The following is a 144,179-nucleotide window of genomic DNA, read 5'->3' as shown; positions in this document are numbered from 1 at the left end:
TTTATTCTGATACTCTGGTTCTCCTGCGACATCCTAACAATTCTTTAGTATCATCATCATCATTCATTCATTCATTCATTGCTAATGTAATTTGTATCCACAGCCTGTGGTATATAGTCTCTGACGAACTAAGCAGTCTATGTATCACAGCACTAGTGAAATCTATGAGCATACTTGCACATTAAGGGCCCTGCCATAGGATTAAAAAATATATATTGATATAGGATACAAAATTGAACTCATAGAACCAATAAATAAGAAAGAAAACATACAACATGGAAGGAAATTCATTGTTAGAGCAACAATAAATATAAAATATCCAGAAACTGAACAAACAAGGATATTCACAGATGAATCTTTAAAAACAATAGATGTTTTGACAGAGAAGAGGTAATCTGAAAAGCAGTATGTAATATGCTAATATCCTATAGAAACCATACATTAAAAAAAAAAAAACTGTAATTTCAACAAAGGCAAAAACAGCATTCTATTTAGGAATTGACTTCCAACCTTAATGGGCAGAAAACACTAGAAATAATGCACAGATATACTCACGTTTTTCAGGTTACGCCTACTTGCCTTGCTACACTTCTACAAATTATATAAATAATCATAAATAAATACCTAAAAATGCACTCACCTATTAGCGATGGGTGAATCACCAAGAACACGCTGTGCTTGCACACGGGCTTCTCTGTGTTTTTTGATCCTCTCAATGAGGGCTTCATCAGATTCTTCAGTAACTGACTTCTGCTTTTTTGCTACATGCAACCATAATTATTAAGTATCAATGATACAAGATACAAGATACACTTCTTAACATAGTGATTCTCAGTACATGGAATCAGTCAAGTGATAGCAATTGTCATAATTTAGCAGTCAAAAAAATATTGTACAGAGTGGAAATGAAATAACTATGCAGACTGAAGGGACGACAGGGTACTCTGAAATGAATAGAAAACCTATGTTACATTTTGTGTTAATTAGAAAATTAAGTTTGAAGTTACAGCAGTCCAACAACATTGCCGCTAACACACACTTCTCGTGATACAGATGTAAGAGGTCAACAAAATCAATGTGTCCCGCTAGATGAGCTGTTCTCTGGCGCTGTGTTGCAACCAACTTGCACTGTGCAGTGGCTTGAATTTAGAGGTTTTTAAAATTAAATTTACATGAAAACCGTCCACACTATTGAAATATGCCAGAGGGACAAATTATTTTTATTATATTTCCTATCGATATGGACAAAAATCACAATTTTACTCACAATAGTTACCGAATAAGATGTTAAACATTTGGGAAAAAACATTTCTTTCTAAAAAAACTATGAACTTTCCACCAATACAATATTATAGTTTTTCGTTACATACAACATGAGTTATTCGCTCTGAAAATCTGCAGGGCTATTTCACTTCCACCCTGTATATTTAGCAGAAGTTTCATTGCAAAAACATTAATCACTACACTCACTTTACGAAATTAATGTTCAAAATGGTACACAAGTAGTTATGGGAAATTGGCTACTAAGCAACACGAAAGTTGTGAAAATACCATCTACATTTTATTTTGTCACAGCTTGGGTTTTAATATTCACAACTATTTTTTTTTTATCTTATTATATCTTTTTTCTACTCTTTACACATGTACTAAAAGTTCTGATACATTCTTTTGTTTGTTGGAAAAAAAATTAAGAACATAATCATTTTTTCATTAATGATAACAGTACATGCACTGCTTTCATTTTTTTCTTTTCCTACATTTCAGATTTCAAAGAAATTTTAATCACATAAACTCAGAAGTAAAAGAAGGTACTCTGCCACAAAGAAGAAGATTCCTTTAAATATTATAGTCTTGGGACACTTTTTTTTTAATGTCAAACAGATGGCTTCAACGTCTCCATCAAGAACTGTACCTCCACAAGAATTTATAAAACGAGAAAAGTGGACATGTACCACCAGCACATATAGAATAATTGTTTTGCTCACCACAAATATCCTCCAGGTCAATGTCAGCAATGTCCCCAAATAATTCCTCCACTTTCCTTTTCCGTTCAGACAGTGGAACTTCCTGGACAACAGACTACATTACACATAATATTACTAATTATAATCAGTGTAGTACAATTTCTTAAATTAGCTAGGAATGTAAAATTCGCTATGCTACAGTTCTTTCATTAATTGTGAAAACATTTGAATGATGATCAAATTAGACAGAAATGATTCATATAAAGATTGGAAGGAATGTCATCCATTCAGAGACAACGGAAAATTGGGATTTTGGTATTTTGTACTGATTTAATAGTTACTCATATTGATAAAAGTATTTTGTTTACGAGGATGAAGTGGTTTTCACACGCTATATTGTAATATTGAACTTGGTTATGTTATGGTACTGAGGTTACAAAATGTGACAGTTGTAGTGGGATGCCATTTTGGTGTTGTGAATATTATTTATTTTCCATGGTTTATGTGATGTGCGTATATGGTTTAGGTATCAGATGATTTCCGATCTTATTGGGTGATATTACTTTATGTACTTTTTAAGCTTTCGTTGTTTTGCTACGTCTTGTGTAATTACGTTGTTTGCTGTTGTATGTTCGTTACATACAGCTCTGTGCGTGTGTGCGTGTGTCTAATGCCTACCCACTTCACTTTGCGTGATTCGGGTTCCGAATACTGGCAGGACTGTGACTCATTTTCAAACTGCACGCCACATCGGCAGGCTACGTTATGCATGATTTGTATCTGTGAAAAGTTATGTGGTGTACTAAGGTAAGTGTACGTTAAGTGTTCGTGTAAGTGTAGTGCAGGGAATGGGTGAAGATGATGATGAGGGTGAGAGAGGGAGAAGGGGAAACCCAGTGCCGGTATGTAGCCTACTCCTGTCAAATAGCACCAAGGGGGCCACCAGGCTTAGTGTCCCCATCCGACGGATGAACCACTATCAACAGTGACTTATGCCTTCTCTTCATATGCACTGCAGAAAGATTTGGGATTGAACCCAAATACCCCAGTTTCATTTTGCGGCCTGGAAGACAGAACTGGGAAGTTAATTGCATTGTTTGTATTATAACTATTATTACATGTGAACAATATGTTAGTAATATTAAATAGTTTATTATGCAATGTGACAATTTTTATTATTTAATCTTGGTGTCCTAGTTTGTCCTAGTTTTCAGTCTCGGATGTCCTCTACGCCAGATATTCCAACTGGTAACCCTAAATTAGTTAAATGTGGAGGATGCACGTGAAGTTGGTCACTATCAGTTACAGACTATTTCTTGTAGTGTAGTATGAAGTACAAGTGGCATATACATGTGAGTAGATAACTAATTGGAAATGGTATTAACTTTCCCTAAACATTCAGAACTAGACATAAATCACTTAATGAAAAATTTATATTAGTATCTTGTGCCCTTTTTGGAAGACAAGAGTAGTTCACCATGATCTTACTTCTGCCTCCTTGGGTTTTGGACTCTCCTTAGGTTTTGGACTTGTGAAGTCTAAACTGCGCTTTGACTTAGGACGTACATTGACATCTACTGGAGGAGGTTCATCTGAAACAGACACATTTCTGATCAAACATATGAAGTTTCAATATTGCCAGACAAACTTCAAGAAATGTAAAATGTGATTGCAATAATGTAATAGAGAAGACAAACAAATGTTACTTATTAAAAAGGTCTCCTAAATTACATTAAATTTCATTCTGTTTATTGCATTCCATAGATCTTACATCATTATTGTAGCTTTAAGATGTGAAAATAGACAAAATTTACACAAAAATTTACAAGCATAAAAATAATGCATCAGTTCAGTAGGAAGTATGAGTAAGCAGAAATTTGGTTGTGTTCTGAACTTCTTCTCTTGCCTCTTCAAAGCTTTAAGACTATTAGGCACTGCATTGAACACTATAATACATGAACAGCGAACGCCATTTTTATAACAGAGGATAGATGGAGTTCTGATTTGTGGCTTATTCAGATTAGCACCAAAATTTATCTTGGTTTGTAATATATATATCATCAAGAAAAGAATGTACTCAAAAGTTAGGGTTAATGTTTCTAAATTTTGGAAAACCTTTTTTACATGATGTCTAGAGTTGTTAAATTTTAACAACTTAAAATAAAAAAATTAGCACTTTAAGGACCAGATTTAACATTTTATAGCACTTTAATGCATTTTATAGCGTTTTTGGATGGAGCATTTTTTTATGGAAAGTTTAGTGGTAGAAATTCAGTATCATCAATGTGTTAACTGATGCATTTTCTAGATTTTCCAGTTAAAATTCTCGAAAATAATAAATAAATAAAGGGGATATAAAAAGTTACAGTAAAATTGTAAACTTTAAGAAACATGAGACAAAGAGGAAGGCAGAAAATAGAAAAAAATTGGAGAAAGCTGGGTTTGCAGTGAAAGACCTGCCCTTGGGCAGAACACTGAATGAATGAAATGAAGACACATGCCAAAAGAAACTGTGTATTTTATCCCAACCCATCTTATTAGAATTAATCTCAAATAGCATGCTACTATGTACAACTTGTCTATGAGTGGACATGGACCTAAAAAGACTGCACAAAAAGCAGTCAATATTCTTCTACTGCCAGCATCAGACACATTAATTGAAAACTCGAGGTAACTGTACAGATAACAACAAAGAGGGTATCAGGTAGGCAGTGGCGTACACTGGTTTAAGGGTCTGGGCTACCACTGACCCTATTATTACACAAAATATATTTTAAAATCCCTATAATAAAATTCCTTACCTATTTATATGTGAATTCCAGACGTCTTGATTGGGACGAAAATACTTTGATGACTTCGTCACTAAAATTACAGTTGGGCCACTTGCGAAGTTTCTGTAGAAATGACTTTTCAATGGACATCAGTGCCAAGCCGGATAAACGTTCTTGTGTATGAGTTGATCTACAGTAGGATTTTATTCGCTTCAATGCAGAAAATGTTCTTTCTACCGATGCTGACGTAGCTGGTATTGTCACAATTAATGTTGCCAATTTAAGGACTTCAGGAATAACTTGGTTCAGCTGGTTTTCATATATGGCAGATAATATTTCATGGATAGGTTTGTTCGAAAAATCAAAGACTTCTGCTGAATATATTACACTTAATTCATTTTTCAAACGTACTTGATCAAAGTGACTGTTATAGGTCTGAAATAATTTGTTTAGTGCCTCATTCGGGAAGTTTTCTCTATAAGCAAAAAATTTTTGAGAATCTAGAAGATGTGTGAACTGAAGCTTTCCATAATCAGAAAATCTGTCAGTAATTTCCATGTGCATACGATCTAGTATGCTGTAGTACAGCTGCCTGTATTTCAATTCATCATCTCCTTTTCTTCGCTTTAATGGTGGTTCCATTGTATTGGCTGAAGAATTTTCATTTTCCATATTACTCCATATGGACGGAAACCCACTACGTCTGAACTCGGATATAGTATGTTTTAACTTTGATACCTCTTGCAAGCAGTATGCTATGTCTAGACTTTTTGTCTGAAGAATATTGTAGAGCACATCTGTATGTGCGAACACTCTAGCATAGACTTCAAGAAGAAATATATTCTGAAACTGTGTAAAAAAATACAAATATCCTTGAGCCTGCACATTTACAGCATCATCCCAGTTTTCTTCAGAGTCATTACAAATGATATTTTCAAAGAAAGCAGTCAGTTGTTCTCTGTATTTACAAGCCGAGATGTAAAATTCCATCTAGTTGGTGCTATTTTTGGGAGTTTCTTTTTCATAAATTCCTTTAGTTTTTCTGATCTTTTAGGAGATGAGAAAAATGCAGCTAAACCCGACAGTGTTTTGAAAAAAAATGCGGCATTCTGGAATGGATGAAGTAGTTTGTTGCAAAACTAAATTGAGAACATGGCTGTAACAATGGACAAATAGTGCTTGAGGTTACTTTTCTTGAACTTTTGTTTTTAAGCCATTAATATTTCCCGCCATAACTGAAGCACCATCATATGTCTGTGCAATTAACTTATTGCCGACATTGTATTCTGCTATAACACCTTCCACATGCTGAAACAAAGCAGCAGCAGTTTTGTCCGAACTGACATTTGTGAATCCTATAAACCATTCTTGAACATTGGCAGTACTGTCGACGTATCTTAAAACAGTGGACAATTGACTCTGATCACTTGTCATCAACAACAATGGCCACAAAAGGTGCTTCTTCTATTTCAGATTTTATGTTCTTTATCATAACCCCACTTATAGCAAATATTAAGTAATTCTGAATTGCGAGAGAAGTACCATGAAATACTGTTGAACTCTCAAGATGATTGGCCAGTAAATGGTCAAATTCACTAAAGGAACTTAAATATTCAATATAATTTCCTCTATTGTCCGATTCCACACTCTCATTATGATCCCAAAAAGCCAATTCTTCTTTTCCTAGAAAGCAGACTGCGTTAATAAGATGCAGTAAAATCTCCCGATTTTTTTTCACAAGAGCATTGTGTTGGTTGATGTGTAGAGCTTTTTGCTTATCTAGCTGTAAATCAATTCTTGTCTTCCCAAAGTTTGCAAAGTTCATGCCACTACAAATATGAGCTTTTGATTTGTCGTGTTTTAGGACTGCCGTTCGAAGGGAGTTCATATTTGAAAACCCCTCTTTTGACCACACATTACTTTCGGGGCTAAATAACAAACATGGCCAGCAAAATAGTTTAGACAGGTTAGAACTACCACACAACCAATTCCACTTACCATATGATGTTGAAGTGAAATGGCGTGTGTACTCACGCTGTTCTTTCTTTTACGTTCATGGACAAATTTAACTCAGGAGTTGGTCTTTCCATTTTCACAATTTCAACTTTCTCGTTGTATGTACGACGGTTAAAAGGCACTTTTAATAAACCTTCTATTACACAGTCATTTTCAACACAAACCTCTCCAGAAACTTGTTGTGCCATATTTTTCACAATATCACTTAATTGGGAAATTAAAAACTTAATAATTAAAAATAAATATAACTCTTAGACACTCGAACAAATCACAAATTTAAAATACTGAACTGCAAGAACACAATCACATTCATGAGCTAGCATACTAAGCGTATTGTTGCTTCGCGCCTTCGAAGAAACCGATCACGAGAGCGGCAACTCACCCGGCCTACACTGCACGATAGAAACAGAAGGGAGCGGGGGACGGGCAGTTGTGAGACAGGACAGCGTTGAGCGGAACGGTCACAGGCTACCCCTCGTAGCAGCGGTTTCTCCAGCGATGCCGCCTTGACAACTTGTTTCTTTTCGAGAGCAGAGAGCGCATATAAATCTAACAATTACTTTAATTTTAATTACTGTGGTAAAACTAATAATACAAAATTATTACATTATGTTATATTATAAAATTTTTCTTTTGTAATTTCCTTGGGCTACCGCCGGTAGCCCCGGTAGTCCGCAAAATACGCCCCTGCAGGTAGGTCACATTCCTGTGCTATTCATCCTGTAAAAGCTAATATGGAGGAGTGACTAAACTATTTAAAAAAATGTAACAATCTTTATATGACAAGGACTTTGAGGATTTTGATTTTTTTTTACAAAAAAAACACAAAAATATCTCATAAAACGTAATTTCGCTCTTATTTCGCAGAAACATTGTCAACTGGGGATACTTGGGACACGGGAGTGAACTTGGGACAGTTGCGGTATATTTAATTTCTATCTTCCTGGCAACATTGTTACTTCAATTTGGCGGGTTTCTGTGTATTTACATGTTACTAAAGACTTGCTCTTCTTACGTGAAAAGAATTGTCATTTCTAGACTGGTAAGTATGAATATATTTTATATATCGCAAATGACGTTAATTTGACATTAATTTTACATAATATAACCTTGCTTATAAATCCTACACTGTTAAAGCTATACTATTTCTGATTGATCCGAGTTATAACCTCACTTTTACTGAAGCACAGCCACGTTGATACTACAGCATACAAGTAACCTAAAAAACGTGATCCATAGTTTCTTAAGAATGGTCATGAATAGGCTAACTTGGGACATTGTCCAAAGTAACCTGTTGTTTTTATAACATAGTTTTTAACAATTACGTGCGTCTAAAATTTGTATTAATTTTCATTGCAGTTGATAAAATGGCTAGAAAGCATAATAAGAAATATGGTAGCAGATCATACTCTGATTTCTCCAAAGAAAACCTAGAAAAAGCCATAGATGCTGTGAAGAAGAAGGAATTAAGTCTGCGGAAAGCGGCAGAGAAGTATGGGGTTCCAAAGAGCACAATAAGCAGGAAGGTAAAAGGCGAAAACATTAATCATTTCGGACGTCCACCTGTTTTTAAGCCTGCTGATGAATGCTGCATAGTTGAAAGACTTAAAATATCTGGCAATTAGGGATTTCCCTTAACTGATATCGATATACGATTCATTGCGAAGAAATATTTGGACAAAAAGGGATTGAAAGAGAGTAGATTCAAGGATAATATGCCTGGAATTGACTGGGTAAAGCCATTTTTGAATCGTCACAAGGATGAATTGAAAGTATATTAAGAGAGCGAGAGCGGCAGTGGATGAAGAGACACTAAAGAAATATTTTCATGAACTAAATATATCTCTTCAGGGTGTACCACCAGAGGGTATTATCAATTATGATGAGACCAATATGTGCGATGAACCTGGAAAAAAGAAAGTAATTGTGAGAAGAAACTGTAAACATCCAGAAAGATTGATGGATGGCATGAAATCCAGCACCTCTGTCATGTTTGCTGGTACAGCCTATGGCCATTGTCTACCTCCATATGTAGTATACAGGTCGGAGCAATTATATCACACCTGGATAGAGGGAGGACCACCAGGAACCCGCTTGAATTGTTCGAAATCTGGGTGGTTTGAAGGCCAGATATTCGAAGACTGGTTCTTCACAACAGTCCTTCCTTACTGTCGGAGATTAGGCAATCATCCGAAGGTTATTATAGGTGACAATTTGGCCAGTCACATTTCAACTAATGTAATTGAAACATGTGAAAAGAATAATATTACATTTGTGCTGTTGCCACCTAATGCAACTCATCTTTGCCCACCATTAGACGTTGCATTTTTCAGACCCCTTAAAGTGAAATGGAGGAAAGTGTTGGAGGAATGGAAGGGAAAGAACTGTGGTTCAATTCCAAAAGACACTTTCCCACGTCTCCTGAAGAGGTGTCTTGCACTACTTGAGTCCAACATTGCTCCAAATTTGATAAGTGGTTTCAAGGCTAGTGGCATATCCTGTGGATGCACAACAAGTATTGAAACAAATTCCAACCACAAATGCTGATGAAACCACATTGTCTGAGACATTCGAGGAATTCTTGAAGGAGTCAAGAATGACAAACAACGAAGCAGAAAAGAAGACAAAAGTTAAATATCTCTCCAGGTGCCAGTGTGACATCAGACATCCTAAAAGAACACATGAATGAAAGAGAGAAGAAGACAGAAAAATAAAAAAAGAAACTAAAATTTCCACAACATACTGGTCGCTGCCCCTCAAAGAAAAGGAAAATGGAACTTGAATCCTCATCAGAAGATGATGTGTACTCAGTACATGATTCCTCCTCTGGCAACGACCTGACATTCCTGGTAGATGATGATGAGTGTAATGAAGCAAGCGTCAGTAATGAATCAGTTCAAAAGGAAGACAATCAAACAGAAGCTCTACAAATTCAAGTTGGTGATTTTATTGGTGTAAAATTTGTCTACAATGAAGGCACTAAGAAAGAAACTGAAAAACAATTTATAGCAACAGTGTTATCAATTGCTCATGGGCATTATCAGTGCAAGTTCATAAGGAACTACAAGGGAGACAAGAATATCTTTGTGTTTCTGGACAAAGATGATGTTTCAGTTGTGATTCTTTCCAAAATTATGAAAAAAATTACTCCCTAGTCCATACAACGGGGCAGGCATTTCTTTCAGTGTGTCTGACTGTTAATTATTTCAGAACATTATGCATTTCTTCATATTATGCTTCTCATTTGAAATTCTTCCTTATTGTGTAATATTACAGAATTAAATAATTATAACAAAGGGTGTAAAATAATTTATAATTATTTTAAAATGCATATAATGTCCCACATTACACTAAAATAGTGAAACTTGGGACAATAAATGTTCTAATACTGACTCTAAATGAGATTGTGATGAACTGTCCCAAGTTTCCCAAAGTAGAGTGTAACTTGGGACATCTATAAAATATTATATTTATCCTTAATTGATATATTTCACCATAATATTCTGGCACCAATTGGTAGTATTAATGCTTACTGGAAGGGAGAAAACTGTGATTGTTTGAAATAACAAATGCAGTAGATAATATAATACCTTAAAAAAAATACTGTCCCAAGTATCCCCAGTTGGTATTATGTATTAAATTTTGTATTTCATCGCCAATTTAAAATTATTATAATATACTTAACATGCTTTTAAACATAAAATTACTTATTTTGGCAGCATTTGGGCACATCTCATTTATCATAATTGCGAAAATCTATCATCTCTAATGATGTCCTTCTACAAACACCTGCCATTACTCTAGCTTATGTGCAATTAATTAATAACAATAAATCCACAAAAGAATTTGGAGAATGATACGTAACCAACGGAAAGAATCACTTGAATATATTAATTGTACTAAAATAGAGGACGAGGTATGGGTAAAATACTTTACAGATTTATTTTCATCAGATGAAAAGGAACCATCATTAGAAGAGACATGCACAACTATTGTAGAACCTAGAGAAGAAGATGTGATCAGTGTAATTAAAAAACTGAAAAATCGAAAATCTGCTGGTCCCGACGAAATAACGAATGAAATGCTAAAACATGGAGGAGAAACCCTGCATAAAGAAATTGTGAAGCTACAGAAACAGATTTTTACAAATTTAAGTATACCTCAAGAATGGAAAACAAGTATTTTGATACCTATATTTAAAAAAGGTAATAAACAAATAACTGATAATTATAGAGGAATCAACCTCCTAAATACAGTTCTAAAAATAACGACTAAAATTATACACAGTAAGCTATCAGAACTTATCACACCAAGTGATGAGCAACAGGGATTTCGTATAGGCTGATCATGCACTGATGCCATTTTTATAGTCCGACAGATTACCGAAAAGGCCTTGGAGTTCAACAAACCAGCATTTTTATGTTTTATCGATTTAGAAAAAGCATTTGACTCTTTGCAGTTAAATACCATTTTAAAAATCTTAACTAAAAACAATGTACCAGATGGGCTGATTGCTCTTATTTTAAATATATATTCAGACAATACAGTAAGGATCAAAGTAAACGATCACCTAACAAATGCAATAGGTGTTAACAAAGGTGTTCGTCAGGGAGACTCACTGAGTCCTTTACTTTTTATTATAGTAATGGAAGAAATAATTAAAGAAACAAAGACTCAGAAAGGATATAAAATGGGAAGTAAAGAAATAAAAATGGTATGTTATGCCGATGATGTAATATTGGTAACAGAATGTGAAGATGATCTGCAAAGAATGTTACATCAGTTCAATACCAGCTGCCAAAATTATGGGTTTAAAATATCTACACTAAAGACAAAATCTATGGTCATAAGTAAGAACCCAATACGATGTAAATTAGAATTGGAAAAACAAATAATTGAACAAGTGATGTGCTTTCAATATCTTGGCTTCCAGTTATCAAGCTCAGGCCTTTTACAAACCGAAATTTTGAACCAAATCACTAAAGCAAATAGAGCATGGGGATATTTGAACGACATCATATGGAGAAATAAATATCTCCACATTGAACCTAAGGTTCGAATCTACAAGACCGTGGTGCGCCCTATTCTCACTTATGCAGTTGAAATAAGACCTGAAACAGCAAAAACGAAACAGATGTTGGATACAACAGAAATGAAAACCTTAAGGAAAATTGTAGGAATCACAAGAAGGGACCATATACGGAATGATCAGATTAGAGAACAATGCAAAATACAACCAATCAGAGAATGGACGCAAATAAGGAGACAACAATGGAATGAGCATGTATCTCGAATGGAAGAGGATAGAATTGCGAGAATCGCCAGGGATAACTACCCATCTGGAAGAAGATCCCCAGGAAGACCATTAAGCAGATGGAGAGATACTCTGGATTAACAGGCTGGAAGCCTAGAGAGAAGAAGAAGAAGAAGAAGAAGAAGAAGAAGAAGAAGAAGAAGAAGAAGAAGAAGAAGATCCAACTGTTGGATTACAAGTCGAACAGATAGCATGTCGACTTTCTACAATACATGGGTTCAAACCCTAGTGAATCCAAGTGTATAAAGACGGTAGAAATGCAATCACAGAGATGATGAGAGGGAGAGGGGAAGCAATTGTAAATATTACAGTAAAACCTTGTTTTAACGTTTCTGTTTTTAAGAACAATCTGTCAAGTTTCACCCAAATTATCATAACAACAATGTAATTAATTTCTGCTTTTAAGGGGACAAGGTTTAAAGAAAATCCCGCTTTTAAGGGAATCCAGTTTAAAGAAAATTCTGCTTTTAAGGAGTACTTTTCAAGTGATTTTGTGATAATAAAACTCAAAATATCGTCTCAACTTTCAATAATCAAGAGTACCAGCATATTCGACAGTATATCTCAATTGATAGTAATGCAGAAGATAGCGGCATTATTCTTTATCATCTTCAGTCTTGTTTTGCGTTGCTTTCACAGAATGGTTGCTTTGCTTGCTTTCTTCTAACGAGTTGTGTGGTTTCTGGTTCCAAGTTTTTTTTTGTTAATTTATGCTGTTTATGGATCGTTATAATGGCAACTAAATGGAAAAAATTAACTACCAGACAGAAAGTGAAAATAATAAGGGATGTCGAGGTTAATCCTCAAATAACACAATCACATTTGGCAAACTACTTTATTGTGGGAAACAATGAAGAAGAAAGAAGAAATTTTCAATGCCCAGTTTTAGTGTGGTTCATTTTTAAGCAAACAGAAAAACATTCGTGCCTCACCATTTCAAGAGTTATTTATTTATTTATTTATTTATTTATTTATTTATTGTAAATAATAATTATAGGCCTAATTAAATGATTATAATGTTTTGTATGTAACAAACATGTTAGTACTAGTTATTTTAGCATTTCCTTCCCATCTTACGTAAATTCCCTTTTAAGGAAAACCTCTATTTGAAGAAAAAAAATAATCCCTCAGATATTCGTTAAAATAGGTTCTACTGTAATTACCCCTTCAAAAATATCGATAATATTAACACATGCTAATAACTGCTAACTCCAACAATTTATTCGTCCTACAAAATCAAAGAAAAGATGTAGGAGAGGAAAAATTTAAGAAATAAATATTGGCAGTAAGTTATTTTACAGTGGTGACAGAAGGAGAACAACCGTGACAGCTCTTTCGAAGGCAAGAAAGTAAAGTTTCAGAATTTGATCTATTTCCAATTACATGGTTTTGTTTACCTTCCTACACTCACCCCATACTTCACTGGCCATTGTTTCAAGCCTGTAGATCATAAGAATTGTGGAGCTGAAACTTGGCACTTAAGTCAAAATATACGAGGTTTAAATTACTTTCAACAGAAATGGATTGTTGAAAACGTTCGACAAGACATTCTATATTGGAAAGGATAGGAAATACGATCATTAGATGGGAAATGAATATTCAACATTTGTTAGTAGACTGTGTAAAATACAAACAATTGGAGTGGTATGGGCACGTAAGACAAATGTCAGAGCAACAATTACCAAGGAAGACTTTAGAATGAATCTCACTCCTAAAAGGAAGAGAGATCGACTTAGGAATACATTATGTACGACATTCTAGTTTTATGAAGGAGTAAGGATTAGAAGAAATGGATTAAACTTCACAAAGCAATCTTGAGATGTGCTGTTGTCTTTATCTTACAACTGATGTTAAAAACAATATTCATTTAAAAGATCGCTGAAGTGCATCTTGGAGTCAATTGTGAAATAACATAGCAGTACTGTTAGCATAAGATCACAAAACTACGTAACTGTTTTTGGTCAATGTTACTTATGTCCCGCCCACTATAGAGATATAGACCAATTTTACACATATTTAGTATAACTTATGCTTCTTTGACAGATTAGGTTTGGTTAGTTTAGGTTTTTGTTATAGCCTACCTTGCATATACGATTATAGCGCAACATTGGCAGTGATAAAAGTGAAATATTCGTTCAGTGGGCGTTGGATACTCTACATTCACCCAGTTTTTTTTTTCAGTTGGTTATTTAACGCCGCTGTATCTACTACTAGGTTACTTAGCTTCGATGAGATTGGTGATAGCGAGATGGTATTTGGCGAGATGAGGTCGAGAATTCGCCACAGATTACCTGGCATTCATCTTACGGTTGGGGAAAACCTCGGATAAAACTCAACCAGGTAATCAGCCCAAGCGGGGATCGAACCCGCGCCCAAGTGTAGCTTCAGACCGGCAGGCAAGTGTCTTAATGGACTGTGCCACGCCGGTGGCCCATAGCAGTTTTAAGAAAGAAAAAAAAAAAGAGAAAGAGAGGTAAAGAGAATTAATTTCTCAACTTGCCATTTTATTCATAGTTCCACTTTTGCTCATACATGTCCCTACCAAAACCCCAAGTTCCTATGTTTCCCATTAGTGTTGTTGCTTGGCCATTGCTATTACCTAAAATTTCGTTCAAAATCATAACCTAAAAGAAAGATGTTTACATTTGGAACAAATTGTCCTATCACATGGGTTTAAATTATTTTATTATCACTGTTTCGATAACTGTCGAAGTTATGTGAAACGAATTAAAGTCAATAATCAAAGCCCTACTGTACAGAAATTTCCAATAATTACATGTGGCACTGTCTAGTGCCTGTTGGCATTACCATAAAGAACCATTCAGTAGGTACAGTTCTTCAAGCATCACCACTATAAATAACTTAAAATTATTCTAAACTATAAAAGCAATGTAACGTAATGACATGATATAACAGAAAAAAGGTTTCAAAAGTGTTACAATATCTGCAGGGGATGGAAGGCCACGGTTCCCTTGGTGATTGCACTTACCCTCTTCCATATCTCTCATTGCTTCCAGTTCATCTGCATACATCAGCTCATACTCCTCTTCTGGGTCAGGGAACTCCATCCTGAAACATAAAAGTGTCCCCCTGAATAATTAAGATCATTAACAAAAGTGAGAGAACATGAGAAACAAATGATACCATGAACACACATATTTCTCCGTTATACACTTTACAGATTTACTTTTTTTATGATACACAGGCGAACAATTTGTGTTCCTGTTAAGAACTAATTTTCTTTAAAAATCATTCGAAATATACACCTATACACAATTTAAATAATCTATATTTCAGATTTTCTATAACAAGCGACACTGTAACTTCCAACGTGTATTTTTGTAAGTTCTACAGTGCGGTAATCTGTAAGAGGTTGGGTTAGTTTAGGCTTTTCGTATACCATGCATATACGAATCTGAGACAGGTTAGGTTAGTTTAGGCTTTTGGTATGCCTTACATATACTAAGTGAAGTGAAATGCGAGTTCTGAGTTCATTTTGAAGTATTCTACTTCTTCATTTCATGTGTTAAATAATCACTTCAAGGTTACCTAAACCGATGAATTCTATCCAATTTTTATCTATTTTGTAATATGTTTCAAGATAACTGACGTCCTATATGAATTATTCACATTCCAAACTACTTCTGTGAAAATTAGACTATTTTTCCACTTTTTTCGTCAAGAAAAACTCCTTCAGTGTCGTTCAAGATAATTAGGCAGTCATGAAGACTATAATGCATGAATAGTAAACCCCTTTCTCTTTAACTGAGACTATGTTTCTTCATTCAATTGTAAATTAATGTAATTGCAATCAGTTAATCTAGTCGAATTTGAAGTTCCTAACTATAGTAATAGAATTAATAAGAGTTTTTTTAAGGTGCCCCCGGACAAATTACATCATAAATAATACCATACATAGAAGCTGTTACTATTATAATAAGTATTTTAATAATTGTGATATTTTTAGTTCTAGAAGTACATTTATATTTGTCATAGTACAAAAAAGCTCAATTTGTATGCAATTTAATTTAATTAGTATAAGTTTATAGTTTTAATTGCAATCTTATTGTTATATGCAAATAGTTTACTCTTAATGTTGTTGGGCAAACTATGGAAACAAAATAAATAAACTACAGTGGTATATGAATGAGATTGTGGTCTAGACTATGTGGGCTAACACGTGTGGAGGCTCAATAACAATTCATACCCAACTTACGTCACCCCTGTATCAGATTTAGAACAATACGAAACATAAACCTACACTAATGATCTTTCATACCTACTTGCAACAAAACAATATTAAAGTACTCCTTCAAATGTCTCTGTAACTTATATAAAACTTCCAACCCACATGCATATGTTAACTTCCCGCCATAATATTGTTCACAGTATCGCCAACCATAAATTTAAAAAGTCGCTGCAATCTTGATTAAAACTAGCTAGATCCGAAAAATTGTCAGATTTTTAAATTCACATACTTTCAGTGATAATACAATTTAAAAGTAACATGTATTTCCGAAGCAATCAATTGCAATTCACTTAATACTTATACAACGCATTAAAATTATAGGATAAAAATTACGTATGTTAAACTCGTTTACTTAAAACAAATTTGTTAAACATTATACTGAATGTCATTTATCTCAATCCAATATGACCACGGTATGTATTAACGAAGAATATTTGCACATAATTATATCTTGATTAGAATGAATAAATTCTGTAATTTTTTTTATTCCTTTGCAAATGTCATGAGTCAACACTATTATAACTGGTTTCGTTCTCAGAAGAGATGTGGCCAAGATCATAAGATTTATTGTATTTATTTACATTCCATGGTATTCCAAGAGGCCTTCAAATAACAAGCCCTCTTGGTGGTATTCGTACATCACTTCACAGCTAGAATATGGAACATGCCAAGAAAATTTTGAAAGTACTATAAAGTCTTAATTATGATGACTAAGGAAGAACTCAATAATTAGGAGAAATTAATGAGCATTGTTGTTTCCACATTTTAGTTCTTTATTGTCGATTAGCATCAAGTCAACAATATTATTTACAGAAGTGTGACGATTGATTCTATGCTTTCAGAGCATGATTAACTATACGTGCTGTCAATCCCACAGATAACACAGTCTTTCCACTCTTGCACATTGTCCATTCAGTCACAGTCTCATAAGATCTAAAATAGATACATCTATATAGTAAATCATATCCATTCGAACATAATTTAAATCCCAATCTCATCTGAAGCCACCGTCGTCACTGTGGTGTTATGCACTGATTTATAACCTCGATTAGGTGGGAGTTTTCAATTGCAGCCGCAACACGTTCTTTGTCTGCTAGCTGCTTGTTGATTTCGTGTTCTGAACTGTGTGTCCCAGGAGTAATTTCCACAGTTACCTTGAATCGTGTTGGCAGACAACGCAGCAACTTCACTCGAATTGCTAGACCTATTAATGTGGCCAAGCTACAGTGGGGAATGGTAGGGGTGAAATTCACTCGTATCACATTGTGTGCATTATCCACCTCGATTAGACTTTGTTCCACAACATTCAACTCTTCTAATGTTAATGGATGCTCAGGATCGTAAATGTTCCTAATAATATCATACACTTCCCTAGAATCAAATGGGTCAATTATATCGTCATCTTCTTCCTCCGGAGTAATTTTTCTATCTGAACACTTCTTGTAAAGTTTAGGATCAACATTTTCTAACCTATTCATATCAGATACCAGCATCCCAATGTAACAGACGTCACTAACACAGATTACTAATGTGGGGATTGGTTGGTGTAGGTTATTTATAGAAGCCCTATTCAGTACTAAAGCCGAATTTTAACGTCTGTGTTATCGCAGCTTCCAGAAAAAGATCAACAAAGTACACTCTCTTTCAGTCTGTGTTCCGACATTAGAAAGTTGATATTACGCCCAGTGTTGCCAACTCGATCAACCTTCCGAAGTCGCAAAATTCATATAAATCAATGTAAATGAGATTATCTGGCCGCTATGAGGATTATGAAAACCGCTAAATCTCTATATTAACGAACGAGCTGATAAATGATATTAACAATAAAAATTAGATAAATTTTACCCGCTAAAACAACACAAAAAGACGCCAGATCTAGCGGGAAAACTGCTGAAATGGCAACCCTGATTACGTTCTATTATAGGGTTGCCAACACATAGCTGTAAAAAGTTCATAGAAGCCAACTAAAATTTCCGCATGTTGGGAATAAAAACCGAAGATTGTTCTTTACTAAGTTAAAGTCTGACATTATTAGAGGAATCAATCATTGTTGAAATGATGCACGCATGTTTGCTCGCTCACTCACTCACTCACTCACTCGCTCATGCACGTTTATTGCATTGTAAGTAGAAAGGGAACGGAAAAAGTCCTCGAAATGGTACTCAATCCTGAAAGATTAAAACTGTGACTATTACGAGAAGGAACAGACATGGAAGAAGGCTTATTTACTAGGGAACTTGATATAAACAGTTGTGGTAAAAGTACATCATTAACACTGTATCAAAAAGAGGTCGGAGATGTCAGTTGTGTGGTATGGGATGCTGCAATAGTATTAGCAAAATACTTGGAAACAAGATGTAATAATATGCCAAATTGGCTCAGGGGTAGAATAGCTGTTGAACTTGGTGGTGGATTGGGTTGTGTGGGTTTAACAGCAGCATGCTTTGGGTAAGAAAACTTAAGTATTTTCATCCCCCTCCCTCCCGCGTCTATACCAGATCTTCCATCTTTCTCTTTATATTGGTTTATGTGTGTTCTACATTGCAGTGCTGATGTGACGATTACAGATCTTCCTGAAGTTATCCCACTTATGCAAAAGAACGCGGAAGCAAATCGAACTGTATGGAGCACAAGTGGAGGAAAAGTTTGTACCAAAATTCTGCAGTGGGGTTCAGAGCTTCCGGAATGGAAGATTCCAGATATTGTTCTCCTAGCAGACTGTGTATATTATGAAGAGGTATTGCCAAGTGCTTTATGTGAATAATGAGGACATTATAAGGCAATAGGATAGTTAAGGTAAATGATGAGAAAGCGGAAAGAAAATGAAAGGAAAAGAAAAAAGAACAGCTCCAAAATGCTACGGTAATGTACCATAGTTGCACGTTTTCAAAAAAACAAAAAAGACACATGAAGTAGTAAATTACAAACGAAATAATTAAAATTACAGGATAAACGTGGAGAACATTCACGCGACGTCTCAGGCACTTCATACCAATTACCTACTTGCACATAAAACAAACATAACCTAACCTCATTACCATGGTAATCTAAAGACAGGCCAAAAAATAAGTAATTTGTTATAGGTTCAAATTTACCTAGGGGTTTACTGTTTGAAACGTGGATATGACATGATTTCGTGAAGTCTCTCAATTTGAGCCGAACTGAAGTGTACCTATACTGTGAAAATTATTCTGAGAAAATAGTAATCATCCTTATGGTTGGACCAGTAATGCTTTTTTTTTTTTTTTTTTTTTTGAGCCAAAGTGGTTTTGAACCGATTGAATTTTCCATACAATCTTGATTTCTATAGCTAAATTTTAGTATTTTTATAAGTAGATGTGGGCTGCGGATTTCTATCTTGTTTAAATTTTTCATTAAGGAGTTCTACACACCAGTTAGGAATAATAAAATAAGCTAAACATTAATGCTGCTCCGGCACCCTTTGCCAGAAGAAAAACACTGAATATTATTATTATTATTATTATTATTATTATTATTATTATTATTATTAAAATGTCAAACTCTTCAATAGAGCAAATATCCACATTAGCCTATGTGTATTTTAGAATTTGCTCATGTTGTGAATATACTCGTAAATGTTCTTCCATTTCAGTCGGTAGAACCCTTGGTGAAGACCCTTTACAACTTGACGGATGCAGATACTGAAGTCTTTCTAAGTCAGGAGAAGCGGGATTCAGAGAAACAACAAATGGTGTGGAAGATGTTTCAAGAGCTTCTGCAGAAACATTTCGAAATTACAATGGTACCAGAGGAAGAACATCATCCCGAATTTTGCTGTCCTGACATCGTAGTTCTCAGAGCACGGAAGAAAAGTTGATACATGCGAAATATTAATACAGAACAAAGATTCCTCATAGAGGTGCATCAATTCAAAGACATTTGAATGACATTTCTGTGCAATTTTTGTTAATGCATATTGTACACTGGTTGAATTGAACCAGCATGTGATATCAGCAGTAAAATAAAATAAAATGTGATTGTATCAGCAGTTTCAGTAAGGTATAGAAATGAATAAACTTTGGACAGGAGGAATTAGAATTAAATGTACCTATTATCTGAGTTGATAAGTTATGAATAAAGTTGTTGTCAAATTAAAAAAATTATTTCTGTAACATTATTATTTATGGTATCAGGCTACAACTTTAGGTCTTTTTTTTTTTTTTTCTGGCATCCCAATATATTGTAAAGTTGTCAGATTTGTCCCACGTCTGCACAGACTTTCATATTTTAACAGGTAGGTTGTGCTGGTTTTCTTAACTAGAGTGACCAATGTCTGATGATAAAAATATGGGAGACTTGGTTGCTACAAGTTTTAGCGCAACTCTTTGGGATGTGAAGCCTGGAGTCATTGGTGGAATGGTTTATATTTTTAATATAAAACTACCAATTTAACTATAAAATAAATATTGAGTATAGCAATTAAAAAATTGAGTGTTTCTCGGTTTGAACGTATTTATATTTGTCTGCAAGATGCTGTAGAACATCTAATTTTATATTCTGCTATGCAAATTAAAAAAAAAAAACCTTTACAATCATAAGTTCATAGGGTAACACTAGATTACAAGATCACTGGAATTGATTTGTGAAACTAAACTAACGATATTAATGTCAGTTTATATCTAAATATATTTAGCGGATAGCAAAAGTAACTACCAAATATTTTCACTTGGTAAAAAAGAAACAGAATTCAATATCCAATACAATGGCCAACACCTTCCTAGGACTTATGAATCCAAATATCTTGGAGTTATTTTCGATAGTAAGTTAACATGGAGCAACCATTTGAAATACATTTCTGAAAAAGCTCGTAAAAGATTCTCCCTTCTAAAAAGTCTAGCAGGAAAGAAATGGGGATGCTCTAAGAATACGTTGAACACTACATACAAAATGTTTATACAGTCAGTGCTGACTACTGCGGAGAAATTTTAATTACTTCACCTTTCATAAACGAAATAGAATATGTTCAAAACCAAGCTCGCAGACTCATTACTGGTGGAATCAAAACAACTCCAATAGATTCTATGAGATTCCTCACTAATATTAACAGAATCAAAATGACAATAGAAGAAAAAGCACTGATTCAATATGAAAAACTTATCAGATTACCAGGAAACAACTGGCATTCATACAGTCCTCTCTGTAGATTGAAAACTCAAAAAAGTTTCATATCCATTGTTCAAGAATTAAAACAGAAAATCAATATCCCGAATTTAAAAGAAAAATCTACAAATTAAACCAAACCCTTTAACTCTATTAAATATAGAATATAATCTGAATTTAACAGAAGAAATACTAAAATCAGAAGTAAACACTGAAATACTGAAACAATTGTCTTTAGAGACAATTAATATTAGGTATCCTCCACAAAACTGGCTTCATTTATACACCGACGGATCCTTGATCTCCAGAGAACAAGGTGCCGGTGCAGGTGTTACATGCTGTCTCTTCTCACTTTATAGATCTCTTGGGTATGGAACAACAAGTTTTGATGGTGAAATCATTGCAGTAAGTGAAAGTCTCAGGAATCTTCTATGCCACATCAATAAATTAAAAAATGCAGTTATATTGTCAGACTCCAAAGCAGCTATTCTATCAATAGTCTCTAAACACACACCTTCATCTCAAACAGCTGAAATAACTAAAATGCTCTCTCAATTAATATCACTCAATAAAAGAATTGTATTCCAATGGATACCATCCCATTGTGGAATCCTGGGAAACGAGAATGCGGATGCTTTAGCAAAGAAGGGCAGCACTGCTACTTACAGACCTGTTACTAAATCTACGTATTACTCTGTGAAAAGGTTTATCTACATAAATCTACATACTTAGACTTCAACAAACAAAATTTGATAACACAATCCCAAGGGAAAAAATGGAACTCTCTGCATCAAAATCCACAGTTAATTCCCGATTTACCACGAAAATCGTCTGTAGCTGCATTTAGATTGGCAACAGGCCAAGATTGTTTGGCCAAACACCTGCATAGAATTGGAATATATCAGTCCCCTAACTCCCCATTGTGCAACTCAAACCAAGAAATGGATTCGGAACACCTCAAAATCTGTGCTTCAGTGGCTGGCCATGATAATATCTTTGAAAAATATTGGAGTGCAAGAGGTCAAATGACTTTATTGTCAAATGCCTGTCATTAGAAAACAACATCATATTTAGCAGATATTATTAATAGATTGCATTAAAAATTGGCGATCATGATTAAAGAAAAATACGAAGGATTGGAAGACCAATATGGGAGCCAGGAGGATCCAAAAATGTTAGCTCAAATATGGGGCTTCTCAGAAAATATGGGAGAGTTGGTCACCCTATTCAACAGAGATGTAAAGAGGTTCGTGAAACAGTTTTTGTTATAAGAAGCTATTTTGTGCTAATTATATAAAAATTATTCATTTGGTTCCGTATTAACCAAATGACTAGTAAGTAATGTAATGTGCAAAAGCCCATGAGGAGTGAAGTCTATGCTACAATGTGGATTTTTGATGCCCCAGAACAAGTTTTTCTGACCTAAAATACAGGACACCTGGCAGCCCTATATCGAGTTGAAATGGAATCTTTAATCTACCAAAACTGTATTGAGGGTGCTTTTCTCAAAGTACCGTACATAATCTGATTTCTCTTTCTATCTTCTCATCATTTCATTACCTCAGCCTTCCCAGCAATCACTATGACATATCTTCGGGAGCATGATAGGGACTATAGGTCTATATCTGACCAGACATTAGACCTGAAAACTGAAGGAAAATGAGAGAAATTTCAGAAAACAAATACAATAATGAAAACTGAATATAATCAAAATGATCGTTAAATGAAGGAAAAGGTGGCAAAATATGAGACAGAAAAGAAAATACAAAATGAATCGTGTAAGATTGGGTTTAAATTTAATTCCACACTAAATGTTATGTTAAATAAACCGAACACGGGAAGGGATGATTTTCAAGGTACCATTTCAATCGTCAAGTTATTATGACGACGCTTTGGTTGGATATAAACAACTGATGCCCTTCATTCTCAAGGTTCTCGCTTGAATAATGTAGGCCTATTCATTTTTTCACACATTACGATCTGTATGAGTATCACAAGCGTTACAGGTACTGGGTTTCTAAAGTTCATGTACATGATTCCAGGTTAAGAAAAAATCATTGGCTGACGGGAATATATTAGTTATTCCATTAAAATGACCAATTGCTATAGAAACATCTATCATAGAGCTTCTCTACAGTGTGCTAGGCAAGACCCATAAAACCAATGCATTTTTCTTAACTTGGAATCCTCTATAGTAGTCAACATATGTCACTTCATTTTTAATAATTTATTTTGTTGTATTTTTTACTAAATGAAGCCATAACTATTTAGCCCCTCATTGTGTATCATATTATCTCACTTCATTTTTAATAATTTATTTTGTTGTATTTTTTACTAAATGAAGCCATAACTATTTAGCCCCTCATTGTGTATCATATTATCTATGGGATTCATTTTATTTTTAAATTTTCCACAAAAGGGTGGAATTCACTGGGTTTTAGGAATTTTTAAACATAGACATTAAATTGAGAGTACTGACATTGGAATATTCGGAATATTCGCTTCATAACCTAAAGCCTGTTCAGATGGTGCTTGTTTCCGTGATGGATTCCAAGGTGGCTAGCAAGCTGGGTGCCGTGGTGGGTACATTGCTGGCTCCCGTGTTGGCTACGGTGATGGATTTTGTTCTCAAGGAGCTGGCTCTTTTCACAGTTAAAATTGGAAAATCATCTGCTGTTTCATCTGTTGCCACTCATGGTCAAAAAGAAACTAAACTGTGAGTGGAAAACAACTAAAGTCCCACATTAACAATAGTAAGTGTCGTAATAAAGTAATTAAGCCATAAGTGCAAAACAGCTAAAGTCCGATATTTAATTGCTGTTTCTTTAGAAACTAAAGAATATTAAAAAAAAACAGGTTTAATTGGAAAACAACGAACATGGCGACATGGTTTCAGTGGTGATACCACAGTCTAATATATACAGACGCGCAACTTAAACACTTTTTTTTTGCCAACATTCACGACACTAGCGCTCAAGCGGCAGGCAAGGCACTGGTCATAGGGTTAATACGGTTAAACCATAAAACGTAAGTGAAATTCTCTATTTCATACGATAGTGTGCGCTAGTTTCTCGCGCTAAGTATCGATAATGAAACTGGGCCTGATCGATTACCACGCTGTATTTTGTTCAAAGAGTACAGCTACAGCAATATTATTCTGTGCTCTTTGTTTCGTTCTTCTGTTGTTACAAGGCAATCATCATCATAAAATATACTTCTAAAAGTATACGAACGCTAAACGCTAGACTAAAGCAAAATATCCTTTATGTGTGTGTTTGTTTGTACGGGGGGGGGGGGCAAACGAAGACGAAGTCCGCGTGTAGACTTACAGATAGCTTAATTAAGCGTAAAATTCCCAGAAGGTGGGGATGAAATGAATGAGTGAGCGTAAGGGTGGCTTTCTCAGCTCCGGAGATACTATACAGACGGAACCAGGCAAGTCACTTAACGGTCACCAGAAAACACAGACCGCTCCCCCAAACAATAGCGGTACTCCACCCAGACAGCCCTCAAAATACATCATCTTCCCACTGATATTACACTAGAAAGGACAAAGCGAAGTATTTCGAAGAAACCTGCTTCTGTTCTGTATTTAGCCAGTCACAAATCCCACTTGAAACCTTCAGGATTTTAACGCTGATCTCCTGCACAGAAAATTCATGTCATGGCCGCTCCGATAGCAGTGCGTTATGTAATTTGTATGGATTGTGTAAAATCTATTAACAATCGTAAACTATAGAATTGCACATTAAACTGACGCCTTTATGTGCTCTTACAACGAGCCGCCTCTGAACAAAATTGAATCCGATACAGTTTTAAGATTGATACGAACTTGAAATTAAACAGAGGTCTTGGTATGAAGTGTTGTTAGCATCCAGACGCAGAATCATCAGTCACAATGTGTGACTAAATAGAGAAAAATGCCTCTCACGTCAGGCGAAATGTCAAACTCGCTAAACAATTGCGCAACATACTCCGCAAAGAGAGCGTTGTCTATTCAGAAGGCTAAACGACGTATTGTACTCTTCAATATTCGTTGGCGTGCTTCTTATAATATAGTAACTATCCCATTGGTAACATGTATGTGTAGATTGAGAACAACGAGTTAGATACTATAGAGAGGACAAAGACCTCAGAAAGTTGAAGACAATTCAACATTGGTCCCCCATGTTTCGGTTAGTCAAAACAAAGGGGCGTGGGTCGGATGTTGTAGGAAATGACTGTGATGAAGTTAGTATTATTGTGAATTGAGTTACATATTAAGACTATGTTAATAAGTAAAAAGTAAAATACACACAAAACTTTACGTTTTATAACAGCTGTAGGCCTATGTTTTATTAATTTCACTAAATATAGCCCAGATATTAAATGACAAGTTATACTCGTATACTCGATGCAACCAAAGCAAAGCATATAAAGACGGATGAATTTAATCGGCAGAAGGAAAATAAATAATTTTTTGACTTCGTCACAAATTTAATTACATTACAGCTAATCTAACCTAATATGAAATTCAGTGCTCACCAGGTGATTTCAAGAGAGACGACGTATGTAACTAATAGGAGTAAAATATAGGAAAGGTAGTGGCAAAAATTAAAAAAAATATATATCCAGTAATTAAGTTATTGAGAAAAATTAATTTGAAATTGGAATTAACACAGAGAACTTTTGAAAACTGCAATTATTAAAACTTAGCATGCAACATAATAATTAAAGAATGACACTAATAGAAAGTTACTCATGATCATAACTCACGACATTTATTGAAACGATAAGATACTTACGATTAACATTGTTATCAGAAACAACAGGAGCCACAGCTAGCTACATTTCTTTTCGCGTGATGGAGACATCATGTAGTCTAATATAATTTGAAACAAATATTGTCGCGTGATGGAGACATCGTGTAGTCTAATATAATTTGAAACAAATATTGATTTCACACGTGTCTCGCAACTAGGCAGAGGCTTTTGCAGAATAAAACTGTTCTTACATTATTTTCAACAATAATGACAAATTGTGTGTGATGCAAGTGCTAACTTTCCTCTTTGTTAACAAAAAGAGCCCTACGCATTAATAAAAAGAAAATTGGAGTAGGCCCTATAAACACAATAAATACTAAACTCTTGATGGTACAAACTTATTAATACAGATATTTCGCTTATGCTCAGTCCGTCTTATCTTATAATTCTCTGGGGCAATGGTAACTGTATTGAGAGGGTTTAATTATCCAGCAACAAATATTATGATTTACGGTACATTTCATTTAAATCCGAGGGAATGAGACATTTTTGGAAATTTTAAAGTCTTAATTATTACTTTTTCATTTATAAATCAGCTTTTTACAAAACCTATAGAGAAATGTTTAAATTAAATACTGATGTATCTGAAAAAATATAATACATGTACCAACTCGTTGCAGTGTATTTTTGATAAGCACTCCTTGCGGAGGCTAGAGGTACTATAGACCGCCATGTTTTTTAGGAAACGATCCATAGTACTGTTGGCCTCCGCAGGGAGCGCTTATCAGAAGTCTTCAGCCTCTCTATAGTATCTAACTCGTTGATTGAGAAGAAAAAAAAAACGAGATTTTAAGGTTAACGTAGAAGAGAAAGTTACCAAAATCATCAATTAAAATTATTATGACGTTCTGTCAAATTAATTCTAATGTAAACGAGAGAAGCAGTTTTAAAACCTGACAATTCCAGTTTCGGTTAATTTTGAGATACAATCCATCGTTGCATATTCGGACAGAACTTTAATGAATCAGTACTGAGCTGGAAAACGACGTAATAGAATCATACAATTTCATCAAAGTTATAATTAACTCCGTCTAATGGAGCTCATTGCATGTCCTATAAAATATAGCCAGGGCTAGTGAAAAATTAGATATGAGAATAAATTTCTAGCTTGAGTGTCAGAAAAAAAGAAGAGAGTCGTTCGAAAAGTAAGAGCTCGTAGGTGGTAAGGTAAAGGTAAAAATAGCCCCTTACCCAACATGAAGGTTCTTGGGGGGCAAGGAGGTAGAGTTCTATATTTTTTTATCTCTGCACTAGAATGAAGTGTGATCGGACCACTCTCCGTCCATCTTTTTACCACGGGAAAACCCGGTACTAAATTTTATAGGAGGCTGAGTGAACCTCGGAGCCGTTCTAACAGTTTCGGCAACGAGATAATTCCCTCACCAACTGGAATTGAACCCAGGACCTTCCAGTTCGGTAAGACAGAAACAAAAAGTAAAAATATAGTGTATTAGATCTAAGTGTTACAAACATTAACGAAAAAAAAAAACAGTTATTATCAGTGTCTATATTTGACAATTGTAATACAAGAAACTTTAGGCTTACTCAGTTATACTTCACAAAGTAGTGGTTTGTAAAGCATAATTTATTTATATGATTTTTATACAGTATTTGAAGAAAAAAATTGCAGTAATTTCGAAACAACAAGAAACGAACAAGTATTTCATTTTACGTAGTAAATACTAATTACTTTAAGGTAATAGACCCTACTCTTTCATTGTTCGTCAAGCATTATTATTTACTGTGTCCATTAATGCACAAATGTTGAAGAAAATAGACTATTATACTCCAAATTAATTACATGCAGTAGGACATTGTGAAGTTTTTACACTGAAATTATTTCTTTGGTGTATGTCAATATAAATTAATATTAATATTAATATTAATAAGTATGAATTAAGCTTAGAATTTAAATTCACATATAGTTTATTTGAAAACGTTGAGAGCAAGTATCGAAAAGTTGGGAGCGTTACTCAAAGAAATTAAAAGTGTAGTTCACAAGCTATGAAGCGACTATATTCTCTTCATGTCAGATTTAAAGATTTATTAATACAAGTATATTGAATTAATATTGTGACGTGAGATCGAAAATTTGCCATTATATATTTTTCCAGAAAATTTTTCCACCTCGCAAATAGTTGTTTTCTTCTCTTCTTACAACCTCAAGAGCCTCACGTGTATTCCTCACTATATTCCTGTGTATTCAGCGTAATGCTCTGTAATGTCGCTTATATATACGACTACTAATTAACAGTAACATTTTCTCCGACAGAACATCGAATAAATTCCTCTTCTCATTCTGTACGAAACGTTCTTTCCCGCTCGTAGAGAGCCATAGGGTTTGTAGAGCGACATGGTACAATGTACAGGAAACTCCCCTTACCAGTATGAATGACTTTGATTACACGATGTAATCACGATACCCAGTTTGTTCACCGCTGATCTACATGAAACAATAACTGCGGTCTCTATGGAGACGATGCATGACAACAATAGCAATGCCGTTGCTATGTTATACGTTCTGAATACTAGGGAAAAATGTTCCGTTCGTTCAGAACAGCGGTAAAATATTTTTCGCATAACAGACGACTACTTGATATCGGAGCAACATCAATCGGAGTAGGGTCCCTGATAGGCACAGGATACGGTATATATAAAATCATCATCGGCGACAAACGCATTAGTCCTCAGGGGCCCTATCCCAAAGACATCCTATTCAAGGATAGGCATAGGCGCCTGAAACTGCGCGAGGAGGACCTGAATTCACCATCAGAGGAAGAAATCAAGGTCACCGACTACTCTAAATATCTACCTCGACAACCAGAGGAAGGACAAGAGCCAGGCCAGAGTGGTCAGGGCGGGCAGTTGGCAAGAGAACAAACCCCACCGCCAATCTTTATTCCTCACAGCAAGAGAAACACCGGCCACTTTGTTGTTGTGGAGGGGGGTGAATTGAAAAGGGTCTACTCGGAAGAACTAGCTCCAGAAATTCCCGAAGAACAGGGCCGAGATGCAAAGAAGGGGGACGACGAACCGTCCTCGCCCCCTCCCCCAGCCCCTCAACAATAAGGTATGAGTTTACACATTCAACTTACAGTATAAGAATTTATATATATATATATATATATATATATATATACATATATATATATACACACATACATACATACATAAATACATATATGGTATATATGATAATAATCGCTGAAATTATGGAACTCAAAGAAAACTATTCCCACGCTGCAAATACTCAGAATCTCCATGAACAAAATGAACTCTTATGAAATCTGACAGAACGCCGTAGGGAATTATATATCATTTAATGACAATTCTCTTATTAACACAAATTCAAATCGTGGAGTTATCATACTAAACTGCAAATTACTCCTTTCTTTAAAGAGTACCTTTAACAACGTACTTGTACTGCAGATGTTGTTTTTATTCGGTGCTTTAGTAAAATGAAAATATCAAGATAATTCGTTGAAGAAAACTGTACCACACCGCAAATCTTCACGATCTTTCTGCTGAAAAGTAAACTGCCCCAACTAGGATTGGTACACGGGAAGGCCAGGTGCCAGGGTGAGAGATTTGACATTCGTGTATGTTCTCTGTACAGGTTATGTCTCCCGCATTGTCGCTCTGGGTCCGTGTCCTATGCCGCCGCTCCCGCAGTCTTAGCCGCCCCCATTGGTGTGACCACTTCCGTGTCTAGCCAGTACCACGCCCAGGACACACTGGGACAGTACAGCTACGGCTACTCCGGCGGCCCATCTGCCAAGACCATAGACAAATAAATAGAGGCCAAGACCGAGACCCGCACCGCTGATGGCATCACTCGCGGAGGCTACTCCTACATCGATGGACACGGCCTCGTGCTAAGTCTCCGATCCCGTCAACGGCTTCCATGTGGCTGCCACAAACCTTCCCGTCGGTCCTTCCGCTCCTGCTGCCCTCGTCGCTCCCGTCATCCACGCCGCCCCCGCCGTCGTGGCCGCTCCAGCTCACTACGCCGCCGCCTACGCCATCCCCGCTGTTCACGCTGGAGTGCCCTTCGTCACCCCCGAAGTAGCTGCCGCCAAGATCGCCCACTTCGCCGACCACGCCAAGGCTCTTGCTCTGCAGGGCCGCAAGAAGCGTAGCGTTGCCGCTTATGCCGCCGTTGCCACTTATGCCGCTCCCGCTGCCGTCGCCGCCCCCGTCGCAGTTGCCGCTCCCAGCTTCGGCTACCCCACCGTGTCTGCCCACGCCGCTCCCGTTGCCGTCGCCGCCCCTGCCCACGTCGCCGTCGTTGAGCCCGTGAGGAACTTCGGATACTCAACCGTCTCCGCCCACGCCGACCCCCGTCGTCGTTGCCGCCCCCGCTCCCGCCGTCACTGTTACCCACGCAGCTTCTTTCTCGTTGAGTGTGTACATATAGTTATAATAAAATTTATTCTTATTTTGCAGCATTATGGCATATACATGCAATAAAATTGTTGTGGTATAATAAGAGAAAAAGGGTGTTCCTTAATTATTATCTCTACCTTCCCATTGTTGGCTTCAAAACTGCATATGCATACATACATACATACATACATACATACATACATACTAGGTGGCATTGGCGGAGGGAGAAGCTGCACACCTGCAACAGCGCACGGGCTGGAGAGAAGATGTACGTGTGCAGGCGAAGGACCACTTAAGTGCAATAGTCACATACACACACCTGGCGGATGAGTGAGTTCGTTATACTGGTGACAGACTACAGTCACTAATCGCGATTATCGACCTAATCGCGATCGGGTTTATAGTGTGTCACAGTCACGCAACTCATACGTATAAAATATGCCAACATTTGACAGCTGGCGCGACAGTAGCCCCCTAGCGGCAGGCAAGTTAAAAGTGTGCACACTACATATGATAACACATCAGAAAACGGGTTTTGCGTAATTTATTTTATATTTTTATGCTATACAATAAGTGTATATGGTTCTTACTAATTCTACTTTAGAATCCTGGAAGAATTTCACACGCAGTTAATCTACAAGTTTCAGAAGCTGGGAATAAACGTAATTATTTCTGCTCCTTACAACTGAATCATGGTCCTGATCACGTATCATGGTTTGAAATAATATAATTGTTTGTACGTGGACGGTTAATTCAATTCATTCCTAAATATATTTATAAACCATTGGAACTCTATATTTCCTGTGAGAAGAGTCAAAATTGTAGGGCATATCTCGTAGGGTACATCGCGTGGTGAACTCCTCTCCCTATTTCCTGAGAAATTAACTATTTTCCATGCCGCTAGTTGGGGTAAACTCGGCCGCTGAGGTAAACTTAAAAATAAAAAAGGGGAAGATTTGAACCTTAATTTGACAGACATTGATTTATGAAGTTCATTATTTTTCAATTTTTTTTTCTTATTATTTTGAGTCGCTAATAGTGCTGATATTATGGTTTAAATTTTTATGGAAAGTTTACCGCATTTTACATTACATTTCCAGTTTTCACACATAAGCTCAATTTTAACTTACCCTACCTATATAATATGTAATTTACATGCACTTACTGTTATTATGACGTAGGTGAGAACAAATGAATACACAACTTTGTTGAAAAAATTGTAATTTCAATGAACTCAGAAAATGTAGGCCTAATTTTATTTTCAGAGCAGAAGTGGTGTAAGTCAAAAATGGGTAATGAGGGTTAAAGTAAACATTCTGTAAAATACAGCGCAAAGTAGCAGTTAATATTGAATTTATTTAAACTATTAGTAGTCAGTGAATAGCACGAAGGATATATTAATTGCTACTTTGCGCTGTATTTTACAGAATTTTTACTTTAAACCTCATTACCTAATTTTGACTTATACCACTTCTGCTCTGAACGGCTCAAATAATCACTTTTAATGTAAAATCAACACCAATAACAGTCATGCAAATTATTACAGAAAAGATTGCTTTTTATATTCAATTTAATAAGGCTCTACAGACTGGATTTATTCAAGAAGTGAATATTTTGCAAAATGATTATAATACGCCATGAATTCTTGAAAAAATTAACACTATAAACCCTACTTGAATGCAATATAACATTCAACTTTTGAAAAATATAAAGGAAAAACCACGAATACACAAATTATGGAATTACTTGTATTAAAAACTGTAGATACATTATCCAAAATCGGAATGGTTACACATTTACACATGATCTCTGCAAAACAATAATATACTGTAACAGGTATTTACTTTGTTTTTATTTAAACTCTCCTTCCTCACATACAAATAAGTAACTGATAACTAATGTTTTATAGAACAGAATACGTAGGCTACCTGCAGCGTGGATTATAGGTTATGACTGAGTTATGATTTTCTCTTGGTCTTTAGGGAATCTGAAGAACGACAAATTCGGAGATTTAAACTTGTTGTTACTGCAATTTTCGTCATTGCACACATTACCTTTATTCCGACGCATGATTAAAACGTTATTATAACATTCGCATACCTTTAAAACACGTGCTGGCTGTATCAACCGTATGACCAGTGCCTTGCCCATAGACAGTGCCTTGCCTGCCGCTTGAGCGCTAGTGTCGTGAATGTTGGCAAAAAAAGTGTTGAAGTTGCGCGACTGTATATATTAGACTGTGGTGATACAACGTCTTTGGGTGATACTATATAATAATCTTTGGTTTCCTGCCTGCTAACCAACACGAAAAATAGCAAGGAACCTACCCTCGAAATCCAACAAGCTAGCCACCAGAGCGCATTACTTCCAGCAAGTGAGCAGGCAGGGTAGCCATCCGCGCAGCCACCTTGGAATCCATCATGGAAACAAGCACCGTCTGAACCGGGCTTAAAGCTCCGGTGCCAGAGATCGAATTTTTCTCCTCTAATATTAATTGTTACCATAACAGATATATTCTGTGGGACCAAAATAATCTTTAGTAAATTCTTCTAGCAACAGTACATATTTCTGTACAGATTACTGTGCACATTACTGTGGAATCCCAGCCAATAAATCACTCAACTGAGTGCGCTCCTTGTATAATGGCAGTTCACTTAATAAAATGCCAACATATATGCCCAACTTGGAGTTAGCACACAAAGGAAAAACACTGGGGGAGGGGAGTTCGATCCAGTGCTGTGGATTGGACTTCGGCATAGCTCAATGGTGAGAGTGCTTGGTATGTAGAATCAAGGAACCAGGTTCGATCCCTGGCACCGGAGAAAAATTTTTGTCCTCTAAAATTAATTGTTACCATAACAGATATATTCTGTAGGACCAAAAAATAATAATCTTTAGTAAATTCAGACGAGTTAGCCCAGAATATTAATCCATATTTCATTATACGAGTAGAATGGAAGTATGTAGCCTATGCAAAGTAAGTTATTTCAAGTAAGTTTATAATGTCAATAAAGGATAGAGATCTTAATGCATATCCAATAGTACGGTAATTGTTCTTTTTTAAACAAAGTGATATTCGCATAATGATTTATTGAATGACTTTTGGAAAATAGTAACTTTTTCGCCTTGTTTCCTGAACTGTTGTGTGTTGCTATAGACATTTTATCAACAACGTCCAGTTTTTATTGGTTTTGCATATCGTGATATGAAAGTTTTATAGTTCTGTGCTGTGTCTGATATAAGTTTTGGAATATACTGTAGGTGAGACTATTGCGATATATGAAACTTTACAAATACCATATATTATTATTAATTTATAGACCCTTACCTGGTCAAGTATAAACAAATCTTTAATATTTCCTACTACATGGAGGCTGCAACAGGAGAAGAGTCAACCGACATAAATAATATTTCTTTAGATACTTGTAACACAACGCAGAGTCCTAATCAAATTCAGTGTGATTATTGTGAAAAATGTTTCTTAACTTCAAGAGGAATAGCCATACATATTAGTAAATCTCACCCAGATATTCATAGAGAACGTCTCATTCGTAAACAACCCCAATGTTCAACCACCATGTGGAAGAACAATTCCAATAATAATTTAACTAATAATTCTGAAAACCACTCTACTGCTAATACAAGTCCTTTATCCTTCTACAAACAAAATCTTTCTACTTGGAAGGATAAATTTAGCGCCGAGTTATCCGACAATGTGTTTGATGATGTGACACAGCAATTCCTGATTTTCTTATCTGAAGCAATTGATTACCTGCCCGGACCCAAACATCCAACCAGGAAATATTACGAAGCAAGAAAACTAAAGAAAAATTTAAATAACCAGAGGACATACAGCAGATCCACTAACCCAGAAAGAGCCACAAAACGAGACCGACAGAAAAGAAAAAACAGATTTCTCTATGAGAAAACACAATTCGACTACTTCAATCAACGGCGGAAAGCAATAAGAACAGTACTGAGTCAAAATAAACCAACGTGCAAATTAGATGTCAGCGAGGTGCAACAACTTTACAGTTCAAATTTTTCTCAACCAAATAACAATATTCGATCAGAATATCCATCCCATTACACCGAAGCAGAAATACTCGAATTAGATGAAACATTCCAGAAATCTATCACCAAGTCAGAAGTTGCGCTTTCAATATCTCGAATCGCGGTGGACACCGCTCCTGGCCCAGACCACGTCCTGATGAGAGTTCTGAAGGATGATATTGCTGCAGAAATCATCTCCTCCATAGCTACAAGAATGCTCCAGACTGGTCACGTACCTCCATGCTTCGAGACCGCAAGAAGTGTTCTCATTTACAAATCTGGCGACGAAAATGACTTTAAAAACTGGAGACCAATTACTATTTGTTCCGTGTTACGTAGGGTAATTGAACACGTCCTCGATAAACGCCTTCGAGAATACATAAAATTCAATCCTCATCAGAGGGGATTTACACATTCTCCAGGAACAATAGTTAATACATCCCTTCTCAGGTCCATTTTAATGTCCGCAAAATCTAAAAAATGTGATGCAACTCTCGTTTTCCTTGACATTAGTAAGGCATTCGATAATATCGGGCACTTGCACCTATCAAACACATTAGATAGCTTGCTTATTCCAAGCTTGTTGAAAACGTTAATTTTGAATCTTCAACTAAATAATTCCACTAGAGTAGAAATCAATCATAAAAAAACTAATCCCATAGATTTACGAAAAGGAGTTATGCAAGGATCACCCCTTTCACCCGCATTATACAATCTATGTACTGACCACATCCTTAATGAATTGTCAGAAGACTCGATCGCTGCCGAATACGGTTTCAATCTTGTTTTAGGTTTAAAACCTATTACTGTACTTGGTTTTGCAGATGATACTGTTATCATAGCTAAAAACAAAAACTCTGCTTTAGAACTCACAAGGATGGCTATTGATCGTTTCAAAGCTATTGGTTTAGATATAAATGTAAGTAAATCTGTAGCTATTAATATTTCTCGCGGTAAATTGCATCCAAATCAACTAAACATTTCTGATGACGCTACTGTTACATGCTTAACTGCAAATGAGCATGTACGCTACTTAGGTGTTAATTTTTCTGATGTTTGTATGTTCGATTCCCAAACCGTTTTAAACGACCTGAAAACTAGATTAGATTTGCTAATTTCGTCGCCTTTATTACATCCTGATCAAAAGTTTTGTATATTGAATTCCTCAATTTGCCCATCATTAATCTACACATTTCAGACAATGCCCTTGAAAACAATACCCAATACTTTTTTAGATAACGCTGATAAAATTATTAAAAGCACTCTTAAAGAAATTTTGCAACTACCAGCTGACACACCCGATTCTATGATATATACACATCGTAAATATAAAGGTCTTGGTCTTTTTAGGGTACGCTGGGAATCCATGCTACAACACATTAACGGCTTAAGGGTATTACACAAAACTAATGATCCTTACATTACTTCCACTAGGGACCTTATTGAGGAGAGTAAAACATGTTTAAAGAGCCTTAAATTAACTCCTGCTAATTCTTTTTTAAATAATCGTGAAAATTTTGTGGACTCTCGAAAAGTTAGAGACGCTTTAAGAGACAAAGAATTTGAAAATTGGTGTACATTGCAACAAAAGGGTAAAGGAGTGATTCTTAACAAAGAGTTCCCCCCAGCAAACAGCTGGATAAGAAATCACAAAGGTCTAACCCTCTCGGAATGGATAGACGCCCTTAAAATGGTAGGCTATGTCGCTCCGGTCCGAGCTGTACCAGGTAGAAGTCGGGATGGTACCCGCTGTAGGCGCTGTCTCAGCGAGATTGAAACTCTTCCCCATATCCTTCGCTTCTGCCCCTATAGTGAGGTCCTTTGCAACATCCGTCACCATGCTGTCCGTTCTATGCTGGCCGAGGCACTGAAGGAAGTAGGGTTTACAGTCCATCAAGAGGTGCAGGGACTAGCCACACAAGGAAGTGTTCGGCAAATTGATATCATAGCCATTAAGAACAAGTCGGCATACATTCTCGATCCCACCATCAGATTTGAGACACATGCAGATCAACCGCATGAGGTGGACAGTGAAAAGAAATGGATCTATGAACCAACAATCCCGTTCTATAAAGATAAATATAGCCTGTCCCATATTGATGTAATAGGTCTGATGGTGGGAGCACGAGGTACCATACCCTCCTTCTTTGCCAACAAATGTAAAAACCTGGGCCTAACACACAGCATTGTGAAGGAAATAGCCATTAGTGCCCTCAAAGGATCGATTCAGATATTGAGAAATCATTTGTATGGGAGTGATAATGCAAATTTCAAGTTATCTTAACCGATGGCTGTTGTGATTTAGATATCAATGCCAATCACTCCGTATTATTATTTTTCTCGCGGCATTCAAATCATTCTAACCTATCTGATAATATCCCCCCTTTCTTAACTGCAAATGAGCACAAACGCTACTTAGGTATACATTTTTCTGATATTTTGCATATCTGATTCCCTAACCGTTTCTAATGTGTATCATTTTACCTTTTAAGTGTGTTTCCAAATTATATGTAATACGCTTTGTCAAATCTGGCAACCTTTTCATAAGGGAAGCTAAATTTTTTATTATTATTCTATGTGTGTTTTTCAGTTAACGTGATTATTCAGTTCTGAACCAAGACACTTTGTGTTTATAGATTCTTTAAGATCAATTCTGTACATACTTTAATATTGAAGGAAAACTGAGTACTATTACAAGTACTATTAAATTCTTATTTAAAAGCAAACATAGTGAAAAATATTCCATAAATTTGTTACTTAATTTTAATTACAATAACTGCCTAAAAATTATGTTTTTGTTTTTTTTTTTTCATATAACTACAGTAGAATTCCTTTTAACGAATCTCTGAGGAAGTACTTTTTACCCCTTAAATAGGGGTTTTCTTTGAAAGGGGAGGTTACATAAAATAGAAAGAAAAGGCTAAAATAACTAGTACTAACATGTGTGATATATACCAAACATTATAATTATTTAATTAGTCCTGCAATTAATATTATTTACAACAAATTTCACTATAATATTTTCTAACTCTGCAAATAGTGAGGCATGAATGTTTTTCCATTTGTTGAATCTGAACCACACTGGAACTCAGCACTGAAAATTTCTTCTTTCTTCTTCATTATTCCCCATAATGAAGTAGTTGGCAAACCGATTCCATGCCCTTTTGCCATTTGCAATAGTGTTTTTGAGGGTTAGCCTTGACATCCCTTATTATTTTCATAAGTCACAGATCTGCATTAAAATTTGTATATATATTTTATGACAAACCTGTTGACCAAATCAACTGTTGCTACAATCTCTCTTGCATACAAGAAGACATCACAATCAAAATTTCAAAACATAATTCAGCAATGGGTATATTCAACCAAGTCTTCACGCCAAATCTAATTCAAAAACCTACAAGAATACGAAACTATGAAACACTAGCCCGCCCAATGCTAACATATGGCATTGAAGCCTGGATCATCTGTGCCTAGTGACAGAAAAGGCTAGAGGCCAATGAAATGAAATTCCAGAGAAAAACGGCGGGTTATATCCAATTAGACAGGAAAAGAAAGTCAGATATAAAAGATTAACTAAAAATCTCACCACTCCTGGACCACTGGATTGCTACAAGAATAAATAGAAAAGTCATACATTCTGGATGGACACTAGTCGAATTCCACGCCAAATTCTTCATTATTTACCCAAAAGATAGGAAGTCAATATATTGCATTAGTACAGTACTTTTTGTGCCCATTGTGATCTCATCTTTCTACTTATATTATATCATATTTATATATATTATTCCTCCTGTCTTTCCATTTTTGCTTTTTTGTAATTGCACTAAACTGGAGAATTAGCTATGGTAGCTTTCAATCTTGACATTACTGTTACAACCAAATAGAACTAAATACACAATGTCGCCAACATAAGGGCATGACGTTGGCCTGTGGCATCATTAGAAGGAGAAATTTATTTTTTCCCTCTCTTTACCTCCTTCATTCTGAACATTACTGACAGAGAGCATCACTGTTAGCAACAAGGTTAGGTAGGGTTTGATGAGCAGATACATATATTAGTCTAAATTAGACACACGGACAGTGATAAGTAGGGCTATGAAAAGCAGTTAAAGCTAGTGATGATACCGAGTATAGCTGCAGCGGGTGGAGTTGGGTGAATTTTCCCTACAACTTGACGTAAGCAACAGTACAGTCTGTACCAGCGGTACCATCACTAGCTTTAACTGCTCCCTTTTCATAGCCCTAGTGATAAGGCTTATTAATTATTAACCATTAGGAACCATGCGTCCATTATAGTGGCCAGCTAGTATTATGGTCATGACAGGATATAATATGTTATAAATAATATGTTACATATAAAATACGTTGATATTCTTTAATTTTATATAACATTAAGGACATTGCACTTGATTAAAACAATTTTTTGTGTAATTTTTTTTTCCTTAAAAAAGGAGCAAAATCATTTCAGCTGCAGTCAACTGAAACCCTGTTAGCTTCCATGCGTACCATTACACTGTTTTACATGGGCCCTCCCCATCCTTTACCACAGGCTCAATTGACTGCAGTGGCCAGGACACGAACCTGCGATCTTATGCACGATATGCTGGCCGGACATATCTTGTGCACCTTAAACTGCTTGGCTAACGAACCCAACACGAATTTACCCGATTATGCAGGTATACGAACCCCTGGTTAAGAGTTACACATTTGCGTGCAATAGTGGTATAAGTCTTCTGGCTTCTAAGAGTTAATATTTTTAAATATACTCTCGTTTGGGTAGCTCAGTTGGTAGAGCAGCTGGCTATGGACTGGAAGGTCTGGAGTTCGATCCCAAGTGGTGGCGGGATTTTTCTCGTTGCCAAACTTCCAGAACGACCCGAGGTTCATTCAGCCTCCTATAAAACTGAGTACCAGGTCTTTCCCGGGGGTAAAAGGCAGTCGGAACATGGTGCCGACCACACCACCTCATTCTAGTGCCGAGGTCATGGAAAACATGGGGCTCTACCTTCATGCCCCCCCCAAGTGCCTTCATGGCGTGTGACAGGGATACCTTTTTACTCTCATTAGGATTATGTTGTTCTTTATAAGCATTTTAAAATATATTCTCATTAAAAATATGTTGTTCCTTATCAATATTTTCAAATACATTGACGTTAGCATTAGATAGTTATTTTTCTTTCTTCAGTTACACATCTTGCATATACGAAGGTTAGGTTTGGTTAGTTTAGGTTTTTATTAACCAAGTCCACGCATGCGCAATTATCATCTCACAGCCAAACTTTCCTGTCACGAGCCGCACGTGACAAAACTTGTCAATTTAAACATAAGATTTCACTTCATTCTCCATATAATAATTTAAATTATATCATATTGTACTTAATAAATATTTGTAACTTTAAACATATACTGTTTAATTGAAATATTACATGTATGTAATACAAAAATTGGTAATTTCCTAGTACCTGGTACTCATTACGTAAGTCGTTCTGTGTTTACACAGTGGTTCCTTTCTGAAAAGAATTTTAATAGTTTGTTATTATATGTGATTTTAGTCAGTTATATGACAAGGTATTTTCTCCAAACCAAAAATAAAACGGCAACACGGTCATAATTACGAAGTTAACACTTTGGTGAACATTAACCGCAAATTTACTTTCGTTCATGTCAATGACAATCCCTGATTCAAACCTTTTTTCCCATTTATTTCGTTGTGATAACCTACTATAAGATCTTACTACATTTGCATTTTCTTTCAGCGTATTCAAAACACCAAAGAGAATCAGTCCCATTCCGACGAGGCTTATTGTATGGATTCGTAACACGCTGTTTTTTTTTTACAGGGATGGGTTGTTAGCCCTTTGCCCGATCGGCTGCTTATTCAATATGTTCACAGCTATCCTCCATATCTGGAGGCCAATTTATTCTTCGAAGAGGTGGAAAAATTCAAATATCTTGGAGCAACAATAACTAATATAAATGACACTTGGGAGGAAATTAAATGCAGAATTATTATGGGAAATGATTATTATTATTCGGTTAAGAAGTTTTTGTCATCTAGTCTGCTGTCAAAAAATCTGAAGGTTAGAATTTATAAAACAATTATATTACCAGTTGTTCTGTATGGTTGTGAAACTTGGACTATCACTTTGAGAGAGGAACAGAGATTAAGGGTGTTTGAGAATAAGGTTCTTAGGAAAATATTTGGAACCAAGAGGGATGAAGTTACAGGAGTATGGAGAAAGTTACGCAATGCAGAACTGCACGCATTGTATTCTTCACCTGACATAATTAGGAACATTAAATCCAGACATTTGAGATGGGCAGGGCATGTAGCACGTATGAGCGAATCCAGAATATAGTGTGTTAGTTGGAAGACTGGAGGGAAAAAGACCTTTGGGGATGGCGAGACGTAGATGGGAGGATGATATTAAAATGGATTTGGGGGAGGTGGGATATGATGATAGAGAATGGATTAATCTTGCATACGATAGGGACCGATGGCAGGCTTATGTGAGGGTGGCAATGAACCTTCGGGTTCCTTAAAAGCCATTTGTAAGTAAGTATTCAAAACATCAGTTATATTCCATAAAGCTTGGACTTTAGTGGAGTCAATTATTTACGAATATAGTCGCGAATTTTATTACCACCATTTTGATTGTCTTTTGTTTCACACAGTTCGGTAGGGCCCGATGATTAGTGACCAGTGTAGTCAGCATTGCTCTACCGTACGTATTACCCATTTGTTTCTGTACTTGTATTTGTAATTGTAATTTTATTTCCAGTTCTTATTTACTTCTTCTCTTTGCATTTTTTTTTGTATATTGCTATTAAATTTGTATTCTGGTGGTGTGATAGAGAAGGCCTGATGGCCTTAACTCCCCAGATTAAATAAATATCTACAATAAATTAAAGGAAAGAGATCAATAAAAAGGCCTAACAAAAGATGGTTTGAGATGACACCAGGTCAGTATTGGCCTAACACATGACAGGAAGATGTAGTATTTTAATTTTTTTTTTGTATATATGTGTTAATTTGCATCATAGGTACTACATTTGAGAAAATTTCACTATACAGTTACCTCACTGACAACAATTATCTTAAAATATTTAAAAGAGCAGCTTTGTCTGTGTTTGTCGAATGTGTTTGCAAAAAGACACTTTTCAGTGCCAATAATTTTTTTGTGTGCACACGGTTGGAATTTTGTGGGAAGAGGTGAAAGAAGGTAACCGTGTTCTGAAGTTTATTCTATGTTTGTTTATTTGCCTATGTTTTGTTTATTTGTTTGTGCATGTGTGATCGCGTATAATAATTACTACCTAACCTGATTGTGTCATATCCAGGCTTTGTATACTGATTTCTGACAAATTAATTATAATAATAATAATTATTATTATTATTATTATTACTGTAACAATTAGGCTACAACTGACATACAGGTACTGTATATATACATTATTTTATTTCTTACAGTTAAATATTATTTATGAGCAGGGCCTGGATAATTATGTAATTACATGTTTCTTTCTATTAACATTAAGATACGAGATTTGTGATATGTTGGAGTTTCATGCCAATTAGAGCCTAAAAACGTAAAGTTGAAAGCCTTGGACTACAATTTGTATCGTGAAATCTATACAAACTAGAGACAAACTCGCTAAGAAAATACATGAAGAACCTTTCAATACTGAACTTAAATATAAATACAAAAAATATCGAAATATTCTAACAAATGTTATAAAATATAGGACAATTAGCCATTATTATGAAAAACTAGAAAGCAATCGAAATGATCCTAAAAAATTTTGACAGACAATTAGAGAGGCAACTAACTTAGAACCGAAAGTGAAAGATGATATTACGGAATTATATAATAAAGATGGTGTATTAATTACGCGCAAATTTGAAATAGCTCAGGCACTGTCGACTTTAGTAGAGTCGACCGTGGCTCAGGAGTTTAATAATAATTATTTTTCAAATATTGACATTGAAATTGCTTCTAGTATAAGAACTAATAATATGAAACAACTACAGTCTTCTATGTTTTTGTTGCCTGTAACAAAAAATGAAATAATTAAACATGTTTCCTCATTAAAAAATAACACAAGCCCTGGCGAAGATGCTATATCCTCCAAAATATTTAAACTGTTCAAAAACTGTTCAATATTTTCTTGGCTAAACCACTTGTTCATGTATTTGATTTGTGTTCCTTATATGCTAAATTTCCAGATAAATTAAAAAGTGCTATAATTGTCCTTATTTTCAAATCAGGAGATAAAAAATGCATGAACAATGTACTCTCATGTATAACTAAACTCTTAGAAAAATACACAAAAAGTTGTCTATTAAATTATTTGGACAAATACAAGGTACTTTCTTCAAATTAATTCGATTTTCGAAATAAACTTGGCACAGATGATGCTATTTCATGTGTTACAAACAAAATCATATGTGAGTTAGACCGAGGGAATAAATGCTTGGGTATATTTTTGGATATTCGAAAAGCATTTGAGACCATGATATTTTATTAGAGAAATTAAACTTGTTAGGCATTAATGGTCATGGTGTAAGTTTATTTAAGTCATATTTGAATGACAGAAATCATGTAACTAAAATTGATAATGAATTTAGTTTTACTCAAAACATAAAAGTAGCCCTAGTGATAAGGCTTATTAATTATTAACCATTAGGAACCATGCGTCCATTATAGTGGCCAGCTAGTATTATGGTCATGACAGGATATAATATGTTACAAATAATATGTTACATATAAAATACGTTGATATTCTTTAATTTTATATAACATTAAGGACATTGCACTTGATTAAAACAATTTTTTGTGTAATTTTTTTTTCCTTAAAAAAGGAGCAAAATCATTTCAGCTGCAGTCAACTGAAACCCTGTTAGCTTCCATGCGTACCATTACACTGTTTTACATGGGCCCTCCCCATCCTTTACCACAGGCTCAATTGACTGCAGTGGCCAGGACACGAACCTGCGATCTTATGCACGATATGCTGGCCGGACATATCTTGTGCACCTTAAACTGCTTGGCTAACGAACCCAACACGAATTTACCCGATTATGCAGGTATACGAACCCCTGGTTAAGAGTTACACATTTGCGTGCAATAGTGGTATAAGTCTTCTGGCTTCTAAGAGTTAATATTTTTAAATATACTCTCGTTTGGGTAGCTCAGTTGGTAGAGCAGCTGGCTATGGACTGGAAGGTCTGGAGTTCGATCCCAAGTGGTGGCGGGATAGGGCTAATTTTCTATACCGGTAACTTGTCTCTACCAAGGACAAGCATTGTTAAAGTAGCGGGACTTTGGGGTTTCTTTCTGAAGCAGGTACTTCAGTTGCTGGTGAATGACCTACGATGGACTGTAGGGAAGGAAAATCCCTACTACACTGAAAAAAATATGTACGTAAAATGTGTGCGCAAAATACACGGAGCAAAAATAAAGTTCAAAATAATCCCTTAAAAATTAGGGTGCGCAAAATACGCGGGGGCGCAAATTACGCGAGCAAATACGGTATGTGCCAGTGATGGCCAGGTTCAATCTGATGCATAAGCATCATGATGAGGCTGGACATCCTAGGTACGACCGGTGCCTGAAATTCATCAAGGAGACCTACTGGTTTCCTAGCATGGGGCGTTTTGTTCGGAAGTATGTGAATGCCTGTCTGAACTGTGCATTCAGCAAATATGGACATGGGCGACAAGAAGGTTCACTACACCCCAACAGGAAGCCCTCCATACCCTTAGACACGGTGCACATCGACCATCTGTGTCCATTTGCTGGGACTATGAGAGGGAACAGTTATATACTGATGGTGGTGGACGCGTTCACAAAGTTCACCTGGGCGAAGGTCACTCGAACCCTCCATTCGACAGAAGCCATTGAGAAATTGAGGGAGATATTTGGCGATTTTGAATATCCAAGGCGACTTATCTCTGACAGGAGACTGGTGTTTACCAGCAAGGCATTTTCTGAGTTTCTGGTGGGGCGAGGTGTGCGGCATGTGCTGAATACTATTGCCATACCCAGGGCGAATGGTCAGGTGGAAAGACAAAATCGCACCATACTCAATGCGATTGGGGTGAGCACAGAGTGTGAATCACGGTGGGATGAGAAGCTGAGTGAGATTGTGTGGGGCATGAACTGCTGTGTCAACGGCAGTACTGGTTTTTCGCCTGCACAGCTCATGTTTTCTCACCAAGTGGAGCCATGGCAGACCTGTCTGGTGGAGTACAGGAAGCCAACATGGCAGAAAAGGACAAAACATTTGAGGATATTCAGCAGGTGGTCCTCAGGCATAGGGATAAGGCGGCAAAGAACCTGACCAAGGTGGAAAGGGCGATGAAAGCACGCTATGACCGAGGGCGGAAGGTCACTAATAAGTATCAGGTAGGTGATCTGGTGCTATGGCGAGAGGCGAACACGTGTTCTGGCGAAAAGGGAGTCAACCGCAAGTTGTTGAACAAGTATGGCGGTCCGTACAGAATTTCCAGGTGAGGGCCGTCAAAGGTATGCGAGGATACCGCAACTTCTCAGCCATAGTGGCAGTGGATTCGCTCAGGTGATGAGCAAGGTGAACAGGAGACTGTGACTGACAAACAGGACTTGATTGACTTGCTGGAGAGTTGAGAGAATTAATGGGGACATTAATTTTGCAGGATCGCCGAATGTAAAACGCGCCAGGGCAAGTGCTCGCTGCTTCCAACAGGTGGCAGCAAGCAAGAGGTCAACAGGTGAACGACAGGTGGCAGCAGGAGGGTGCACGCAAAGAAGTTGCAGCCATCTTCTCTTCCACTTGCTTCGAACAGGATGTGATACGTTTGAGCTGTGATGACTATTGTTCAGCGGCAAGCAGCAGAAGCAGAGTTGTGTGAAATCAAACAAGGTGAACCCAAAAGGTTCTAACAATATATTATCAAAACAGTACGTAATGATTATAGGGTCATTCCACAGTAACAGTTTCGTTAGTCACAGGACATTCAGAATGTTATATATCTAAAACTAATAAATAGATTCACGTCCTGTTTTTTTAGCTTTATACAGCTCAAAATCTGCTACTAATTTCGTATTAGTTCAATGCAATATTACTATTATTTACTGAGTAAACAAAATGCAGTGTTAGTCACAGGACCAAGAAATGTTGACATAATATGAAGATCATTTTCAATCTTCTAATTCACAGCAGTTATAAGGAGGATAGGATTGCAATCTTAATGTGCAAGAATACTGTCACTGCAAAAGAAAATGAGACATCTTTCATTCATTTATTACTCTTTGTTAAAATACTAGGAGAGGAAATGTGGAATGAAGTAATGTTAGTCACAGGACATGGGCCATGTTAGTTTCAGGACATATTTGTCCACCAATGTAAATGAAGCCACCAAACGATCTGTATACGTTTATTTACCGAATGAAAATGACAACCTAGGGCTAATTATTTAATTTGTCACATCCAATTAAACATTCAGATTTATAGTGATCACAGTTATTTCGGATGGGGATGGGTACAGATCTCGTATTTTATCTCTGCCTCTGTGCAACATCACATTTGCAATGGGAGGAAAGATGTAAGGCTTTTCAATACGCTGATGCCCATGTTGTAAGATAAGCCATTTGATATTTAATGGCCATTGAAAGGCAGAGATATAATTCGAAATCTGTTATTTTATTAATAACTATGTCTATATCAACCACAATTGTCTTCATACTCTGGAAGACAGAATGTTTGTTTTTTGCTCCGTCTATCATTCTGTAGCAAATAACTTCAAGTTTCCCCTTTTGTGTCACATTTTTATGATTTGGCCAAAGTACAATTTCATGCCCCATAGTACTAAAACAAAACTCCCTATTGCGTAAGTTCCTCCACATTCGGATTTATTTACAAAGTGATGTTCTTCTGCTTCCAAGTTACCTATCATTAACCACACTTTCCTGAAATGAAAAACAAAACTACAAATAATAATTAGTCAAATGCATTTATTAGGACTACTACTAGACTACCTGACTAGTTCAGAACTGAGCTGCAAGTTATGTTGGTTTCATTTCAAACTTAGCCGTAAACTTACCTGGATATCCTCAATTTTTTTACCTTGAAGTTCATATTGTGTCTTTTCAATGAGTACTGAGTTCTGTGCAAATTCAAGAACAACAAGAGACTGTCGAGGTCTGATGTAATGGAGTTTCGAACCATTCTTATTTCCATACTTTCCCATTGACTTTCAAATGCTTCCTTTTTCTTTTATATGGTTTCTCCAGATACATACATTCATTCATAGTTTTCTGCCCAAGGGTAGGTCTTTCACTGCAAACCTAGCATTCTCCAATCTTTCCTATTTTCTGCCTTCCTGTTAATCTCTGCACATGATTCATATATCTTAATGTATTCAGATACAGATATATTTTGCTCCAGAATATGACGGCCTCTCTTCCTGGAATTATAAACCCCATCCTCTTCTCAATCCTTAGGCATGTGGCAGAAATACAATATGACGACTTCTACAACTGGCAACTCAGCTAAGTGTTTATCACTTGCACGTTCCTACAGTTAAGTGGTGAAGGGTGTGACCGTGTGTGGGAAAGCCGTCATGGAATGAATAATATTATAACTTATATTCCCTTCACTATCCTAAAATTGTGTTGTTATCCAATGCTCTGCTATCTTACCAATGAAGCCATCAGCTGATTTAATAATATTGTAATAAAGCGGTAATATTATAACTTATATTCCCTTCACTATCCTAAATTAGTGTTGTTGTCCAATGCTCAGCTATCTTACCAATGAAGCCATCAGCTGATTTAATAATAATGTAATAAAGCTTACCATTCATAAAAATCCACGTTTCATCCAGAAAAACAGACTTCGAACTGTCACTCTATATATTTCTTACATATTCTCTTAAAAAACAGGACCTCTTGAATTGATATCTTCACTCTCTCTTACATGGGTTATGTGAGACTGTCTTCTTTCTTCCATATAACAAATATGACAAACAAATACGAAATCGTTTGATTTAATTGCCTACATGCACACGCACGTTGTCCGAACATCACGAAAACAAGCACCGTGTGAACCTCTATTATTTGTCTATGGTCTGAACCACGCTCAACTTTCTAAAGGCCACTGAAATTGTTAATTTTGCTGAAGGAAACGTTATAATGCTACCAGTTGTTCAGCTCGATAACTAGTGTAGAAGAGATGTCATATTATGCAAAATTACTAAAATTGCCCATCGTAATTCTAAATAATAAAAAAAAGTTATAGTTTCAGGGCAGTCCTCCTCTATACATAATAATATGAGCGATAAAACTATCGATTTCTTTACGATTTTCATGCCGGCTAACGAGTTTTCTAACTCGTTGATGCCGGCCTGTTCGGGCTACAATTTTAGAAACTAGATGGCATCTCGAATCATTACTTCCACGGTCGATTCATTTGATCGTGACGCAAAACAAGTATTCACCACTTAAACATGTTTTTGTAGGACATTAAAAATATATAACGAATCTTGCATGAAAATCTTGTACCGTACAATATAACATACTTATTAATTCGATCTTGGAACTTCAAAACAAGTATTTATTTATATTTATATTCAAAGAAGCGCATTTATTCATGCGCATTACACTTCTGATTCGTAACTATTAAAATAATTTCTTAAAGTATAGTAAGAAAACGACAATAATTATCAACCATATCTATTTTCATACAAGTTTCTTCTAGCATCGAGGGTCACATTTCAAATCTTATACGAACTCTAAGAAAGAAACCCGTATTTAAGTTCATGCCGCTCTTACCAACACAAATCTCATTGCAAAGCAGCCATCTTAGTTTTCTTGCGGACGGATAAAGAGATTTCAGTGCCAATATATGTGATTACTGCACTCAATAAGTGACAAAAGATTATTCAAATGCAGGTAGAGAGCACACCAGAAAATCATATTACACCGAGGTAACAGTCAACAGAACTAATCTTATTACATTCAATATCGCACTACCATTCATATTGGAAAAGCTTTCATTCATTCCTTTTTCTAGCTCCGGCCCGATCAGTTTTATATAAACATTCAAAAGCAAAATCATGCACTGTTAGATAAATCAGTATTAATGTATTTAAACAATCAAATGCTATTTTAGAGTCAAAGAATAACGTGAACATAAGATACAAACCTTACAGCTTACTCTTCTTTTCAGGTGACTTTTGACTTTTCGCACACATGACTTGAACTGTCCATAGTTGGTGACAATCCCCGTAGTTTAATTTCATTTGATAGTTACCTTATGACAAAACGAAAGCAATGGAGATGTATGGCCATCCGATAAAAATAGAACCCATGGGATTTTACAGTTGCCCAACTGGGGAAGATGGAGGCAACAGCAGCATCAGTCCAGACAAGGAAACCCCCCAACAACCGCCGCCCCAAGTTCAGAAGCCAGAAACAGTTCCCCGTTCGAAACCACAGGCGTGCAAAGTGTGTGGAAAGATACTGTCGTCGGCATCTTCGTATTACGTACACATGAAACTTCATTCGGGCAGCAAACCATTTCAGTGTACGGCATGTGAGGCGAGTTTCTGCCGCAAACCGTATCTCGAGGTACACATGCGAACGCACACAGGTGAACGCCCGTTCCAGTGTGACTTGTGTTTGAAACGTTTCACTCAGAAGAGCAGCCTCAACACACACAAGCGGGTGCACACAGGAGAACGCCCCTACTCTTGCGACATCTGCCACAAGCGATTCGCCGTCAAGAGCTATGTGACAGCCCACCGTTGGAGCCACGTCGCGGAGAAGCCCCTCACATGTGACCGTTGCAGTCTAACATTCACCTCCAAGAGTCAGTTCGCCGTCCATATCCGGACGCACGCGTCTGGTGCCAGTTTCGAGTGTCACGTCTGTGGACGGACATTCGTCAGGGACAGCTACCTCATCAGGCACCACAATCGAGTACACCGAGACGTGAACCCCAACTACGAAGCCGGGTGCGACATGCGGTACTACTCCCACCACCTGACCCCTGACCTCCCCATCAACAAGCCCACCAAGCTCTCTGCTGACTAATTCTGCTACTATTGTTAGTTTCGAAGGGCGCTACTGACTGGGCCTTACGTTTCCAGTTTGGGGTTGCTATGCATCCTGGATTTACAGGAATTAAAACTTTTGTTATATACAGTGAGGTTCACTGTAGTTTATTTATTTTTTTATTACAGTATGTTTTGTGCATCAGAGTTTATTACATTTAGTTATTTACTTAGAAATATTTATTATTTGAGTTTGAAAACTAATTTTCCGAAAAAGTTCGTCAGAATTAAAAATTATCAATTTTAGAATATATTTTAATTTTAAAACGAGTAGGCTTGTTTAATTTGATTTCGAACGTTAATGATAAACCATGGTTTAACATGACATATTTTGCACTTTTCTTTCATTACTGCGTCATGAATTGATTATGTATATGCCTTATACTTTTGCAAGCAGATATGTGACGTCAAAGAATGCGGCAGTGTAAAGATATTGAAATAAGACTTAGCATTTTCGCTTATACCATTTAACATTGGTACCAGTATAAGAAATCAAGTTAAGAGGTTAAAAGAAACGCAGTCTGTGAAGGAGAGTTTGATTTTTAGTAGTGTTTTGATATTTAATATCTCTGACGTTTCGTGACTACAGGTTTAGATCATTAGTGTCATAACGCTCAAAATCTGGAAGTGTCGTCATCTCTCTTGTATCCATTTTGGAGTCCAGGTTGGACTCCCTGCACAATGAATACAGTTTAGGAGATTGTTCCAGGTCGTCAGTGATAAAAAAAAATCTGTAATTTGACCTAGTTACGAAAAATGGGAGATATTAAATCTCAACACAGATTGAAAAACCCCAAATTCTTTTTCACTACCCAATTATTGTAGAAGCCTCATATCTCGAAAAGTCTCCGTTAAACTGTGAATGGAACAGTACTGAGATCTGTATTAGGAGTAAGGCAAAGTAATTAACAGTAGTGAACAGAGGTGCGTTAAAAAAAAAAAAAACCAAACAAAATATGCTAACGTCAGTTCAAACTGTTTCCACCAAATACAGAGTGAATTAAACCAAAGTTATCAGTACTGACATTCTTACCAAGTCACAAAGTTGCTTTTTGACAAAGAGAGCACTGGATTTTCTGATTAGTTTCAATTACAAAATTGTTTGGATTTTCCTTGTTAATTGTTTGCACTAAGCTGGTGACACAATTCTGGAGTGAGTTGTGTGAACTGTAAAAAAAAAGACATATTTTTAACCATAGTTAGATGCACAGTTCAATAATGCATTTTCCTGTTCAAATGTATCAGCTGAAAAAGTTTTACGAGTCGTGTTTATACTTCAGACAACTTTTTTTTTTCTTATCGAGAACAGAATCTCTTTCTCGCCATCTATTAATTAATAATTTAATACACTGTTGCAATGGTTGTGTAGCCTCTGGAAAAGTCATCAAAGCCTGCGTAAACAACTTTTCAGTAGATACGTTGCAACAAGGGAAATGTGTTGTTGTACGGTGTAACTATGGTTGAAAATACATGTTTTTCAATACAATTTAAACTAATGAAGATTGACAATGCATAGTGTTAATGCAATTGTATCACTGGCTTAGTACAATAAAAAACCCAGGTATTGTGTCCTGTGCTGGGCTTATAGAAAACCACTAGCTGGGAAAACCCAATTCTCTGCCCATCAAAAAGAACTTCGTGGTTCAGTAAGAATGCTGGTGACTTAGGTTCTATTCACTCTCTATATTTAATTTACAGACAAATTATGAAATGATTTCCCTTTAATTACGAAGTAAGTTTGAAAGTTAACAATGAAACCGTGTTTTATTCAGTATGCACTGCTTTTTTAAATTAGCCCTAGGGAAAATCGGACATTTCTGATTAAATTAAAACTAGGAAATAAAATCATTTCACCCATGTCTCTAAAACTGAAAAAGTTAGAGTTTTTTGTCAAGTAATAAAATAATGACGAATTTTGATTTGAAACGAGCTAATTTAACATCTCACTATTTGTAACTACAGAGCATTTCTGCTTTTCTAAAGTGCATAAAAACGTCCCTAATCTTTATTTCTTATAATATAGCAACCCTATTCCAGCATCAAGCCCTGTGCCCTCCCACGCCTGTTATCCTGGGCTGAAGCAAACTGCATAATATATATGTACTTATTTATTGTTACTCTCCTCGCTGTGTACATAGCAGACTGTAGCTCTAGCGTAGCTAGCAACTGTGTGCAGGGGGTAGAATCAAGTGCCATATATAAGCCACACACACCCCTGGACAGAGTTGTGTTGTCGTTGTTGACATCATAAATTATTGTAGGTGAAACATTTTTTGTTGGTTGGTTGGTGGTCTGCTGCTGTTATTGTGCTTGCCTCTCGATCCGAGTATCACAGGTTCAAACCTATCGAAAGGAATATGATTTTTAGGTAGAAAAAAACTCAAGTACAGTCTCCATAAGCTAAGGAATAAAGCTAACTATTGGGCCTATGTAATGGATTTACTGAGTATGAAACATTTCGTTCTTCATGAACAGAGATTAATAAAAGCAAAATTCTATATTAAGGTTCGTCATTGCTCTGTTCTCAGCATCTGGTAGCAAGTAAGCATAATAAGAATTACAGAGGCCTCTGGTAGAAAAGAGTGGCTGTAATATATTGATTAAAACTCTCACTGGTCTGCAGATTTTTACATGTAATGAATAATGATACTCTGACATACCACTACGAAATGCATAAATTTAAAATGGATATTAAGGAGAGACCAGTGGAGAAGAGCCAGTAACATTACATGGGACTGCCAAGAGAATGGCTCTGACAGTTGTTTTTTTTTTTTTTGCAGTGGTACTGACAAGCACCACATGCAATTGTTGGAAACTTTATATTTGTCTAGTCTTATCCCTAAGATGCACTTATACGAACTAGATTACAATATATATACTAAGATTAGCCATAATAAAAATTAAAATCCTCAAGAGATAAAGGCAATAGCACACCACAGACTTGCTTGGTGCACTCTCAAGTGACAGAAGCACACTGTGATAATGTAATAATGCTGAGAATTGCCACGGTAATATATATCACACCCTTTAATGAGCAGACTAAGTTCTGGACTTTCTATTCTCCACCTTTATGGAAGCTGTCAGAGCCATTCTTTTAGCAGCCTAAGAAAGAACTCTTCCAAAACTTTTAATTAATTAGTGTTATCTAATCAAGTCTGTTTGAGACAGGGGCAAAGAAAAGATGAATTTCCATTTTTTATCAGCAGTGAGTGATAGGGAGAGAAAGAAGGAAAGAGTCATTATGAAAGAATGAAATATGATTGTCAGTTTGAGTGAAACAAATGTAATGAGCAAAACTGCAACAATATTAGCATGTCATATATCTTAATTGGAAACACAAATTTCGTCTGAACGATACACTGATCTGAAAGTTACACATCAGTTGTATTTGAGATAAGAATCTCATACACTTCTAGACAAAACTATTTGGCAGTCTAAGACAAGACACTTAGTATAATTTTCATCGGTGAAGTTAGTGACAGAGCCTTGTGTAGCAAGGTCTGTATTCATTTATGGTAACTGTAATAAATGTAAAAATATTTCTAAACCAAAAGCTACGAGGGAGATCAAAAAGTAACCTTAATAATTGTTTTATTAATTGAATATGTACAATAAGACTACAAACACTTCATCACTTTTCAACATAGTATAACAGGAAGACTTGCATTGAACGTAGTGGGGACTATGTTGAAAAGTGATGAAGTGTTTGTAGTCTTATTGTACATATTCAATTAATAAAACAATTATTAAAGTTACTTTTTGACTCTTCCTCGTATATTAAAATTCACAGAATTTACTTTGTTTTATAGGAGCTATGGTATAAAAACGGCGAGAATATTTACAATAGTAGGCCCTGATTGTAATTTGGTTTTAAGAGCACCAAAAAACCAGGAGTAAGGTAGGAAAAAGATTAAAATTCAACTGGTTTCGGTAATACCAGGAAGGTCAAAGATTAGGCTTAAAGAAGAAAAGGTACAAGCTCTGGTGTAAAAATTACCAACCAAAATTACTCTAAGAATGGCGCCAAATTTTTGTCGAGGACTGTATTTTTTTTTTTTTTTCTTTATCAAATGGTTGACTTGGTTGGACGACTCCATTGGGAGTTCTGGAAGATATGTTTGTCAAGTGACCGGCATTGGAAGCCAGCAAGCCACCCAACCAACCAACTTTTTTTGTTTGTATGGTAAGCTGCTGTAACGTTGTAACTCTTTAAAATTATAAAGCCAAAGTCAAAGCCAAGATGTGTTGGTACAGAAACAGCTGATTATAACTTAAATGACACTAATTATTTATTCAACATGAAGAAGAAGAAGAAGAAGAGTAGACTCAACAGTTTTTACAAAGAACATAGTTTAAATGCATAATAACAATGTGTGTGCCAGGTGTAGACCACTTCATTAAACGCAGTTTTGAAACCAGTGTCTTAGTGATTTCGCAGAAACCAAGGCAAAGAATCGAGGGGCTGTATCGAGACAGATGCTCATGTCACTGCACTCTGTGCGGCATGCTCAGCAGCATTGCTATAGGAGTGGGAGTTGGGAATGTACAATCTTGCTATGGCACGCTGCTACTTCATACTATATGGTCTCTGCTAGTGCAACAGCTACAATAACAGCACTACATTATACGTTCTCAAAGTCTATCACTCATATTGCACTGACTGTTACACTTGAGTTTTAAAACGAACGGCCGTGTGTAGAGACCTGTAGTACCGAAATCACCTTGCACGCTCCTCCATCTTGGTCACAATCCCCCCTCCCATCTTTTCACTATCTTAGCAGACAGGTTAGTGCTTTTCAACAGTTTGAAAAGTACTACAACGTGATCTGGAGTCTTCGTTACCTTCGGGTCTCTGTCAGCATTTTTAGCGGCTTCATGCCGAGTCATCATCATAGCCCTCCAAGTCGTCCTCCTCATCTTCATCCACCTGTCGGGAGAGGGCAGCATTGTGAGTAAAAGAAAGATATGATTGTGTATCTATGGTGCAAGCTCAAGTGTCTAACCTCACCTTCTCCCCCAGCTCCCGTAATCGTGTTTTGAACTGGTTCAGTCTTGTGTCCTGGTCTGTAAGCAGCTCCAGCAGATCTTCCTGGTCCTTCCGTAACTTCTCCAGCTCACTACCTGCAGATTCGAGCTCTGCCACTCTCTCTTGTGCTGCTGCCAGTTGCTGCTTGACTACCTGTAGTTCCTTCTGTAATGTAATCAGTAGCACAAGAATTATTTCATTTTAATTTATTTTTACTTGTTACATAATAATGATGACTGAGTAGCTCAGTTGATAGAGAAACTGGCTACAGATAAGGGGTCCTAGGTTCAATCTAGGGTGGTAGTGAGATTTTTCTCATTGTCAAAACTTCCAGAATGGTTGTGGGGTCCGATCAGCCTCCTGTCAAATTAAGTATTAGGTCTTTCCTGAGAGTAAAAGAGGTTGGAGCATTGTGATGACCATACCACCTCATTCTAGTGCTGAGGTCAAGGAAGCATGCAGCTCTAATGCTATGCTCCCCTTGTGCCTTCATTCCGTATGAAGGGAATAACTTTACAAAAACAACAACGATGAGTCTTTCCTGAGAGTAAAAGAGGTTGGAGCATTGTGATGACCATACCACCTCATTCTAGTGCTGAGGTCAAGGAAGCATGCAGCTCTAATGCTATGCTCCCCTTGTGCCTTCATTCCGTATGAAGGGAATAACTTTACAAAAACAACAACGATGATGATGATGATGATGATGATGATGATGATGATGATGATGATAATAATAATAATAATAATAATAATAATAATAATAATAATAATAATAATAATATAGAGTGTAGTAGAGAAATGAGCGATTATAAAAGGACAGTTTCAACTTTACAAACATTTATTTACAAATCTTCCGTGCCATAGCATCATGGTCTAAGGCATAATGCCTAGGACTTCACTTATCGAATGTGCACTGGTTTAAATCCCCAAGGGGGAAGGAATTTTCTCATGAAATTACGGCCAGTGTATGAGATCGGTGCCCACCCAGCATCGAGAAGTCTCTTAATATCCTGTGGGCATTCAGAATACATTCTACATTTTAGATATCCTCGCAAGAAAAAAAATCTTGTGAACCAGGTCTAGAAACCCTTCCAAACGGACACACATTCACTCTAGTATATCAAGTGGCATTCGTACTGAAGGGCTATGCACACCTTTCGCTAGTAAAATTTAGTAAAATTCAAAACTTAATTTCTACATATTGTCGCTGCACCTTCAAAATCTACTGTCTGCATTTAAACAGATTTCTCAGGAGAAAGCTACCTTCGGTATAATTTCATCATTTTTCGTGTAATGATTGAAATTACACTGCAAGCAGCTTTGAAAATCAAGGGAATTAAAGTGACAATGCTTGTTTCTTTCTCCTGAAAAATCTGTTTAAATGCACATAGCGGATTTTGAAGGCACAGTGACCATTCCTGAATTAATTTTGCTCTGAAATTTAGTATAGTGAGTACACAATACTTTTAGATTAATGAACAATTTTTAAACTGCAAAAACTTTTATTGTTAAGGTTAATTATATTTTTAAATTGGGGGGATTGCAATTTGTGCAGGGAGCATGTGCAGTATCTTTTAATTGAAACTTTGAAAATGCAAGTGACCCAAATTCTGTTTATGGGTCTGTAAAATTTCGAATATGTTTTTTCTCTGTTTTATTCGGAATGAGTGTGTTAACAAACCCTACCATTATCAGTTGAAAATAAATAAATATAAATATATATATTTTTGTTGTTTTGATTATTTTGTTATGAACTATAAAATTTATGTATTATTTTTACATAAAGAATTATTAATTAAAAAAAGAATTTGATAAATCAGTGCTAAAGGCAGGGTTTGTTCTCCAGTATGAAATACACTCGTATGCAAAATTTTATGAATTTATCTTAAAAAAATGTAAACGTTACCGAGGAAAATGGGTTTGGAAAACGTAAGTTAAAGGAAATGAGCGACGAACTTACTGAAGATGAGAAGTTTTGTACACATTTAAATGGTCGAGTCAATTGATACAGCCTCATGATTTAGGTCATAACTCGAAAAGTGGGTGATTCTACAATTAGGAAATAGTTTCATGTCTCAGCTCCATAAAACTCTTTACTGTGCTGGCAGAAAAATTTCAAACAATTTTCAATAAAGAAGGGTCTGTACCCCTCCAGTTTCCCCTAAGTTGTCTTGCAAAATTACTGCAAAATAGAAAGGAAAAAATATTATATATGCAATTTGTCATTGGCATGGATGTCCCTCATTTGGCCTGTTGAAGTTCAAATGAAATATTTTCCCAAATGTCGTGTTATTTTTATGTAGTAAACGTATGTTTACTTCAATATAGGTATTATAATTAATATTTGTTACAAAGAGTAATTTTCCATCAATAAAAGAGCAATAAGGGGCTATGAACTTTGTCTCCCAAGTTCTATGTCATTAGCATGGATGAATTTAATTTGGCCATAGGAAGAAAGGGAATTTTCTTTTCATGACACTGATTCAGACTACAAGTGTCAGTGTGTTGTAGATGAAAACTGTGAGACTGATATTACTACAAATATTTTTCTTCAGAAACTGAGGTTAGTATGCAAATTGATTGTCATTAGCATGGACTATGTATAATTCAATGTAATAATAGTAAAATTATGATAATATAATACATTTACTTATTGAAATGTTGAATGTCAAGAGCCTTGTTGTGAAATGCACTTTTGGTAGACGTCTCTTTGCGTTTGTAAAATTGAACAATAAAATATTATATAATCTAAATTTAACAGAAGAAATACTAAAATCAGAAGTAAACACTGAAATACTAAAACAATTGTCTTTAGAGACAATTAATATTAGGTACCCTCCACAAAACTGGCTTCATTTATACACTGACGGATCCTTGATCTCCAGAGAACAAGGTGCCGGTGCAGGTGTTATGTGCTGTCTCTTCTCACTTTATAGATCTCTTGGATATGGAACAACAAGTTTTGATGGTGAAATCATTGCAATAAGTGAAAGTCTCAGGAATCTTCTATGCCACATCAGTAAATTTAAAAATGCAGTTATATTGTCAGACTCCAAAGCAGCTATTCTATCAATAGTCTCTAAACACACACCTTCATCTCAAACAGCAGAAATAACTAAAATGCTCTCTCAATTAATATCACTCAATAAAAGAATTGTATTCCAATGGATACCATCCCATTGTGGAATCCTGGGAAACGAGAATGCGAATGCTTTAGCAAAGAAGGGCAGCACTGCTACTTACAGACCTGTTACTAAATCTACATATTACTCTGTGAAAAGATTTATTAAATCTACATACTTAGACTTCACCAAACAAAATTTGATAACACAATCTCAAGGGAAAAAATGGAACTCTCTGCATCAAAATCCACAGTTAATTCCCGATTTACCACGAAAATCGTCTGTAGCTGCATTTAGATTGGCAACAGGCCATGATTGTTTGGCCAAATACCTGCATAGAATTGGAATATATCAGTCCTAACTGCCCATTGTGCAACTCAAACCAAGAAATGGATTCGGAACACCTCAAAATCTGTGCTTCAGTGGCTGGCCATGATAATATCTTTGAAAAATATTGGAGTGCAAGAGGTCAAATGACTTTGTCAAACGCCTGGCATTAGAAAACAACAACAACTGTTTTGTCACCAGTACCGCAGGAGCATATAGAGTTCTCTAACATTTTAAAATGTTCATATTAGGCTGTATCTTTATATGTAGGCCTATGTGTGTGTGTAATTATGTCTAGGAACAAGTGGGGTTACCTGCTAGGAAACAGAGTAATTAGTCAGCTGGTGTGTGTTAGCGAAACACCTACCTCGAGGATTTGAGCAATAGAACTTCTAGGTTCAGTACTCCATTCCTAATACAGTACAGTGTAGTTCTTCTTCCGACACAGATCGTTCTTGAATGTGATTTCTAATAGACTAAGTACGGCAGTGTCGAATAATTATAAATCTTTCATTAACTTACGAATGAGTTAGTTCAACTTGGGGGTAGTACAACCTAATTTCTAGAAGAGACAAATCAAAGGTGACTACTTTGTCATTGGAATGGACATCACCAATTGTCATTAGCATGCATGTATTTTGTCCATTCCAATAATGCTTTGCCATGCTAATGATACATCTATTTAATTTTTACTGAGGCATCTGTTATTTATATTTTAATACGTTATTAGTCCAAATGAAACAAACTAAATTAAAATTAAATGACATTTGCTAGTACATTCATAGTAACAATTTTTATGTATACAGAGCCTAGTTACGAAACACACAAATATTAAAATAATTGTGATTTTTTACAAGTTGGTTTTTATTAGGTTTTAGATTTTCTATAAGATCTCAGCAATAGAATTAAGGATTGAGTCATTAGCATGGAGCATTAACTTTTTAATGAGAGAAAAAAAAACAGTTGTTTATGAAATTCAGCTCTGATGGCTATATATCATCAAAATATGACTCAGTACCGAAAAAACTTGTTCTGGTATTTGTTTTTTCAACTTCAAAAATAATTTTTTACGAAGTTGAAAATGTCCTCTAATCGTAGAATCAACCAACTATGAGAGAAAAAGCTACTTCCGAAGGTGTATATGCCCCCTTAAGTGCTTAAATAGCCAATGTCTGATGATGTTCGTAACAATGTATTACAGCAACAAATAATTAATAATCATAATACTTGAGTGTGGATACTGTTTCTGCAAGTAACAAAGGCTTTTTTTTTTTTTTTTTTTAACAAAAGGCTCTTTTTTCAATAAATGAAAAAGGCTGGAATGAAGCTCATGAAAACCCAAAAAAATTCGGGTTCTACTGATTAATGGACCATCATCAGACAGTGCAGAACTTGCCCAGGCAACTGACCTCTTTGTCACCGCTAGCAGCCACTTGGTCCAGAGATGTTGTCTGCAGCCTGGTCTCCAGGAGTGACTTGACCTGCTCATCCTGGTGGATAATGACAAGCATTAACTTGATTTCAAGTTTTAACCAGCCTTTATACGAGCACAAACACATATCCTGGTTGGATCACCTTCAGTGAAGTGGATGCACTTCTGCAATAAATGGAACAGCCATTTTAAAAATATACTACAGTACAATAAACTACACAAGATCTGAAGACAGGAATAAGTTCTTGCACATGTAGACAAAGGAGAGACTGCTGCAGCACTGTCATGGCACATCGCGCTACGCTAGTATTTTCTCTAGTCTCTGCTCACGTTAGAAGATATGTGGTGTGAAGCAGTTTAAACAAAGTGGATTAAAACCATTTTCTCACCTGTTAGTGTTTCCTAGCATGTTACTTATTTCCCTCCGGGCATTATGTTATTATTACAACAGCATTTTTGTGGCTTTTCGTGAATATTTCTTCACCAAATTAATCAGTTTTTCACAATCCATTTTAGTTTCTGACCTATAAAGAAGTTAAGATACACAGATAGGCAATATAAAACAACAGCTGACTATTGTTTCGCCAACAATTCAGCCCCAAACAGAAAAACCCGAGCGTCTACCCAGCAATTTCAGACTCTGATGTGCGACTGAAAATATTTCTCCCAATGAATACTAATAACGCTACACTGCATCGCTTCGCAGCCTCTCACTTAAATACATTAATATCGAAGGCCAGAGATAGAGAATATTGGAAGAGACACATTAAGGAGGCCAAGGCTCAAATTGGGCTGTGGCGCCATAGCAGCAGTAGCAGCAGCAGCACTATTACCTCAGTGCTGTTATTCTATCTTCTATATATTTGACCATCCTCATGGTCTAGTGGTCAGAGCTTCTGGCTATAGTTCATGAGGTCCCGGGTTCGATTCCCGGTTAGAGCACAGGAATTTTTCCTTAAAGGGGATTATTCCTGTGTTCGTCCATGGTCTGGAATTTAGGTTAAGTTTAGATTTAAGACCTCTCCTGGCACCACATTATCATAATCATCCTATCACATCATCGGGGTAATGTAACTTCGCCTTCCAGGCGCCCCAACCTCAGAAGTGGGTTACAATTAAGCCACGGCCAGAAGAGAAGACCAGAAATGTCGAAAAGACAACCTGGTGGCATTGGATTAAAAAAAAAATACATTAATATGCCATAGCGTGACATGTAAGTGTGATGGGCCATAACACTCCCATTGTAAAAGTAAGACTCCCAATGTAAGAATTAGATTTAGAGTTTAAGTAATATTTCTAACCCCTGTGGTGACCAAGTGATCAAACCTTCATCCTGTCACGCAGGTGGTCTAGGTTCGAATCCCTGAGATTTTTTCATTGAAAAATCTATAGTGACACTTGTGGCAGACAAGGTTGCAGTTACAGTTTTTCTCGGGACTCTCCAGTTTTCTCATATTAGGCATCTACGACAGCCTTATCAGACTACAGTGCACGTCTAGGAAGTCACGAGCACTATGTAAATATTACTACGAGTATAAATACTGCGTAATAGATTAAGAGCAATAATATTTGTATCTACATGTAACTCATAATATTGTCTTTTGAAGAAAAAAAAACAATGTAACAATGCATAGATCTACACTAAGAACAACGTAAACAGATTTTGGTCTTTGTACAATAGTTATGGAAATAACTGACCTTTCTACACAACTTATTGTAAATTAAAAGTACAGTCCTGGTCAAAAGAGTTTATATGATCGCCTGACACTTATGAGAAGACAAACAGTCATATTGTGAAAATGAGATACAGAATTTTATTTAGGTGACATTTAACAAGAGAGAGTTTAGCACGAAATTCCATACGGAATTCTCAAATTCTCCAGTTTTTGATAAAATAATAATATACTGATTTGTGACGAAAGTTCATTTCACTCGATAGATCTCAGAAAAAGACGAAATTGGCATCTGAGTAAAGATCATTGCACTACAGTACATAATAGACTGCAACTTACTGAAACATGTCAGATATGAATATCATCAGTGATGGCTCATCTATAAGGATTGCAGAACTAAATATTTTCATTAGGAAATTCGCATGTTCTTTGAACTTCAATTTCGTGTGTACCTCCATTACTGAACAGAAAAGCATATGGACTGTGCCTCACTCAGAAGATGCAAAATAGCATTGTTTGCTGCTACAAATGTGGTGAGAGAAAAAATAGAATAAAAAATAAGAAACTGGAATAAAATATTACAATTAGATAGCCCAATGAGAGTCAGTGTAGTTTAATAATGAGAAATTAAGTTGGATGGGTATGAGTTTATGGATAAATGGTAGGTGGATAGATAAGTGAAGCTTTATCACACAACTATTATTTCTTATCAAGTGTAAATTTTTTTCGACTATTGCATTCACCTACGATAAAACTATTGACAGCTTATAGGTACTATCATATTGCTTCTAAACATTCTAGGAAACTTTCCTGAAGTACATGAAACAAGAGTTCTGTGTTAATGGCTTTGCAATTTCCCTTATCCACTAACATGGGTTAATATATTGTAGAAATATAACTGGCACTTAAGAGGGTTAAACGTTTATATAATTCACTTTCAAAAAGCACTCACCAGCCTCTGGATGATGCTATCCTTCTCTTCACTTTGTGCCTTCCACCGCTGGGCCTCTGTCCGTGCCTCCTCCAGCATGCGGAGTGCCTCTGAGCCTGCGCTGGTGCCCTCCAACCCTGTGCTGGCCTGTGCACGAAGAAGCATGTTCTCATCCCTCAGTTGTGATATTGTAGAGTTCAAGTCTTCTATCTGCACCTGCACAAGAAGAACAAATAGCTGCTGCAAATCTACAAGTGCAAACCTAATTATATTAAATTACAGAAAGCAACACTTAATTGTACCACCCAATCACTAAGTTCACTATCAGCCAAACAGCTAGAATTCAACTTTTGTGCTAAAGACCAGATTCAAATTCTGGGAATCCAACTGAAATTTCTGGTGAAAAAAGGTACTAAGACGGATTTTCTCAGGATACACTAGTTTTTCGTATAGGGTTGCCAGTTCCAGGGGACGGAAATTTGGAACACATTAAAAATAAATGTACAGTTCAAAAACTTGAAATGCATTTCAATGTAAGTACATTTGTATTTTCAAGCTCAACTATAAACAACTAGAATTAGGCTTACTACCTTTGTATTAATTTTTGACTGAACGTTAAAATACGTGACATTGAAGGCTGCATTAACATTACAGTTTAAAAGAATACATATTGCTTCCTGTGCTTTTGTTTAACAGTTCTTTGTGGAAACAAAATAAAAAAATCTCTACAGGACATATTGAAGTTCGTCTTTACTAAGAATTTTGTTTCCAAAAGTTCTGGTCTCATCTGGTTCCCCTCATCAGTCCAGCGATTTTTCATTTGCGAAAAATCTCGCTCCAAATGAGTATTGCTAATTGGAAGAGTATATATTATGTGTTCAGTCGTATTCTTTAAGTTTGGCATTCTACATGTCTTCAAAACAGTGTCCCAACGTTCTTGTGGAGTTGGTGCATCTTTCAATACCAACTCAATCTCGAAATCGATATGAAATCAGGTTCGAACCTGGGTTTAATTACACCACGGCCTTTGACTTTACCATTACACTACAGAACCTATTGTAGTATAGGCTACTGGTTGAATTATGTGCTACGAATGGTTTCATGTTTGCTGCCTATTATATTTAATTTTGAATTCTTAAATATTAAACAAAAATACATTTTATGTCATACCATCCCTCATTTGCGTAATTTTGAATTAATATTTTTTATCGTCTTGATGTAAATCATCAAACAAGGTATGGAATAGTCCTCGATTGAGTCTTTCCAAAACTAATGGATGAACCCCCGACTCTTTTTATGTCTGTTCTTTCTCCATCTGAACAAAGTTTCCAAAAGTATATCTCCTTCTATGTCCATGTTCACTAGAAGACTGAAAAATTCTCTACTACAAAAATTTAGTGTATTAAGCAGCGCAACTAACGCACATTCGAAGCACCACTGAAGGGACCCTTACCTAGGGATACATATGTACAGACATTTCTATGATTGCCCAGACATGGTCAGACTTACCTTGTAGACACAGAGTTCACCAAGAAGACTAAGAGGTCATTGAAGACAATTTTATTATTTTCCATGGAGAAATGCGATCATTCGATAAATACTATTCCTCCATGGTTCTGTGTTCATTTGTTTGCAATTCCTTAGTCATTTTTAAGTAGTATATCTGTAATTTCGCTGTTATAAGTGTTATAACTTATTTGATTTTCCCCTTAGTGTGGACAAGGGAAATGCATGAGAATAGTTCCTTAAAATCTTAACTTTCATAGCTTGTCACCATTTTGCTACAGAGAACTCCAAAACGTAACAATAAAATCTCGACTAGATGCTCGCAGTATCGTTTGTTTCTATGTTTACTTTTTCTGCTGCTTAATTCGGAGAGCGCTACAGTTGAAAAATTTCAAGCAGTCGAAGTCTGGAGACTTCGATACTTTTCGCCCATACACGAGGAGACTTGCCTGTGGATTTAGATTTGCACAGACTTACTTCCAGATAAGTCTTTGCGTGTAAGGGGCCTTTAAGGTCTGGAGACATCATTTATCCTAGAGCACTGTATTGTCAACAACAGTAAACTTCAAATCATACATCTGTTTTCCTCACATTACCAGAATAACAAGCACTCCAACAAGTCAAGCATTTAGTACTTAACATAGCTTTCCTGTACTGTAGGTATAATGAGAAGATAAAAATTACTTCATAAAATAAAAGGAGAACAAAGAATGCTTGTAACCTGGAATGTTGACTTGTCGATGGTGAGTCTGTCCATTGTCTGAGTGAGATCCTGCAGTTTACGGTCCTGCTCTCGGATCAAGTCCTTGTACTGCAGCAGCAGGCTGTTCTCTGATGCTGACATGGACAGTTCTGATGAACCGTTCACCAGGTCATCTAGTGGCTTTGGAGTGACAGCTTTCACAACCATACCTACAACCATCATCCCATCAGATGAACAAATTTCCAAAAATCGTCTTCGAATATCTATCCCGAAAATATTTAATTCTTACGAGAACTTAGTCAAGCAATGCGAGTTCCCGTGAAAATTACATCATATTAAATAGTTTGCAAAGAATAGTGACGTGCATTCCATAACCTCTCCTACTCAAATTCCATCCTCACCTTCCCATGGTGCAACTTGTTCTTAACAAATAAGGGTCTGGGAACCTAGTCACAGTGCTATAACTGTTCCATCAAAAATGGAAGCAATGCCATTTCAACATGCTGACCTGCCATGGCATGCATAAGCGTCCCCTAAGTGGTGAAGAGAGGATATGGTTCATGGAGTTGTTTAACAATTTCCCTGGCAAGGTCATATGGACCTGCTAACCAATGACAGGTGTATTTGGGGATTGTGTGTAACAGCCATGACATAAAAATATGGTGTCTACATTAAAACAGTCATATACTTCTTGCTACATCACTCTCCTATATTGGAGAGCAAGAGAGTTAATGGCTTTATTGCCAAGAACTCACCATTAGTTAACAATAACAACATATCATATTAAATTGGAATGCAATATGTTCCCCCTCTCTTTCCTTCTCCCCCAATGACAGGTACTTAACTCTGTCATTCATCTAGGAGTTACACACCGAAGCTGTAGTGCTATAAGAACAGTGTAAGACAGCGAATGTCTTCATTGTCATGTGCCTAGACATTGGACCAACAACAACATGGACATGATACAGGTTTATTGTTACTTTATTATCAGGTAAACATGACTAGTTTATATTCAAAGTCAATGTTCCCAGTACAACCAAAATATCTGTGTGCACTACTGCAAATGACAGCTCGCCAGAAACTCAACACGTTTATTGTGCACTGGCTTGGACGAGAAGGAACCTGGCCATGACCCCCACGGTCTCCAGACCTCAGAACTTGACATTTTACTATGGAGATAATGTGAAACAGCACGTTCTTGAGACAGAGCCTGCTTCTTTAGACAACTTGAAACAATCGATGGTGTTTGGGTAAAGGGAGATAAGTAATAAAAATGAATTTTGAGATAAATTAAAATTCAACTTAGAACCCTTATCGCAAATAATTTTCTACACAAATAAAACACATCAAATACTAGTATTCTTTTGTTTTTTGCACACCCACTTATAGAATTTAACTTCTACACTGTATAATTCAACATTTTCAATATCACATGGTTGTAGAGCAGACATCAATTACCACATCAACAGAAAGAAGTATAAAAAATAACTGTACCATCATTTTCTAATAAAATTATGTCTTTTCAAACCAATGGTCGCGGGAAAGAATTCAAATTAGGAACGGAAGAAGGCATTTTCACTTATAACATCATGAACATAACTCTAGTTACACGAGTCTTTAGTCTTTCATCTAGATTTGGACATGGTAGAATACTCAAAATCCTAAATCTGATAACTGCAATTTTCGTTCGATAGACTGGAGATCTACTATTGTTAGGAAGTTAATAGGAACAGCTTTACTTGCAGCTGCGCTGTGAGAAGATTTTAGTGAATGTGCTGGCCCATTTTACAATGAAAGGCATTGTGAAGAAACTAGTAGCAGCCTAGGTTCATCTCTGTGCTGATTAATTCCTCCAGTCATAAACATTTGAACAGTCACCGGTGTAGCTCAGTCACTAAGGCACTTGTCTGCCAGTCCGGAGTTGCATACAAGCGCGGGTTTGATTCCTGGTTGGGTTTTTTCCGAGGTTTTCCCCAACCATGAGGCAAATATCAGGTAATCTATGGCGAATCCTCGGCCTCATCTCGCCAAATATCATCTCACTATCACCAATTCCATTGACGCTAAATAACCTTGTAGTTGATACAGCATCGTTAAATAACCAAGTAAAAAAAAACATTTGAACAATGTTCCTGTCCTTATGAGCTATGTTTCTTCCTAACATAGAAATTAAATCAGGGATAACTGAATTTAGTTTGTACGAGTAATTTGGCAGTTTAGTAGAATCTATCGCATAAGGGTGTCCTGGTTTTTTTATGTAAAAAATCTGGTCACAATGTGCCAGAACCTTCGACAATATCGACATCTGTATATCTGTCACCTGTTATGTCCTCAGTAGCAAACAACCCTCTCATTCTCTCATTAGCTTCTCAAAATTCCCCCATGCCAGAAGCTTTGAAAACCATGTACAACAATCCCTTCAGTCACTAGAGTCTGCTAATATCACTTTACCTGTGCAAGATCTTTAAGAAGTGTTTATGTTCGATATGGATGTCAATTTTCCAGGATATAAATTATCATTTACCTTCTAGGGCCTTAAATAGTCGACAGAATTCGTGGTCGAGAAGTAGTTCACTGGGCTGCTTGGGTCGAAGCTGGGGTTGCTTGGCTGCCTTACTGTACAGTTCGTGCTTCGAGACTTCGCCCAGCTTGTCTAGGAACATTTCTAGGCCTAGACGCTTTTCCACCAACTGTCTTAGTTTCTCCTACAGAAAACAGAGCAATCACTTTTATAAAGTTATCCTACTATTCCTGAGAAACAAACAGTAAGAGGAAGTTGGAAGAGAGATGAATAATAACTATTATTACTTATGCTTTTAAATACCTAACTGAAACTTATTTGGACTATGGAACACCTTAAAACTTGAACAAGTTTATAGTCAGAAAACCTCCATTGTGAGACGGCACTCAACATGAAACATGTGAATGGAAACTTTCAAAGTTTGTTTGATGAAATTTTCGTTATGTTCAGATTCAAAGTTTACATGTTTAAATTTAACAATAGGTGATAAAAGTTGCAAAAAAGCCTGATATAGTGTGGATCAATATACTTCAGATTCAGATACACTGCGATAGAAAGTACACCCTCTGAAAAAATCATTGCTGTTGATACAAGAGTTCATAGCGTTTTTTTTTTTTTTTTTGCTATGACAAAAGTTTTTATTTTAGATGAATATAAGACAGAAATTAATCGGTAATATATTCTCCTACATTATTTTCTGCCAATGCTGAGGTAATTTCTCGATTCTGCATTTGAAGAAATCTGCTGGTGTGAAGTTAAAGAAATAGTCAAGCCATGTTTGCAAAGCATCTTCGTTATTAAAGGAGTTCCCTTGAAGATTTTTGGATGGAGAACAGAAAAGATGGAAGATCAGAAGAATATGGAGGGAGATGTGGAATCACCTTCCAACCAAGCTCCTGAATAGCTGTTTTCGTCGTGTGAGAGGAGTGCTGGCATGCATTATCATGTTGCAGCAGCACTTGATACAGCCTTCCCAGTCATTTTTCTTCAAATGCGGCCTTAAGGCATCCGAGTTATTGGCAGTAAATGTCAGACAGTTATGGTTATATTCCTGGGAAGCAATTCGTAGTACACAATGCCTTCTTTATCCCACCAGATGCACGTCATCATTTTCTGTGGATGGACAACAACTTTTGTACAGGATGTTGTGTGTTGAAATGACGATCCATTTTCTTGCAGTCTTTTCTCCGATCGCATTCTCCCCGTACATGCCACAAATGTTTCGAACCACCTCCGCTGCCTTCGCTCCTCTATTAAACTCAAACAGAAGAATATATCAGAAGTGTTCATTTTTTTCTACCTGACACTTCATCTTCTTCAGCCTACAAATAGCACAAACTTTCTTCAAATCCACAAAATTCAAGACGTATTTACAAGCACAACTCCAAATAACAAATGACAAACTATAAGCAATCTCCGAACAATGCAGTGTTGTGATGACGAACAAGAACGCTACGAACTTACACATCAACCTAATATAAAAATTCAAAAGTTTCACTTATATAGGGTAAATTAAAAGACTCAGTGATTGCGGATAATGTATAACAAACGGGCAAGTATTTCTCCCATGATAGCCGCATTATATTGGATTTTTAATGTATTTGGATGGCTTCCTTCAGAAGGGAAGTAAAGACGGAGAACATGTATTGTAAATTTATGTCACGTAAAAGAACACAAAACTGAAGCTAATTATGTTTTACATGCTGATGACTAAGTTATCATAACAGCATTTTCAGTTGACACTTCCCAAACAGCTGCACACAAAATTCAAATATATCCAAAACAGAAGTAAGTTCTTCTTTTGCTTTGCGTAGAAAAGAATTCAAAATATGACATAAAATAAAATAATTATATAAATCAACAGTTTTAACTACCTTTGATGTAATATTTACCAAAAATCAGTGTATGTGTGCGTATATGTATGAAACAGAAGAAACACAAATTCATTTATGCTTGATTTATACATGGATAGCACAGTGTCCACAGTACAGTTTGGGTGCAAAGGGCCAGAGAGTGGGCTGTGTAAGGATTGTCTGAAGGGTGAATAGTTTCTTGATCCGCTCTATGTGTCTTTTTAGTGAGGTGTTATTTCCTGTTCATTAGCTGGACACTGCAGAAGGACGAGCAGAATTGAGCTGATTACCTCCACGCGGTGCCACTGGATAGGTTGGATATGATTGTAGCCTAACAGAATGTCAGCAAAAGCTTTTTAACTAAATCGAAGTCCCATATAAAATAAGAAGTGAAATACAATGTACTTTTTAAACCGACCATCCCAGTCTTTGTGTGTGGTTCGAAGATGAACTTAAAAATATAGAAGAACAGAAACAAAAACAATGCTTTTTTTTTTTTTTTTAGATCTGTAGTAGAATAATAAAACTTCGATGTAGGCCTACTGTATATGTGTAACATCAAGAAACAACTTGTAATGAAAAACACAAATAATAAATTGAATCACTGATGACTGATGAACATTATTGAACAAGTAATAATTATATTTTGGTGGTAAATTACTTGGTTGACTAGTTTCGAAGTGGTTTGCGTCATCCTCTGAATCCTAGACTAGAATTCAAAACCACATCGAAATTAGTCAACCAGGTAATTTACCACCAACACTTACAATATTAACACAGTGAAGTAGTTATTACTTGTTCAATAACGTTCATCAGTGATTATACAAATGTTAAGAGTATATAAAGCCCACAGAAAAACTAGAGTGAAGACATAGACACATGACAGAAAAGTAATTAATTATATTAAATCTATACTCACCTATATTATATATACTCAATATATTAAAATCTCCACACAAAGTATAAAAACAGGAGCAAAATAGTAACATAAATAATTAGATAAAAAGGGAAATGTCTGCTCCCATACATTATGTTTCCAGCTGAACAAACTTCAGAAACGATGAAGCAACCAGTGCTAAACAATGGACATAAAATGGACCAAAGGGTCCATGTGTTGTTGGTAGTGGTGGCAGCGGGGGCGGGGGTGGTGGTGAACTAGAATGTTTGAAGGAAAAATATTATTTTCTCATTCATGTACAGTAGTGGCAAAAAAACCGGAGCGACAGAATAATCAAAGTCCTCAAAATGAGCCACTGCACATGCCACGCCATGCCTGTATTCACAAGATAGCGAGTAATCTATTGAAATTGTTGTAGTTTCGACTGCTGACGTAGCCCATTTCGAAAGCCATTTGAAAATAAGCTGGTAAAATTCATGTTCTGGGAATAATAAGTTAATTAAGTAGTAAAATATCGCTGCAATCGAAAAGTATTGGGAATAAATTTGAATAAGGAACAAAAAAAAGTTTCCTTCCCAGGCAGGATTCGAATCACGAAAGTCTTAGTTACCAGTCTATCGTGCTGTCACTGTGAACATGGCTCTGAAATCAGCTACAAGAGTCGGTCTGGTTTTTTTTTTGCCACTACTGTACAAATTAAACTCATCATAATAGCGTATTACTCTATCAGTAGTGGTAACAAATTATCTGCCTTGTCTATAGCATAAAGTGTGCCTTCGTTAGAAAGGTTTCTGAAATGAACGGAATTTCAGGAGGGGGGGGCACTACGACCTACCACTGCAACCTAGAAAATATTGCACTAACCCTCATCCTGGGTACACTCCGAGTCCACACTGGTTGACTATGCTAGGGTTTGCTGCATATCCAGGTTTCGTTCCTAGGCCAGTGTTCTTCATTCATCACCAACTGGCATTTGGGGAATGCTTGTGAATGATATACGGTAATGATATTTGTTGCCAAATGGTCGTGCTCTTGTACAAATACAGCATAATGCACTGTGAACTCAAACTCGGGCTATGGTAATGATGGCAATGTCATGTGAATAAATTATGGCGAAATGAATCCGAGGTCCAATGCTGAAAGTTACCCAGCAATTCCACTTAAATTGGTTGAGAGAAAACTTCGGTTAAAATCCCAACCATGATTTGAACCCAGGTCTGCTCATTCAGTAAGACATGCTATTATTACACAATGGTGGACAACTAGAAAGGCTACTCAGGTATTAGTAAAACTAAAAACTTTAGATTATTTATTTCTCAGATCTAGTTTTTGTGTCATACAGCTTTTATTGAGAGCTACATTGTTATAGGTAATTTATTTATTTATTTATTTTTTTCTGTTCTTAGCCCTACATGATATACGCAAAACAAACTGAAAACAAGTTTATTTTATTATGTTCCATAGGAGGCGAAAAAACAATTACATTTATATGGTAAAATGGTTAAAAAACAGTCTTCAAGTATCAACTGTAATGACAAATGAGTTGAATGATAAAAATCCAGAAAGCAGAAGATTTGTATGTGCAAATTACTACAAGAGGGAAGATAATGAATAGAGGCATGAATGTAATGCTTTGAAGCTTGACATTCTCGACACATGCATAACCATATGTAAGTATCAGAGAAAGCGAGGTCACTTTATCAGCGAATGGGTTGCTGGCCTTGTTTCCAGGAACTATGATAAAGCAAGACCTTGGCTACATTGACTTTACAATCTCTACATTATGGTAATTTCTCCAAAATGTTAATGCTACACCATTCTCAAGTACAGACATACTTCAAGCATTCATTGTGGACTGCCACCAAGAAACAAATTACTTACTTACAAATGGCTTTTAAGGAACCCAGAGGTTCATTTCCGCCCTCACATAAGCCCGCCACCAGTCTCTATCCTGAGCAAGATTAATCCAGTCCCTACCATCACATCCCACCTCCCTCAAATCTATTTTAATATTATCCTCCCATCTACACCCTGACCTTCCCAAAGGTCTTTTTCCCTTAGATCTTCCTACCAACACTCTATATGTATTTCCAGATTCACCCATATGTGTTACATGCCCTGCCCATCTCAACGTCAAGAAACAAATACTCCTAAAAATTTAACTCCTAGCTATCATTGTATTTAGTAATTTACATTTGTGTTCTTGTTTGAATCGTATAATTTATAAAATCAATTTGATAAAAACTTGTTAGTTTTTATAAATTTAGAAAACCGTCTCATAAATAAGGCACAATAGCTTGTTCCGACTCCAATTAAAACTTATTACTTCATCATTTTCTAGAGCATGTAATGGTTCTTTGTTCTAGATTTCCAATCCATTGCTATTTCTAGTAATTACGTCCTTTCCATTCTTATTACGTTTTTTTTTCTGTCACCCAAACTTTACAAGTTTAATTCGTTCCTTACTTTATTATATTTCTTGCCTAACAATATACAATGTCGTTACTACTTTATCCATTGTGCCGTTTGCAGAAAGAAATGGTTCCGAATTAACTTCAGTGATGTCCAGTGCTTTCCTCTAAACTCACTGTGTGTGAGAAATATTGGAGAGCGAGAGAATTAATGGTTTTATCGCCAATAACTCAGCATTAGTTAACAATAACATATTCACCGTATAAGCAACAGATGTACATAGAAGTTTCTTACTTACTTACAAATGGCTTTTAAGGAACCCGAAGGTTCATTGCCGCCCTCATATAGCCTGCCATCGGTCCCTATCCTGTGCAAGATTAATCCAGTCTCTATCATCATATCCCACCTCCCTCAAATCAATTTTAATATTATCCTCCTATCTACATCTTGGCCTCCCCAAAGGTCTTTTTCCCTCCAGTCTCCCAACTAACACTCTATATGCATTTCTGGATTCACCCATACGTGCTACATGTCCTGCCCATCTCAAACGTCTGGATTTAATGTTCCTAATTATGTCAGGTGAAGAATACAATGCGTGCAGTTCTGCGTTCTGTAACTTTCTCCATTCTCCTGTAACTTCATCCCGCTTAGCCCCAAATATTTTCCTAAGCACCTTATTCTCAAACACCCTTAACCTATGTTCCTCTCTCAGAGTGAGAGTCCAAGTTTCACAACCATACAGAACAACCGGTAATATAACCGTTTCATAAATTCTAACTTTCAGATTTTTTGACAGCAGACTAGATGATAAAAGCTTCTCAACCGAATAATAATAATAATAGAAGTTTCAGTGAGAAAAATTTGAGAATAACATAAATTATATAGTACAATACAAAAAAAGTTACTGTAATTCCATTTGCATGTTGAGCCTATTATAATTAAACTAATTGAAATGGTACATTTATAGCCCATATTTGAACGACATGTGTGCAGAAAGGAAGCAATCCATACATCTCAAAAACAGTCAACCAAGTAAATTTTTCCTCTATTATCATTCCAGGGCTTAATTAGTGGCCTCTGCCTCACTGCTCAACCCACTTCTGTATTTTAAACAGAAATTTATTCACTAATTACTATTCTCTTCTTTCATTATATTCCATTACCTTTAGAAAATACTAGTTTTGTGGGATTTAATCGATTAATCGATCAGTTTCTGTTGTAAGATTAATCAATCAAAAATATTTAATCAAATAATTGAGCCAATTAAAATTAATCGGTTGTACTTGTTATTAATTATTATTTTGTTAATGCAAACTCAGACTAAAAATTCCGACAATATTAGTCTCTCAGAAATTGCTTATTTAAAAGCACAATAGTATCATTATTTTGTTACTGTAAAACAGGTAGCATAGGGTAAATTTTTGCACAAACACTTCAGAAAGAGATCGAGATATGAGGACAGTAACCTGTCTACCCCTATTGAAAGTTGAAACACAATGCAAAACCATTATTAAGTTTTATAGTTATCCAAGAAAACTTCCACCTTGTTCTCAGCTCGTCTTCCTAGCATATGAAATACATACTTTTCTAGGATTCGCCCCCCTCATCCCTTAGCCATGGCTACACCACAGTCTAGTATACACAGTCACGAAGCTCTATACATAGTAAATATGCATCCAAGGATAGTTGCTAACCACTAGGATCGCTAATATCGCCTCATTACATACAATGCAAAATAGTACTGGCACAGTCTATTGTTCCTAGCACCCTCACAACTCAAGCTTCGTGACTGTATACTAGACTGGCTACACTATGTGCAAGTGAGAGAGTAACTATCTTCTTCTCTTTCTAAAATGTTGCAACCTGATTACAATAGGGGCCAGTCTGCTGTTTTGACCATTGCACTATTGCAGTTTCTTACAGAGTTTATAGATGAAGCTTGTGTGTTTCATTTGCTAAAGAAAAAATCGAGAGACAGTATTATAAAAGAATATTAATAAAGAAATAACATAAGATTTGTAATAATTTGTACTTTGATATCATGGTCTATGAAAAAAGAGGTTGGTATGACAAATTTGATATATTAAATATTATAGCACTGGCAAATCGTTTCATAATGTTAACTTCACGATACAAGTTATGCCTTCTTAATAGAATTCATGACGTTTTAGTTGTCATGCTAATATTTTATGGCACTAGTACGATAATGTGGGATATTAAGCACGATTGCCACTAATGACAAAGATTGTTTATAATGCTCATGTACAAAGAATTTTATTTTCAAACTCTTCAACTTAATTTTAATTACATATTCGGTGAACACAGCCAACAAGAAAAGCTTATTTTACACTATAATAATAATCTGTGGTGCTACAGCCCATGAAGGGCCTAGACTGACCAGCCGGCTGCTGGCCTCACGCCCACATGCCGAAGCAGAGGTGGACGATCATCCAACCAGAATGGAGGTATCGTGTGGTTAGCACAATGATCCCCCCAGCCCTTATAGTTGGCATTTGCAACCGGATTTTGCTACCTATCGTAGTTCCCCAAGTGCATCACGATGCTGGGTGGGCATCAGTCCCATACACTGGCTGAACTTTCATGAGAAAATTTCTTCCCCCATGAGGACTCAAACCAGCGTGCATTCCATAACGCGAGTCCTAGGCAGGATGCCTTAAACCACGATGCCACAGCACGGGACTATTTTATACTATACAAAATATATAATTAATTATTTTTAAAAATTCCTTTTGTCTTACTACGAGCATTTTCTTCAGCCAGTTAGAAACAGTTACCTTCCACTTCAATTTTTAAAGTAGTAATTGGTAAACTTACATACAAGAAATCAAATTTCCCGAGCCATATTTAAAAGCAACTGCGTTAGAAACTAACACCCACTCCTTGCATACGTGAGCTGCATCTGTCCGGGCATCTTTACAGTGTTGTCACAGTGCAGCAGGATTTAAAATTCCTTTGCAGAACGAAAACTTCTATTGGTTTGGATCAAATTTCTACATATTTAAAGGACAAAACTAAAATTCTTTCCATCATTTATTATCATAATACACTCCTCTCTTAAACTGACTGAGCATATTGAGAATTAATTCAGCAGCTTTCCCAAAATATGCTATAAAATGTTTCATATAAAATCATTTTTTTCTCAAAAGCAAAATTGTATTAAACTTTTTTGTTTTAAATAACTCAAAGAATGACCCCTTGAAATTAATGACATTACTGACAGTCCACCATGTATATCTGGTCTGTAGTTATCACACTTCACGTATGTTACTTGTCCCTGAACTAATCCAAAGCCTTACTTGATATTATACTCGCATCTTTAAAATGGCCTTAATGATTTATTTATTCAGATTTTCAGTCCTTTTACTTATTTCTCACTTGTTATTCAATATCCATTAGTTACGTAGCAATGTGTGATAAAGAATACAAGTTGTTATGCTAAACAAGGCTGAATATTCGTACCTATCAATGTTACACTGCCAACTATATATTTTCAACTTTCAAGTAGATTTATCGCTATGAAGATATAAGAATATTTAGCTGCTGAAAGAAATTATTAAAAACAGGTTTGTGGGCACTGCTACAAAATGGTAGATATGGTACTACAGTGAAACCTGTATTAAACGACCACTGATAATTCTATGAAAAATTGATCTTTTTTAGAGGAGTGGTTGCTTAATAAGGAGAGGCTTCTTTTTTATATAAATAATGAGTTAAACTACTGTACGTATATAAAATAAAAGAACTGGTAATGTATTGTTAGTTATAAGTTGTGTACAAAATTTTATCATCTAAATCATTAATTCCGCTTTAGAAGATCATGAATTGAATTCTGCGTCTTTTTATTATTGTTTTTTTTTTTTTTCAATTTCATTATCTAAACCAGGGATGTCAAAGTGCCTGTACTATGTGTTTATACCACAAGCAATACAAATCCAACAAGGTTCACTTATCGCATCTGCAAGATAAAGTACAATCATCACCCTTAAGGAAATGTTGTGCGAGCTCTTGAGAGCACACAGTGCAGGCGCTTTGACAACCCTGATCTAAACTATCCTTCAAAATATTAAGAAGTCCACTTATAATGTTCTCCAGTCGCAGAGTCTTTCAATGAAATTCTACTACTCGCTTTACTGTTTTTCCCACCGGGCACAGCTTTGCCAAGTGTGCTACTTCGTCAGACAGATGGCAGATGATGGAAATGATGGATGAGAAGTGATGATGAAGAGGGAATGAGGACTGGGAAGAAGTCGTGTAATGGCCCTTAAAATTGGTAATACAAATAAAAATTAAAAAATATATAGTAGTAATAATAATAATAATAATAATAATAATAATAATAATAATAATAATAATCTATATATATATATATATATAATTTGAACTAGTAATGGAAATTACGGAAAACAGCTGGACGGATTTTAATAAATGACCCCTCATTTTGAAGCTTGGAACTCAAAGTTTTTCGGAAAAATAGTAGTTTTCAGTGAAATGTCAACTTTTAAACATAATTTTCCTATTTTCCAAAATCCATCTGTCGTCAGTTTTGAGAACTAGCTAATAGCATTCACGGCCGACTTGATATGCCCTTCGCTTTTTTGTAAAGGAGAAGCGAAGCAAGCATCAAGTCGGCCGTGTTGCATTTCAGAATAAAACAAAACACATACTACAGTAAACAATATTACACGAAGGCCATGATCTGCAAGAATGCTGACATATTTAGAGCTCAAATTAAATTGGTTATTAAAAACTTAACTTACTAAAAATAATTTACAGGTTCGATTCTGTGGTGTGTAATTTTCTGGGTACAGCTGTGTATTGGATATTAAAAACTACAAAACTTGAGGTGGTTCGATAACATTATTACCATTAGAAATGAAATATTATTGTAATTAATGCCATGATGCGACTATTTTTCATTAATTTTACATATTAATGCTATACTGATGATATGAAAGTGAAACGTTTTGGGGTTATATAAGTAGATGTAGAGAATAACTTAAATTAGATTTTGATTTCTATATTTTACTGAGTGGCGGCTATATAGTATATGTTACTGAAAGCTATAAAACTTATGTAAGATAATATTATTAAAAATCAAATATTTTTATAATTATTAATCAAGTGGGGTTGGGTCTTTTTCATATATTTAATGGTGATGTGGTGTAGATATTTATATGCGTGGCTCTCTTCAGTATTGGCTCGAGAGAAAGTAATTTTCATTGTTATGGAAGCAAATAACTTTCCGAATGTCTGGTATTCTTCATTGAAAATAAATCTGAAAAATGTTTATTTGAATGTCTAATGAACTTAGTTTGCAGCATTTGCTGCACAAGCCACTAGTAATAATAATAATAATAATCTTCATCATCATTATCATCATCGTCCAGTGTGCGACAGCCCATAGAGGACCAAGCACTACTAGCCACCAGCATGTAAAAAAGAAATTATTGTTAGAAAACTTATGTAACACATAAGAAAATGGGTCTCTTCATGAACCTCTTTTTTTTTTTTATTAGAAACACAGAGATATTGAAGTGGCGTGTCTGGAAAGTTGAAAAAGTCGAATGGTTGCAGGCATGCAGAGCTAGATAAAGCGGATGGGCCCATGAGGCATTTCCAGTAATTACTACAATTCAACACAGCTAAAAAACCACGTCTAAGTTTTGTGCGCTTACTTACATGATTGTGTAAGGGTAGTTAGTGAGGTAACTTACTTTTGAGAAACTGGTGACAGTGTCGTCATTGAAATTTATGCAAATCCCGATGAGGAAAGCACACATCCCTTGCACCAGCTCCTCATTGTCGTCATGTTCGTTTGAGCCAGTCTGCAATCAGATAAAGGGTCATGAACCTGAGGTTTCATAAAAAATTTCATTCTTCCTTCATAAAATGTCTCCCACATTACATAACAATACTTTATCAACTGAAAGAAAATGGTAGACAAGTGAACACGTGGGGAAAGTAATGTCAAACGGAAACATGAATGTTGCTACGATAAGCCACAAACATTGTGGGATTTTCCATCATGCCACAATAGCCAGCAATCTATGAAAATAAGACTGTGGCAGTACCATTCATTTTCCAGATAATGAAAACTCGCACATTACTTACTTTTACATAATTACTAAACTTCTCCTGTATATATGGGAAGTGTGATTATAAGTAGTCGTCCTCTATGGTTGAGAGATTGTTATTCTGGCTGTTAGAGTCAGGTTCGACAGCAGCATATTTGCATGGCATTCTTCAGAAGAAAAGTAAAGTTCGGATTCTCGTATCTTAGATAAAAGAAAAATGCATTTGAATGAGAAGGCTGTCGACCAAATTTACTGACCATTTCTAGCTCACATCAAATGTTAGCATCCCAATCCACACCATCCCTCCTTCTCACCGTTAGTTTTCCTACTCTCTGCTTGCTCTCCAGACTGGTAATAAACACACATTTAGTTATTCCACCATCATTCAAACTCTATTACCAGTTCAACCCAATGTATCCTATCAATTGTTGTTGTTTAGCCAACTGTCCGAAGACAGATCTGAACCTCACAAGTGATACCAAGAAGGTACTGTTTATGAGGCAACTAGGCCAGGAGATAATGGGGTGGGTGGCCAGTGCCTTTCCCCCTCCATTACATACATCACCTACTAGCTACATCCTATCAATTATTATAATATATTTAACCGGATGTGGCTCAGTATGTAATTTATTCAGTTAAATAGTTATCTCCATTGTTGTTTATTACACAAAGTAATTCATGAAGTATGACTGGTGCCTTAGGAATCAGTTCTATAGGTCATTTGGGCGAAAAATGTCACATGAACAGGGATCGATGATCAATATTTAAAAGAATACTGAACTAAAAATAACATTCTCAGATGATATAATCTATACAACATGCATTTAATTATACATACAATGGCGCAAACTAGATCTTTCTAAATAACATATCTGTTGTTGTTATCTAATGCCGAGCTTTGGCAACGAAGCCATTAGCGTTCTAAAATTAGCATAAGTGTAACCGTTTTTTAAGTGGGCACCAATTTTTTGTTTGTAATGGTGGTTACATCACCCACTCACGTAAACCCCCAGTATGACTGGAGGACCACACCTGTCGTTGGTTAATGGGTTAATGGCCGGGAGGAGTTTTAGAGTCCACCGACCTTTCTCACAAGCACCACTTGCGGAACATTTCTACACAGTGGCAGGCCAGCATAAGAGATGAAATAGCATTTCCTCTATTTCTGCTGGTGTGGTTATACGCCATTACCCGGTCCCCAGAGCCTCATTTGTAAAAGTAGGTTGCACCATGAGCAGGTTGAGGTTGGGTTTTGGATAGGAGAGGTTATGGAATGCACTTCACTATCCCTTGCAGCCTAAAATAACATATCTTTAAACGTGAGTACTGATGAAGCATGTAGCGTTACACTCCTGCACTGCAGCGAGTCCATTCTTGCTTTAATTAATCACGTTACATTCACTACAATTCATGTCAAAATCGCGAAAAATACTGTTTTTCTTTTCATAACAACGTGTTAATCTGGCGAGAGCTCGCACAACGCAAGCCACAGGTTCAGCAGTGTGGCGTCAGCAGCAGTAGTGGACAAAATTCCTTCACTCGTATATTGAGAATTGTTTGATATTATGAGTTGCGGTTTTCAGTGCTGTCTGTCATCAGCTCCCTATTATCTACGACAGTGGTTCTCAAAGTGGGATCCGCAGACTACTGGGGGTCCACAAAGCTCATTTGGGGGTCCACGAATATTCTGGATAGGCAACTGCTTGTATACTTTGTAACCTGGTAGAGTGTAAGAGAAGGCCCTGTGGCCTTAACTCTGCCAGTATAAATAAATTATTATTATTATTATTATTATTATTATTATTATTATTATTATTATTATTATTATTATCTTTTTCTTCCTTCAGGAAGATTTTGATTTTTTTATGTGGGAATAGGAGCATTGGCTGTTATTTGTATAACTTTTAAATTCATTCAGCTGTTGTCGACAGCCTCATTGTATTATTATTACACAATGTAAGACAATAAGAACGATTTTTTTTTTTTTTTTTGTGGCAATATCTCAAGGGTATTTTCTGTTGGTATAAATTCGACATTTTATTTGATTTGTCTATAGTTAATGACTAGCTTTTTAAAACACAATCATAATATGGATGAAGATGAACTCGGAGATTATTTTTCAGTTCCTAATTCTAAGAACACAATGTGTGCATTCAAAATCCCTTTTTTTTTTTAATATGGAGACTCTCAGTCTCACCGAAAAGAAGGATCTGCTTGCTGAGTTATTGTGTGACACTGCTTGGAAAAACTTTTAAACAATGTCAGCTGAAAATTCATGCGGAATATAAAGAACTCTCAGAACAAGCTTTGAAACATTTAATGACTTTCCCGCGACTTACTTGTATGAGCAGGTGTTTCTATTCTTTCGTGTATCAAACCGAGTAAATGTGGCAACAGACTTGAGATTAAAGATAACTAACATTGGCCCCAAATTTAAAGACATTTAAAAAAAAAAAAAGTTCCATAATTCTCACTGAAGTAGTGAAACTTTTAAAAATATATCCGACTTGTTTCTCAGAACAAAAATATTATACAAAGAAAGTATTGAAAATAGAGTATTGTTTTGATTTACTATTTTTAATATCAACTCTGCTGTAACACATCAATGAAGGCCTACTTTTTTGAAGACATTATAATATTATTTACATTTTGTTTATTTCAAATATGCCATCTATATTGATCCAATTTTGGAAAATGTAACAAATACCACTACTCATATTCACTTAATATTAATATTATTTACACTCATCCTCCTATACTGTAGAAATACCTTGCCTCTGGAATTCATTGCCTAATAACGACAGGGACTGCTGGACTTTATCATAATTCAAAATTAAATTGGAAAAGTTTGTCTTATTTCATGGTTTTTAGGTATTGCTAGAAGTGCTGATTTGTGTTTTTTACTCTATATTAAAATTGTAAGTTTCTTGTTTATGTTTATTAATTAATTAGAACATAATTAATTATGATACTTAACCACTCATTTAAAGTTTTTGTGATTGTAATCTGTGTATATTTTTGTGTGACTTTACTTTGTTTATAGTGTGATTTTTCTTTTTATTTTTATTATTGTATTTGTATTTCCAGTGGTGTGGAAGAGAAAGCCTGATGGCCTGAACTACACCAGAATAAGTAAACAAACAAACAAATCTAACCTACCAATCATTCCATTGACAATTTTGTAGGGGTCCGCAAAAAAAAATGATCAATGGAAAGGGGATCCACAGTGCTAATGAGTATGAGAACCACTGGTCTATGACAAATGAAAAAATAATTTTTTTTTTGTTCAATGCCCCTTTAAGGAGCTGCAGCTGTTCGAATCTTAGAAGAGGTTGTGGGCAGAATTAAAGCGATTCCATTAAAAAGACACAAATATTATTAAGAAATACTGTATCAAACAGAAAATGAGCATACCTCAGTTCGAAAGCAGATTTTCAAATATTCCTCCTTCCACTTCAATGCACTTAACCTCACAGATGTGAATCCTGCATGTACCATTTCATAGTTTGGCATGGCTGGGGAGTGCAGCAGTGTTCACAATATGGGAAAGTAATTTTCTCTTGTTTGTGAGCTGCTATTGCACGAGAAAAGTGAGGAGAAGCAACATCATGTTTGATAATTTATTAGATGCTGTCTGGTCTCTAAAGGGACGTCTTCCAAAGTAACATTGCGAAATATGGATGTTAGGCCTACTCATCGACAGCATCGACATCATCAGACCTGACCTATCCTACCCCTCTGCCCATACTTTACGTCACAGGGGAACCCCACTCTCCTTAGTGCAGGCCATACTGTTCGTATTAAGATGGAAACATGTTGCAAGCCTCGTTCACAATATGAAATATAGATTTTTACAAGTAAATAAAAAGTTAATAATTAGACTCGTGTTCATACAACATTTTTGGTCAAAATGATTCCCAAAGCGCTGGTTATACTTCGTGAATCATCCTATATATGTGGATATATGATAAAAAAGGTTAAATCAACAAGACATGGAAACTTCAGTATTAACAGAAATTTTAAGCTAGATACATTTATGTTTACAGATATAAAGTATTATTGGTGATTCAGAAGATGGAGTCCAATCAGCTTTTCAATAACTGGAGCTTATATGGGATGGAATTTCAGTTTGTAAAGTAATTGGTTTCATAAGAAAAAAAATCATCTTCGTACTAAAAACTACATTTACAATAAACCTCTAGAACAAGTTTCATGTTTTAAATATCTAGGCTGCCATTTAAGCTATGAATTGGAAAAAGATGTATCAGCAAAATTATTGAACAGTTTCATGCAACGAATGCTCTTAATAATATTTTCAAACATTCTCTCATTCAAAGACATACTAGAATTAAAGCCTATAAAACCTTTAATTAAATGGGAATGTCCATCAATTTTCTTATCAATGTTATAAATAAAAGATATTTGAATATTTAGAACATTATTTTTTAAAGTGTTGAACATTTTCGGCGTAACATGCCATCATCAGAACATGTAACACAGGTATGAATGTCAATTGTTACGTGTTCTGATGAGTGCATGTATGCCAAAAACATTCAACACTTTAAAATAATGTTGTAAATATTCAAATATCTTGTAAATTATAACATTGTAACATTGATAAGCAAACTGACGGACATTCCCATTTAATTAATGCAAAGTTGCTTAGCGGACCCACAAATCATGTTTATCAAACTATAAAACCATGTCAAGACCTTCTTATGTACAGTAATGAAGCTTGGACTATATGTAAATGTAATGGATACCGAATCAATGCCACTGAAATGAAGGTTTTAAGAAGAACTGCAGGCTACATTAAATTATACAATAAGAAACATCCTGACATTTTAGAATAATTAATAATTTTGCTTATGACATAAATTAACTGAATGTCTTAAGATGAGATGTAGGACCTTCAGCTTTACTTTCCTTTTGGAGGGAGCTTGCTTTGGATTGTTCATCCAAAAATTCCTTTGCCATCAGATGAGTCCCTTTCTGCTGCAAGAAGCAAGATTGGTAAGCACTACACCACTGAGGATGCAGCGAGCAATATTTAAAATACCACATTTACTCGCCTAATTCCCCCCTTGAGTAACTTCCTCTACCCCAAGGTTTTTAGAACATGTTTTTCAGAACTTTATTTTCTTCGCGTAATTTCTCCCTCTTACTTTAAACAAAATTGGGCACTCTCCTTCCCTTCAAGAGTGTCTTTCATTGAAGATTCCAAGTATAAAAAAATAAACGTGGGAAACCCAAGGTCTTTAGTCATCCCTTCTATAATGAAAAAGGTCCATGATTTCTATGGCAATAAGGAAGAAGATTTGAATTTGTTGCCTGTTGAAAGCAGTGCAGTGTAAAATACATGTACGTTTATTTTCCTTACATAATTAAGGAATTAACTAATTTTGATATGAACATTTTATGCACGAAGTTTAACACATTAATACGAAATTACTCAAGGTCAGACAAAAGGCATTAGAACTTATATAAAGCAGTAAAAAGAAAAGCCACAAAATTGTCCATAATTACTGAAATTACATGAATATTTGTAGCTATTTAATATTAAACATTGATTTGATTAGTACACGAACTGTTTGATGTTATTCATGTCCAAATTATTCTCAATATTCTTTAGTTCTCGCGTAATTTTCCCCTCTTCGATTTTTCGCCTTCGAATTTTAAGAAAAAGGGGAAAATTACGCTTGTAAATACAGTACTTTTATTAATATTATGACTATAAAAGCATACCCAATTATTTTAATCCTGGCAAACAATACTATGTTATGTAAAGAGAGGCCTTCTGTGGAATCAGATTTATACATTTGCTACTCTACACATGCAGTGCAATGCTCCACATACCAAGGGGCAAAGTCCTGTCCCACCACTTGCAGCAATCTGCAGGGACAGAAACAAACTATAATAAGAGGTGGCTCACGAAAAATAAAGCTGCTTATTCTTCTTAGTCACCTATCACACTTAAATATTCAGTCTGCACAAGGAGACTAAAATTACAATATTCCAAAATACGAAAAACAAAGTTGGTTATGTGGGCAATACATCATTCTTTCTCGATGTCTTTAGAAAAAAAAAAAAAACTTTTTGTATACAAATACCTCCCAAGGCTTCTCCTATATAAACCTTATGTTTTAAGCATAAATTATCATTTAAAGAGTTAATTCATATAACATATTAGTTCTACCATAAAATTTAAGTACTTTTCAAAAGAATGTGAGAAACAATACTAAGAATAGTTTTCACTATAACATACAGTGGTTCCCACTTAAGATGTTTTCCAAAGGACTAGCACATATAAATTTCTTACGAGGGAAAACATTTTAAAAGAGCAAATAAAAAATTGAACGAAATTATAACATTATTATTTATAGCCTTCCAATGGAGGTAGCTCGATAGGGCTCAGTACACTTTATCAATTTGCAAAAATATATGGAAATAACAATTTAGCACAAAAAACAATTAAAAGAATACAAATGAAAACACAATCAATAAAAGTTAACACTCTCATTACTGCTGACTAAAATGATGATTTAAAAAAAAAAAACTTTTCTACCGTTGATAACACAATATCATCACGAAGAGTTATGGGAAGGTTGAAATGTCATCTAAAATTTTCGAAGACATTTGTAATTACTCCTCAAGCTCCAATTAAGAAGACCCAAAACTTCCACTTTGTTGAGGTTATATTTGTCCGTAAAATGTAGAATTATGGGAATATAAATGAAAATTGAATTAGATGTGAATTGATAATTTGGGAATACCTAAATGATAAGTATGCAATAACAAAATCATCAGTGGATATAACATTTTTTTTGCCTATTCACTTATGGTTTTATAACTCAGTTCAGAAAGTTTTCTGAATCAATGCAACCATTAAAGTCAATATTTATACATCTTGATTATATATTTAGTCTTAAAACTGTTTCCTCAGCTTTTTGCCATAATACTGGACCTGCAATAGGATTCATGGACGAAACTATTCTAGTAGCACTGTTTCAATTTTCTCGTATTTCGAATTTTTTAACTTCTTCCTTCTTGGTTCAGCATTCCCACCTTGCTATAAAATGTCATTTTTCATGCACCATTATTTTATTTAAGACTGAAAATTGTAAACCTAACTCCTTTGCTAAGTTGATACATGTTATATAATATGTGAGTGACTTTCCACTTTGTTGATAATATTTGCTTTTCTGCAATCGATAATGCCTTTCATTTGATATAAACATTTTTAACAAAAGAAAATGCTAAAGTATACAGAATAATACAGTATGTAAACAAACTTCTCCTGCCCTGAAGGAAAAAGTATACCAAATATACAAGTATTAGTAAATACGTACAATTTTATGAAAATGCTTTCTTAAGAAATATAATTAACGTTATTGTGTTATTAATTTACTTTATATATGTGATTTCTCAGAAGATAGATTGAATATTTTAGAGCTTCCACTAATCACTTCTTACAGAATTCAAAGTTCCTTATGTGAACAAGTGATCTCAGAACCATCCAAATATATTAAATGAGCAAAATATTAGGTTGTTCCTCTGAAACTTGCCCTTCTTATCTGGGAAATTTTTTATACGGGAAATATATTAAACAAAAAATAAAAACCTTTATTCTTACATAGCTATTTTCGGGGCCCAACAACTTCAATGTTTTACATGGAAGAACATTTTATACAGGATCTTCTTAAGCGTGAATCACTGTATACTGATTTTTAAAATATTTGCATTAATTCTTTTATAAATAAGCTACTGGAATTTTAAATACACATCTGTATGTACTTATATTGGAGGGGCGGTGGGAAAAGACACTCTCTTTCTCTCACCCTCCACCACTCTTTCTCTCTCACCTTCTCTTCGTCCTTCTGTCCCTCTCTCTCTTTTCCCTTTTACCACTGCATCCCTCTCATCTTTTCCCTCTAATAAATGTTAGTAGGAAAATAAAACAAACAGGCAAAATAATTTAATGTAACTAACGCCGAATTTAAAAACTACATGTAAAAGTTTAACCCTCCTAACAGTTTTAATATATCCAGTGGCGGCTCGTGGGTATTGAATTAAGGGGGGCTGCATACAAAAATAAACCAAGCAACTTACTTTATTTAAAGATTAGTTCCATGCGCCTTACCTTGTAAGTTGTGTTTAAATGAGACAGGCTCATGTTAGTAGATTTACTAGCATTTAAAAGAATCCTGCGGGACAAAATTCCGGCACACCGGCGACGCTGATATAACCCCTGCAGTTGCGAGTGTCATTAAATAAACCATAATTTAATTTTTTATATGCAGATTTGAACCTTAGAAATATCTAACTGGCGATGTTGTAGTTGGTTGTATAATATATATACATGATACATCAATAAATTTAAAAAATAACAGCCAGAAATTGAATTCAGGATATTCAAGAGTACGCACCAGGGCGCTTGCCTCATTTATTGTGATGTTAAATGTTTTAGATTCCATTATGGTTTGAAAACATTCTAGCAATGGCTCCTTCTTCTCATGAACAACATTTACTGTTCTTATTTTAAATCCATCTTGTTGCCCCAGCTGATGGAATTGTCTTTGAAACACATTAATCTAATACAGATCGAGAGAAGAAAGCAGGGATACTGGATAAATTATCAAAAAATATGCGAGCCTTTGTATTTTGTTTAGCGGCTCTTTCCATTATGAGATTCAACTGATGGGCACTTAATTTCATATTTCTCCTGAATTGTTAAGGTACTGAACTGAATAGACTGTAAATACTGTAATTGCAAGTTATCTTGAACCTTCTGAGCGGGGACAGAGGGGCAGAGGGAAGGAAGCGAGTAACGCGGGTGGAGCCAACTGAGTTGTTTGCGCATGCTCCGCAGCATAATCTCTTGTCAAGAAACATAGAGCTATTTCCTTCACTGCGTATCAGTAGTGTTAACATGGAGCAGCAACCACAGGGTAGTAATTATGGTGAAATCACACCACTGCGGAGAAAAAGTAACATAGCCCAGAAAGAGAAATTATCGCAAATATAATAAAATTATGCATTGCGAGGAGGAAAAATTAAACAAATATTTGCTGGAACCTCTTGATAAGGAATATGAGAGAGAGGCTAAATAATCTGGCAAAAGTATTAGTTCCGTGAAGAGAATTAAGAATAATATTGAATAACAACCGAATGAACCTCACACTAGTCCGGGAAAGAATAGGTATGTAATGTTAGAAATTATTGCTATGATAGTTATGTACAATAGTGTGTGTATTGAGAGCGACATAATGAATTACTGTTGCAAGTAATTATTTTCTTATAGTTCTACTAAACATATTATTTCATTCCAGAATTAGACTTGTGTAAAGTTGAAGTGGAAGACTTCGATCAACATGTTATTCGGGATACAATCAAAGAATTCTATCGTGTTCAGAAAGTAGTACCTACGATTAAGAAGATAATTCCGAATGGATGATGCCATTGGCAAAATAATTAATTTTGGAACAAGCGATTATGGCAGCAATGATAGGGATATGGATTGTGTATAATTGTAAATTAATGTAAACTCAAATAATAAGCCTGTAAAATATTGTTATAAGAATATGTACATATTAGCTGAAGGGGTAAGTCATGCAGGCCTATATAATGTACAGAAATAGCTGTAGTAACTCCTCCATTGCCGGTCCCCAGCCCGGATGAGAGAGGAGTGTACACACGATTATATTTAAATACTTACTCATTACAGGTTAATTAAAGCTTGCTACGAAACTATGTTCTCCTCTCAAAACCGGAGTATCCAGAGAAGATGATGTTTGTATTGAACCAAGTTCTTTTACAGTAGAGAGCCATAAGGTAAAAGAACCAACGTTTTTTGAAAAGTTAGGGGATGTAAGGTTCAAGATAACTTGCAATGACAGTAATGTACAGAATTAAACATTGTTGCACTTATTCTACTCACAACATTAAAGAAAATGTATTTAAAACTGAGCACTACTGACAAACAGCTGCAAATTTTGCAGCGCCTGGAAAAACTGGATTCACGGCAAGGGGCAGCAGGGAGGAGGGGTAAAAGCATCTGAGACGAAACTGGCAGCTCCAGGGGAGGAAGTGACTTCACTAACGATTGCGTGCATGTCATTGAGAGCGAATTTTTTTTTTAAACATTCGAGCCGCTAAATAGAGACTGTATAATAAATGTTTTTCACAACATAAAACGAGACAAGAGCCACAAATGTCTGGGGGTGCTGCAGCTCTGCAGCCCCTCTTCGAAAGCCGCCCCTGAATATATCTACATTCATGATTTAATTTAATGACATTTTTAATCCTAATCACAGTGCTTACAATAAAAGTCAACCTTAGAAGGAATACAGTGGAAAAAAGTAGGAAGGATTACAGCTCTATGTTTACTTTATTCTCCTATTCCAAAAGGTTTTCCTTTCATGCATCCACTCTATCTTGTACTAGTCACGTACTGAATACAAGCAAATTATGGTAAATTATTACAGTGTTTCGCTAGTAAATGATTCATTCAGCTCAAAACTATGATGGCACTAGGACTTACATGTGAACAGAAGTGTCTGGCCCCTTACTCTAAAACCTATTCTTACACAATGAAACTTCTAACCACGACTGTTCAGGAATCTGTTATACTTGCGAAATAAATTAAAGTCATACTGGTGAGAATTACCAGTATAGCTTGAAATGCCAAGAAGAATCTGTGGAGTCTTCTACAGATTAAGTTATTTATACACTGAACCTAAATAATTCTCACTTTAAGTATAGAGAAAATAATGTCATGTTACACACAACTGATACTGAGACTTTGAGCAAAATATGAATTTTTGTCATTGCGATTAAAAAAGTCATGCTATGTGCAGCAGCAACATAATCAGTCTAATATTTATTCAACATTTACTAGTCACTTATTCAGGAAGCATAAATAATTCATAAGTTATCCGAGCTCTGTAGGTAGAAATGGCACAAACTGGTCATTCACTCAACCGTGGGTGGCACTACTAAACATTTCTCTATATAAGAAATAACTTACTTACTCACAAATGGCTTTTAAGGAACCCGCAGTTTCATTGCCACCCTTATATAAGCATGCCATCGGACCCTACCCTGTGCAAGATTAATCCAGTCTCTATCATCATATCTCACCTCCCTCAAATCCATTTTAATATTATATTCCCACTTGCGTCTCGGCTTCCCCAAAGGTCTTTTCCCCTCCAGTCTCCCAACTAACACTCTATATGCATTTCTGGATTCGCCCATACGTGCTACATGCCCTGCCCATCTCAAACATCTGGATTTAATGTTCTTAATTATGTTAGGTGAAGAATACAATGCGTGCAGTTCTGCATTGTGTAACTTTCTCCATTCTCCTGTAACTTCATCCCTCTTAGTCCTAAATATTTTCCTAAGAACCTTATTCTCAAACACCCTTAATCTCTGTTCCTCTCTCAAAGTGAGAGTCCAAGTCTCACAACCATACAGAACAATTGGTAATATAACTGTTTTATAAATTCTAACTCTCAGATCTTTTGACAGCAGACTAGATGACAAAAGCTTCTCAACCGAATAATAACAGGCATTTCCCATATTTATTGTGCGTTTAATTTCCTGCCAAGTGTCATTTACATTTGTTACTGTTGCTCCAAGATATTTGAATTTTTCCACCTCTTTGAAGAATAAATCTCCAATTTTTATGTTTCCATCTCGTACAATATTCTGGTCACGAGACATAATCATATACTTTGTCTTTACAGTATTTACTTCCAAACCGATCACTTCACTTGCTTCAAGTAAAATTTCCGTGTTTTCCCTAATAGTTTGTGGATTTCCTCCTAACATATTCACGTCATCCGCATAGACAAGAAGCTGATGTAACCCATTCAATTCCAAACCCTCTGTGTTATCCTGAACTTTCCTAATGGCATATTCTAGAGTGAAGTTAAAAAGTAAAGGTGATAGTGCATCTCCTTGCTTTAGCCCTCAGTGAACTGGAAAAGCATCATATAGAAACTGGCCTATACGGACTTTGCTGTAAGTTTCATTGAGACACATTTTAATTAATCGAACTAGTTTCTTGGGAATACAAAATTCAATAAGAATATTACATAAAACTTCTCTCTTAACCGAGTCATACGCCTTTTTGAAATCTATGAATAACTGATGTACTGTACCCCTATACTCCCACAGTCAATAAAATTATGTACATTATAGCCTATCATTTAGAACAATAATCTTCGAAATGCAAAAGTCTTTGGCACATTTTGCCATTATAGTACTCATTCACAGTCACTGTCATCATACTCATCACAACAAAAATGTTCTCTCCCATCATCGTCATCGTCCTGATCCCCATCCCTGTCACAATCATTGTGTTATCATTATCGATCTCATAGTCATTGTTACCATCATCATCTTTTACATGGTAGGCCCGAAGGTCTGTTCTGGCTCAGAGAGAAACTCTCCATGTGTTTCCAGGATGACCAACATCTCTATGACCTTCCAGTTTATAATGTACTCGTAGAATGTTTTTACATATTCTATTAGGATCCATTCACAATATGCGATCATATCAGCTATTTTTATTTAAAACTTTTTTTTTTCCATTTAGGTTAAATACAGTATGTTTAGTCTATTTCTCATTTCATTACTGTTCACTTGATCAAGCAAAGTAAGATCAGCAACTCTTCTTAAACACTTCATTTCACTTGTTTTAATTTTCCTTCTGTCAGATCTATTTAATGCCCAATTCTTATGAAATACTACTCATTAAAACAATAACGAATTTAGGGCACAAATAAAAGAAATTAACTTAGAAGAACATTAGTAGACAATGTTTTATTTTATTTTTTTGACATTAGGAGGTTTCTAGCTATAAATGAACATTACCAAACATTTTAAGTGTTCCCTCAGTAAAGTGCTGTTTGCTGGCGACAAGGAATGTCATGCAAATCTCATTATGAATGTCAGACAATTGTCAAGCGAGATCTCTGTAGGGTCTACATTTACTTTTGTCTTTTCATGTTCACAGCCACAACTCAATATGTTCTAATCTCTGCTATACAAGATCCTTACTTCTCCTCTTACAATAAAGTAAACTGTGTGAGCAAGGAGTGCTAGAGCAAGCAAATGTCTACATGGCTGCCATAGATGTACAAACATCCAAAGTTTCAGAGATACATGCCATCTCTATCATAAAGTAAGGCAAGGAAAGAGGAATCTAACTTCGAACTGTTCTCTAGAGCTGATCGTGAACTAACTCACCTGTGCTGTAAGGTAAGGAATACTGGAAGGAATGCTGAGCAACTGTTTGACAGCAGGGGGACAGTGAGCAAGCCACGTGCTCAGCAGCATTAGGAGTCCCAGCTTCGACTGCATCTTGTTCACCTGCTGCAGCAACATGGTGCACTGGTGCAGCAGTGAAACAGGTGGGCTGCCAATATTGGTGGCCAGCAGTACCCGCAGCAATTGCTCCTTCTGCACAGGATTCTCCACCAGTGCATGTGAGAGGGCAACTGCTGAGAACCAGTTAGACAATGCATCACCGCTGAATAGTCCCCCACACAGTAGCTGCCCGGTGGTCAAACTCGCCACTGCAACCAACATTATCCAGAATGAGACAGTACAGAGATGAGGGGCTTGGGCGTAAAACATGGTAACTGACATTTTGGTCAAAAATGAGATATGTAGCGTATAATATGGCATCTTACATTCTGCGTCTAATGCAGTAGTTAGTTTTTCAACATCTCAAAAGATGGCAGAAGTATAAAGATTTTACTTTCCTGGTAACTATGCAAACTGTCGCATGTATAAATGTTTAGCTACATAATATCTTCGAAACACTAAAACGTCATTTACCATGTTTTACACCTGAACCCCTCAAATGTCTTAAGTGTAGAGGCATCCTATAATTTTACATCTCTACTTATGTGCAGATATACTGATGAAATAAATATCACATCCATTGAAATTAAACTGTTAACATACACAAAAGAACTGATTACAGCATGGGATTAGTATCGACAACACAAGAATTGCTTACCTATCAGTCAAAAGGGAGAAAATGGCCTTTCAACTTCTGGTCTATAATCTTTTCACTGTTAGAATAATCCTAATGTAAACACAAGCACGTGGCTGTCATACACATGATTGGCTACGAATCGAAACGCTTATACAACACAGGAAAATATAGTTTTGTATGCGAGGATCATAACTTTGTATTTAATTAAAAGAAAATTTGAATTTCAGTATGTAATACGATGAAACATGAAACCTGAATCATTTGAACAACATTAGGCCTATTTAAAAGAAAAGATACTTTTATATTTGTTATTTACTAAGAATTTCCTAACAAAGCAGATAAATACAAAGAATAATACCACAGTCTAGTATGTACAGTCACGAAGCTCAATACATAGGGAATATGCATCCATAGATAGCTGCTAACCATTCAGATCGCTACTATCGCCTCATCACAGACAATGCGAAATAATACCGGCACAGTCTATTGTTCCTAGTACCCTCACAACTCAAGCTTCGTGAATGTATATACTAGACTGTGGTAATACCAAGGTAGTCTGTTCTTGTAACAAGCTGGTGTCATTTCATCTTGAGCTTGCTGTTCACACAAGCACGTGGTATTATGGCTTCTGCATCCTTGGCGAGTATGGTTAAACAAGAGAAAGGAATAACACGATAGTTCCACACAACAACCTTACATGAAAGTTTAAATAATTTACTGGAAAATAGGTAGAACAGAGAAACATTCTCTCCGGCACTGGGACCTGAACTCGGCTTTCAGCTCTACGTGCTGAAGCTCTATCCACTAAGCCATACCAGATTTTAGCTCCGATGCCGGACTGAATTCTTCTCAGTTTAAATTTTACCTCTCTGTTCCTCCTTTGGTGGCCTACCCTCATGTACTGTATCACAGAATATGTGACAGTGGCACAATGTCCAACACTATCTATAGAGGTGCACACATTACGAGTGAATAAGTGGCCAGGGTCGAAGAGGTAGAACTTAAAACTGAGAAGGATTCAATCCAGCATCAGAACTAGAATCTTGTGCGGCTTAGTGGATAAAGCATCAGCACATAGAGCTGAAAACCTGGGTTCGAGTCCTGGTGTCACAGAAAATTTTTCTCCTTTCTACCCATTCTTCACCATATGGTAATGCAGAATTCCTGCACGAAAATATATTATTATGTGCTTCGGTACATCATAGTAATTAAATAATTAGTTTCCTATGCAAACGAATGCATAGTAGTGAGGTTAACCTACTTTGACGAGTAATGGGAAATGTTTAACATGAAAGAGAATGTACAGCAGTAGGCAGGATCATGTACTGAGAATCGGTGATGCTAAGCTGCGGCCAATCAGGTCTCATTTCAGTTACATGCTATTGTTTACTTTAGGATTATTCTAACAGCGAAGGTTCGCAATTGAAGATAAGATAAGATCCGTTCCTACTTACTAGGATCGAAACTAAACATCTGCTGCTGCTTACATCTAGTGGAATCAAATTGAATCGAACTGAAGCATGGTTCAGTTTAAAATACAATCGTATAGTAGCTTTAATACAATTACGTAAAGAGGCGGAAAAGAGAGAAATAAAAACGAGGAAAGGAAATAATGAATTCATTATTTTTTTTTAAACTAGAGATAACATGGAGAATTTTCTATCTTATTTGATTACTTCTAAGAGATGAAAGAAAATGTAACATTTATTTTTGTACGAGTATTGCATACGAAAATAAAGTTTAATTTTTACCTGATGTTTTCATTAATTCCTTATTTTACTCCAAGCATTATTACGGGCATAATTATTACAGTATACTTTTGTGATTTTTAATACAATAGCTGATAATTCTGAACAAGATGTATTAATTTTTCTTCATTCATAATACCAAATTCTGTTGTTAACACTAATGCTGAGTTCCTAGCAATAAAGCCATTAACTCTTTTGGTGTCAAATATTTCTCAGCATTTCGATACCACATGGTCTGGGTCCATGTAGTTTGTCTCTCTCCTGCACTTGTTTCAACAAGCATAATACTTGCATTAGCATTTCGATATCAGGTGCTATGGTCCCTGTTGTTTATCTTTCTTCCGCACTTGTTTCAACAACCATGAAGCTGTCTGTATTATGTGTGACTAGAATACATTCTCCTAGTGATACAATATGATATTGGCTTTCCAGATTGGAGAACTCAGTTTAAATCCTAAGGCATCAGAGCAGATTTTACAGTTGACAAAGACAATGATTTCTAGGAACCTTTCTTTTCTTTCTGTCACCATTCCACCATTTTTTCATAATTCACGGTGGCCCTTAATGGCAGTGTTAACAGTACAGTATCATCTCTTCCAGGAGATCAGCAAAGTTCCATGGAGCAAGTCATTATGGAAATCCCTAAAATTTGTTGACGACACTTGAACCTTCAGATAAGATGCAAAAGAAAGAAAATCTGATTTCTCGAGTAAATAATATGTGATTAATGTATACATACCTTCGGTACTAGATGGCAGTAAGGTCTGAACGAGTTGTGACTGTCCAACTTCATTCTTGAAAAGGAAACACTGAAAGCAGTAGAGGACAGAACACCGCAACACAAATGGCTGTTTCTCGTTTACCATAGACATGAGGAGAACAACAATGGCTGGCCTGTAATAAAACACAATATATTGCACATTAATTGCCAAGTATTTTGAGTGAATTCATTCCTTTTAAGGAAAACAGCACTGCATTCATCAGATGATGAATCGGAATGTTTGAGACAAAGTTTGGGATTGGAAAACAGGCTCCCCCATACAGCAGATGTTCAATATTTAAACTCACCATTGCAAATACACAAGGTGTAAATGAGACCACATGAAAGTATGTCTCATAACTTAAGCAATTCAACAAAATACAAATATTGTTTTGTAAGTAATGCAAGTTTTGGAGTTAAATTTTAGTTGAAGTGTCTTGAGACAAAAAATTAATCTAATCTTCATAGTAAAGGATAAATTCCCCTCATTCCTCATGAAAAAGAACTGAAAAGACTACAGTGGACTATAGTGGACTTTATTGTTCCTAGTCTTCCAATAACTGTTCCACCAAACACCTCAGCAACGTAGTTTCGAACAACTACAGCATAGTGTGGTACAGCACCATCATGCTGAACATAAAGTGAGTTGAAATTGTCGTAATTCATTGAAAACCGCCTTCCGTGCTGATGGAACAGTGTCGAAGTGTTCATTCCATTCTTGAATTACTGATAACCACCTTTGTACCACGTTTTAACAGCAAAAACCTTTTCTTCTGTCGACAACATATCAACAACATCCATGAACATTGAACGTAACTAGCACAAACCTCTAAATAAACATCTGACAGCAGAATGATCATTTAGCATTGTACTCTAGTGGTAACATTAGTAACTAATTGTCAGGTGTCACAAGCAGATAAGTTAAAATCCATGAGGAGATTAAAACTAAATAGTAGTAATAGGTAATGACTTCTGGGTCACTCTGTATATGGATGCAAACTACATACCCGTTTATTCATCCATTAACTCGTTTATTTATTCCCGGCCTTCCCAGAAAGAAATTTTAACTCTATAATTTGTTGTTAGAATGATATTCTAATTTACTATAAAATAATGTATTGTGAACGACAGCAACAATTTATAAAAGAGGAAGGTATCCCTTTACATGCCATACGGGTGCTTGGAGGGCATGGAGGTAGAACTCCATGCTTTATTGACCTTGGCATTAGAATGAAATAGTGAGGTTGGCACCAACTCTGGCTGCCTTTTATCCTCGGAAAAGACCTGGTACTCTATTAGTAGGAAGCCGAGTGACTCTCAGCACGGTTATGAAAGTTTTGACAAGGAGAAAAAACTCATTATCTCTAGGAACTGAACCTGGGATCTTCCAGTTCATAGCCAATTCAGCTATCCAGCTATCCAGCTATCAGCAATTTATAAAATAAACATAATTAAAAAAAAAAAAAAACGCACCTTGGAGGAGTTGATGGTGCCATCACATTGGCAAAATATTCCTGATTTCCTTGGTTACCCCTGATTACTTCCGCCACAGTGTTGATAGTCTCCGTGAGGATGTCTGCAGGAACACCACTTGCCATCAGAATGTTGCAAAGAGCTTCCAACAATCCACATGCTTTCATCGTCTTTTGTGATGACATAGTCACTTGTGCAGGGTTTCCTGGTGTAACTAGAGTTCGAACTACCTGTAATGGGAAAAGTTTCTATCGTAAGTTAGAATTCACACTACATATGAACCCTAAAAGTTCTTGTTTCTTATATGCTTTCATTTCCAAGCACGGCAGTGATATCAATGTTGCCTGTATATGTCTGCTAGTATTGTTCAGTTTTGGATTAGGTAAGATTGAAGTCAAGCTGGTTTCTTCAGCAGAGTTAATCCATTTTTCTGGGTAGTTTTTATCAAACATTCTAATAGTATGTTTGGGAGTTTTCATTTCTACTTAAGGGAACGTGGAAATTAAAAATGATTAAACATGTTTTATTAGATTTTATGCAATTATATTAAACATATGATTTTGAACTAATCGATTATATAGGTTATGCATATTCTTTTTTGACTTCTTAAATGGACGAATCCACAAGATGCTAATGTGTTGTTTCTTTTTCCTTTAAAAGTATGTAATTCGAACTTCAGTTATATTTTTCTGAATAAAGTATTATAGCTGTGGGTTTTAAATTTTCCACAGTAATCATAAATTCAATAAGAATAAAATGCTATATTATGCAATAATTACAAAATATTATCAGATGTTAAAACTAAAGAAAATACATATCGTCATTGTTCCTGCAAAACTCCTATGTGGCATATTTATCGATTTTCAGATTTTTGCTCTATAAAACTTAAATAGTGACACAGCAAATAATAAAATCTCCTATATGTATTATATTTATTTCTTTCAAAAATGTAAAAATTCACAATATCCTATATACCACTGCCATAGAATGAATAAATGTTTTTTTTTCTTCCTACTGAAAAATTTCATATTTTGCACATAGGAGTTACTGCAGGAACAACGACGATATTAATTTCGAAAATTTAAAGTAAATACATGTAGTAAATATCTTACATGCTGACTAGAATCTCAACACATTATATGAATTTTATTATGCCACTATTGAAGTTTTAAGTCTCTTATTCAATATTTTCAAAGGTACCTAAAATACCGGAGGGAAAAAGACCTTCTGGGAGGCCGAGACGTAGATGGGAAGATAATATTAAAATGGATTTGAGAGAGGTGGGATATGATGATAGGGAATGGATTAATCTTGCTCAGGATAGGGACCATTGGCAGGCTTATGTGAGGGCAGCAATGAACCTCCGGGTTCCTTAAAAGCCAGTAAGTATCTAAAATACAATATATCACAATATTTTAATTTTAAATTTTATTGACTTCATATTTTATTAATACTTTGAAACTATGCAATATAGCTCAATTTAACTTAAACTTCAGCTTTCTTGATGTTCTACAAATATATATCCCAAATTTGGTAATATTACATATTTCACTTTGATACAATTACAATCGTAAAAGGTTGCAAGCTACAGCTTTTAATAGTCAATTCCTCTTAATGAATTTTGCAAAATGGATATTATGGAAGCCTATGAAGATAAAATTCTATTGTTATGTCCCATTCACTTTTACTCAAATGTTTAAATTCAGAGTTCTTCACCTTTATAGATACAGTGCTTTTCTCACAAGAGAAATGATTAATTAAATAATATTATATAATGCTTAGGTTTAATAATGATGAGACAAAAATCAGACCTGCAGCATACAGTGGATATTGCTGACTTTTTGTGCTGACCAACCCGTGTCATCCCCTTCAGGAGGCAAGTTGAACATGGGAGCCAAACGTTGAATATAACTTCCTGAAAATAAAAAACGTACACTCTATATTCAAATTTTGAGTAACAGTATGACGAAGATTACTTTTCTTTTAATCCAATGTCGGCATAGAAGAAATCTGCATCAAGTTCCTGAAGCCACACCATGACAGCTTAGTGAATGGCCGTATCATCACTGAATTGCCCTCACCCAGGTGCTTCTTCAACAATCCAAAGATATAGCAATTACTGGGTTTCAGGTCAGGACTGTAGGGAGGGTGTCCACTACCTCTCACTGGAAGTGCCATTTCGCACTATACACCTCAACAAGTTGATTATGAATTTCTGCTGGTCAGGTGCCCTTCAGATGCAAAAACCGGATGACACTATGCACTTCCACATTTGACCATGTTTTCATGCATGGAGATATCTTACAACTCTTACAACTGATATTTCGAGGGTCTTATGGAACATATGCGCCATCTAAGGGCTGCATGATAAAGATGTGGTTAGCTGCTGTGGCCCTGGTGAAAAATTCGAACAAAAGGGGAAATATGTCATCTATGAGAACTCTTGTTTCTTACGTTTTGAATCACCCTTATACATTAGGTGATCTACATACTTTCTTAAAGGCTAAATATATGTTAATATTTAAGAATTTTGTATCGATCCATGTTTTCCTTCATTTCCCGATTCAGAGCATATTTATTATCATCTTCGTTCTTTGTGGTATCCTCCCCTGAAATCCACAGTTTTTGTTTTCTGTGTAAATCTCATTACTCCAGAATTTAATTTCAAAGAATTTATTGTACATGTTTATCTGCGATACTTAGAATGTGCCCACTCAGCATCATGATTAATCTGGGTAGCTACAGTGACTAGCAAAATCCGGCCTCGACATATTAACCAAACGTTACCCCCATACTGTTTGGATGATAGTTCACTTCTGCTGAGGCATGTGGACGTGATGCCTGCAGTTGGCTGGTAGTCCTCAGCCCTCCACAGGCTGTCACGCAACGGATTTACTTTTTATATTTTTTTTATGCTAGAATGACTTGGTCATCTGTGAATAGTAATGCACTAAATGTGCGATTTCTTTTTATATAACATTCATATTACATTCCAATTGTTATAATTTAGTAACTCTGCCAATGTATACATCAAATATCCTAGATGGTAAAGAGCACTCTTGTCAGATATATAACAAGTACTTCAGTGTTTTGCTTACATATGTTTTAATTTTAATTTCGGCCTTCATGTACAAGCAACTTATTATTCATTAAATGTTATGGAATCAATTTTTCAAACTTATTTTCCAAGTTTTGCACAATTAACAGATCCAAAAATTGTATAACATACATTCTCTTCTGCTTTTTTTTTTTTAGTCAAATGGCTTGAAGCAAGTATATAATTGATAAATGACCCACTTTTTTAAATCCGTTGTGTTCTATTTCTATTTATTTTATAACCTATATTAATAAGCTTATTACGTGATAATTAAAATATTACAAAGATATATAGTGTAAAGGTCTTAAAATGCATCTTCTGGAAACAAATAAGAGGCAGAAGGTAAGATTGCCACAATTTCTGAACCTTGGCACAGACTTCTCATTGCTTCATAGATCAACTGATGACCTCATTCCAATAGGAGCAAGGTTCAATCCCTGACAGATAATGAGGAGTTTGCAATGGCTAAAGCCAGGACGATTCATCTAAGAAATAAGAGGTCAGGTCACTGCTGTTTCATATAATAATCTCAAATATTGTTTTGTTTCTGATACACCAATAAATGACCTGTTTTAAATTGTTCTCCATAGTCTAGCAGTTATCGTGCTAGCTTCAGAACCCTATCACAGATTCAATCCAGTGAAGCCAAAGATGATGGAATTTTAGAGAGAAAAATCTTAAATGTAGTTTAAATTAGACGAGAAAATGAAGTCGTTGTTCAAGAATTAAGGAAAAATTCCACATCACGGCCCTCTACATTGTCAACTCCTGGTAAAAATGCCACCATGATGATTATTGAGGTCTCTGGTAGAAAATAATATAAATATGTCGACTCAAAATCTCACTGATTCAAAGCCTTTTATGTGTAATAATTAAGTCAAGATAATGACAGGAGCCAGTCACTTAGTTATATGTACACTGCACTGTAACACAATAAACAAACCAACCAACTAATGTTGTTGTTGTTCTTGTTGCCCTTGACAGTGAAGTTATCAGCGCTCTTGCTCTCCAGTATTTTTCTATTATGAATAACCCAGCAGGTAGGGCATCACAGGTTTGAAGATGGTTTTCAGTCACTTCTTTTTCTTGGTCATATAGAGAGCAGATTGGGTTGTGGTAAATACCTATTTTGTTAAATGCTTCGCTAAGCAGTTGTGTTCTGTGATGTCTGAATTTTGCTACTGCAGTTTTGTGAGGTGCTTGAGGGATGGTTTTTGGTTTATTAATAATGATATCCTACTTTTTGTCCTTGGCTTTGTTGTATTGATCTTTGTATCTGTTTTTAATTATTGTTTTTATGGATATGAAGGGTATTTTTTTTTTTGAGATAGGTCACAGTCTTTCTTTGCAAGATCAGCAGTCTCGTTGCCAACTAATGTATGTTTAATTTTTAACTGTTACTTTAAATTCTATAATAGGTCCCAAGTGTTAATAGAAGCAAGTTTTCTGTATCTTGTTTAGTCAACCATCTGAAGACATGCTGGAACTTCATGATGAGAGAGCAGATTTTCGATCCCTACACAGCGATAGAACATCACATCCCTCGGCTTATGAAGGTAGTGTAACGAGTTCAATAACCTCCCTGCAATTTATGTACAGTACAGCTAGCGTTCCGTATCAGAACCCAAAATCTGCTGTCTGCTCATTACACCAATGAAGCGTCGTTCATGAGGCAACTAAGGCAGGGCGTAATGGGGTGGAGTTCTTGTGTCTTATGGAAGATTAAATTTTCTATCAAGTTCCAAAGGTGTAATGTGAATAGAGACGAAATATCCGAGGGAATTCAGTATTTATTCACTTCATCATCATGAACTCCAACAAGCCTTTGACCTCCAGGCTCATTCAAAAAAACAATGAAAATAACCTTAGCTAATTTCCGCAACTCTAGTTTATAATACAATGCTTTTCAGTTTTTTTTTTAATCTGTAGAATGTGTTAGAATCAATTTTGTTTCTCTGACTATTTCTTAAACAAGTTTTTTACGTTCAGTCGCACGTGAATAATTGTGTCAGCCACATGATCTATTAATCTACATCCAACTACCAGTACTAATCTTAAAAAATTTCATTCCACAAATTACATATTACGCTCATTACTATGATTTAATGCTCAATTTTCATATTCGTGTAACAATATATATGTAAAACTTCTTCTTCTTCTTATATCTTCTAAGATACTTTATTCAAGGATTTGATTAAATGTCCCACACAGTTCCTGGAATTTCATTTAGTCTCATTAAACTATTTGACAATAAAATTTTCTTTCAAGTATCCATTTTAAAAATTGAATTACCTTGTAAATCCACACATAATTTCACTAATTCTTCTAATTTCTTTGTTCATAAGTACAGCTTGTCCGAAAAAAAAACCGGATGTAAGCTGCTGCATTGATGGCACTAACATAGAAATGAAATTACACATAACAGCTCAGGAAACTCTATGTCTGATGGCTGAGATACCTGAACTCAACTCTAGAAACTCTGCTAACAATTATATTATACGTAAATGCTCTATTTATTACGGTGTAAGAAAATATCTGATTTTAAATGCACTTTAAATCAGTGGTACTCAACCTGAAGCTCTTGGGGCACTTGCCACTTTCCTGAATATGTAACATATTATCGTAAAATATAACAATCACTTCTTGATTACATCACTACTTTCTCAGTAATCTAGTTGTACATGTCAGTAAATAGAGAATTCATTTACATGTTTTTTTATTATGTTACAGTACAGCAAAAATATTCCACAGATAACTTTTACAGGAATTACAGTATGCTTCAATCACACAAATTTTAATTTGAGTCTTTGTCTATAAAACATTGATCACTGCTTTAAAAAAACGTTAACTTCATATTTACACCTTTCCTGCATTTACAGCAAGTCAGTGTCTCAAATGAACAGTAAATCTAGTTGTATATAGGCACTACATACCTTCTTTGAAGAAATTCTGATTTGAAGTGTTGTTTCTCAACAGGTTAAGCATGAGTAGCAGACAATCTTCTACGACAATACCACCATCTGAATATCCCTCCTCTGCGATCACATCAAACAATCGGTCGAATGCATTCTCGAAAGCTACAATTTTCTGAATATTGGCATTTCCCTTCGTAAGCTGTATCAGAAGCAGCAATGCCTGAAACATATGCATATGTTTCTTTATTTCTGCATCCTCTATTGTGCCCAGTTCTAAGAGACATTCAGGGGCCTGATTATTAAACTGACAAGACAGACAAGACACATGCACACAGTTCATTTTTCTTGAACACATGACACATGACAAGTGACAATTGACAAGTAAATGAAGAGACAAATGATTTTTTATTATCTACCTAGTCTTTTCTTTCTTAGAAAAACAACTGTCAAATTAGCTTGTAATTTTTTAGTTTATTTTAATAATTTCAAGAAATGTTTTATATTCATTATTTAATTTTACATTTTTGAAGTGGAGGTGATGAAATAATAGCCTAGAACTGTGGTTTTTATTCCGAAAAAATTGTATTAAAAAAAAAGAGAGGGGGGGGGGGGGGAATGAGAGAGTATACAGATCAAGAATTTGTGATGTGAAAATATATACCAAGTTAATGACATTTAAGTTAACCTCATTCAAAATATTCGAAACCACAAATATGAAATACCAGCAGTACCTATGTTCAGCATGCATTGTTGTTAGTGTTCAATTATGACTAATGTTATCGTATTTAATAATAAATTATTAATACAGTAGAACCTTGTTTATCTGAAACATTGGAGCCAGATGTGATTTTAGGTAAACAATTTTTAGGATAAACTGCAAATTGCAGAAATTCTACTTATCTGTGAAGGGAATAAAATTATAAAAATCTCTCTTGCTATCCAAATTGTATTAATTACACCATACAGTAACAAGAATTACTTAAAGTAATCAGATTTTTGATCTGAGTTTTATTTTCGCAACGTTTCTTTCTTGCTATACCACTTTATTAGTAACACATTTGCTCGTGATGCCTCCTCACACCCCTCCGCAAAACATAAAGCAATCTGACTATAATTATGTGTGTGTGTTCATAAAGCAATCTGTATTAGAGGATTCCACCATTTTTTATTCTCCCCACAGTCTCAAGTTTTTCTTAAACTGTAATAACTAGACATTACCATTTACTCGACATTTCAATAAAAAAAATGTATAAAAAAAAAGTACCGTACACTGTATTGTTCGCAAAAAAAAAAATGCTGGCAACCCCGTGGTTGCTGGGTTTTTCCCAAACCTTACACTACATTAAGTATGTTGAATTGAAAAAGTAAAAGATCAACTATCTGGAACTGTAGTGTCCTCAAACCTTCCCAAATTATAGAATAAGTACAGTATGTATCTTATGTGTATAAGTACAGTACGTACCTTATGTGTGAAAAAAAATAATATGTTGGTATTTGGTTGACCAAAGTTCAGATAAAAGAGGGTTCTACTGTAATATTCAGTGATTATCTATTTAACCCTTCAACACTTGTATGGGAGACACCTGTCAACTACGTGTTTCTTTTCATTGTTGTATTTTCTAGAAAGGATTTACAACAGTAAGGTCTCTAAACCAAGCTCACATAATAACATTCTTTAAGTTGCTCGTATAACTTGTGTAGCTAAGGTTATATTCTTCTGAGTGGCAATTGTCATCCACGCGACTTTTTACATTATGGTTTCTGCAAAGTTTCGGTAAGTATTCATTATCACTTTCCTGAGTTATATACTGTATCTTTAGGGATAATTTGTTATATTGAACTTCAAAGGATATGGAACTACGTTCATAAATTTCCTTCAGAGATTAGAAGGGCTTTTCAAGTATTACTGGGAATTCAAAAATCAGCTATGCCAGCCCCAGAACAAAGGAATGAATCCAGGGGCTGTTGTTACGAATTTGGTAAGTCTCGAGACAAAACGGCTAGAAATGGTGTGTGAAATGTTCAAAACGGGCTTGTGCTGACCATTTGAGAGATATCTGTGTAAATTGCTTGTAAATAACTAGGTATTGTAAAGACATGTCTGCAGAAAGCATTCACGTATAAAGACTTTTGAAGGATAATCCAAGCTATTCAGGTATTATTTTATACAAAGATTTTCACAACGAAGGCTGGTAAACGTGTTTCCAGTGTTAATTTTGTAGGTAAATGTAAAAAGTATTTGAAATTTACACAAATAATTATCTATTAATTGTAAATTAATTCTGTTTCAAAACTATTTTTACAATTATTAAAATAAACAGTGTATAGTCCATAGTAACACATTTATGTAACAATTCATATTGAAAATAATATTCAAATTCATTCCCTAAAGCAAGAATATAACTTGGGTGACAGCTGTCCCCCATGCAACTGAATACTGTATGTTACGAAAAAGTGCGTGAGTACTGAAGGATTAATAAAACAGCTTATTTTAGTAAATGGCTCACTTGGCAATGTCCTCGTCATCCTTTTAGGCCATATCGAGTCTCCTGTGTAGATCCAAGATTTTCATAATTTTTTTATGAACATTCAGCTACTTATGCAATATTTTTAATCTCAATATTTTCTTCTTTCGTAACTATTGATGAAAATGCGTCAGAAAGATTTCCTGTAGTCAATCTATCTTATGATTTGCCAACTCTGTCATACCTGTCAACAAATAAGTCAATTGACAGGCTTGACAAAAATGTTTCTAACCTAGCCTGTTTTACTTGTCAAATTGTCACTAGTACAACTAGTCAGTTTAAGATATATGCCCCTTAATACCTGAATTTTCTGGAAATTAAAACTTTCAACATGGAGCTTAAAGTTTGTTGGTTGGTTGCTAACACCTCCAGATACAGATGAGTTAGGTGTTCAACTCTGCTCATTTGGCAGTGTGAAGTAATCCATTTCTGAGGTGGGAGACAATACACAAGGAAGAATTTATTACTCTTTTGGTGTTTGGATGATAGGCAAGAATATCAGAGTTGAAGTCTGATACGAACAAGAGGTACACAGTTGGTAAACAAAACAAAAATAACAAATAATAACAAAATTATTTCCTCATATTGCTTTCTCTTAATCTATGTGACACGAAAATAACAACTATAACAATTTAAACACAAAAATGTCTACCATTTTTACCAAAACGTATTTTTTTGTAAAAACACTTACATCATTTCTGATAACTTCACGACTGTCCCCAAGGAGGTCCATAAGTTTCGAGACTCCCATGGGACTGACTAGGATTATTTCTTGGATGTCCTTTGGTCTGGGGAATAAAAAAAAAAGAAGCAAAATGTGTCATCTAGTTGTTGTTACAAGCAAAGCAAATAAAAAGATTTCGCACTGTATTGCATAACATGTTTCTAAAGGACCTAACGTGTTTAGCATCTGTTAAACAAAACACTATAATTGACTTCAATTAGCTACAGAATCATAACCTACTTTCTTCAAAAGCATTAAGCTTTTGCAAAATATCTAACGAACTTAGCCCTCTCAAATAACATTGTTTATATTGTCTCTAAGGCTTACTGGAAAGTATGCCAATATTGTCTGCACACAGACAGATGGAAGTTAATCATCTGCAGAACAAAGGTGGCATATTAAATTAACATTTCGAATTGCAAAAGCCTTGGCAGTGAAAAAACTGTGATGTCATTAAATGACACTTTCATTATGTGTAGGCTATATCACAGCAATTAACACAACCACTATATTAAGTAAAAGGTACATCAAATTATCTATGACTGCATTTTTTCCAGATTACTTTTTTTCCAAACCCAAAAAACATTACTTCTGTCAAGAATTCTTAACTGTTCTAACACACTGTATTAGAAACCTCCACTATTCAACAAAAAGGGAAAATTGTCTTCACCAAAAATTCAGCACCTACCAATATCCTGAACCAGTTTATTGATACAGCAATTTAAGTCTCTAGAAGAAGTGTTACAAGAAAAGAATAAAGAATAAAGAATAAATAATAATAATAATAATAATAATAATAATAATAATAATAATAATAATAATAATAATAATAATAACAATAATAATTATTATTATTATTATTATTATTATTATTATTACAAATATCAATATCAATAAATAAACAAATAAATTATTACTACTTAAACCAAACAATTTTCGGATGATAAAGTACTGAATAATAATTAATTTCTCACAAAGAAAGGGAGACATCTACCTAACAGACGAAGTGAACATTCAGATCCAGATTGCAAGAATTTAATTTAACTAACACGAAAACTGTACTAATTTGGAAATTAGTATTCTTTCAAGGTAAAGTAATCTCTATTACAGGACACGGAAACCTACAGAAGAACAAGAAGTTAAGGACCCCACCTTTGAAAGCAATCAGCAATAATAGTAGTAAGGATGTCAGTCCTACATACTTGCCACCTTTAACCCCAAAGGAAAACGCCCTGGGACTCAATTAGGATATATTCTATAATCTAGTATTATTTCTCGTGGAATAAAAAAGTTCAAGATGAAAACAATTACAGTTAGGTCCCAGTTAGGTTTTGTGCAATTTGGCATAAGGGACTGAAACAATTTCATGATGCCACTGGAGTAAAAATTCCTATAAATGAACAGTGTAGTGAACACAGAACATGTGTAATTTTACATTTCTCGTACTGGTACACCTTGCATTATAAAAACTAACATAACAGTATAGCGAAGTTTTGCTCATCCTACAGTGCGAAAATGAATAATGTTGCAGTAACAATGATTGCACTGTAAGAATATATGCATACTGGACATGATAAATGATGCTGACAGCAAAGCAACAAATTAATATCTAACGTGAGTGTGTGTATTGCACACAATTCATCACTTTCCACATCACTCTCTGCCAAGCATATCAACTGGATGGATAAAATCATGCAGTTACTAGTGGCAAGGAGGGCTGTGTTAACAGAAAAAAGCCGAGTAAAGAAGTAACAGTAGATTTCCAAAGAAAAGAACTGTGGGATCCAAGTGACACCTTGCAGAAGAATGCAGATGTAGGGAGAAGACAATAAAAAAAAAAACGCACACATAGTGTCCTATTTATCTTGAGCACCCAAAATAACTTTGTACACAAGCACCAAATGAAAAATTGTTTCATATAAAAGGTGTACAACTGAAAGAGGGAAATCATACTGATGGAGAGGCAACCTTGTAGCATTATTTATTAATGAGATACGAGTACTAATATTATTTTTTTTAAATTGCACTATGTATTTTATTATTAAATATTTCAATTAAGCTCGTCAAGTCCTGTTCAAAAATGTATCACAGTGAGTCAACAAAGAGAACATTAATAAATGGAACGTTATTTGATGCCTTGATTGCATGGGTCCTGTGCATAGTACGTATAGAGGAAATGGTTTGACTTTAAGCTGGTGTAAACAATACGTAGTACATTGCAGATACTCAGGGCTGCGTAACCCATTCCAAGTAGCTTTGGTTTTACTCCAATGAACACTGATGACTGAGTGGTCTGTGCTACATTTGGTTTCATTTGTTTACTGTAAACCAAAGCTACATATTTTTTACATCAACTTAAGTCAAACTACTTTTTTTGGTATGTACTATGCACAGGAGCCATGCCATAAAAGCATCAAATAATGTTCCGTTTATTAATGTTCGTGCTCACTGTGAAACAATCGGCAATGCTGACCTGTCACCATGGACTCTGGTTGGCCAATTTGAGGGGTATCAGGGTGATGCCTTGAAACCACCAAACTGTCAATACCTTTCTAGTTTTGTACAGACTGTAGTAGGTTCAATAAACTTCGTTAGTTGGCTTCTCTTCTAATTTGTTAAACAGGAAATAAAATGTTCTCTTGCTCAAAAAAAAAAAAAATAATAAATAAATCATCAAAAATCAATCTTCTTAATGTATCCAGCTGTTTGATGACAACATAAAATCTACTATAGTCCACTGTAGTCTATTCAGTTGTTGTTTTTCACGAGAAATGAGGGGTATTTTGATCGGTGTTCATTATAGATGCCTGTTGCTAGTAGCCAGAGGTGGGGTGTAGTCAATATATACTGCAGGGCTGTGTCTTCTGCAACTGGTACTGATGATTTTAATTTACGTCTTTTGTGGTTTATGGATGGACAGTATAGAAGAATGTGTTCCAGAGCTTCATCATGATTATTACACCACAGACAAGTAGGATTATCAGAAATGTGAAATCGGTGTAGGTACAATTGAGTGACAATGTGACCTGTTCTGGCTCTTGTTAAAAATGTTTGAACATGTCTGGGCAAGTTTTTGTACATTTCCAGGTCATTTGGTTTCTTTTGTACAGACTGTAAAATTTTTCCTTTGTCAGAAGAGAGCCAATTGTTGATCCATAGGTTTGTAAAATGAGACTTTACTGAAGCAAAAGCATTGGATAGAGATATCACTTGAAGAGGTCTGGGTTGCAAATATGTTGCCTGTTTTGCAATATTATCGACTTTCTCGTTTCCAGGTATACCACAGTGACCAGGTATCCATTGAAATGTTATTTCCTTTTGGAGTTCTTTTAGTTTACTTAGTTGTTTCTGAATTGGAATAATTCTATGTGCATATAGGTTTGGTACATATTTAATTATATTAAATATAGCCCCCTTGGAGTCTGTAAGTATGCAAATAGATCTTTCAGAAATTTGAGTAACACACTGAAGAGCAGCATCAATAGCTAGCAATTCAGTGTCAAGACTGGAGGAGGATGAACATGGTATGAAATAACTTTCTTGATATTTTGGAATATAATACCCTGCTCCTGATGTCCCATTATTAGGATTCAGAGATCCATCTGTATAAATTTGAAGGTGATCCTTATACTGTATGTACTGCAGAGTAGTTCCATGGCATCTAACTTAAGAATGTACGGAGGATCATTTTTGGAATGATTTCCAGGAATTTGTATGCTATGTTCTGGAATCACCCATTTCCATGGAGGAATTTCGTTCACAACTGGAGTTTTAGCAATGAGTGTGTCTGTGATATAGATTGGTATTTCTTCTTTTTTTATTTTATAGAAATTACAGTTTGAAGAACATATGAGATCTGGATGAGGCTTGCAATTTTAAATGTATTTTTAGATCCTTTTGTAATATATAGTGTCTGAGTGGTTGAATATTACACTCAATTTCTAGGGCAACAGTTGACGTGGTTTTTGGTACTCCTAGGCATAATCTTAAGACTGAGTTTTGAAGAACAGAAATTTTTTGTAGATGAATTGCTCATGCTCCTCACCATAAAAAAAGAATTTATATGATAAATCTCGCCCCCCATATATTTTATTAGTCATGGACCGAAAAAGAACTTATTGAATTAAATGAATGAAAAGTGTAAAGGTTTTGTATACATTTTTACTTTCTTTGGCATTTTAATAATGACTATAAATAGTCACTAAAGTCACATTCTACTTTTATTTATATAATTTAGTATTCATAATATTGAAGGAAAGGAAATTTGTAAAAAAATGAAAATCAGTAACTGGATTTCTACATATTGTTGTAAAAGGTAAAAAAGATAAAGGTATCCCCGTAACATGCCATGAAGGCACTTGGGGGGCATGGAGGTAGAGCCCCATGCTTTCCATGACCTCGGCACTAGAATGAGGTGGTATGGTCGGAACCACGCTCTGACCGCCTTTTACCCCCGGGAAAGACCCGGTACTCAATTTTATAGGAGGCTGAGTGAACCTCGGGGCCGTTCTGAAAGTTTGGCAACGAGAAAAAAATCCTGTCACCACCTGGGATCGAACCCCGGACCTTCCAGTCCGTAGCCAGCTGCTCTACCAACTGAGCTACCCGGCCGCCACATATTGTTGTACATAATATTAATTTAGTACACAGTATATTTTCACGAAATATTAATCCAAACAGTCATACCGAAAGAGAGGTAAAATAATCATCACAAAATCACACCCCTACTCATATCACTTACTTTACCGTCTACTACTGTCTGCATTGAATATTATTTCCAGTATGTTCGTAACTTAAGAAAAGTAACAGATAACACACTGCCCCTTTGGCATACTGTTATCTACAGCAACAACCAATTCCAGCAAGCCCTTAAGCTTCTAACTTTAGAATGTACAAGTGAAATTTGTAATGAACAATGTTAGTTTTGGCACAATTTATCCTTTTTATGCCCATTTACTCTGTCAACATTTCACCAATATTTCTTCTACTACCATGCTCTAACAAAACACATAAGTAATGTTCTGTTGCCGCTGTGAAATACATGCAGAAATAATTAATGGCATCAAAAGCAACTATACCTATACATATACAAAGCATTTCAGATAACTGGATGTATGGATCTAGGAACAAATCACAACTATGTCTCACTTGTTAGCAAGTAAAGATGTTAGTAGTTTCACTGCAGGCCATCGAACATGGAAATCATATTCTTCCAGGAAGCCCAAAACTAGACCCACATTGTCAGGTAGTTTGATGAATATCTCTGTGAACTGCTCTCCCACACTGCCCATAGAAGCTGGAGATAGACTGGGGTGCTCTGAAATAGGTAGAATGCAATATTTTTCATAAGAAAATCAATACAAGTCATTATATGCTTTACTTCTATCTCAGTAAACTAGTATTTCTATTTTATATACATAAATTGTAAATTTTAATGAAAAATTGATGAAAATCTAAAGTATTACAGTTTTGAAACCTTCTCAAACTGATATTTCTCGTATAAAAGAGGATGAGACAGAAAGCACACTGTTAGCCACGAAGCTTGAGAGCTGAATTTCGACTTGAATTATGTGGTGAACAAAATTAATTGACTCAGAATACTCCCATTTCTCTTGTCTTCCAATTCTCTATTCTTCCATTCATTATCATCAAAAGAAATAGATGGGCAAGGCTTACCAGAGGTATCAGATCTCAGCCCAAATAAAGAACAGAAATACATTAATAATTATTGAATGGAAATAAAATAGAATATACACTGCATCCAGCTAGTAGATGTAATAGATTTAACATTAAAAACATCTATTTGCACGCACGCACGCACGCACACACACACGCGCGCGCACACACACACACACACACACACACACACACAGTGGTAATAGATGAAGTTACTGCAAATAAGTTTTGTCAAATAAGTTTTTTGATATGTCCAATAGTTTTGAGAATACGAAATTAACGTGTTGCAACGTTCCTTGAGGTCACTGCTCCACAGTGGGAGTGAGAGTAACTGCAATCATCCACTCCGCAAGACTTGCGAGAGGAAAATGTAAACAAAAACGTCTCATCAGATAAGTTTCAATTAAATTACTGTAGATGAAAACGTAAAGTATCCAATGAATTAGTTACGCAAATCTTTTCGTTTTTAACATTCTTTATTATGTTATAACTTCTTTAAGTCCGAATTTAATACCATGAAACTTATCTAACATTCACAGTATTGGTTGATTTCTTTGCTTTTCGCGTAATTACAAAATAGTAAAGAATGTACATTCTTATAAAACAAAACTATTTCCATTAAAGATTCCTTTACATTTGATGTAAACTCAAAATAACATTATTACGAATACACCTTCTGTAACTCAATCTCTATTCAAGTTATTATCTTTCACGAAATTAAAAATAAATGAATTTAGAAAAGAAATTAAGTTTACGGTAATGTTAGCTAATGTGTTAAGTGTGCTGTACAGTAATTTGATCGAAATGTATCTGATGAGACATTTTTGTTTACATTCTCCTCTCACAAGATGGAACGGATGATTGCAGTTACTCTCACACCCACTGCGGAGCAATGACCTCAAGAAGCATTGAAACATGTTAAGTTACATTTTGTATTCTCAAAACTACTCGACATATTAAAAATCTTGTTTGCATTGACTTGATCTATTGCCTCTGTGAAATAATGTAATAGGTTCCCTTCCACACACTATGATGATGATATTTGTGGCAGTTTATGAAAATATCACACCATGGTCTCCCATGCCAAGGTTAACAATGATGCCTGGCCGGTCACATGCGCTCACGACTATGAATCGGTGAAATACATCTGGGATGCTTACAGCGAGATCCAACTCAACAGAGGTTGATCTGTAGAGCTGGTGACTGTTATGATCCAGTCTGACCTATCTCTGTGGTAACCCAAGGCTGTAAATCACCTGTTGCCTTATTTCATATTATTCCCTCCCTTTCCCTAGGAGGGTTAGTGCACACACTAGACAGTATTGTCACAGCGCTGAAGAACCTCCATCCAGCGCCTTTACCAAAAATAAACAAATTAGTAAAATCCAGGGCTCTATTTCATTTCAATGTTTAATATTTTACTGCTGTGTCTGAATGGAGGGAGGAAAACGAGTTTTTTTTCTCTCTCTGTGAGGCTGGGAGGAAACAATCCTGTGAACCGCGACCTGAGTCTATTGTGCACCCCTGGGATAAGTTGCAAGCCCATCGACTGCACCCATGTCGAACCGACCTAACCGCTAACACTCTGACGACCAGTCCCGCCATCCCTCCAAGTCTGTATATCATTCCACCCCAACAGCACCCCACATTCTCCCCTCAAATGGTCTGAGGTGTAAACCACCCTTCCCATCTCCTCAACAGTCTGAGGTGTAGACCCCTCTCCGGTTGGGAGGAGAGTAGGTTTCGCTGCTGGGTCACCAGCTACCATGCTTGACATATCCATGGAGGCTGGCTGATAGTGTCAGCACCTTTGGAAGACCACTGCAAGGAAGACAACTGGAATGATGAGGAAAGGATGATGAGGGAGGAAAGTAAGTGGCGAGAATGAGTGGGGTTCCATACGCCTGATAAAGTTACCTGATATTCATCCATAGGAGTGAGGGAAAAACCCTGAAAAAACCTCACCCAGGCAACTCTTCCTAAGCGGGGAATCGAACCCGGCCTGCTGGGTTCGGGAGCGAAGACGAAGACCACAGCAGTGGACAGGAAAACGAGTTAAGATTCCTTCTTCAGAATGAAGGCAATAAAAGAGAAGAGAAAGATGCACCAACAATAATACCTTCATCTTCAAAGCTCTCTGGGGCAGTGACATTGCACAAGGTGTCTAATGCATATCCAACAATCTCGCAATCGCCCCTATCCATCTCCAACACTTGCCGCAGGGCATCCATTCCCTGTGCCCCAACTTCAATCCGGAACTTCCGTGACAAAGCTTTGAGTGCCCGGCATGCATCTCGACGGTCATCCAGTAATGTTGAGGACTGGACACGATCTACTAACTTTTCGACCTGAAAATACATAAAAATGAATTATAAGTTACTGCAGACAAGTGGCTTATACCATGTAAAGTTACAGATATGATTAAATGAAGTATGACTTGTGTTCAACATTGGTGCAAATTATTTTTTGAGGATCTTGCACTGTGTTTTATATATAGAAATGTGCAACGTGCCTTAGTTATGTGTATCACCCCATCAGGGAAGGCAAGGAAAGGGAAAACCTCTCTCTTGGACTGGACTGAAAAGATAGGTTCTTCTTATTATTCTTCAATTCATAGTTTAGGCTTACAGTTTATTACAGATAGAGTCTCACTTATATTTTCTCTTTGTTCATATCTTTATATTATTTTTTAAGAGAAAGTTTCAGTCTTAGTTTCATCAACATCATAATCATCACCTACTATTCTGGTGAGAAATGTTTGAGTAATTGAACCATGTCGCAGGTGTAGAAATATCTCTATTTTGGAGACTTTACATTTTACCACCACTGTCAGAAAAGGTAGGAAAGGCAGAGAAACCTACCTGTTGGATCCATTACCAAGAGTGATTCTCTGGTGTCTGGTCCAACAGTTGGGTTCTCTCTTTCCTCGACTTCTTTTATGATGGAAATGATTTACAGTTTAGGAACATCAAAGTGCAAAAGCCCAAAAATTTGATACAATATTGAAGGTGTAGAAGAAGTGGAAGAGGAAGAAGAGAGGAAAGGAGACTAACACATCATTGCCATCAAACTAATCAAGGTTTATTAAGCCCAGTGGCTTGTTCCGATCTGTTCAACCCAGATTCTTCTACAAGGGCGACCTTGGCTCCATTTCCCTGCTGGTTGGTACTTTAAAATTAAACTTGGTAAATTATTTCTCGTCATTCATCGCCAACATGTGGTTTCCATTCATTTCTGCACTACTGAATTATTTCAAGGGCATGTTTGACTTTCTCTGATAATAGGCCTATATCTTCATTTATTTTATGGTCTTGCCATGTGTATTTTGCTGTCTTCATGACTTTAATTTCTGCTGTAGTGATACGAGATTAATCTTTTTTCTGATGGTCCAGGTCTCATTACAATCAGAACTATGATATATCCTACCCAGTGACATCAGAGACTGTCGGAATTTAACAGTATTCAAAGACAAACTTATTAAGCATTTTCTTATTGCATAGAGTGCAATGCAGTAAACTAAGTATTCTAACTTAATGCAAATGTTTCGACATTTTTACTGTTTTGTTTCTCTTGATATTTGCACAGTCAGTTACTTATTTCTAGATATTTAGTCATTTTCCTTAATCACTAATATATTAGGCAGTCAATATATTGTATTAGTACTTTTTGTTCTCATTATCTCATCTTTCTACTTTTGTATGTATATATATATAAATAATAATAATAATAATAATAATAATAATCCATGACGCCACAGCCCATGAAAGACCCACAGCGATCATCCGGCTGCTGGACTCACATCCACATGCCGAAGCAGAGATGGAAGATGATCCAGTCAGAATGAAGGTATCATGTGGTTAGCACGATGATCCCCCCAGGCGTTATAGCTGGCTTTCACAACCGGATTTCGCTACCTATCGCAGCTCCCCAAGTGCATCACGATGCTGGGTAGGCACAGGTCCCATACATTGACCAAGATTTCATGAGGAAATTTCTTCGGACGCGCTTCTGAACAGGAGCAGCGGCATTTCACCTAAGGTTAGAGCTCAGTTTAGGTTTGTGTATATTAATCGAAAAATATGTCATATAAACATGCGTCCTAGTTTCAATATTTTCTAGCCCCTAATTTTCGATTAATACACACACACCTAAACTGAGCTCTAACCTTAGGGGAAATGCCGCTGCCCCTGTTCGGAAGTGCGCCCATTTCTTCTCCCATGAGGACTCGAACCAGCGCACATTATGTATACATATATATATATATTTTTTACTCTCCTCGTTTTGAATTTTTACACTTGTGCTTTTTGTATTTATATTTGCAATTTCATTTCTTATTTGATTCTTCTCTCTGCATTTGTTTTTTGTATATGGCTATTTGTATTCTGGTCGTATGGTAGTCTTAACTCCGCCAGATTAAATAAATAAATATCCATAAAAATAACATGAAATAAATGTAACGAAGACAAATTGTTAAAATAATCTACTAAAAAAATTAAATTAATATACAGTACTGTACCTTTGTAGCAAAACGCCAATATTACATTCAAGAACTTTGATTCTACTCTATCTAGTCAGATCATCAACAACATCATCATCATCATCATCATCATATACTTTCTAGGATTGAGGTGTTTAGTCCATTCACCCTTGAACTGAAACCAATACTAGGCATTCAATAGCAGTGGGAATCCCCCGATGTCATGGCCATTCTCATCATTGTCACTTCATCATAGCCTACTGTAAGGGTTATTTACTATTTTTCAATTATATTTTTTCATCCACTTTCTAGGATTGAGCATCTGACTGTTCTGTTTTCTCTTTTATGAGTATTTCAAATCAATATTAGCCTACAGATTCAGAAGTACTAGAACTCCTTGATCTTGTGTTCAGTACGATGCCAGGGTGACTATTGAAGATGACACATGACAAACACAAAACAATTCCCTAGAGAAAAAGATAAAGCTACAGATTATTACAACTTAAAAATTTAATAACTTATTCCAATAATTTTCATTACCGGTAACAGTTCTATTTCAGTTAGCTTAAGTAAACCTACTACAACTTTCGTGGCATCTGATGGACAATTTCAATCATATTTTGGCAGGAGTAACAATGTATAAAACGTTACTTATTCATTCTTATTTAAATGAGATGTTGTTCATGTTTTCATAATAACTTTTACTTTAAGGGTATCCTTTTCTTTACAGACATCATGACATCACAGAAATAGTACAGCAGATTTTTATAATACTATGTTACGTGACACAGTTCTAAATTTGTTTAAACCTACAACTTTGTGGCTACCTATTTATGTGAGGAAACCTTTTCAAGAGTTTCAGCAATAAGACCAAATTATATGAACTGAATGCAAGTTTATGCTGTAGTATGCCTTGCAGAAAAGATGTTGCAGAAAAGATGTTGCAGAGAGAAAGCAGCAATAGTATGTTTTCATTGACCTATATAAGAAGAGTCAGTGCAACATAAAAGTTTAATAATTATAGAATGTGTTCATTATTCACTATTAAATATTAAGAAATTAGGCTAAACGCTGAAAACAAAAAGGCCTGAAATTTTTTTTCCCTGCATGAAATCGTCCATACCTTTTACGTGTTCGTGAACAGAACAGGGTTGAAAATCACTTCTTTAAACCAATTTGTGTCTTATGTATCCCAACCCTTTTCATGATATTCGTTCTCAGTAGTATAGTGATTACGGTGTTAACCATTGGATTTGAAATTCGCAATTTCAACTTGGCCCCTTAGCATAGTTTCTATTGGGATGAAAGTGAATTCGACAGTCCAGCGTCATAGATTTACAAGTAAAAGAATTTAATAACTGAATGATATGATTCCACACAAACATTTTCGACTATTTTCTCGTCTAAGATGCATGCTTCGTGGACACGTTTTTCTACAGCTTTGTGAGAATGCCGTGTCTAATTAATCTACAACCACCTTCAGATTTACTCTAATTCCCCATATGACAGCATCTAAATTAGGTTCATTGTTCCTTTTTTCAGGTTTTGTGCTGTACAAATACTATTAAAAATTTTACCTTTAATTACAAGATAGGCCTACTGATATTGACTATAGCAATATCTGGATAATTACAAGTAAAACTGCTTCAATGGGACACGAATTTCTGGAGACAAGTTTCATATTGCCCTGATATGGCACTCAAATTATGATTTAAGGATTAATAAGTGATGCAATAAGCTGCAAGAATGTTTATTCTAACCAATTTACAATGTTGGGTGTAATTTTATCATTAAGTATGTATTTACGTAGGCCTACACATACTTGTAAGTTACGTAATATTCAAATGAAATAGTTTAATATAGCGGAGACTATGTGCACAGAAGATAATTTGTAAAGATATTGGCAACTACACTCGAACATTACGAAGAATAAGGCTTGTCAATTAAAATCTGGGGAAATCTCATAAATGCAAATGTTACATCAGCCTCTAACCATTTCAACACCCCGGGGATCTGCTGAATTAGACATAATGGAAATAAATTATTTCCTCTTCTAAAAACGAGTATGGGTCACACCATTAACTCAATTCTTGTAACGAAGTATTTATATATTTTAGCAACAAAATTGACAGTTACAGCAACAATTCATACGAGGCCTACATATTAATATTATGATATCCAGAAATTTTAACGAGGTAAAAGACATTTCTCGGAAGCATATGCACACCAGTGAATATTTACATTCTTACAATTCGCTTTACATAATATTAATGGGGCCAACTAAAAGTGGATATATGATTCCACATATATTTTTTAAAGATGTATTAGCCTCATTTTTCTGCAATTATTTAGATATGACACCAACAAATACCAGAAAGGTCTGAGAAGAAGAAACTTTGGTTAGTTCTTACTAAATACTGCATGCAGTGCTAGGACGTATTCAGTGACAGCATCCGTGAAATATGTTACATACTGTTTCAGCTCCTGTGGGCTGAGATCCCTCTTGCGGTGTTCCTAAAACGGATTTCAATCCACTCTTGAAATATTCCATATTAATTTTTGTTGTCTGCTGTAATACACGTCATATTTCCGGCGGACATGCTACGCTGAAACAATAGACGATCACAACCCGCATATGCAACCAGGAAAACCAACTTGTAAAACTAAACTTTTAATATTCAGAAGTTGGGAACATGGATATAGACTTATTAAATAGGACATTAATTTCTGAGATATTATTTATTCTTTCGTAACTTTTATACAGTTTAATTGTAGCATTAAGTCAATTTTTGTATTAAATACTTAGTTTCAGCAAAACAGATACAACGAAACACTCCACCAGTTGCAGCCGGTCAATAACAAATTACATGCAGCTGATTATGTTGTTGCTAGGCGCTGTATGAGGTGAACTTTCGAAGAGAACGTCTGCAATTGGTGGAATAATCAACCAATGGCGAGCTCTGTCACATATTCCAATCAGCTGATGGAAAACGATTGCCTGGCGGCAGTGCATTTGTGAAGCGAAGCTAGCTGTCAGTTGGAAGTTGGAGACGAGTCGAGAAAAGCCGGTTGGAAGCATCAAAAAGAAACTTCTGACTGCGGCCAAAATCAGCATTTATTTGTTTCAAAGGCTAAAAATATATAAAGTAGCAAATAAATTAATTGCTTCTGTTGTTGCGAAGTAAATTCCGTCATTAAAATTGTACTGTTAAGAACGTCACAAACGTTCATTGTACTTGTGTTTTTTTTGTGAGCCGGCGTCAACAATGATGAAAGGCGATCACATTGAACATTTTTTGGAAGATCCTCAACATCGCGAAACAAGATTTCACGGTGTTTTCAATAAAATCTCCGATATCTGGCAACATCAGAACTCTGTCTCCAGGCAAAAAATGTCATCTGAAGTGATTGAATCAATTCTTCCGGAAAGGTTCAATGTTCCAATTGCCGGCAGTAAGTATTTAATTCAATTTGATACCTTAATATTTTAATGTATATTCTAAGTTAGTGTTAAGTTTGTACTATGTGTACACGATGTCATTGTTGCATGTTTTTCTTATTAATTCTTCATAATATTCCAACCATTTCACGTCACTGTTACGAGGATTTTGCCTGACTTTTAGTATTTTAAACATAATATTATTGTCATAACCATAACAATGTTAAATGCGATGAGAACAAAGAAGCTGGTGCGACGCCTGCGCACCCCCACCCCCTCTACTAAAATAACGATTTTGACCCACCTCAGCTGTTCGCTCGGCCAGCTGATCGATGTGAATGGTACTGTTCCGATAATGAAGTTTGAACAGAGGGCACGAGAAATGGGGGAAACCTTCGGTTTGAGACACGTCACTTCTGTTCCAATAAAAGACTCGGAAGAACTGATGCAATTTTGTCACTGTCCGGGAAAGATCTCAGGATATTACGTGTGATTGACGCAGGCATCATACCACCGATCGGGGGAAACTATAGCTTTCGAAACTGACGTTTCCTATTTCTTGATCTAACAACACAAAGAAGCGATAGAGGTCAATTGGGGAATACTTCCTGAACGCATGTAAGCCGGTCCCCTCCCCTCCCCCCCCCCACTGTAGTTGATTCCAATTTTTTATGTTCGTTCGGTTGACAACAAAGGAAAACAAAAAAAACGGCTTTGATGCCACAGGACACTCCCCCTCGGTCACGAAGTCGCGGCGGAAGCGACCGAAGTCGAGCCGAACGCTCGGACCGGCACGTACACCAAGACTCTTTATAAAGCTGCAACAGCTGAGCGAGGCTTCAGTCTAGAAACTTCAGTCAGTGTAGAAACGTGTACTTTGGGAATAGTGCAAGACAATGGAAGTATTGCCTTGTCCAGTTAGTGTGGATTTTTCGAGCAGTCGAGGTACGAAGATGAATTTGTACTATACCTATACAATTTGATAGTTTACATGTAATATTTTTTTTTTAGATTTGCGAACTATTATATATCCGAATGTGGGTCTATTTGTTTCATGAAAACTTATTGCAATTATTGGTAGAAACTACTATTTTATCTGTAAATAGTAATGAGAATTTTGGAATCTAAATAAAATTTATAGTAACGGTAATATATTTTTTTTTAATCTATCGTGATTTATATTTAATTTTCGATTGATTCTGGTCGATTAAAACTATATATACTGGTACATTGTTGAATATATAATTTTTTAAAGCCACCCCTACAATATCTAATAGCAATTTTACCCATAATCTGAAAGCATGGGAATTAATTTACATTGTTGCACTTTTAGGTGGCTATCGCGACTGCGCACCAGACGACGCCGAGGACGACGGCGGTGCAAGCCAGGCGCTAGCGCGACGCCTGGAAGATGAGCTTCGAGCCGCAAAATCGGCTCAGTTAGCCTGTGGGGAGGTGCTATTGCCAGCTGACTTGTTGCCCCGTGTGGCCCGTGACGTTCTGCGGATGGCGGAGAACGAGCCCTGCGGACTGAGGGGGTGCACGCTGTTCATCAACTTCGAGAATGATCAAGTTTGCAAGAGGATCGGCATGATTAAATGCGATCCGAGGACGGTGTCCACCTTCGAGCTGTACCTCACGTTGAAGCAAGACAGTAGCTCTTGGCACTCGCTGTTGCCGCAGTTCCTCAAGTGAGTAATATGTATGCACATGCAATGACTTAACCTCAACATGTTGTGACTTGTCAATTGATTTGAGTATGCCGTGGCTTGTGCCGGTGCAAAGCCGGCCGGCACTGTAACTGTTTTCGATAATGAAGTGGTTATTTTCAAATGATGATTATTATTATTATTATTATTATTATTATTATTATTATTATTATTATTATTATTACAGTTTTTCAGTCTAGTACTTACAATTTCATTTTTCGACTTACATACTCATTTTTATTTTTCATAAATAAGTCTAATTACTTAAGTATTTGCTTCCGTGATCTGATGGTCAGCATGCTGGCTTCAGGTATGGAGATCCTGGGTTCGATTCCCTGGCTCAAATCTCGGGGAATTTTCCCTAAGAAAACAGAATCTGGAAATTTGTTTGACTGCGAATGTGCCGGGTTATTAATTAACCTATATCCACAAATATAAAATACAATGTACGACTCGCTGTTCAGAAACCTGAACACAAGTTTCAACTCACATTGTTGACGTGTAATGCCATCAGCACAACCAGAATATATGCAGAAAAAGTTAACAATGAATTAAGGAAATAAGTTATTTACATATTTTACAAGCATTTACCTCAGAAGTCTGTTGACGACATCTAGAATAATTCCACGACATACGGGAGAAAATAGCACAGTGATATGTAATGGCGTGTCTGAAAGCAATGAAAACTTGTTTGTTACAGAAACCTGACGAGGGGTGGCACAATCATGATCAGCCAAGGCTTCACGTTGGAGAAGAAGAAATTGTACCGCAGCTATCTGGAGTAAGAACCCACCCACCACTGAGCTAATCACGAGAGCCAAGACTGACGCTCCTCTACTCAAAGGGGGGCTACATAACTCAGGGCCAATCTGAATTGATGCTTGGCGTTCTGGGAATTTGCTTGGATGAAGTCTGCAAACAAATTGGATATGTAGAAGCTTGTGTAGCAGTGGGCACGATTATAAAGCTCACCTTGCTAGTTTAAAAATACATATTATATATCTCAAATTATAAGAGTAATAGTTTATAAATAAGAAATTTGTTGGTCTTCCAAGACGCCAACGGACAGCTCATTGGATGCGGCAGGATGCAAGACTGTACCGTGTACCTGCTATTTAGAAGTGTCATGTGTTGCTGTTCTGCTATTACTTCTGTATTTTTTAATTTTTTGTGCTGTGTGAATGAATCATGGACTAGGGGGGTGGATCTCTTCTCACCCTCTTTTCAATGTTGTAAGAGTGTGTGCGTATATGTATGTGTGTGTACAAGCACCTCAATTTTTGTGATGGATGCATTTTAGTTGTTTGTCTTTTTTTATGTATGAAAAAAGAATGAAACAAAATTCACAAAACAGATTGTGTTCTAGTTCGTGATCCTGCCGTTAAGATAGCCGACACCAAAGATAGCTATTTCGGTGCCATGATCTCATGTAGATGAGACGCTTGGCTCATTGGCAGGAGTGTTGCAGCGTGTCTACTTGCGTGAGTTTGGCCATCTTATAGAAATTAAGAGATCTGGACATGAAAAGTCCTGAGCAGGCACGCTGTGGCATGGTGCAGCCAAGCTGACAAATACTCTTTTCTTACACATTGTGATACCGTCCCCTGTGATACGGGGCAGGATACACGCTCTTATTGGTGGGCCTCATTTGTTTCTCCCTTTGAGCAGTATTCTTTATTTCTCAAATTTTATATTATAAATAATACTTAGTCTTTCATGTACAGGTAAAGAGAGTTGAATGTTGTAATAGAATTTATGCTTTTTGTACTTTATCAAATGAGTGAAGAAAAAGAAATGAAGTAAAAAAAAAAGACTAAATAAAAATAAATCAAATGAATATTGTCACCTTATTTAACAACCTGATATTCCAATTCCATGCCTATTGGGAAAGGGCTGGGTGGGTGAAGAGAGATTGTACTTTATCAAATGAGTGAAGAAAAAGTGAACCAAAGAATGGGGGAGGGGGGGGGAAACAAAAATAATTGAGAATTGTGTTTGGATAACCTTATTTTCCATTTCCTTGCCTATTGAGGGGGGAAAGGGTGGTTGGGTGAAGGAAAAAATCAACCTGAAAAATATAAGAGAAACTGAATGAAAATTGTTACACCTTATTTAACAACCTTACTTTCAATTCCATGTCTAAGGAGAGGGGATGAAGATACTGTGTGCGGATACTAGCATGAATAGGGTGGCGTAAAAAGACGATACGACAAGACGAATGAGATAAAGTATAAAAAAATCATTAAAAAAAAACTTCAGGCAACTACATGAGGTTACAACAAAGCTAAAAAAAACCTGGTTTACAAAGATTTAATTTTCTAACAATGTTTATAAATATAATAGTACAGATTAGAGAGTAAATTCTATGCAATATTAACAAACAAGGTATAAAAAAAAATTAATGTACAGGTAAAGATTTTTATACCACGGCTGAAAAAGACTGAACATCTTTGAGGTGTTTGGTAGATAGCCTATTGATTTGTTTAACAAAACTGAACTACAGTACAAACATTCATTCCTAACATGTCTTGCCAGTGCAGTCATATACGTATAAGATAAACTTGAGTTCAAGTGTAACTGGCATTGGGATCATCTTAAAGGTGCTAATACATTAGTAGCTTTACCCTGATGATAAATGATTGCAAATTAAAATAAATTTACTCAATTCACAGCCCACCTGCAACAAATAGAAAATGACCTTGATTCGTGACTCTTCGATAAAGGTTTTCTAAAGAAAAAAATATTAAAACTATTTTATTTTTCTGCTTTCTTTCAGAATTTCATTTTTAAAATGACTATTTTTCTTCAATTTAGGTGAAATATGTTAGATAAAAAAATTTAAAAAAATATATCCCACCACTGTGGTTATATATTTTTAATTATTCTATTTAAATAAAAAGGACATTCACGGGAAATAAAATTAAAAACAAGCATACTAGATATAAGAATGAATGTAGTACAGGTTTTTGTATTTCCGGCTGAGAGAAAAGGAAGACTACTTAGGGAGATCCTTGAAATGTATGACATATTAATTTGTTTAAAACATTAATCTGTAGGCTACTAACATTCGTTCAGCATGATGGTCTCGCATCATAAGAAATGTCTCATTAGTAGCAGTCATATTTTTAAATATATAAACATGATGTACTTGTAAAATGTAAGTGGCATTAGGACGACATAAATGTGCCCATACCTCAGTTCCCTTCCCCTTCATGGTATATAATTGACTGTAAATGAAATTAATTTACTCGTCTATTTACAGCCCACCTGCAACAAGCTGCTCTTCCCGATGACCTTGAGCTTGCCGTGATCCTTCGATAAACATCATTTTCAAAATATGAACTTTCTTTATTCGCTCCGTTTCCTTTTGAAACTTTAAATTCAGAATCGTAGGTTGTGTTCTCTAGTTTCAAAGCTAGTTCTGTTTCTTTTTTTTATAATTTCTTTCAGTGTACGGTAAGTAAAAAAATAAAATCACACAATTAAAATTTTGCAACGTTATGGAGGTATTTCCGCTGGCTTATGAAGATGAAAATTTGACTTATATTCGAACAGACAAAACAGAAATTGAGTCACCACAGATGAGGTTTTCAGTTCGGAGATAGGGTAGTCTGCAAATAGGCCTATACTTTTAAATGTAAAAAGGGATTCAGTCATACAAGTATAACTGGATTTATGCAACTTAATAGAATATGAAAACAGAAACAAATCTGGCATGCACACGTTTTAACAATGCCAACTGAAAGACTTGTTCAGATTGAAAGGACATCATTTTGGAGGTGGGGGAGACAAGATTCTTTAGGGAAGACCTTATAGGTTATATAGCGTGTCGTACTCCCTCCCTCTTTTCTCTGAAGTGAACTACTGTATTTTCCATACCGTAAACTAGTGTACACTTGGCTACAAAAAAAGGATTTTAAACCAGCTGCAGTGAACATATTTTTTTGAAGTGCATTATTTATTCTTAATTTCTTAAGTATTTTTTTATTATTTTAAGTCACATATAGGACTGATATCATGGTTCAATTTTTATTTGTTTTAAGGTCAAGTTTACCCCACTTTACGTAAAGTACATTTCTACTTTTCACACATATGCCTAATTTTTTACTTCTTATCCTACTTATGCTACACTTAATTTTCATGCACTTGCTGCTAATAAGATGACATAGGTGCGAACAAATGAGCACATAATTTTATGGATAAAGAAATTTTAATTAACAAAATAAGTAATTATTTACAATAGCTAACAATCATTAGCAAAGGGTAACGCTTTAGTCTACCGCTGTGGAGTAACGGTTAGCGCGTCTGACCGTGAAACGAGCAGGCCCGAGTTCAAATCCTGATTTGGGTTTTTTCGGGGGTTTTCCCTCAACCAATTGAAGCAGAATTACTGGGTAACTTTCGGCGTTGCGCCTCGGACTCATTTCGCCATCATTAATTCACATATCATCATCATCATCATCATCATCATCATCTATACCATAGCCCAAGTTCAGTTCACGATGCAGCGTGCTGTACTTGTACAAAAGCGCGTCCGTTCGGCTACCCAATCATTTACAAAATAGGAGTGGTAAGTAGGCCTACAATAAGTCTCAGGTTGAAGTGCAAGCCTTCGGGTCTCTCCTCCGTACAAGAGAAAAAAACGCCTTAGTTTCGTTTGAATAAAGTCATTAACTAGGACATATTTGGTTCTTAAGCCTTCATAAAAGTGAAATATTTCAATATTAAAAATACAGTTCTATTTTTAGTAGTACTAGTCAATTATTAATTTTTAAATCTTAAACTTCGGAGTGGGGCAGTTATCCTCCTGGAGGACACTGAGAAGATGAAACGCCTTTCGAACGGAGTTGCCGTCTTTGACGTTTAAAATGTATAAAACAGAAAACTGGCTACTGTGGTCTGTTGTTATTTTTAAATTAATATTTCAATTAGTAGCACTAGAGTATGAATATGATATAGGTATACCCTTTGCACGCTATGAAGGTGTATAGGAGGCATGGATGTAGAGCTCCCATCTTCGGTGACCAAGGCACTTTTTTTTTTAACGGAGGAGGGATCCGAAGGTTTATACTGCAGCCTGAGGCTTATTGTGCTTACCACTCATGTTTTGTGAATGATACATATAGCCGAATTTAACCCGGGCTATGGTATGGATGATGATATGTGAATTAATGATGATGAAATGAGTTCGAAGTCCAACGCCGAAAGTTCCTCAGCAATTTAACTTCCATTTGTTGAGGGGAAACCTCGGAAAAAACCCAACCAGGATTTGAACCCGGGCCCGCTTGTTTCACGGTCAGACGTGCTAACCGTTAAGGATGGTTCACAATAAACCGGGAACGGAAAAGACAACGAGAACGGAAATAATATTAAAATAAATGTATTTAAATGGTAGCATTCACAATTAACTATTGTGAATGCTCACATTTAAATACATTTATTTCAACATTATTTCCGTTCTCGTTGTCGTTTCCGTTTCCGGTTTATTGTGAACTAGCCTTTACTCCACAGCGGTGAGACCTCGATACTGGAATGAGGTGGTGTGGTCAGCATCATGCTTCTATAGAGGGATATCGAGATTTTTCCCGTTGCCAAATTTTACAGAATGGCCCCGGGGTCCACTGAGCCTCCTGTGAAATTGAGTAGTGGAGGTAAATGGTGGCCGGAGCATTAAAAATCAAACACTATGAAACAAGCAAGTCTTGCAGGCCTATACTGTATTTGTAAATTTTATCTTGAAAATAGGTCCAAGAATGCTCATGAAATGGGACGAATCTACCGTTTTCGCTAGGTCTCGAATTGGAAAAATTCATTTAGGAAGCTAAAATAATATGCACTTCTTGTATATTTTTTCATTTCATCTTAAAAATGAGTCTAAGAATTTTGATGAAATGGGATGAATCCACCGTTTTCGGATGCGAGAAAACGATTTAGCTACTTAGATCTCGACTTTAATAAAACTCATTTAGGGGGTTATATAACCAGACTGATTTCTAAGAACTAATAAGCAATTCTTGTTTCCACACCTGTGGAGTAACGGTTAGCGCGTCTGGCCGCGAAACCAGGTGGCCTGGGTTCCATTCCCGGTCGGGACAAGTTACCTGGTTGAGGTTTTTTCCGGGGGTTTTCCTCAATCCATTCTGAGCAAATGCTGGGTAACTATCGGTGCTGGATCCCGGACTCATTTCACCAGCATTATCACCTTCATCTCATTCAGACGCTAAATAACCTAAAGAGTCGTAAAATAACCTACTAAAAAAAAGCAATTCTTGTCCATCCTTTGACACGAAAAATGGTTAAATGTCGTTAGAGTTCACGCGAGATTCACACGGGGAAATATTAAGCATCGAGGTCCGAGGTTAAAATCAAGTCGTAGCAGCGACGTATCTGTATGTCACGAAACAACACATTCCTTACGAAGCCTCTATGACTTAGCGATAGAGTTCTTTCTTCTCGTTACAAAGACCGAGCTTCGAGTCTCTCTATTGTAGGCCAATGTAAAACGCACGCATGTAAACACAATGTGTACCCATAATTCCCGAGTTATTCCGAGGTGGGACTTAGTCTCTGAACAGGGACCAATTTTCGTGTACATTCGTAAATTTAATATTGAAGACCATTCTAAAGATTTTGATGAAATTGAATGAATCTACCTTTTTCGGGTCCGAGAAAGCGATTCAATTAGGTTTCGACTTAGGAAAAATTCGTTTAGAGGTTAAATAACCAGATTAATTTCTACCAACTTATAAGCAATTCTTGCATATTTGTAAATTTTATCTTAAAAACGGACCTAAGGATGTTTATGATATGGGATGAATCTAACGTTTTTAGTTTAATTTACGAAGCAGTAATACACGAATGAATCTATGTTTAACCCCTCGACCGTCTCGCCTCTCCGCACCGCAATTTTGAATTGCCTTTGGAACTCGAATATGAAGAAAGAAAGCAGTGGCAGTTACCCGACAACATGGAGGATCTCAACACTACATAAGAATAACTACAGATCATAAGATTTTTTTAGTTTCTTATTTAACGATGCTGTATCAACTATTTGGTTATTTTGCGTCGATGGAATTGATGATAGTGGGATGGTATTTGTCGAGATGAGACCCAGGATTCGCCATAGATTGCCTGACATTCGCCTTACGGTTGGGGAAAACCTCGGAAAGAATCCAATTAGATGATCAGTCCAAGCAGAAATCGAACCCACGCCCAAGTGTAACTCCGGATCAGAAGGCAAACGCCTCTGCCGACTTATCTATGCCGGTGGCAGCATAAAATTCTTTCATTCATCTTAATGTCGACGATTTTGTTTTATTAGTTTATTTTACGACGCTTTATCAACTGCAGTGGTTATCTGACGTTTGAGCGAAATGAAAGTGATAATGTCAGCAAAATAAATCCAGGATTCAGCGTCGAAAGTTACCCAGCATTTGTTATAATGGATTTAAGGAAAACCCCGAAAAACCTCAACTAGGTAACTTATTCCAACCAGGATCATGCTCGGTAATATTGCTGATAGCGATATGAGACCGATGATTCGCCATGGATTACCTGACATTGGCTTTAAAGTTGGAGAAAACCTCGGAAAAATCCAACCAATCGGCTCCATTTGATGTAACAGCGAATGGCCAACAACTCAACCGCTAATAAAGAAAACAATGGTCGGCGAGAGAACGACTTCATAATGATGAAGTGTTTATAGAAAAGCATTTTTATTCTAAAATGAAATTATAATACAGCATTTATATTACAGTGGAAAACTCTACAATTCGTAAAGATTCCGCTTAACAATGGAAGGAATAGAAATATCGGATACTTTTCCCCCCTCATCTCGGTCTCACAAGACAGATGACTCCGATCAACTGGTTCGATTTTTTCAAGCAACGGGTTAGACGAGAGCTCAGGACATGTTGTAGGCCTACTAACCATTGTCAGGGCGCGGGAAAATATTGAAATTGAAACAGCCTGTACAAACTCTGGACGGTTGGCAATCTCACTTCTGACTAGATCGGAGGAGGATGATGCTCTTGAAGTTGGGAACAGGCCAACATACCTAAGCCTATGAAGTGGATGACAATTGTAGGGATATGTCAGGATTTGTCTTTATGACTAACACCCTCATAATGATTTCACTTGTGTTACAGAACAAGACAGAAAATTTCACAATCAGATGAAACAACGTACGCACGTCATTGAAAGAATGACGAATAATAAGTATTACCAAGTGTAGCATCCTACATTCAGCATTCTTCTTCCCAGCAACAAGCATTTGTTTCATTTTCGCAATAAAAAAGTTCACTTACTTTTATATCTTGACTGTGTACTGTGTTTTGTACAAGAATTTTATTAATTCTTTATCTAACTTCAGCAATAACCTTCAAGGCACTATCTCTGTAGGCTCAACAAGCTTGTTGCAACTCTTTGCAACATTTAGTTCGCCGTGTCATCAGCTACAGGTGTTTAATTTCATTAAAATAAGCAGCATCTGAAGATTTCTTTTTTTTTTTTTGGTAGCAGAATTCTCACAGGCTAACCAATAAGGGAGGCCAAATTCCATTTTCATCAATACGGCCTACATTTAAAGACGATTGTATTAGGCTATTTTATTACACTACTGTTGCTGCCACTTCTACTACTACCACTACTACTACGACCACTACTACTGTTACTGCTGCTGTTCCTGCCACTGCCGCCACCACCATCATCAACACAAATACAACTACTGTAACTACCAATACATTCATAACATTTTCTCAAGTTAAAACTTATTCCCCCGCTATTCTCTATAATTCCCTACGATTGGGTGCAACGTCCATTTAGGAATTAGGGTAATGGAATTAGGATAAATAAATAATATTGCTGTAAAATTTAAGTGTGTCTAATGGACGAAAGTTCATGACAAAGTCGAGACCTAGTTGAATCGTTTTCTTGCACCGAAAACGGTGGATTCATCCCATTTCATCAAAATCCTTAGATTCGTTTTCAAAATAAAATCTACTCCTACAAATGTAAAAAAAAATACCGGTACTGATTAGAATGTCCCATAAATTGAAATTGATTCTCATTTGTAAGGACTGTGAATAACATGATTAACAGTGACATAAATATAATGTAATTTATGTGTTATAGTAGGCCTACCTCTGATTGAGATTCTGGCTGATATGTGTAAGTTATCTATTATCAGACAGTAACTTACATCTCACTTGGCGATATGTGTCAGAGGAAGAACAATTGTTTATATGCTTCTCATGTCTGATTAGTGGAATATGTAGCTAGTCAGCGATGTATGCAATAGAGGGAGAAAGGAACTGGCTATCCTTCCCCATTATCTCCGGGTCTAGTTGCCTCATGAGTGATACCTTCATGGTGTCACTTGTGGGGTCCAGATCTGTCTTCGGACAGTCGACTGAACAACATACGTTATAGATCATATTATTAATGATTATTTTTTCATATTCCTTTATTGAATTATACCATATATATCTCTAGAAGCAGTACAAGTATTTACAATGTAATTACTGCGTTTCATCTGAATGATCCGTTGCTAAGCAAGTGACGTCAGAATATGTGATGTAACTCACTGCCGTTGTTAAGGAACTGACATCAGATGTTGAAATGTTGGTAACATTTTATTCATTTGACACTCCAGCATAAACGTTTTACGTTAAAATCGATTTATGGGACAGTAATACAAGAATGACTCTAACTCCTCGACCGTGCCTCAGCGCCACGATTTTGAATTGCCTGTGGAACTAGACTATGAACCCCGACAACATGGAGGACATGAACACCGCAGCCGAATAGCTACAGAGCATAGGCCCAAAGTTATCTGATTCGTTTTAATCTTGATGATCATCACTTAGTATTACAATCTTTGGAAATAACATAGTAAAATATCATTTTTTAATGCCCAGAGCACTCTTTGCTGAGCAACAGTCGGTCTTCCAGGTACTGTATGTATTATATAATTGTCTTTATTGAGGTTTATGTATTTTATGTTCGAAAAAGAATCCAAGTTCCCTTGAAAAGTTCTCACTATAACGCAAAAGATACATAAATTTAATAAAAAATAGATAGATAGATAGATAGATAGATAGATAGATAGATAGATAGATAGATAGATAGATAGATAGATAGATAGATAGATAGATAGATAGATAGATAGATAGATAGATAGATAGATAGATAGATAGATAGATAGATAGATAGATAGATAGACAGACAGACAGACAGACAGACAGACAGACAGACAGACAGACAGACAGACAGACAGACAGACAGACAGATAGATAGATAGATAGATAGATAGATAGACAGACAGATAGATAGATACTCATCATTTATCTTTATTTCGATGTTGATTCCTAAGTCTAATTAATTTGTCTCTAATTCGTCTTGTATTGTTAGTCTAATCTTGATGATTTTAACTTATTATTACAATCTTTGGAAATAACAGTAAAATATAACATTTTAATGTCCTCAATCCCTCTTTACTGACCGATGATCGATCTTCCAGGTACTTTTTCATTAATTTAAATGAATGTGTTATTGTTGATGGATGATGTGTCTTGTAATACACAATTTTATTCGATGTTTCGACCTAAAAGAAAGATGTTTATATTATGTGGATAAGTTTTATTTATTTCGGAACGAATTTCTACTATTTGCTATATATGTCTTTTTAATGAATCGATTGTCTTCGTTTCAAATCCGTCACATTTTTGTGGAAAGAATTAACGACGATAACTGCAGCTCTGCCGTATGTAATGTTTGTTAAACTTTTTGGTGGTTCTCACACACAGAGCACCGTGCGTGCGCTCGGTGCGTCTGCGTCTAAACGGTCTACAGGTTTGAACCTCAAGGTGAGCAAGACTTGTAGCATAAACAACGAAGAGAAATCAAATCTGGGATCGGTTGGGAAGAGTGCATTCTGGGTAGGAGGAACAGTCTCCGCAATTCCTTATTTAATGATCCTACATCTACTGCTCTGTTTACATAATGCTTTGAATTTCCCTTAACTAGACATAAACCTGTCTCCGAGTTCACCTATTATCAGAGTCAGTATCTCGAATTAGCATATTCAGATATTTCAAGAGTCCTCCCCACGCATCCAACTGTAAAGAAAGGTGATACAACGATATCATCCGTATTTAGGACAGACTTCAATTTACAACTTGGATTAACTAGAACAGGAATCTTTCCGGCTTGAATACCATTTAAATGCTTTCGCCATGATACCACGTTCCTCGTGGACATTCTCTTGCTGTCGACAATGTTGTTGACAGGCATGGTAAATTGTAGGTGCAGTTGACAGTTATTGCAAACTACAAAGCTATTCACTGTCGATAACATGTTCTAAAGCTATGGAAAAATGATGGGGAAAAAATTGCAGCAAACCGAAGTATTAGGAGAAACCACAAAAAACTCACAAGACCTGCTTGAAATCCAGTATCTGCCTCAAAGTACGGAGGTGCTGGCCAAAATGTGGGTTGCGTTTAAGATTTGACTTATCTGGGAGCTAGTTGATTAAACATGCTTACTGCCAGCGAGTTTCATATTATCTTAAAGCTATAGAGCCGTATTCATAGACATTTTTAGCGCGGGTTTCCGGTGGATGATCAGCGTTTTTCGTATTCTTAAACCAGTGTTAGCGATAGGATATGATTTGAATTCTGTACAAGTAACCAGTGGATAGCCGGGGCTAGCTTAGTACGCTCGTAGCGCGTGCTGCGAAATGTCTATGAATAGCGATATTAAATTTTAACAACAGGATTATCAGAGTTTATGAAATATAAAATCAAATCTACCTACACAGCCATTAGCTATTTGTTCGTTCGTCCAACCATCCATCCATCGGTCTGTTTGTCTGTCTGTCGGTCAGCCCATCTATCTATCTATCTATCTATCTATCTATCTATCTATCTATCTATCTATCTATCTATCTATCTATCTATCTATCTATCTATCTATCTATCTATCTATCTATCTATCTATCTATCTATCTATCTATCTATCTATCTATCTATCTATCTATCTATCTATCTATCTATCTATCTATCTATCTATCTATCTATCTATCTATCTATCTATCTATCTATCTATCTATCTATCTATCTATCTACCTACCTACCTACCTACCTACCTACCTACCTACCTATCTATCTATCTATCTATCTACCTATCTACCTACCTACTTATCTATCTGCTAATTTATTAATACTATTCTAATATGGCAGATAAGTGCAATGGATTTAAGCTCCATATATAAAGTATCTGTTCACCATCCAATCATCCGTCAGTCTTTCTTCAGTTACCCAAAGTCATGGAGAGTTTACTTCTAGCCAATATGTTGTACTATTTTCGGCTACACTAAATGTATATATAGTGGACACCCGGAATGTAGAATCACCACGACGCCGGACTTCCACCTAAGACAACATGATATCACACTGACAACGGATAAACTACATACACCAGGTGGGATTACAATCTGCGACCGCAGCTTTCACGTAAGTTGAAAACTGACGGGTTTATCGTGAACGGCAAATTGACACCAGCGGTTAAATATTGAAAAATAAAAAAATTAAAATAAATAATAAGACATTTCAAACAGCTTGCATAATAATTTTAACTAGCTGGCCAAGTGAGTAAAATTTGAGCCAATATAAGAATTATCTGACCGTTTGCGATTTTCGGACTTGGTTTGTTTACTGAATGAGAATAATATGTTTAATCCGTATTCCAGAAGTATTTTGACTATCTATATAATCTGTAAATCCTGATAAGTGAAAATATTAAGTTACTTGTTCGGTTATGTTTTCTAAACTGTGTTTGGTAGTACCTAATTATATAAAATAAATAGCACAGAGGAAGATCTGTTACTTCGAATAGTCCAAATGTCACTCCTGTTTATCGGCACTAGCTGTACGCGTCAGTTGGGCAGCCATAGTTAGCGCACGTTGTGCACACTTGGTGCACATTACGTCGTCAGTGTGCTCTCCAGTCTATAGACTGACACGTCTGAATTAGACCATCGATGACATTTTGGCGGTAGTGGATGTGATATCTTTCTATTAGTCTCTCTTGAAGGGAAGGGTACGGGGTGCGGACTTCCCTTACACGTAGGCTGCTTGTACTACTCGGCATGGAATGATTTGTAGGAGAACTCAGGAAGATATGAGCAGTCAGATATCCGTGGAAAATTTTCTTCTCTTTTTAATTGTTAGTAAGAATGCGTCGTAGCGCTCTTGTGTCTTTAGCTGAAAGTGTAATATGAGCAGGGATAATATGGGATATATGGCCAATTGTTTTTCAATATGGCTAATATGAGCAACACTTCCTTATAAGTTTTTAACCTAATTTCACATAGTTCTGGCATCAGATATATTTATTAAAGCATAGAATTAACATTTATATGGCTGAGATAATATGTATTACTTCATAAATTTCAAAATTCGTTATCAGAAGTGGTCGATACAATTCATAGAAAGACTTGTTACAGCTGTGAAAATAGGGAGTTATTCTGAAAACCATACAGCTATTGTGTACAATGTTGCACGCCAAATTTTTAAAGGTATTTATCTCCTAATAATGATAGCGATCAATAATTCGCACCCCCCCCCCCAAAAAAAAAAAAAAAAACGTGATCGCAAGCCGGAATCAGGGAAAAGAATTGGACAAATCCTTACTGAACATAAAAATATCTATCCAAACATGGACTTTCTTTAATAGAGTACATCTAAGGGCTCTAGTATTCAATTTAGCAGAAAACTTGAAAATCAGTCACAGAATTAATAAAAAAGCAAGGTTGTGGAGCTTTTTCAAGTATGTGTTTTTATTTTTATTACTTGTACATCCTATTTCAGAACGATAACCACAGTTAGAAGTGCATACATTACGTTAAGTTGTAACGTTGGTATTTTTCTCGCTGTTTAACATGCAAAGTGTTCCTGCTCATATAAATATGTCAACTAACCTGATCATATTACCCTGAATGCTGACCATTATGAGCAACATGAAGAAACTTAATTGATACAAAAATGATAAAACAAATTATTTTGTGAATGTAAGGGATGAAAGCCAGAAGAATGGGGATTAATTTGGTATATTGGTTGTTCTAATAAAACGATTATATGCACTTTTCAGCAATATCTCTTAATATGCTCATATTTGCCCGAATTCCCCTATACCCTAAGGCCCCCCGCCGCTGCGTCCGAACTTCCCTACAGCATACAGAATCCCTATTCATTTCCGCATAGACATCACCGCGCTCCCTTAAACCCAGGTTCCACGAGCACTATAAGTCTCAGTGGAGAGTCCACGGTACATAGCACTACTACCAGCTGCTAATGACCACATACCACGGGGTCCAATTTCGGCGGCGACCCGCAGCAGACTTATTGCAATTGGAATAATTTTATCGTCAATTTCCATAGTAGGCTTAATTTTATGTACACTAGTGATAAATATCTTGTAAACGCTTTAAGTTAATTTTAAATTAATATCCTTCAAAGCTATACATAAAGATTAAACTTCTTTAAGCCTTAGCAATTAATAATTTACTCCTATTTTGGTAGATAAGTGCAATGGATTTAGAATATTAAAATATAGATTTTTCTATAGATAGTACAGGGACATCACTTTATTTTTACCAACATTTTTAACATTAACCTGGCTATACTCGGAAACACTGTTACCCCTCTTCCATTACAGGAGTTTGGTATTACTAGTGCAATATGCAAACAAATAATTTTACTAGCTATAGGAGGAGAGAAAAGTAGTGTATCCATTTATGTTACAGGGAAATACGATATTACGATTTTCAGTTTGTTTATTACTTTTACAGTATTTTATCAAAATACAGTAGAGTAGTAACATTTTTTTTTCTCCCACAAACTCAACTCTTCAGGCGGTTGTATTCATCATATAATGGCTACTTTATTCAGCATATTACCGTACTTCCGGTAACTCTAATCTTCACTTCTGCTCAGTCCACACAGATAAAGTTATTCAGTCATGCTGCACACCGTACCTGTGCGAAATAAGCAGGGCAGGTATTTATGGAGATCGCGAAATAACGACATAATAGATATACAATAGATTTTTACTAATCTTCACGAATTAAGTGATTCTGATTAATAATAAGCGGATGAAACAGTCGCTACAAATCGCGAAATAGAGTTCTAATAGCGAAATATGAACACATTCGCGAATTATTATTATTATTATTATTATTATTATTATTATTATTATTATTATTGCGTCGTTTTATAGCGAATTTCTTATTCTGAGTTCTTTTTTAGGACTTTTTTTCACTTGAATTTGTTATATATCCAAGTAGGCTACATTACATGGTATTCCAGGTGTTCTGATTACATTAGTGAACTCAAAAGACGGAGAATTCAACATTTCACCAATAATTTGAAAGTGTTAATTTGAGGGCTGCAGTTTTTTTTCGTGTTTAATGAATGTGTGTTAAATACAGTCTCAATCCAACAAATATTGTTTATAAGCCATACCGCACCTTTACCAGAATCCTACGAACCTTTAATGTTAATTATTTGGAAAGTAATATTCATACTGAGTTAATACTCCAATTTCAAAATAATTGTATTTTCCAAAATTTCCATTAATACCCCCCCCAAGAGTATAAATCAACCTCCAACAATCTCCGTCGACACCAATATTAAAAAACACAAATGATAACATTAATCTCCATAAATACCTGCCCCTGGAAATAAGCTTCAATAATATAGGCTCTTTCTTCTATAGAAAACGCAACCATATTTCTGAAACACACTATACTCTGTACTGTTTACTTCACTGCTATAGCAGACTTCGAATGCGACAACGGCCGTAAGTTTGTGTGACTGACGGGAGCAAGAACATTAGTGAAAGTGGTGGAAGTCAAGTACATTCAGAAACGCAGGTACAATAAAAACGCAAGTAAAAATAAAGTGATGTCCTTGTATTTATGTTTAAGGAGATTTTTGGTTTATTTATTATTTTTATTTTGTTGGTTATTTTTGTTATAAGCAAGCCCGAAATATGGGAATGAAACGGAGGTGATGATGAAAGAGCGAAAATTAATTACGATGGCGAAATGAGTTCGAGGTCATACACCGAAAGTTATCTAGCAATTCTGCTTCAATTCGTTGAGGGAAAACCTCGGAAAAATTTCAACCAGGTAGCTTGTTCTAACCAGGTTTTAAACGCGGGACCGCTCGTTTCACGGTCAGACTTGCTAGGTTGTGGTATCAGTGCACAAACATCTGAATAGAAATCAATGAATCAATGGCACTACGGCCCGTTTTCGGGCCATGGACTCCCCAACTGCTTTCCTCCATTCATCTCTTTTTCTTGCTGCTGCTTTGCAGTTCCAGGTTATCTCCAAAATACGTAATTGACCGCGACTCGTATTATACACCGATTAGATAAAATGCCTGTACGGTAATTACCATGCCATTAGGCAGGTGGACTGGAGATTAAAGGCGAAATCATAGCTGCCAAGATTACTGCACAAGGTTATTTTGCGTACTGTAAATAAACGATAGCCTATAGGACTCCCAATATTACATCTCTTCCCGAGAAAGATTTGCTACGAATTTGATTGACCTCACCTACCAACGACAAGACCATCGAGAACAAAGTGTCGATGGTGGTTGCAACATCGGTAAATAGAGACCTAAATGAAGAGGTCATTCTCTGCAATGACTGACCGCGGATTCTTACATGTCAGATTAGATAAAAACGTCTGTTCGGTAAGTAATCATGTCATTAGGCAGATGGACTGGAGATCTAAGCCCCAGAAGATGAAATCTGAGCTGCCAAGACTATTGGGGAGGGAGTGACATTTGAAAACATTTTGTTGTAAACAAAGCGATAAGCAACAAAACAAATGACGCAATTTCAAGTCTGGATTTCAAGTACCAGTTTGCGAGCTCGCGTGGGACGCTGCGCGAACGCTGTTGGTGCGCTTTCAAAATTCTGCCATTCATTAAGTTTAAGTTTGGCCGATGAGAATTGAGCGCACCGGGCGTAGGTATGGCGACTTGTAGTAGTTAAGTACACGACACGTAAATGTGGAGGGGAGAAAGATGTCAATTATTGCTAAGCAGTAGATAGCGAAACGTAGGTATCATTCTAAGTGCTGTTATCCCACAGCTATTCCAAGTCGAGTCCCGAGTCCCTGAATTGTCCCTCCGGTAGCTCAGTGTTGAAGTGCCAGCTTATCTAGGGCTGCCATATTTTGAAGCTTCGTCCTGCCGTCCGTATTCAGTTTTGAAAATTTGTTAAATGTCCATATTTTCGTGAAAAAGTTCTATTGTCTGATTTTCCATAACTAGATAATAAATCCCATGTATTGTGGGTCCCTATCACCACGGCATGGCGAGACCTCAGATTGCGGATCGAGGAGACGGCCTCCAGATATGGAGGGTGGCTAACAACCCATTACCGTAAAAAAACTTGTTACGAAACCTCAAAATAAGAGGGCATGTAGCACGTATGGGCGAATCCATAAATGCATATAGAGTGTTAGTTGGGAGGCCGGAGGGAAAAAGACCTTTGGGGAGGCCGAGACATAGATGGGAAGATAATATTAAAGTGGATTTGAGGGAGGTGGGATATGATGATAGAGACTGGATTAATCTTTCTCAGGATAGGGACCAATGGCGGGCTTATGTGAGGGCGGCAATGAACCTGCGGGGTCCTTAAAAGCCAGTAAGTAAGTAAAATAATAAAAAAAATCTGCAGCAAATAGATTAGAAAAGCGTATTCATTTCATCAACCTTGTATCTGTAAGATAGACTTGTTACATTATTTATTTGACTGTAACAGGACAAAGCCCCAATTACAACAGACAGTATCCTATAAATTAGGCCTATAATTATCTGTACCCTTAAAATGAAAATAATAATAATAATAATAATAATAATAATAATAATAATAATAATAATAACAGACATAAAAAAAGAGATAAATAAATACAAGATAGCCTACTGTGCAGATGTAAATATAAATGAAAAAATGAGAAAGAGATAAATACAGATACAAATGCAATACATGGATATGAATACAAATGAAAAATAAAAATAAAAACGAAAAAAAAAAGTAAATATAGATACAAGATGTAAAATGTATAAATGAAGATTATACAATAACAAATCGATGGCTCAGAACCAGACTGTTCCAAGCCCATTTTACAATTTCTTTTTTTTTTTCAGGAGAGCTATTTTAAGCTCCTGACATTCAAAGCTTCATGAAATAATTTGGAATAGCTTCACAGCAACCTTATGGAGAGGAATATTTACAATTTTGTTCTATTCATATATGCAGACAAGAACTGAAACACAATAAAACACAGGTTTCTTTCTTATAAAATGTTGGACTTAGAACAGTCTGATTTCAGCCATCGAAATAGCAATATCGTTTTAAATTAAGTATTTTCCATATTTTAACAAGAAAAAGTTTGTTTTTAATGTAAGAAATCTAGATCCCATATTTTACATAGTTCATTGAATTTGTTGTTGTTGCTGTTTTCTAATGCCAGGCATTTGACAATAAAGTCATTTGACCTCTTGCACTCCAATATTTTTCAAAGATATTGTCATGGTTAGCCACTGACGCACAGATTTTGAGATGTTCTGAATCCATTTCTTGATTTGAATTGCATTGAATTTAGAAGACTGTTAAACAGTGATGAATTTTTATGTGATGAGGTAGTTGGTTTTTTCTGTAGTTTAACAATTCACGATTTCTTAAATGTGCTATTGGAACGTTTGATTTGCGATAATATTTCACTATTATCCAGTAGGTATACATATATATTGTACAATAAAAGTTTCTCAGCAAGTGATCTGTGACTGACAAGAGATATTAAATTAAATCCGGTAAGTAGACTGTTGTACGAAATTTTGTTATGGAAGGATGGATAATGGTATTTTTTAAAATAAAAGTACCTTGAAAATTATTTTTGAATTTGTTCAATCTGATTACTGTGTGATTTGCAATTACTGAGGTACATTTCAATGTAACGCATACATGACAATTAAAATATGTCTATTATTATTATTATTATTATTATTATTATTATTATTATTATTATTATTATTATTATTATTTTCTCAGATCTGCCTTACTCTACAACTTACAGTTTCCCTATGGCCTATGCCAAGCCATATTATAGGTCTACCTAGCAGTTGTCCCTCTGGGCCTGGTATTATCAGGCCTAAAAGCGCTATAGGCCTATATCTATTACTCTATACTCTATGCAGTGGTATTCAATCTTTTTTTTTTTTTGTTAGCGTACTCCAAAATACATTTTTTTTATCTTCGTACCCCAAACTGCATTGCAATTTTATAAGAAAGATGTGGAAATTAGTAGGTAGTAGTAATATAATGGCCACAGACGTAGCATTTGCTTGCTGATGCGGGGTTGCGCTGGGGCGTAGGTTCGATTCCCGCTTGGGCTGATTTTCCGGTTTTTTTCCCCGAGATTTTCCCTGACCGTAACTCGAATGTCAGGTAATCTGTGGCGATTCCTCGGCCTCATCTCGCCGAACCCCAACTCGCTATTACTAATTCCATCGACGATAAATAACCCAGTAGTTATTACAGCGTCGTTAAATGATCAAGTAAAAAAAAAGTAATATAACTTAATACCCAAAAATATATGTAAACTATTATCATAACAATATATTTAATGACTTATCAAATATATCCAGGCTTCGAAACTCCAGAAAATAGCCAGAAATCATCACTGCACAAACATTAATATTTTTGACAACTACTCTGAATTGCAATTTTTCGTTTAGAACGATCTTTCCATAAAGAAATCTGCTTACAACATTGTCACGTCTTTGGGAAATATATTAATTAAAAGCATAAAAGAACGTCGCATTTTGGAAAGATTTCATGTATGACATCATGAAGACATAGAAAAGAGCTCTGAAATGAAATACGATGAATTAGTTGCTTATGCGTTGAACGTCATGCCGCTGGGCTGCAAAACAGGAATTGAAAGCGTGACCCTCAGACGCGATCAACAAACCAAATGGAACCGTAGCTGCAAATCCGCCGCAAGGTCTTATAATTCAGCAAGCAGGTTTACTGCAAATAAAGGCTTCAATTCATTATTTTGTTTTACTCAGCAACATGAAGTCAAAGTTAATATGAAATCGGACCTTGATAATTGTGATGAAAAATGGTTTTATTATTTCTGCATTAAAAATAACAAAGATGTGCGACAAAGGATGACAGGGAAAGAGGTTTCATATATAAACATTAGCCTATACTGAAATGGCAAGAAAGTAATGAACTTAAAAGGTATCAATATATCAAGAAACAAAGGAAATCAGACTATTTTGTTTCCAGTTTACTAGGTTATAGGTCTGTAGATGGGAGGATAATATTAAAATGGATTTGAGGGAGGTGGGATATGATAATAGAGAGTGGATTAATCTTGCACAGGATAGGGAGCGATGGAGGACTTATGTGAGGGCGGCAATGAACCTTCGGGTTCCTTAAAATCCATTTGTAAGTAAGTAAGTAAGTAAGTTGATTAGGTTATAATAAAAGACTCAGAGAATACATTGTAAAGATTATATACAATAACATCTAGCTATGGTTTAAAAATTTCTACTTCTAAGTTAAATCAATGGCTTTCAGAGGAAAGGACCGAAATAGAAGTAAAATTGTAATGAATAATAAGAATAATTGAGTAAATTACAATTGGATGTACAATTTCATACAAAAAGAAAAATATAAAAACAGAAAAATTGCAAATTTTCTCCAAATAATAGGTATCATCAAAAACATTCTAAAACCATTCCAAATTCAAGAACATTCAAGATTGAAAATATAAACTCAGTGGCACACCCAGAAATATTGTTTTGAGAAGGCTATTTATAATCAGTGTCATAGAGAATCATTAAAGCTATATAGCTGTATTCTTGGATGGTTTGAGTCCAAACTGCGATTGGCTGGTGACACGCTCCGAATAAAATTTACAGAACTTCGAACATTATCGAAAGTTCAAACTTCCTAAAATAAAAGTAGCTATGTTGTAAAAAGTCCATTCATATGGTCATGTAGGCCTTTTAAAAATAAGTATTGGTACTGAAAATCTGTCATGTATTAACTTTCTGAGTCTTGAGACATTTTATTTTTATAAAGTTCAATACAATTCTACACTTTAAAAAAACGCCACTGACATGAGGAAAAATGAATGCTGAAAAAATTCTGCAGATTACAGTTAGGACACAAATGCAGGTATATTATACTATACTTCGGGTATCTGCATATACATCTTATATCGTAATCATGTATGAAGTGTAACATTGTTTATATTGTCTGTGTATTGTTTATATTGTGTGTACCACTGCCACCGGGTATTCGCCCACTTGCAGTGTAAATAAATAAATAAATAAATAAATAAATAAATAGTAGACTATACTATAGGTCTACTCTCAGGACTCAGAAGGTTAAGTGCTTCACTACCAATCAAATGTAAACTTGTCTGTTTCCAATATATATTTTTCTGATATTGCATATTTCAATACATATTTTGCCTATTTTTTTTACACAAATATGTACATATTTTACACCTTGATATTACATAAAAATCATAGCCTTAATGATGACATATAAGATATGAGGAGGGATCGTTGTGAATATATCACGCCAACTTGCTTAGAAACTGCGAGGATCTTTACACTCCAGAAGGTGTCTTCATCTCTTGGGGTATTTGCAACAATCACCTTTCACTTCCAAACAGAGCTGACTATCGACCACACCTAAATTTTGCCGAAAAGCGAAGAGATCGCAATGAGGCGAAAGTGAAGCGGTTATTAGGGTGAGCAACAACACATCGTTTAGCGGCCTGTGCAGATTCAAGGCCACATCTTCGCAATTACTTATCAACCAGTTCCTGCAAGAACCGAACAGATCGACACAGATCAAAAGCATAGGCCATGTGCTAATATCCTTTAAGTTACAAGTCTAAAATCTTGTAAAGAATATCTGTTCATAAAAATGATACATACTCTCGCAATAGGCCTACATCTTTTACGCATTTCGCAATAAGTTATTTTATCAGATTGCCTTGATAGTCTATTTTCTTGATGTATTGTTCAAAATCTAAGCACTCAAATTAGAGATACATTTCAAATGCGACTTTGTCACAACACAACTCTCTTATATAAATGTAACACTGTTAGATGTGCAGTAATGTGATGACGTAAAGGACGATAAGATGCTAGTGAGAGACAAATACTAATTGCTCTGTTTAAAAAACAAAGTTTCATAACAAAGAGGTATGCACCGGATGATTTATCATGAGTCTGAGTGTGGTGTGTGTCAGGCCAATATCCCGTAGTTAGCCTAAATTAGAACTGACTGCCAAAGTGTTTTTAATTTCGTGTGTTTCTGAACTTAGGACGGTTTTAATAGGGTTTCACTAAATATTCCAGTTATTTGAAGAAGTTTCATAGTTTTGGTAATGAAACCCGTTTCGTTTGGTAAGAGAACATAATATGATGCTGCAAAACATCAAGATATTCACGAAATAAAAGACTTTAGAACGTCCAAGAAACCCAAGAAATGGTCAGTGGGCAGGAATTTATCAACTGGACAGATTTTGTTCTTATTCAGTATCTGCTACTTCAGTTTCATCCGAAATTATCCATATGAAATGTAATAATTTGTAGTAAAAATATATTAGGTCTAATTTGCGTTTATTTGAAATAAACAACCAACAATGGTTACTTTCTCCTAATTTAATCAGATGATTTTCTATTGGATTTCTTTTGCTCCATACATAGTATACACTCAGAACAGTTCGCATCCCAAGTAATTGAAGCTATTTATCTGTTCTATTATGTACAGAGTTGCGTACTACAATTTTGCTTTTGGTTGGATCTGTTCCTATGAAGGCTATTGTTTTTGTTTTGTTACTAGAGATCTTTAAACCCTGTTTAGCAGAAATTAATTATAACTTATATACAGATTTTTGTAATGTGTCTTCTGAATGCGCTATTATTACTTGATCGTCTGCAAAAAGAATTTATTTTTTTGTTTCTTTTTATGTCATCTTGCTTCCATTCTGATCATTAATAATTATACTCTTTCATTCATTCATATTTTTCTGCCCAAGGGCAGGTCTTTCACTGCAAACCCAGAATTTTCCAATATTTCTTATTTTCCTTCCGCCTTTCTCTTAACCTTCGCACACGATTCCAGTATCTTAATGTTGTCTATCATCTGAAATCTTCTTCTCCAATTTTTTCTCCCGTTCACCATTCTTTCCTGTAAATCCTTCTGTAGGCAGTTTCTTCTCAGCCAGAGACCC

At 35.8% G+C, this 144,179-nt stretch overlaps 6 protein-coding genes across 18 annotated transcripts in view; 3 read left to right on the top strand and 3 right to left on the bottom strand.

The window, feature by feature from the left end:
• The window catches only part of cutlet (chromosome transmission fidelity protein 18 homolog), a 144,300-nt gene extending 127,774 nt beyond the window's left edge, over nt 1-16,526 (bottom strand). The window contains exons 1-5 of one of the 5 annotated variants that reach the window (XM_069843862.1): nt 16,345-16,526; nt 15,055-15,134; nt 3,453-3,556; nt 1,986-2,079; nt 641-761 (exon numbers count right to left, since the gene is read on the bottom strand). In XM_069843862.1, the coding sequence (XP_069699963.1) occupies nt 641-761; nt 1,986-2,079; nt 3,453-3,556; nt 15,055-15,133 (398 nt within the window). In that variant the 5' untranslated portion in view covers nt 15,134; nt 16,345-16,526. Of the gene's footprint in view, nt 1-640; nt 762-1,985; nt 2,080-3,452; nt 3,557-4,765; nt 7,922-15,054; nt 15,135-16,344 lie in introns of those variants that run through there. The other 4 variants (XM_069843861.1, XM_069843864.1, XM_069843865.1 and 1 more) reach the window with 4 other exon arrangements.
• A 537-nt stretch (nt 16,527-17,063) lies between these two features.
• On the bottom strand, nt 17,064-18,014 carry galla-2 (MIP18 family protein galla-2). The gene has a single exon (XM_069843869.1). It carries the CDS (start codon nt 17,805-17,807, stop codon nt 17,328-17,330), a length of 480 nt encoding a protein of 159 aa, XP_069699970.1. The 5' UTR covers nt 17,808-18,014; the 3' UTR covers nt 17,064-17,327.
• Nucleotides 18,015-18,261: 247 nt separating this feature from the next.
• LOC138712276 (protein N-lysine methyltransferase METTL21D-like) lies at nt 18,262-20,438 on the top strand. Of its 2 annotated transcripts, none has more exons than XM_069843868.1 (3): nt 18,262-18,436; nt 18,862-19,051; nt 19,928-20,438. In XM_069843868.1, the coding sequence occupies exons 1-3, from the start codon at nt 18,381-18,383 to the stop codon at nt 20,150-20,152; spliced, it is 471 nt and encodes a 156-aa protein (XP_069699969.1). In that variant the 5' UTR covers nt 18,262-18,380; the 3' UTR covers nt 20,153-20,438. The 2 variants fall into 2 exon arrangements, with proteins under 2 accessions (XP_069699969.1, XP_069699968.1); XM_069843867.1 differs by having other exon boundaries at nt 18,388-18,762.
• Nucleotides 20,439-46,084: 25,646 nt separating this feature from the next.
• Nucleotides 46,085-118,572, bottom strand: p115 (General vesicular transport factor p115). 7 transcript variants are annotated; one of them, XR_011335688.1, is made up of 19 exons: nt 118,155-118,556; nt 113,324-113,552; nt 110,677-110,845; nt 105,496-105,592; nt 102,298-102,499; nt 98,079-98,182; nt 96,268-96,497; nt 94,774-94,928; nt 91,530-91,858; nt 84,132-84,167; nt 77,916-78,026; nt 67,021-67,201; nt 64,515-64,705; nt 62,309-62,503; nt 59,661-59,741; nt 54,785-54,967; nt 54,619-54,703; nt 46,765-52,119; nt 46,085-46,630 (listed from the first exon to the last, which is right to left on the bottom strand). XR_011335688.1 is itself a non-coding variant. In XM_069843855.1 (18 exons), the coding sequence occupies exons 1-17, from the start codon at nt 118,230-118,232 to the stop codon at nt 54,650-54,652; spliced, it is 2,625 nt and encodes an 874-aa protein (XP_069699956.1). In that variant the 5' UTR covers nt 118,233-118,556; the 3' UTR covers nt 46,085-52,119; nt 54,619-54,649. The 7 variants fall into 7 exon arrangements, 5 of the variants coding, with proteins under 5 accessions (XP_069699956.1, XP_069699955.1, XP_069699953.1 ...); XR_011335689.1 differs by having other exon boundaries at nt 47,520-52,119; XM_069843855.1 differs by having other exon boundaries at nt 46,085-52,119.
• On the top strand, nt 48,516-50,731 carry LOC138712272 (zinc finger protein 260-like). The gene is made up of 2 exons (XM_069843858.1): nt 48,516-48,648; nt 49,045-50,731. Exons 1-2 carry the CDS (start codon nt 48,608-48,610, stop codon nt 49,754-49,756), a joined length of 753 nt encoding a protein of 250 aa, XP_069699959.1. The 5' UTR covers nt 48,516-48,607; the 3' UTR covers nt 49,757-50,731.
• A 158-nt stretch (nt 118,573-118,730) lies between the features above and the next one.
• Nucleotides 118,731-122,666, top strand: LOC138712273 (protein charybde-like). 2 transcript variants are annotated; one of them, XM_069843859.1, is made up of 3 exons: nt 118,731-119,134; nt 120,454-120,811; nt 121,530-122,666. In XM_069843859.1, exons 1-3 carry the CDS (start codon nt 118,948-118,950, stop codon nt 121,612-121,614), a joined length of 630 nt encoding a protein of 209 aa, XP_069699960.1. In that variant the 5' UTR covers nt 118,731-118,947; the 3' UTR covers nt 121,615-122,666. The 2 variants fall into 2 exon arrangements, with proteins under 2 accessions (XP_069699960.1, XP_069699961.1); XM_069843860.1 differs by lacking the exon at nt 118,731-119,134 and adding an exon at nt 119,908-120,065.
• Nucleotides 122,667-144,179: the final 21,513 nt, after the last annotated feature.

This window comes from Periplaneta americana, chromosome 13 (assembly GCF_040183065.1).
Source record: "Periplaneta americana isolate PAMFEO1 chromosome 13, P.americana_PAMFEO1_priV1, whole genome shotgun sequence".
NCBI lineage: Eukaryota > Metazoa > Arthropoda > Insecta > Blattodea > Blattidae > Periplaneta > Periplaneta americana.
This window is presented reverse-complemented; position numbering and strand designations above follow the sequence as displayed.

Coding starts and splice junctions, on each gene's coding strand:
- LOC138712273 (XM_069843859.1), top strand. CDS start 118,948: ATGATGAAAGGCGATCACATTGAACATTTTTTGGAAGATCCTCAACAT. Junction 119,135..120,453: donor CAATGTTCCAATTGCCGGCA/GTAAGTATTTAA, acceptor TTGCACTTTTAG/GTGGCTATCGCGACTGCGCA. Junction 120,812..121,529: donor CTGTTGCCGCAGTTCCTCAA/GTGAGTAATATG, acceptor TGTTTGTTACAG/AAACCTGACGAGGGGTGGCA.
- p115 (XM_069843854.1), bottom strand. CDS start 118,232: ATGGAATATTTCAAGAGTGGATTGAAATCCGTTTTAGGAACACCGCAA. Junction 98,183..102,297: donor TCAGAATTTCTTCAAAGAAG/GTATGTAGTGCC, acceptor TTTTATTTTCAG/GAAGTTATATTCAACGTTTG. Junction 64,706..67,020: donor ACTATTTAAGGCCCTAGAAG/GTAAATGATAAT, acceptor TGATGGTTGTAG/GTATGGTTGTGAAAGCTGTC.
- galla-2 (XM_069843869.1), bottom strand. CDS start 17,807: ATGCTGGTATCTGATATGAATAGGTTAGAAAATGTTGATCCTAAACTT.
- LOC138712272 (XM_069843858.1), top strand. CDS start 48,608: ATGCAGGTAGAGAGCACACCAGAAAATCATATTACACCGAG. Junction 48,649..49,044: donor GAAAATCATATTACACCGAG/GTAACAGTCAAC, acceptor GGGATTTTACAG/TTGCCCAACTGGGGAAGATG.
- LOC138712276 (XM_069843867.1), top strand. CDS start 18,524: ATGGAAGAAGGCTTATTTACTAGGGAACTTGATATAAACAGTTGTGGT. Junction 18,763..18,861: donor TTAACAGCAGCATGCTTTGG/GTAAGAAAACTT, acceptor TCTACATTGCAG/TGCTGATGTGACGATTACAG. Junction 19,052..19,927: donor ACTGTGTATATTATGAAGAG/GTATTGCCAAGT, acceptor CTTCCATTTCAG/TCGGTAGAACCCTTGGTGAA.